A 144,179-nucleotide genomic window follows, 5' to 3' on the forward strand; every position below is an offset into this window, starting at 1 on the left:
TTCCATAGCTCCATTCCAGAGCATGATAATTTTCCTGTCTAGGATTCATAATGGCTCTAGCTGGAACTCTCAGTCTAGTTACACCTGTAGCATAGACCAATCAATGACATTATTAAGATCATGCACATATCTTTTGAGTAAAGAGACATGGAAAACATCATGAACTTTAACTGAAGGAGGTAAGGCTGACCTATAGGCCACTGGCCCAATGCTCTCAAGGATGTCAAATGGCTTTCTATACCATGGTGCCATTTTGGCACATGTCCCAATATTTAGGGAACACTTCTTGGATTTAATTATTATATACACATGTTCCCCAACTTGGAACTCCTTGTGCACCCTATGTTAATCTACATATATTTTCTACCTATCTAGTGCCACTTTTAGATTCAGTTTGATGAACTAAACTTTCTTCTCCATCTCCTTAAGCATATCGGGCCCAATAATGGCCCTATTAACTGGATCACTCCAAATGATAGTAATATTGTAATTTCTCCCATATAAAGCTTCAAATGGACTCATGCTGATGGATTCTTGGTATCCATTGTTGTAAGAAAATTCTACAAGTGGTAGGTACTCTTCCCACTTTTTGGATTGGTGCATTACATACATCCTCAACATATCTTCAAGGATCATATTTACCCTCTCATTTTACCCACCTGTTTGTGGATAGCAGGATGTGAAAAATGCTAGTTATGTTCCCAAACCTGCAAATAATTCCTTCCAAAACCGTTAGGTGAACTTAGCAACTCAGTCTAATATAATTTTCTTGGGAATACCATGCAACCTCACTATCTCCTTTATGAAGATTTGTGCCACTTCACTAACATAATTGGTAGAATTGACTGCCAAAAAATGAGCTACCTTACTCAAATTATCAACTACTTCCATGATTGCTTCATGCTTCCTAGATGTTTTCAACAATCCTATAATGAAATCCATGGAAATTTCCTCCCATTTCCATTCCAGGATGGGAAATGGCTACGACAATCCTGCTGGGTGTTTGCAATCGACCTTTACCTATTGGCATTCCATGCATCTTGCCACAAAATAAACCAATTCCTTTTTCAAATTACGCTAGTAATAATACCTTTTAATGGATTTAAGGGTCTTATGATAACTTGGATGGCCTAAATAAGGTTTAATGTGGAATTATTTCATTATCAATATTTTTATTTCCTCATGGTTAGGCACATAAATCCTATTTTTAAATCTAACTAGAACGTCAATGGTGGGTGATATTCTTTATCCTTGCCACCTTGCAGCAACTTTTCCTTCACTTTTTGATTTTGTTCACCTTGTCGCTCAACATTTTTGACCATTTCTACCAGGTATATTGTATAAGAACTCATAGCTTCCAAGTGGCTCACTTGAACTCTTCTACTAAGAGCATCAACCACCTTATTTCATGTTCCCTTGATGTACTTGATTTCAAAGTAAAATTCACTAAGCATTTCCAACCATATTGCCTTCCTTGCATTCAACTTGGGTTGCCCAAACAAATATTTAAGCCCACTATGATCTATCATAAGTATGAATCTTCTGCCAAGAAGGTAATGCCTCCACGTTTCAGTGCATGGATACTGACAACTAACTCTAAGTCATGAATCACATAATTCACTGCATGTTCATTCAACTTCCTGGACTCATAACATATTACCTGACCATCCTACATTAAGACCCATTCAAGTCCCTCCTTACAAGCATTCGTGCAAACAAAAAATTCCTTTTGAGGATCTGCAATTCACAACACTAGTGCATTGGTAAGAAATTTATTTATTTGTTCAAATCTTTTGTCACATTGGGAAATCCACTCAAATCTCTTTCCTTTCCTCTGCAAGGATGTGATAGGATGGATCTTGGAGAAATTCCTAATAAATCTCTTGTAATAACCTGGTAATCCCATGAATGACCTAACCTAATCCACATTCCTTGGATTTGGCCACTTTATTATGGCCTTAATATTTTTAGGATCAACCGAGATCCCCTCCTTGGATACGATATGCCCCAAATAATCTATTTTTTACTAGAAGAAGTCACACTTGTTAAGATTGGCATGGAGCTTGTGTTCCCTTAGCAATTGTAGTACTGCAGCTAGATGATTCACATGCTCTCTCTTTGTCTTGGAATACACCGATATGTCATCTACAAATACAATGACAAAGTTACTTGCCCAAATAGGGACGCAACACGTTGTTCATTAACCACATGAACGTGGCAGGTGAATTGGTAAGACTAAAAGGTACCACTACAAACTCTACCTTGTTCTGAAATCAGTGTTATGAATATCCTTCTCCTTGATCCTTACTTTATGGTATCGTGACCTTAAGTCAATTTTGGAGAAGACTGCTACTCCTCTTAGTTGATCGAAAAGATCATCAATCCTTGGCAATGGGTATTTATTCTTTATGGTTACCTTGTTTAGTTGTACATAATAAATTCACAACCTAAGGGTTACATCCTTCTTCTTCACAAACAATACATGTGCTCCCCATGGAGACACACTCGACCTTATGCAACCCTTGTCAAGCATTTCCTTTAACTTTAACTTTAACTCCAACAACTCAAGAGTACTCATCCTGTATGGAGCCTTGGATTCTGGGGTTTCTCTAGTTACCAACTCAATATAAAAATCTATCTCTCTATGAGAAGGTAATCTAGGAACCTCCCTTGGAAAGACATTTGTGTACTGCTAAAAAATAGGGTATCTTCCTAGTAACTCAATTTCCTCCTTCTCAAGGTCACTGTCAACTTTCTCATTGCTAGAAATATTTACTATGAATAAGGTGCATCATTTTCTACTACTGCATTTGGCTTGCATGGTAGTGATCAACCTTAATGATGTACGCTTCCTTTTTCCCTGCAGATCTCTTCTCTCTCCTTTCTCATATCATAATTCAATTTCTTTGTTAAAACAATCCACCTTAGTCTTGTGTAGGTATACCCAATTCACGCCTAGCAATATACTGTATGTACTTAATGCTAATACGTCCAAATGTGAAGTTATGGGAACGTTACTGAGTTCAAATGCACATGACCTTACCTAGTGACTAGTCTTCCTCTTCCTTCCAGTGGCTAACTAAACCAACCATGGTTCATGCAAATCCTTGCCTAGATTGCATTTATCAACAAGCTTTGGGATGACATAACTAAAATTAGAGCCTAGATCAATTAAAATGGAAATAATTCAACCATGCAGCTTACCTTCCATCTCAATGATGGATGCTTGGTGGTCTTCCTGGTGGTTGTCCACTGCTGCATAAATTCTAGGTACACTTCAAGCTACCTCACCCACTGTGCAAGCTTCTTGAGCACTATAAATATTTGGCCCAACATTTAGTTGATGTGGGAAATCTCTTTTCTTGTAGTTTTCACCACAACTCCAATAGTTGAGTGGCTCTCGATCCTCTAACTTGACTTTCTCTACTACTGATTGTTGCACATTTTTCCTAACAACAACAATAGCTTGCTACTGAAACTAGTTTATAGGGTTTGGGTACTTATCTTCCCTCTTTTCTAAGCTCTTCTTAGGCCAATTTTTCTTATTCCCAGTGTTGCTCTTTGGTTGACAGTTGCCTTTAATATGTGGTTTTCATTTTTCCTATTTAGAGCAATGTTATAACTTCTTGATGACATCCTTTAGGGTCTAAGGTTCCAACAACTCAATTATGTCTCTGAATGCCATAGGCAATCCACTAATGGAACTCTGGATCTTGGCCTTATCATTTATGATATTGGGTACATACCTCAATAATTCTAAAAACTTAGTGACATATTCATCATCTATTAGTCGTCCCATCCTGAGTTCATAGAACTCTTTTGGTTTTCCATCATAATATCCTTCAGATAGATATTTTTCTTTGAAGATTTTCTCGAATTATGTCAAGGTTAACTCCTTCTCATCTATTTCTCTAACATTATTAAAATCTTCCCACCATATTTCTACTTTTCCTTTCAGTATGTAGGTGGACATCCTATCTTTCATGCTCTCAGAATAGTCATGAATCCTGAAAATTTTCGTCATTTCCAATAACGAGGCCTCTACCTGCTCTAGCTTTCTCATTTCCCCATCAAATCTAAATGGATTTGATTTCTTAAATTCTTTAGGCATGTAATTCCTTTCTCCCTGACCCAGGTGGTGATGGTGGTGGTGATAAGAGTGATGGTGGTGCCTCCTAGTGGTCGAGCTAGATGGCCTGCTAGCATGATGCACATGAGTGCCAGTTCCTCCCCTTAGGGTGCTTAGTGGCCCATTTCCTGGCACAATTTCTACACTTCCATACTTATGCCTCTTTCTATATCTACCATCATCTACCATGTTATAATTCTCTTTTGACTCTTAAGGGATCTTCTTGTCTCTATGGTTGTTCGTTATCTTAGGTTGCCTCTACAAGTCTGAGAGACTTTGCAGTATGACTGCATTTATCTCAACTCACCTTTATTAAGCTCTTACTAGCCTCTCATTATCAACTTTGAAACTCCTAACCTCATCCCTTAGGCTTCTTAAGGTGTCCATCCAGTTTGGAGAGTGATTCCCTCCCCCTTGGTCAACTGATCTTTCCTCTTCCTAAGCTCGGGCACCATCAATTCCATGTTGTGACTGATCTGAAATGTACTGAGCATCTAGTCTTGATTCTATTTTACTTCTACCTTCAATTGCTTGTGATGTGATTTCAGTCACAGATACTATTAGATAACGGAAATGGATGAATAAATAGACATAACCATGGCCATGAACTTCATGCTCATGGAGCTGCTATGGTGATCCTTGTTATGATAAGACAACCACTAACATACCCATAATATTTAGTATCTCATGTACATTAATTAAAATTCAAGTTATCTAAGTTGTTAATGCATAATCATTAAAATAAAAAACCAATTAGTTGTCCTTCCCATGCAGAGTTTCCTTACCAATCCCACTCCAACAAAATAACCATATTAGCATAATTATAGTAGTTTACCATTTGAAGTCTGCAGGCATTCCCTAATTCATAATTCATTATAGTTCAAAATCTATTTATCCTAACTGACTGTTGAATTTCTTGTTGTTTCAATAGGTAACATAGTGAATAATGTCTAGTTTGAGCTATCATTAATTTATTTAGACCAATTTTTAACACCTAAACATTTTACTTAGGACTTTTATAAAAATCATCAGTTTCCCATGGTAATCCCATCCAGTCTGAGTGTTGAACTTGGATGTTATGATACCACCTATAACAACCCCCTCCCACCACTTCTATCAATGAGTCAAGGTGCCACTAAGGATCCAACTCCTTTGGTTCTATTAGAGGAATGGGGTATTACTTACAATATAATTGTTTATTTTTTTATATTAATATTTTATATTATTTATATTTGCATCATTTAATAATTGTAATTAAAAAAATTATATTGTTATAATATTATGTTCATTATGGTCCCACCGGACAAATAGTCCCTACACCCATGTCAACCCCCTGTGGTTAGTTACGCATCTTTCGATCCAACGGATCTCCTTTCTTGGAATCCTGATTTGTGATTTGCACCATTGTGACTTTCATGCCCGTTAACCCTAGCCAAGACCAGTGCAATCAGGGTTACGGCTTAAGGTTCCAAACCCAAATCTAGCAGTCCACATCTCTCTGCTAGATCCAATGATCTATGAGAACTACGCCACCCCACCACCTATATCGATGGCATCATGGGGAAGGGGAATTACAACGTGCATCCAATGGGCCTCCCTCTTCCCTCTCCTCCTTTGATTGGTCCACAAAGGATAATTTGATATTATGCTTAGTCAAGTCACCCTCCTTGCACTCAATCGCAATAAGACATAACCTGAGCAAACCAATCGGGGCTTTCCATGTCTAGGTCTCCCCTCCAACCAATGGCATATGTGCGTAGATTGTGTTATAACTTATGTCTCCATGAAACTCCATTTCACTGTCAATGAGAATGGTCTCCTTACAAGTTTAGTTGCAGAGCTTCTGCAGTCAACATGATCTAGGCCAACGTCCCTATGTGGCGTTTATGAGCTTAGATTTGAAAAACTCCTCTCAAGTCCACATGAGTTGTTAAATACCAAAAGGATCTTGAGGAGATCGGTACCCCTCGTTGATCTGCAGACCAAGGTGTGGTCTCGATCTCCTAGGGCCATAGCCAATGGCCCTCTGGGACTTGTTGAATACCTCCAGGGATGTTGGAAATGCAAGGTTGTTTGCATCTCTCAGGGAAAGTCCAGGCCACTTCGGCTAGAAGAGTATATCATCCTAGACAGTGACACCTGCTTCCCAAGATGGGTCACAAACTTGTAATGCTTATATAAGCATACGTCATTAAGACCTATATGCACAAACATTTCCAAGAGGTTGTATTTATTGTAACTTTTATCTCATAATAAAGGACTCACCTGTGACAAGTTATAATATTTGGCTCCGGGTCAAGAACCATTTCTGAGGTTTAATTTATGAATTTTTCCATGATACATTGTTATTTAATATGCATGTTAATAACACAGTCAGATATTTCATAACACCCATTCCATTCCTTGGATGCCTTATACCTCTTCTGCTCACATTTATAAACACATTTATTGTACAATAGTTGCAACAAACACGCACTTACATTTTTAGTACGATTTCAATCTAGAAATGTAAACTCATATTCATTAACACAACAAATACATAATACACGTTTAGAGGTTCTCCCTCTAGGAATCCAGGGACTCAATCCTCCACCCACACTACTAAGGGAATCTAGAGAAGACAATCTCCACCCTATATCTTTACAGGGACTCCAGAGGCATTTCTCCTCACCAAGGAGAAACCATCTACTCACTAATCCTTCCAACCGAAACCAAACACAACTCCCTATCTCTTCTTTTTTCCTGACCTTTCTATCTCTGTTGGTGTGCTTCCTCCTCCACTCTCTCTCTCTCTCTATTGATGTGTTCGAATTCCACCTTTTTTGTTGTTTTCTTGCTACACAGGGATTGACCCCTTGCACTATCAACTTGCGTTCATTTTTTGTCCTCCTTTCCTTTTAAGTGTTTCTTAATGTGACATACCCTGCATAGCCCCTTGCAGCTCGTATTAAATTCATGGACATTCCATTAAGGCTCGCCAACTAGTTATTTAAATGGTTCTCCTAGAATAGTTCATATTTCTTACATAAGAAACCCACAACAGTCTCAAGCAAGCAACCTCCCTAGCCTTTGGAATCAATGTCCCTTTGACTTAGCCAATTTAATTCTATTTTCATGAAATATTTACAATGTAATTGACAAGAGAACCATCGTTGGGGTTGTCAGATACAAGACAAAGACACAAGATAAAGAAATGGCATTGCATGGAGGAAGTCCCCATTGATGAGAGATTTTCAGAGACAATGATGCACAATGGGTGGGTTTGTTGCGGAAGAAGTGAGAATATTTAAGTTGGCACCAAAAATTACTTCTATAATAGGTGTTGCAATTTATTTAGATTGACCTTAAAGAAAAAAATCGTCCTTGAGGTGTATCTTAGTTGAGGATCGCCTTGAAAATGAAATCTTGTGAGCAAGACATCGAAGGTTCAATTCCTCGTCTACAGAGAGGAGGAGAAGTTGTAATCCCCAAAGTTTATAGTGGTAGCAACCGGAATTGACCTCGTGTCAAACAAATATGAGACTAACCTAGTTGTTGATTCCTTTGGATTAAAAAAAAAAGACAACAAAATAAAAGAAAAAATAAGAAGCTAAAGTTCATAACATATTAATAAAATGTATAGCTAAATTTTTCCACAATTAATGTCACCAATCTCGAAGATTCCATAAATAATATATTATATGGGTTGCAAACTTTACAAATAAATATATTAGCTATTGGTTAGATGAAATTGAACATGGTTAGCACGGTAGGTACAAAGTTGGTGAAGGTTAAACATAATGTTTATAATAATAAATATGATAGTGAAAGATCCAAAATTTAACTTTTTCCTGTGTGATTTGAAGAATTATGAATAAACGAGTAATATGTTTAAAGCAATGTTGCAAACCTACATGCAATGCTAATTTTTCCATTAATATATAATTATAGAGTTTTGATATTGTGTTTAATACATATAAAATAAATTCCACTAAATTTGTACATTAAATAAATACTTAGTGGTCCCACAACGCATGTTTGAGCTCTACACCATACATACACAACTATATGTTCACATCATAGAACCCAAGGGCCAATGCCATGTATCCAGAAAACCATACAATTTTAAAGGACCATTATTAATTTTAAAACATAAACCACACATTCATAGTTGTCGTATAGTGTAGAATTGGGGACTTTGCTCTTCGGGATCTTCAATCAATGAAGGTTCATATAGTCTCAAGTTCTCTGCATTAATGACTGAATAGATATGCATATAAGTTGGAAAATCAAGGCAAAAAGAGTTTTCACCAATTTTCTCAAGTATCTTGAAAGGCCCATACCTTATTGGCTTCAATGTCTTACCTTCACCTTGCATTCTGTCTTTGCTAATGTACAGCTAGACTTGATCACCAACTTGGAAGTCGTGCTCAATTTGATGCTTATCATGCCTTGCCTTGTACTTGGCCTAGCTTCTCTCCAGTTGTTCCTGCATTTCCTGGTGAATTTCTTGGATCTGTTCAATGAACTTGGTTGCATTGTCCACATCACTGTGTCCATCAACTGCTATGTATTTTCCAAAGACAAAATCCAAGGGACACCTTGGTGTAAAACCAAAACAAGTCTCAAAAGGAGATCTCTATGTAGAAGAGTGCTTGGCACGGTTGTAAGCATGTTGCACATAACACAAATGTTCGTCCCAAAGCTTGGGATGCTTGCTGCAATAGCCCCTGAGTAACTGGATCATTGTCCTGTTGACCACTTCTGTTTGGCCATCTGTTTGTGGATGAAATGTTGTTCTCTTCTTCAATCTAGTGTCCATCAATTCCCACAGACTTGACCAAAACTTCCCAACAAATCGGAAATCTCGATCAGATACAATAGAAGTGGGTAACCCAAAATGAACCCATACATGCTGGAAGAACAACTTTGTTGTTTGTTCAGTTGTATCTGCTTGTTACAAGGTATTAAAATACACATTTTGCTTAACCTATCCACAATAACATATAAATAATCATGACCTTTTCTAGACTTTGTAAATCCTCCAATAAAGTCCATGGAAACACTTTCCCAAGGACGAGAAGGAACTGGAAGGGGAGTGTACAAGCCTAGTTTTCTATTGATGGGCTTGCTTTAACACACATGGCACACCCTTTAATATATCTAGAAACTGTTTCATGCATTCTTGGCCAATAATAGAACCTTTGCAACTATGCAACTATTTTACTTACACCAAAATGACCTGATATGAGAGAAGTATGTGCTTCTCGGATTATGTTGACTCTTTCAGTTTGAGGAATGCATAACTTTCCCAAATGATATAAGAGTTGGTCCTTAACATGATAATCCAATTCTTCTACTTGTTTGCCCTTACTTAAAGTTGAATATACATCTTTGAAATATACATCTTGAGCATATTGTTCAATGTAGCTTTCATGCATCACTGAATTATGCTTAAGTATAGTAGATGCATTTATTATTGGTCTTGATAACAGATCTACAACCTTATTGTGTATGCCTTTCTTATAGCTGATGACAAGATGAAACTGTTGTAGAAAACCCATCCACCTATGGTGTCTTGATTGTTGCAATTTAGTTTGTGAGTGCAAATATTGAAGTGGTTGATGATCTGTATGTATAATTGTTTCTTTGCCCAATAGGTAATGTTTCCACTTTTTCACACTTTGCACTAATGCATACAATTCTTTATCATATGTGGGATAATTAACTACTGCATAATTAAATGTCTCAGAATGATAACATATGGGTTTACCATGTCGCATCAACACTGCTCCCATGGCATAGTCATTGGCATCTATTTCAATCTTAAATGGTCGTTGAAGATCTGGCAGTGCTAGTATTGGTGTTGTACTAATTTTTTCTTTCAAGGTGTCGAAGGCTTTCTGTTGTTTTCCTCCCCACTGAAACACCTTTTTCAATCCTATTAAAGCATGTAAGGGAACTGCAATCAAGGAAAAGTTAGCAATAAACTTTATCCAATATTGTGTTGCTCCTAGGAAACTCCTAACTTCTGTAGCAGATTTGGGTTTAGACCAGTTTACAATGACTTCGACCTTAGAGGGATCAATCTTCAATTCACCACCCCCTACAATATGACCCAAATAATTTAAAGATGTTTTGCCAAATTCACATTTTGATAACTTTACATAGAGATTTTCTCTTTTCAAAACATCTAAAGTCTTCTTTACATGCGTCAAATGTTATTTCCATGTTTTACTTAAAACAAGAATGTCATCTAAATATACAATTAAAAAATCATCAATAAAAGTTCTAAGTACATCATTCATAACTCTCATGAAAGTGGTCGGAGTATTAGTTAAGCCAAAAGGCATAACTAGCCATTCATACAGCCCTTGCTTTGTTTTGAAAGCAGTCTTCCATGCATCTTGTTCTGCAACTCTGACATGATGATAGCCACTACGCAAGTCCAACTTGGAAAAGTAAACTACTTCTTTCAACTGATCTAATAGATCATCTATGCAAGGAAGAGGATAACGATTCTTGATTGTTATTTTATTCAGTGCTCTGTAACCAATGCACATCCTCCACGAACCATCTTTCTTTCTCACCAACACGATTGGAGATCCACATGGTGATGTGATTGGTCTTATGAACCCTTTATCAAGCATCTCTTGTACCTGCTTCTTGATCTCTGCATTCTCTAAAGCGAATAACCTATACATTCCAATGTTAGGTAATGGAGCATCTTGCTGCAAATGAATATCATGTACTATTTCCCTTTTGGGTGGAAGACCTTTAGGTTCTTGAAATAGGATATCATATTCTGAAACAACTTTATCTAAATCGGCTTTATGTTTAGCATCACAACCTTCAAATACATTGGTTTCATCAGGGATCCTTTCCTTTACAACCATTAGTAAAAATTTCTCGCATGAATTTACAATTCTTTTCATCTGCCCTGAGTTTATGAGAGAGTAGTTATTTTTGAGTTTATGAGCTCTTACAATATATCCTATTCCATCTTTTGTGAGTTGATACTTATTTTCATTTCTATAGAAAATGGCTTTTCTATAATACAAGTAAGGACTTCCTAAAACAATACCACATATATCCAAGGGAACTATATCCAACTCAACCTCATCTATAAAAGTTGACCCAATAGAAAACCTAAGTTTACATTGTCTAGTCACTTGTAGCTTTGCTTTATCACATACCCAACCTAATGGATATGGCTTCTTGTGAGGGGTTGTTAGTAAGCCCAACTTCTTTACAATTGTTTCAGAAATCAAGTTTACTTGTGAACCACTATCAAATAAAGTATCAATCTTTTGGTGCTTGGAAATAACTCTAATATGAAAAAGCTCATGTATTTTCCTCTCATTATATTCATTATCAATAGATTGTGCAGAATTACTTGTAGATGCTTCAGAATTTTTACCTTTTATACCTTTGGTTGTGGCTGTTGTTTCATCACCTGAGTCTGACCCCAAATCTTTCTGAATAGCAGCAGCAGTCTTCTTCTTTCTACCACCAAACTTCTTGGGTTTTATCTCCGGATGTAAATACCAGCAGTGTTCATCATCGTGCCCATCCTTCTTGCAGTGAGTGCATGAAGATTTGTCTTTCTATACAGTGTTTGCCTTCCTCTCCTTCCATTTCTGCTTCTTCTTTTCCTTATTCTTGCTCGCAGAGGGTTTTGATGATCTCCCAATCTTTGGGTTCACATTATTGCCTCTAGCCTCTAGATGTGTAGCCTGAACTGATACATCATCTAGGCTAGTGGGATTAAACATGAGAATGGTGTGCCTCAAATAGTTATGTAGACCACCTATATACTTCAACAAAGTTTCAGGTGAGTCTAGAGAAATGCCTAGAGTTAAAGATCTTTTTCTAAATTCCTGGGTATAGCTTTGTACACTTTGGCCCTTTAATTGGTGAAGAGTTTGCCAACTCATCATTGCTTGCTGCATATAAGCTAGTGGATAGAATTTTTTTTTAATGGCAGAAACAAATTCATTCCAGGTAGAAAGAATTTTACCATGCTTCTTCAAATCAGCTTGTGTCTTGCCTTCCCACCACACTAGGGTAGTTCCTCCAAGGTGAAGGCTAGCTAGTTGAATCTTTCTCCTCTCTGAATCAATGTTCTGCACCCTGTAATATACATCAATCTATCTAATCCAATTACCTAGCTTTTCTGCATTTAATTCTCCATCATATATTGGCAAATAAAATTTCACATCTAATTTAATCACAAATGTTTTCTTCTTTTTCCTTTCAGGGCTAGGAGATGAGGATGGTGGAGGAGATGATGGAGGAAGTTTTTCCCCTTTCCCTTTGCCCTCTGGGGCATCTAGAGAAGGTTCCTCTGCTCCTTTGTCTTGTTTGGATGTTGAAGTACTTTCACCTTGACCTTTCTTAAATTCTTGATACATCTCTTCCACCATGGCTCTCATGGTCATGAAACTATCCATGAACTGAGATTCTGATTCCAATGGGGTTTGTTCTGCCATTCTCCTCCTAGGATAGACTCTTCCAATTTCTGGATTAGCCTCAACAAGTTCTCCTTCTCCTAGTTTGAGCTTTGACCTAGTTAGCATTCAACAATCCAACACAAGCTTGTCTAACCTTAGCAAACCTAAAGCTCTGATACCACTTGATCTGAAAATGAGATCTTAGACTAATATTAAGGTATTACAGACTCATGTGCATGGATTTGCCTATATTACTTAGTGCAATGGATCGATAAGATTGTGAATAACATAGACAATGAAGCACTTAAAGAAACATAATAGACAAATACACATAACACAAAAAGTTTAATATGGAGTTCACACAAAACTCTTGGGCTATGTCTCATGGTCCAGCCTTTAGTGCTGACCTCTCTATTATGTCTTCAAGAGAAGATTTTTACAAAATGTGAGCTCAAATTAAGTCTCAACACAACAGATACAAAACAATAGGAGTTTGCTTGAATCCCTCAAGCCTCTCTGAGTACACATAGTCTTTCTCTCCTTCTCTGGCTCTGTTTCCTCTCTGTCTCGGCACTACTTGCCTCTGTCTCTGTCATTCTATGGCTTTTAAGCCAATAGGCATTGTTTTTTTGTTTCGTCTTTTGGGCTCTCTGGCTTCTGACCTTTGTTCACTCAAATCCCCCTCTAAGCGTTAGCAATCATTACTAAATGCCTTTAGGGATGGTGGCTACCTATTCTGTAACGGAAGGACCATCGGCGCCTTTGAAATCCTCAGAATAGTCATTCTCTGTTTACACAGATAAATACACTAAAACACAGGAAAATCCACTAATCTGCCATTTATCGAATTTGAAATATTATTAATTCCGTCTTATAACTCCATCGGGTCCGCCTTTACATCGCTATCGCATGTCCACCATTGATCCAATGGTTGTTATCCATTTCGAGTGGCTTATGTGCATGGAGATTACCCGCTCGAAAAGGGTGGTTTTGGAACTCAAAACACATATCGCTACATATAAAAACCATTTCGGGTCCGTTTTATCGCCCAATTCTCATTTCCTTTGTTTTTCATTTATTTAACGAAAGCGTGAATTTACATTGAAAAACTCCTTTTTACAAAACTCAAAATATATGAAATTCCATTCATAATCTCCCTCGGTTCTAGCTATCACAATTCGCAAGTGTATCGGCCCCGCTCCTTTATATTGCTCTGATGTGATAATGCAATGTGATATATCGCAATCGCATGTCGCACGGTCTTCGGTCCTTCGTGATCCTTTCCCTTTTTGTTTTTCCGATGTGATATCGCGAGCTAACCTGGGTTGTCGATCTGTGTGCTTGATCGACAGTCCTTGTTGACTCGTGCTGAATGTTGTCACAACATTCATAGGGCCGCCTCCTATAGCCTTCACTTGCCACCACCAATTGCGATATGACGATCAAATCTGGACAGTTGATCGGCCAGATCCGACGGATCTCGTGCAAAGTAGTTTTAAGCCCCCGATAGCTTTGTCTTTCAATGTTTTCAAGCCCGATAGTGTTATCTGCCATTTTTAAAGGTTTTCCCCTTGCAATAGTTTTTAACTATATGAAGACTTAGAGGATTTTAGGATCCATTTGGATCACTAGTGTACCAATCCGGTGACCTCCTCTGTCTGCACTATGATGTGGGTGCTCCCACAATCTCTTTAGCATGATGCAATAATATGTTAGCTTCCCTAGTCCACTTCCTTCCTTCTCTAGGTGTCTTTGCTTGAGTGGATGTCTCCACTCTCTGCTCCTCTGCTTATGGATGCTCCACAACTTCTTGAGGTTTTTCTTTTGGAGCCAAAATCTCTTGATCAGGCTGCAAATGAAGCTCCCTCTCACGAGAACACCTCATTTCCTTCTCCTCATCAAAATTCACATCCCGTCTAACCACTTTCATCCTGAGGGATGGAATGTACACTTGATAGTTGTGAGGTGTATCAGTGTACCCCACAAATATGCCCAACTCTGTTGTCGGCTCTAGCGTTTTCCTTTCTTCCTTGGAAACATGACAGTAAACTAATGATCCAAATATCCTGAAGTGTGACACATCTGGTTTCTTCCCTAAAATAGCTTCCATTGGTGCACTCATGCCAAGAATCATGTGAGGACTTCTGTTCTGCAAATAAACTGTTGTATTGCATGCTTCATCCCATAAGTGTAGAGGTATGCTTTGGTCATGAAACATCGTCTGTGCTTCTCCCACAATACTTTTGTTCTTCCTCTTAGCCACCCCATTTTGTTGTGACTTATGAGTTGTTTTCAACTCTCGTCAAATGCCTTCCTTTGCACAGAAATTTTTAAACTCATTCGACATGTACTCACCATTGTTATTCCTCTTGAGATTTTTCACTTTCCTCCCAGTCTCTTTCTCAACAAGTGCTTTAAACTCAATAAATTTGGAGAATGTTTGCTCTTTCTTCTGCATGAAGTAGATCGAGAACTTCCCTAAGAAATCATCCACAAATATAACATAATACATGTGCTTGGAAGTGGAGGTTGTCGAGAAAGGTCCAACTACATCAAAGTGGATCCTTTCAAGGATTGCATGCGCCCTACTGTCCCGATCATTGAAGGTGGTTTTTTTTGTACTTCCCCAATGTACACCCTTTGCATGTATCCCATTTCTCTAGTTATCCATAAGAGAGGCCTATAGAAATGTTCCGCATGATCTTCATAGCGCCATGATGCAAATGTCCAAGTATTCTATGCCATAATTCGCCGACATCTTCACTTTGCACCTTCTTTTCTTTTGTGCTCAATGTTTCACAGTATTCAACATCTAATTTGTAGAGGTTCTTCAATCGAACACCAATCTACTTCACTTGACCCGTGGTGATGTGTCTTAAGAAATCCTTTCCTTTTCTGAATATCACATCGTAGCCACGGTCTTCCAACACCACGATGGAAACTAGATTCTTCTTTAGACCCGGCACATGCATCGCAGCCTGAGAGGGGAGCCACACTCCCTCTAAAAAGTAACTGTACCAATGTCAATCATGTTATACCTTCCATCGTCTCCCATCTCAATGTGCATTTGGGGTTCTTTCTCATCCAAGTCGCTGAAAATTTCTTTTTTTTTCCCACAATGTGGAATGAGGCACCGCTGTCGAGATACCACACACCACCCATCATTGTCTTGTCCATGCATGAAATGAGGGTAAAATCAAGTTCAAATTGTGTAGTCAAGGCTTCACCCACTGCTCCTCCTATGGTATTCTTGTCTAATTTATTGTGTGTACATTTCATGGCATAGTGTCCCAGTTCATGACAGTGAAAGCACTTCATTTTGGACAAGTCTTTCTTCTTTCCCCCTTGACCCGACTCTGCTTTGGATTGGGATTTCTTCCCTTTCCCTTTATTTTCCTTTCCGACCAAGGAATAATTATCCTCATCATCACCCCTAGATGAGGTTTTGTCTCTGATGTTTCGTTTTATCTCCTCATATACCAAATCATACCGAAGGTGTTCCCAATTTGGTAGCTTATCCCTCCCATTTATCGAATCTCGGTAGTTGTGCCAACTCTTGGGAAGGCCTAGAAGTGTTAGGATTGCCCAAACATCCTTTGCTATAGGAACACCAACTTGATCAAGTTCACCATGACATTGTGTGAACCTGCTGAGGTACTGTGGAATTATGTCACCCTTCTACATCTTGATATTCTAAAGCTTGTCCTTTAGTGCCATCTTCTTGTTTTCATTACTGTTTTGAAACAAATTTATCAGGCCTACCACATTGCATATGGAGTCTCTTTCCTGTGGAGATTCGAGACAATATGGTCTCGAACTCCCTCCAATATGATCCTCCTTTCCTTTGCTACACACTTCTTCCATTCTGCTATATCTTGTGCATCAGATGTTGTAGGTTTCGAGATATCATTATCTATGAATTCCTTCAACCTATTACCTTCCAACACTGCCTCCATTATGTCCTTCCAAGCAACATAATTTGAGCTACCCTCAAGGGCATACTATAGTCTCATTCCATAGAAATCCATCCTGCTATCTCTGAATAATTGATCCTGCAAATTCAATCCACCTGCAAAGACAACTTCAAATTCTCTTCTCTACTGTGATTCCTGCTCTGATACCATGTAGAAATTTAATGTGTATATTCAAAATTGCTCATGAAATTTACTAGATCACAAGACTTGAAGCTACTCTACTTATTTGTGAAAATAAAATCACGATCAAGAACACAAATCATTAGCATGCATCAATATTCAACACACATACACAGAGATTTATCTAGGGGAAAGAAACTACTCAAAACCCCTTACTATCTATATTGCATTAATCAAATAATAGAGAATAAATACAATGCTTTCTCAAGCCTGAGCAACCTTTGCACTAGTATAATCTATATCACTGCCTCATAGACTGACTCAATCTAATAATTAGCCAATTTCTCAGCCTACCAATATCCTATTTCCTTGTGTTGTTTGATGAGGCATTATCCCCCTATTAATTAGGTAAATTACTCATTGAGAATTGTGCAATTCCTTTAGGCCCTTCTTTGGTACAACTTAGAAAAATCTACAACTGATAGTACATTTCCCTTGAACTCCCAACTCAACGAGGTAACTCAAATTCTCTGCATGCATGAGTTAATTTAGGCTAATTGACCAGTTTAACTAGATGATCACTTAGTGTTAAATAAGTTACACACCCTTGACTGAACCTCCACTAGTTTTACTAAAAATGAGAACTAGTTACACTAATAACTCAAATTAACTGAAATATATTGCCACAAATTAGAAATCAATCATGTAGAACTGAACTCAAGAATCTCCAACTCGAAGATACTGAGTTAATTGAGTGACAAGAGCCATGTCACCTCAGTTAACTAGCTCCAAGTATTTTACTAAAATTGAAATTTGAATTTCTCCTAATTTAATCAAGGAAAAATTAGATTAGGATTTCCTTTCTGCATTTTCAACAGACTGTACCTCACAGATATATCAACACATGTTTTTTTGTAATCCAGTGTACATGCCTAGGTTCCACCATGAACTGGATCATAATGTTTACTACAAACAAAATATTAGGTTTGATATTAACCAGATACATCAAGGATTCAATCAATTGTCAATAGATAGAGGGATCCACCAAATATGAGTTGGAGCCTCTCATCTTCTTTATATTGGTGACAATGGGAGTGGCCATGGACTTACATTCCATCATCTCAAATATCTAAAGGATCATAATAATATACTTCATCTAACAAAGAAAATCTCACTCGGATTTTTCCACACATCTAATCCTAAGTAATGAATCAAACCTAGATTCTTCATCTCAAACTCAGAAGTCAACTCCCTCTTACCTTGATCATTGAGATTTTATACTCCTTCCAAAAACAAGTCATCAATATATAACAAGAAGATTAGAAACTCACCTTTAACAACCTTATAGTAAAGATTGGGATCGACATCACTCTTGGTGAAACCAAGACTCATCAGGTATCCATCAATTTGAGAATACCAAGCCTAAAGTGCCTAATTGAGTCCTTACAAAGACTTTTTCATTCAGAAAACATGAGACTTCTTCTCATGTACCTCAAAGCCCTGAGGATTCTCTATGTAGACTTATTCCTCAATCACTCCATTGTGGAAAGTAGTTTTCACATCTATCTAATGCAATTTCCGACCAATAATAGAAGCAATAGAAATAATAGTTCTAATAGAAGTGTACCTAGTGACTTGAGAAAATGTCTCTTCATAGTCCTTTCCCTCTTTCTGGGAGAAACCTCTTGCCACGAATCTCACTTTGTACTTATCTATGATGTCATCTACCACATGCTTGATCTTGTAGATCCACTTGGAAATCACCACTGACTTCCCCTCAAGTCTCGAAACAATTTCCCATACATCATTCTTCGTGATGGAAAAATATTCCTCCATCATGGAATCCTTCCAAACCTACTAGCCTATTTCCTTCAAAATCAATGATGTGACTCATTAGTGCTACTTATCCTTAGTACTTCTTAGGATGTTTATTTTCCCTAAAAGTTCCATGGTGAGTTGCATAACCCTCTGCATCTTGCAATTTACTTCAAATCCATGTCGACCTCTTCTTGGATTCTATAACAATGACCCTAAGTGGGTTCACTAGTTCAATGGGCCCTTTTGGCTCTTCCTGATGATATAAATGATTTTCCACATGTACAAAAGGACCTAAAACCCACATCCTTGGGAGCCTCTTGATCCTCATCATAAATATCCATGTGAGATCCTTTGGGTCTCCAATAGACTACATCCTCACCAAAGGTAACATCCCATCTTACCTCAACCAACCTCTATCTTGGAACATAAATTTTGTAAGTGTTTATTGTCTCACTGTATCCAAAAACAATTCCCTTATTCCTATAAGGCTCCATCTTTTTCCTCTTCTCCATAGGGACATGAATGTAGACTGAATAACCAAATATCCTTGAATTCACGACCTCTGGTTTCTCACTTGTGAAAGCCTCCTTAGGAGTCTTCTTCCCCAAGATTCGGTGAGGACTTCTATTCTAAACATAAACTATCATTTTGGATGCGTCTCCCCATAAGAACTTGGGTAAATCTTGATCATGAATCATTTCCTTAGTAGCCTCCTCAATGGACCTATTCTTCCTTTCGACTACCCCAATCTATTGAGGGTTGTAAGGAACTATCAACTCCATATGTATCCCTACTTCCTTGTAGAATGTAATGAGATCCTCGGAAATATACTCTCCTCCATTATCTGACCTCATAACCTTGATCTTCTTCCTTATCAATTTCTCTACCTGAACCTTGAACTCTTGGAACCTACTGAAGAAATCATCCTTGGTGTTCATGAAGTAGATGCATGCTTTCCAAGAGAAATCATCAATTAATGTCACACAATACAAGAAACCACTGTAAGATTATATTGTCATCGATCTGCATAGATATGAATGTATTAGATCCAAGATTCCCTTGTCACTGATCAGAAAAGATCCTTTGACATTCTTTCCAAGTGCACAACCCTTGGAAACTCCTTCATGTTCTACCTGGAGCTTTGGAAGACTTGTAAACATCTTCCTAAATGTTGGAAAATACTTATAGTGTATGTGAGAAAATATTTGATGCCATAACTCACATAGTATAGTGTTATCATTTACCAATGCTTGGGCTAATTGTCCCAAGAGTCTGTACAAGCCTCCCTCTCGAACACAAATCACCTTTATATAATATATGCTTTAGCCCTTATTCCACACAAGGAATTTTCCATCAAAAAATGCAACTCTATACCCTTTGTCTTCTAAGGATGAAGTATAGAATGATTTCTTTTTTAAATCTAGTACATACATCACATCATTTACGAATATTTTGTCTTGACTCCAATTGGAAAGATGTTGACCCAACACCTTTGACTGCATACTTGGTATTGTCACTAAGTTCGACTTTCTATGTTGAATGCCTCTCTACCAATTCTATGAGACTATCATGGTCACATGTCATATGTTTGGAGGCACCACCATACACTAACCAAATGTCATTTTGATCTACAATAGTGCATGTAAGTGTAGAAAATAAGAAGTAATACATATCATATGTATTTTAATTCTTGGATATCTTATGATGTGGATGCTTATCATCATCAATGTCTGCTACTGAAGCAAGTTGGTTTCCCTTCCTCTTTCTATTATTCTTCTGAGTTAGGGAAATTGTTTTTACAGTGACTAAACTAGTGACAACTGAAATATTGAATCTTTGACATATTGCTGAGTTGCAAAATGAACCATTTTTGCTATGAAATCAACCATTTTTGTTGCAAAATCTCTCCTCCTTTTCTTACATTTTCCCTTCCAAATATTCTTGATCCCATGGTTACCACGAGCTATTAAGGTATAACACGTCTCATTAGTTTTCTATTTTACATTATGAAAAGGGATAGAAATTAGTTAAGTGTTATATATATATATATATATATATATATAAGGAATAAATTTAAATCACTAACTTTCATTGTTCAAGGTTGCAAAAATACACGTTTACATGCATATGTTTCTTGGATTATTGACATCTAGGGATAAACAAAGAGCTAGAAGAACAAAATGGCTAATAGGCATCTTTTCAGGACGTTGGCATATTTTGTTGTGCATTAATACAACATATTTTTTAGTTGTTGCTCATAGGAAATAGAAAGAGTCTATTATTATATAGATGTTGTTCGGACTGAGGAGAATATTCTGTGTCCTAAAGATTTAATGTAGTGCACAACTTGGATGCCTTGGCGTGCATCATTTGATGTGTTGCCAAGGATCCCTATGCCAATTGTGTCTAATCCAATTTTAGTAACTTAAGCAAGTTCTTTGGATAGTGTTTGATTAGCTGTCGGGGTTGAGATTCTCCCCGTACTTATAAATATGTGTGAACTTTGATAGATTGAACAATTGTTGAAACTTTGTTATAATTTTGATTTCATATGTGTGTGTGTGTGTGTGTGTGTGTATTTGTTCGTGGATGCATAGTTACTTATGCTAAATTCATGTGTTTAATTTAGCTTTGGGCGCAATTCAGGCCCGAGTTTGAACCCACTTGAGGTAAGGCATTGTGCACCTTCCTTTTCCAACTATTTGTTTATGTATATATCTCTTTATTGCAATCTTTAATCTGGTTAATGTTCAATAGATTTGTGATCGACCGAGTAAATTTAATGGTGTGTTTTTTAAGTATAGTTAGTTTTATTTCAATTATAGCACATTTTTGGGCCTTGTTTTTACCTTGAGTGTGTTTTTAAAAGTGGTTGCATAGTTGTTGTGAAATCAACTATCTCTACTGCAAAATCGATAGACTACTGCAAAATTACAAAATTGCTGCAAAATCAGATTTTGATAGGGAAACCTAATTAATCATTGATCTTGTTTATAATATTTTCACTCTAGTAATTGGGTAAATTTACGGCCATGATAATTGAAATAGTTTGACCTGTCTTAACTGTGATTGCCACCACTTTTATAGGTTTTATGCATAGGCATACCACTTGGTAGGAATTTTGGTACTGGTGTATATAGCATTGATTCCTCACAATTTAACAAAACTTGGTCAATAATTAAATGACTATGTGAACTATCTTTTAATAATAAAAAAAATGCAAATATTCACACCACCATTTTTGGTGCCAACGTTGGGAAGGCATTCAAAGTACTAAAAGTTCCCGTCTAATAGGAAATGACATTGGGAGTATAAGTGACCAAATGGAGATAGTTAGTAACCCTTTTAGTAACCTACATATTGAATGTATTGCATTTAGAACATGTTAAGTAGACACCATAGGTAGAAGAAAGCAAAAATCCATAAAACCCCCAATACGTGGTGCAGTAGGAGCCACTCATACTAACACTTTGGTGGACAAAGAAGGGAAACCTGAGAGGGGCCATTTTGTGTAGAATAGTGTGGTAGGGAAACCATTGAAAGGTGGGGAGTCAATAGGGGAAGGAACTTTATTCCATGAAGAAACAAGAAGTTCTTCCACATCTAACAAAGTCCAAACCCCCGAGACTTTAGATAAGGAAAATATGCCAAACTAAGAGGTAAATGGACCACAAGGTCTTGTTACTTTTGAGTTTCCCATCCAAGATCCTGAAGCAATAGTACAAATGAAGAATATTCCTCTCTTTGCCCTACCTAAATTTCATGGCCTTTCTAAGGAAGACCCTGGAACATTTCTTTTTCAGTTTGATGTCCTTTGTCGTAGTTACGGCTACTCCACAGATGCACAAAATTGAAGTTATTCCCTGCAAATGTAAAATATTATGTACTATGTTGGTTCATGGGACTTAGAGTAAATTCCATTCGAACATGGGCTGAAATGAAGAGGATCTTTTTGAAAAAATATCAGGACTATTGTAAAGTCAGGGATATTAAGTAAGAAATCTTCAGGATGTCCCAAGCCGATGATGAAAGTTTGAAAGATTATGTGAAACGATTCCATTATACCCTACAAAGGATAAAGGAGTAATCCCTAGATCCCAACACCTTGAACATCCTTTTTCCTAAAGGGATACAGGAAGACTATCTTGATAACCTAAATCTTATGGGGGCAAGTGATGTCTCTCAGTTGTCTTATGATAAGATCTATGAGCTATGTACAAGTTATTCTAGAGGAAGTTTAAAGTATAACCAAAATCCTCAGGATATGACTTCCGGAGTTAATAAATTTAATGGAGTAGGGGTGAAAAAATTCGTACTAGGGAATTTATTAGAAATTTTCAAAATTGATATCCCGAGCACCCTAAGCTCCCAATTGAATCTTTTTCAAGCCAAGAAAAATAAGGAGGAATCTAACTTGGAACTTTCTATTTTATGCTCTAAACTCCATGAAAAGAATCCTCTACAAGAATTCCCATTAAATAATGTTCAGATATGCAACATTTGTGAGCAGAAACATTCAACTCAAGAATCTCCTTCTCTTCCAAAGCTTAAAGTTATATTTCAAGAGACCAATGAAGGAACAAAACAAATCTGATTTTTGGCCCAAAATAAACCTTGGCCCCCTTGATCATCTAGAAACACACCCCAGGAACCATCTTTATATCCTCCTCCAAATTTTGGTTGGTATCCTCATATGCCATGGCCACAATGGCCACCTCAGTTGCAAAGCCAAGGATGGGCTCTAGGATGGAGATGACCCTCTTCCTACGGGAATACAACGCCACAAGAACTGCCTCAGAATTATCCACAACAACTTCAATTACCTTCAAATCAACCCACTCAGGCTCAACCCAACAAAGACCTCAGCTGCCATCTCAACTGATGCCTAATATGAATAATAAAGTGACTTAGCCTAGCTATAATGTTGATTTACCCTTTTTACCAACATATAACTTGGACTGTAAAGATATCCATTTACGTATTGGGAAGGTACTCCAAATTAGACTTCCCCCATCATTTAAGAACAAGATGAGGAATATACTTCCCCAGAACTAGAATTGCTTCCCCCTGAAACTCAAGATGTGACATTTAAGCAACCTCTTGGAAAATATGTTGCTCCTTACCTGGAGAGATTAAGCTTGGAAAAACCCCTTGTACAACCTAAGTTCAACCTTTTAGGATAACTAAGGAATCTGTGTGTAAAAATTCCACTCCTTTAGGCCTTTAAATATGTTCCTATATACATAAAAAAAATCTGGGAACTAAGTTTGATAAAACAAGAAGAAAAAAGGACCCTAAGATAGTTCAAGTCATAGGGAAACTATCTGATTTAAAGTCAGGGAAGGTACTCATGATAAAATATGGAGATCCTGGGAGTCTTGTTGTGACAGTCAATATCAATCATACCCCTATACATAATACTTTAATTGATCTAGGGTAAACTATCAATATCATGACCCAAGAAACTTTAAAAAAATCTTAGATTATCTAGCTTGAGACCAACTCCAACTGTCCTCCAACTGGCTGACCGGTCCATTGTCAAGCCAGAAAGGGTAGTGAAAGATATTATCATTTCCATATAATCATGGGAATACTTAGTTGATTTTATAATTCTCCAACCTAAAATTAGTCTCGATGGTTACCCATTTATTTTAGGGAGGCATTGGTTGGCCCCAATAAATGCCTACATCAGTGGTAGGTTAGGGGACATGACCATCTCACATGGTAACTCTGTGAAAAAACTTACCTTGTACCTACCTGCGAAACCTTTGCTAGAATTTGAGAATCCTTTGTGGTTTGAAGACAGTGATGAAGAAATAACCCAACCTCTCTTGACTCTTGAACAAGTTGCTAATTTCAAAGAGGGTACTGAAGATGACTTTATTTGTACCTCTTTAACCAACTCTCATAATGACCATCCTTTACCATATAATCAAATTTTAGGGAAACTTTTCCAAGAAAAATGTTCATTTGTTGAGTTAGTACAATAGTAGAAGTCATTAGCCTCACCATATGTTGATAATTAGACTAAGGCTATAGAAATCCACCCTGGAAAAACTCTAAACATCAATGCCTATTTAGAACCTTCCCAACAGAAGAAACTAGTGGAAATGCTTCAGAGGAATAGTAGTGCTTTTGCTTGGGATTAAACTGATATAAAGGGTATCTTCCCTAACCTCTGTACTCATCATATTTATCTAAAGGAGGATGCCCAACCAATCAGGAAACCTCAAAGGAGGATGAAACCTACCCTAAAGGACATTGTGAAAGAAGAATTACAAAAACTGCTTAATGCTAACTTTAACTATCCTATTTCCGACAGCAAGTGGGTTTCCCCTTTAGTTATTTTCCCTAAGAAAAATGAAGTGGAAAATATGTGTCAATTATCATGAGTTGAACAAGACTACCTTGAAGGATTATTTCCCATTACCTTTTATCGACCAAGTCTTGGATATTTTGGCAAGAAAGAAATTGTTCTCTTTTCTTGATGGGTTTAGTGGCTACAATCAGATTCAAGTAGCCCCTGAAGATCAAGAAAATACTACCTTTACTTTCCCATGGGGAACTTATGCATACCGAGTACTTTTGTTTGGTTTATGTAATGCCCCTACTACTTTCCAACGAGTTGTCCTTGGTATATTCTCTGATTTAATTCATGATTGTGTCAAAATTTATATGGATGACTTTACTGTCTACGGAAATAGGTTTGAGGAAGCCTTAAATAAGTTGGAAAAAGTACTAATTCATTGGATTTCAGAGATCTGTGGCTTGAATCTTTTGAATCAATGACCGGAGAATCCACAGTTTTAACATTTTTGTACCAACGTTTCAAATCCCAAATGGGATCCATCATCAGGATATGAGAATGATGATGACAGAAGAGCAACAAAGAAATAATAAATAGTGATGAGGAAAAAAACTTTTAGAATGACAAACTGTCGGCTGAAATGATTTTTAATTTATTTTAATTAATTTAAAAAAAAAAAATTAATTTTATAAAATTTTATAAAATTTTTATTAATTTGTTTTAAATTTTTAATTAATTTTAATTAATTTTATATAATCTAAAATTAATTTGCTTTAAAAAAAAAAAATTAAAAAAAATTAAAATTTTTAATATATTAGAATGTTTTATTAATATATTATATATATAATATTATTAATCTGTTTTAATATTAATTTGATTTAATATATAGTATTAATTTGTTTTAATATTATTAATTTGTTTTATTAATTTTAAACCTAGAACTAAATGAAATTAATATTAATTCTAATATGAAATTAATTTATACCTAGAACTAAAGGAATTAAAATTAATTCTAAAATGAAATTAATTTATACCTAGATCTAAATGAAATTAATATTAACTCTAATATGAAATTAATTTAAACCTAGGGAAATAATAATTCTAGAATATTAATTTGTTTTATTAATTTGCTTTATTAATTTGATATAATATTATTAATTTGCTTTATTAATATTAACCTAGATCTAAATGAAATTAATATAAATTCTAATATGAAATTAATTTTAACCCAGGGAAATAATAATTCTAATCTGAAAATGATTCTATACCTGGGGAATATTAATACTAAAATGAAATTAATATTAATTCCTAAATAATTTAATTAAATTATTATTATTAAATTATTATTAATATTAATTATATTATATTAACTATTATAAATAATTAATATTTATAATAAATTAATATAATGATTAATATATTACTCAATAGCAATAAAGAAATTAATAAATCCTAGATTTTAATGGAAATTCTAAACCTAGACCTAAATGAAAACAAAGACTGAAGACACAAGAAAGGAGAGGGATAACTTACCTGCTGAGGCCTTAACCAGGGGATGCGCTTGCGTTTGCGATTTTTATTTCCTTGATCAAGGGAAGCCAGCTCCCGCTAATCTCCACGCCATTATCTCTGTTCAGATTATGAGGATGTTTGATAATTTCAAGCGCTTCTCTGATCTTTCGTCTCTGATGTTGCTCTTCCTTAGCGATAATTGATGCGCTTTCCAGACAGATATGGTGTTTAGTTTTTAAGGAGTGCTCTGCCAGGGCTGAAGTACGAGATCTTCCGTTCTTAATATCCGCGCCATGTTCCTTGAGTCTTGTCTGGAGGGAGCGACCTGTTTCACCAATGTAGCTTTTTCCACAGGAACACTCTATTTTATAAACTCCTTTAAGCTGATGGTTGTCGATATCATCTTTAACAGACTTCAAGCTTTGTCTGATAGTACCAGGAGCTGAGAAATGAGTGATAATGTTTTTCTTTTTTAGGATTTTAGCGATTTTGTCCGTAATCCCATGGATATACGGTAGGAAAACAATACCACAATTAGGCTGGTCTTGAGCCTTAGGCTCATGAGAAACCAACTTTCTTTCAGCTTTCTCTATGGCCTTTTTGATTTCCTGCTCCTTGTAGCCAATACTTTTAAAAGTTAAGATTAGATGCTTCTTCTCTTCTTCCAGGTGCTCTGAGTCGGAAATTCGAAGGGCTCTGATGGCCAGCGTGTTTAGAACACCAACCTTCTGTGCAGGGTGATGGTGGGAATCAGCATGGAGGTAACTCTCTGTGTGGGTTGATTTCCTGAAAACCTTATGGCCCAAAGAGCCATCCTCTTTTCTGATGATTAGGACGTCTAAAAACGGAATGCTCTTGTTTTCTTCAAGTTCCATAGTAAACTTTATATCTGGAGAGATCGAATTTAAGTGAGTGAAAAACTTTTCGAGTTCTGTCTTACCATGAGTCCATTTTATATTGGTGTCATCGACAAATCGCTTCCACCAGGCTGGTTTCAAAGGATATGAATTCAGGGCCTTCTTTTCAAAGTATTCCATGTATAGGTTGGCCACTATTGGCGAAAGGGGGGACCCCATTGCCACACCGGATGTCTGTTCATAAAATACTCCTTGGAAGGTGAACACAGTCGATCTTAGGCAGATCTCAGCCAGCTTTGCAGTCCCTGGATCAGCAACTTCTTTTATAACCTGAATGGCTTCATCAAGAGGGATCTTAGTGAATAAGGATACCACGTCAAAGCTTACAAGGATATCATCATGTTCCAATTTCTCATTCTTAATAAGATTCACAAAGTCTTGGGAGTCCTTGATGAAGGAATCAGTGTTTCCGACAAGGGGCTTAAGAATTTTTGCAACATATTTCGCAAGCTCATAGGTTGGGGAACCAATAGTATCAACTATTGGTTTAAGGGGGACCCCTTCCTTATGGATTTTGGGTAATCCATAGATTCTGGGAACAGTTTCACAGGAGGGGGTCAACTTCTTCTTTAACTTTTCGTCGAGGCTTGAATTAGAGATAATCTTCTTTACATCCTTCACGATTTTGGGGATGGGATTGCTGCTTAGCTTCTTATAACTGCCACAATTTAGGTGATCATTCATCTTACAAACATAATCTTCTTTGTCCAGAATGACCGTAGCTCCTCCTTTGTCTGCTTTAAGAACCACGACCTTGTCATTGCTTCGCAAGGAATTGAAGGCTCTTTGTTCCTCTTTACTCAGGTTGCTTTTGGGAATTTTGGTTTTCCTCATGATGAGAGAGCATTCTTGCCTCAACGTTTCTTTATCTTCTATAGTAAGGTTACTGATCCCCTCCTCTATGCTACAAATCATCTTTTCAAAGGGAAGGTTTTTAGGTGTCACTGCAAACCCCAGACCTTTGCTAAGAATATTGATGACTACAGGATCCAATTCCAGAGAGGACAGGTTAACCACTTTTCTTTTTGATCTATCATTCTGCTTTTCACTGCCCATCTTTATTAATGTGTCCCTGCTCTGTGAGTTGGCAGAGTTATCTGATTTCTGAGGAATCATTGGAGTCACTAATGCCGACAACCCCTTGTCATCTGCTATGTGACAGTCCTTTGCAAGGGAATTCAACGAATTGGCTCCATCCTTCTGATCCCTAACTCGAATGTTTTCATCACTAAAACCGATTATCCCCAAATTTTCTCCAGCGTTATTATCTCCAGCGTTATTATCACCTGCATATTTAAGATCTCCAGCGTAATTATCTCCAGCGTTATTAATTTCTCCAGCGTTATTATCACCTGCGTATTTAAGATCTCCAGTGCTGACCATATTTCCCTAATTTATTAAGGTCCCTGCGCAGTCTATACTCCTACCTGCGTGGCTACTTCTTGTGTTGGCCTCTGCGTGGTTAATACCTCCAACGTTTCTACTACCATCTTCTGCGTTGATCATTTCTGCGCAGTCATCTTCAAAGTCTTTGTGATCATCTTCAGTACTACCTGTGCAGATAGGTTTTGTACCCTTCTTATTGCTTTTATTAATACCTATGCAGATAGGTTTTGTACCCTTCTTATTGCTTTTATTAATACCTGTGCAGATGGGTTTAAACCATTGAACACATATTTCATTAAAATTGGAAAATTTTTATTACAGGGTCATCACCAGAATTAAATTTTTCATAATTTTGAAATTCTAGATCCACTATTTAATTCCAAATTTAATGAAATATGTGTTATTGTCAAGAAACTAATCTCACACTTAGTGATGCAAAGTTTTAAATGCTTCTTAATTAAGGGATTGTTATGGGACACCATGTTTCAAGTGAGGGTATTAGAGTGGACCTTGCAAAGATAAAAATCATTCTAAAGCTAGCTACCCCTACAATGCAAAAGGATGTTCGCAAATTATTATATTATGTAGGATACTATCGTAGATTTATAGAAAACTTTACCAAGATAGCCTTTCCCATTTTCCATCTTCTGACAAAGGCTACATAATTTTACTGGAGTGAGTAATTTCAACTAACTTTTGATACACTTAAAAAAAAATTTGTCCATTGCTCCCATTCTTCAAGGTCCCCATTGGTCTTTACCTTTTCATATCCATATTGATGCTTTAGAAACAACAATTGGGGTTGTACTAGGACAAAAAGAAGATAAAAAACCATATGCCATTTACTACATCAGTAAGAACATAACCCCAGTTGAGTTGAACTATACAGTCATCGAAAAGGAATTCCTTGTTGTAGTCCACGCCATCAACAAATTTTTTCATTACATTACTAGATACTCTGTGTTTTTGCACACTTATCATTCAACCATCTGATATCTTATGAACAAACTTATCACTCATGGCAGAGTGACCAAATGGTTACTTCTTCTATGAGAATTTGACATTACAAATATTGATAAACTTGGAAAATAAAATGTTGTTGTTGACTCCTTATCAAGGATCTATAATTAAGACAAGTCTGATGTTGTAGAAGATGTTTTTCTTGATGAGAACTTGTTCGCTTTTTCCACTAAAGCACCTTGTTTTGCAGATATTGCTAACTATTTGGTTGCTTAAATACTTCCACAACATTTATCACCTAGATAGCAACAAAAATTCATAATAGATAGTGCTAAATAATCCTAGATTCAGGGATATTTATTTCGAACGGGACTTGATCAGGTGATTAGGCAATGTGTCCAAGAGGACAAAATTTATGACATGTTGAAGCCTGGTTGTCATGATCAACCCCGTGGAGGACACTTTGCATACAAAAGGACCGAAAACAAAATTTTGTGGCAAGGGTATTATTGGCCAAGCATTTTCAGGGATGTCGAGAAATATGTTAGGAGTTGTGACAAGTGTCAAAGGATGGGTAAGCTAGTACAGTCTGATGAGATGCCACTGAAACCTCATTTCATGTTGGAACCATTTGAGAAGTGGGTTCTTGACTTTGTGGGGCCAATTAGTCCACCATCGAGGCAAAAGACGTACATCTTGGTATGTACTGATTATGTAACCAAGAGGGTGGAGGCAAAGGCCTTACCAAAGGCAACTGAATAGGCAGTGGATGATTTTCTATATGAAGCAATATTTGTTTGATTTGGAGTGCCTCAAGAAATCATTACGGACCATGGAACTCAATTCACCTCCAAGATTATTCAAAATCTCACCGAAAATTTTAGGATTAAACATCGGATGTCTACCCCCTACCATCTGCAAGCCAATGGACAAGTCGATGCTGCCAATAAGGTACTGAAAATATCCTAACTGAAACTATACAAAAAAATCATAAGTATTGGGCTAAAAAACCTCTAGAATCCTTGTGGGCTTATAGGATTACCTGGAGGAATGCTACAGGTTTCACTCCATATGAGCTTGTGTATGGGAAATAAGTTGTTCTCCCTATTGAATTTGAGATCAAAACATTGAGGATTGCTTTGCAAGTGGGAATGGAGCTTTCTGAAGCACAACAACATTGATTAAATCAACTTAATGAGCTCGATCAGATTTAATATGATGCCATTCACCATATGACAGTTGTGCAACAACAACTTGTGAAATGGCATGATAAGTTCATAAAGAAAAAGAAATTTAAAGAAGGGTATTGGGCCCTTTTGTTCGATTCTAGATACAAGGAATTCAAAGGTAAACTTTACACTCAAAGTTTGGGGCCTTATGAAATTGAAATAGTATTTGATAACAGGTCGGTACGACTTCATACTATCGACAACACACAGATAGTGCTTATGGAAAATGTACACTGATTGAAGTTATACCAGAAACCCCAATCCAAGGAAGAATTTATTCAGTGATTAGTGCAGCAATCCGATATAAAAGTCATAGACCAAGTGGATACTCCACTCCCCTCTATGAATTTTTGAATCCCTAATCTAGTTTCTATTTAAAAAAAAGATCTGGCAGTGAAAACCTAGTTTCCAAGCACTACCAACACTAATAGTGTCAAAAAACCAAACTCGGGTTGGCATCACTAGGGAAAAACAAACTTCCAATTTTAAAACCCTTCTAGGCGCAATTGGACAGACTTGTGTTGGAAAATCAGGATTCTGGCTAGCAGATTTCGAAAAAAAAAAAATTGTTCCCATGATTTTTCTTAAGGTGTCGCTTGACATCAACACAATTCATTTTGCAGGAAGATATAGTTATCATTTATCTCATACTATCCTCCAAGATTGAATTTCGCAATGAAGACAAAGAGCGACAAAATCTATGGCATGCTTATCTCCACAAGCCAGGTACTCTTGACTATTTCTTGGTTTTTTTTCCTAATGTTTATAGGAATTAATGACATGTGGATTGTTATGAGTATACCTAATCACTAATCCTAACATGTGGCTATCCTACTTAAAGAACATGATTATTATCTTATAAATCTACCTCATGTTCTAATCCTCCTCTTATCCATCCTATCTACTTCATTTATCTTATCTATTCCACTTCATATCTAATGGACACACCTTGACCTATCTTATATTATTCTCCTATCTATTACCTACCATAACCAATGCCTATGCCTAACATGATACCCCTTTATAATATTTCAACATTGGCATAAAAAAAATTCGTTACCCTGCCTAAACTACCCACACCCGATATCATATTCTTAATAAACTCACTCATCACAACAATACTTTAACATTATGGTCACCCTCGATATTAAATGATCATATTATATGGAACATTATACCCCTTTCCACCATTCTGCAACAGTCACATCATCTTGCAGTCATATCATTTTACAATATGCGACGACGACAATACTTTACCATTATGGTCACCCTCGATATTAAATGATCATATTATATGGCAAGTTATACCCATTTCCACCATTCTGCAACAGTGACATCATTTTGCAGTCGTATCATTTTACAACATGCGGCGACGATAAGACCCAATTGTAATAATGTGATCATAATGGTTGGGGATTCAAAGCAAAAGGGTAGCTATGGAAATTAATGTGAGGAAATTGACAGTATTTTGGTTGAATTAATGTGAAGGCAGGGTACAATCAATGATCATTTGGAGTAAGGTAGCATATAGGCTATAGCAGTGTATCAACAAACAATGTTGCAGAAGAGCGAAAATGGGTGGAACTATAGTAAGGACGTAGCCCAACAACATTAAGATAATTAAGGCTAATCAGGCTGCTTGAGACATCTTCGTTCAAGCATAATGGGTTTTGTTTTTAGAAAAGTTTTAGGGTGTTGATACTCTGATTGTGTTAGAGTTTGCTAAGACTTTTCACAGAGAAAAGGCCTCGGTTCGCACCATTACCATTCATATGAATGAGGAGGTCCTGGCCATGAGCACTAGGCTCCCTGTGACTAGTGAAAAATGGTGCAAAAACTTGAAGATTTCAACCGAGAGTTGGAACTCCTTTGTAGAAGATCCTACGTCATTACGCGACTTGAAGCAGAAAGTTAAGAAAGAGCTACTACAACTAGCATGGCAGGATGTTGTGTATTTTATTTTAAAAAGTGTTACATATGAGGGTCATTATAGAAAAATATACCATTATCATGTCCAGATTCACATGCATTTAGCTAGCATAAAACCAATGAATATGCCATATTTTCTTCTTAAGAGCCTAACTAAGATGGTTGCAACACTCTGTGAGCGAAAGAATCCCAATTTAGCCTTGTTCCACTAGGGGCTTATCAAAATCATCATGACGGATGAGTTAGACAGGATAGGGCTCCTGTGAGGACCATTTTCACAGGGAGGAAAATTGAAGCCATGGGCATTTGTTCGACCTCTCACAAAGAAATTGGTAGCTAGAGGGAAAAAGGACCATGTTTCATAGTCGAAATGTAGATGATGTTATGTTACTCGAGCATCTCAAAAGGAAAAGGGAAAATAAATCGGGGATAGCCCTGTTGATATTATAGGTGAAGATGAGCCAAGTCCAAAATATGAACCCACGGACATGGATATATGGGATACATATGTCGAGAATTTTCGGTTTATAGCAAAGGTGATTGCCCGTTGCAAGAGGATATGTAATTTCAAGTTTGCACTACTGATGACAAAAAGAAGAAATCAAAAGGTAAGGTTGTCATGCCCAAACCATTTAGGTTTTGTAGTCCTACCTACCAGACATTGTTAAAACAAAATATAAGGCTTTTATTGCAAAACTAGAGGTTAAAGTCTAGACCACATAAGCTCAAACCTAAATTACAAAATACGGATACTCTGTTAAGAGTTGTTGATGAAGCCAAAGGGCTTGAGGCAAAAGCCACTCAATATTCCAAGGAATGTGCGACAAAGGCATAACATGTTATGAATGTTATCCTTGACGATATCTTAACCAACACATATGCATTCTTGCAACTCAAGCCTTATCTCCCAAGTTGGCAGAAGGATGAACATTTTGATTTAGGGATAATTGACAGAGAAACTTGCCAACAGGTAATTGATAAAATAAAGAAAAGGTGGTTCACTAAGTACTTAGGCCAAGAATCTAATTGGGGTACTGAAATCAAGAAGTGGAAAGATAAAGTCTTGAAGGAAGAAGCTTAAGATAACTACAGTTGAATTGGCTATGCAAGGGATTACTACCCAGATTCCTTCATGGGTTTATTCCATTTATTTACATGAGCATTGGGTTACTTTTCAATTGCAACGGATCACAACAAGACAACCTTATCAGATTTCACAACCTCAAGACTTCTTGGGTATGTATGTGTATGTTGATAATTATGTTCAGAACTTGTTGTGTGAATTGTCTTTTTAATTTTATTTTACAATACAATTCGAGGTGGAATCCAAACCCATTTGTAGGGGATATTAATCTTCGAGCTTTAATTTCTTATATTAATAATTTGTTACAATGGAAGAAATCCCAGAGATTTTATGTAGCACTAGAGGAGCTTTGAATCTTGTAGCTAGAGAGGAGTACCCTCTAACAAGGCCGATTCACGACAGTCTTAATCGACTAAGGATGGAGCTAGGGGATGCAACAACCATTGTGCATAACCAAAAGTTTGTTGTCATTGAATACAGGGAAGTAGCTAGAGTTAAGACTTGTAAAGTTTTATTGATTGCTCAAGATTTATGGGGCAAACTTGCGAAATACCTCCAACAAAGGTCTCCAATTGGTTATCCATAACTTTGTTTGGCATTGAACGTGGTTGAGTTTTATTGTCATTCCCTGATGAAATACAAAGCTTGTTGGATTGGGTTGAGATTCCATTTCCCCATCCTCTGGTGCCCTACCAAGCACTACTAGGCTCTTGTCAATTGGGACGAGTTAGAAGAGCAGAGACAATGGAAAGAATTAGAACGATGCCATGGTTATTATTATTTGGGGGACTTTAGCCATCCAACCTATTACTAGAGCAGTGTGCATGTAGAAGTGCCTAAAGGAGAAGGTGATGACGCATGAGGACATGCATCAGGCTCGGCAATGGGGTATGTTGAGTTGCAAAATGAACCATTTTTGCTACAAAATCAACCCTTTTTGCTGCAAAATCACTCCTTTTCTTACATTTTCCCTTCCAAATGTTCGTGATCCCATGGTTACCACGAGCTATTAAGGTATAATGCATGTCTCATTAGTTTTCTATTTTACGTTATGAAATGTGCTAGAAATTAATTAAAGAGTGCTTGATATATATATTCCAAATGTTCTTAATCCCATGGTTACCACGAGCTATTAAAGTACAGTGCATGTCTCATTAATTTTCTATTTCACGTTATGAAATATGCTAGAAATTAATTAAAGAGTGCTTGATATATATATATATAAAAGGAACCAATTGAAAGCGCTAAATTTCATTGTTCAAGGCCACAAAAATACACTTTTACAGACATATGTTGTAACTTGGATTATTGACACGTAGGGACAAAAAGAGCGCTAGAAGAACAGAGCAACCAACAGACAAATTTTCAAGACATTGGCATCTTTTGTCATGCATTAATACGACCTCTTTTTTAGTTGTTTCTCGTAGCCAATAGAAATATTTTGTTATTCTATAGATGATGTTCGAAACGAGGAGAACATTCTATCTCTTGAAGTGTTAATGTAGTGAACAACTTGGATGCCTTGGCGTGCATCAGTTGATGCGTCCCCAAGACTCCCTATGCCAATTACATGTAACTTATGTCTGGTCTGATTTTAGTAACTTCAGTAAGTTGTTTGGATAATGTTTGATTAGCGTTTGGGGTTGGGATTCTCCCCAGTACTTATAAATATGTGTGATCTCTAATAGATTGAACAACTGTCAAAACTTTGTTATAATTTTGAATATATATATATATATATATATATATATATATATATTTTGCTTAGAACGAAAAAGCATCATAATATTATATTGAGAGAATATAAGGTTCCAGATTGTACAAATAACAGCATTCAGGAGCTGTAGGATCTTGATTTTGAAGATACATCCTGATGACAAAAAATTCCAAAAAGAGCATCAGTCATAAACAAAACCATGTATATATGCGACACATACAAGACCAATTCAGATATGAAAAACTAGATCAGAGATACCGCTGGGCATCCATATATCACGACATGTTCAGACTTTAGAAGCAAGAGATGAAAAGGAAGAAAAAACCATAGAAAAGTCAGCATCCAGGAATAGAGAAATCCTGGATGAGCCAGGAATTCTCGTCGAAAATAACCTTCATGGACCAGGTCTCTGTCCCAAGAAGCAGACCCTCCTTTGACAGGCAGTCCGCTTGCTGATTTTGAGCACGGCAGATGTGTTGAATTGAGCTATCTTTCATGAGTCCCCAGTAGAACATGATCCTGTCCAACCATCCTGCTAGGTGGGGGGATCTGATGTGACTCAATCCCATGACATGATCAATCACAGATTTGGAATCACCAAAAATAGAAATAGTCTGGATATCAAAAAAGATACAAAAAGCGAGTAAACCTGCTAGGGCCCGCACCTCAGCCAAGCTATTGGTACTGCTCCCTCCATTCCATGAAAAAAAGTATTGCAGGTTCTTGTCCATTATGATGTGAACCCCACATCCACAGATATTTTGTTGTTCAGCACCATCAAAAAACGCCTTTGGAAACTCTGAGTGGAAGCATACATCCTCTGTTCTGTTGCCTTTCTTCATTTTGGGCTGCTTTTTTGGAATAGTATCATAGACAGATATGATTTGCTGCAGGATAGAACTGAGGGGGATCTTTGATTCCTTGAAAATCTTGTTGTTCCTCCATTTCCAAACACACCAAAGGACAATAATAATCATGGGCCTCCATGAGTCTTTTTGCGCACTCCACCAATCAAAAGCTGCCTGTGTAGAAACAAAAACAATGAGAGGGAAACCATATAGATTTGCCAAGGCCTGCCAGATTTGCATCGAAGATTGACATTGGAAAAACATGTGGAAATTGGATTCCTCGTGAGAATCACACATCACACATCTGCTCGGCCCGTGCCAATTCCTTTTCCTCAGATTCTCCCATGTCAAATTTTTATTGTGGAAGACAAGCCACGAGAAGAAAATTAATTTCGGAGGGCAGCCTGTCTTCCATAAGAGCGGAGGAAAATCGAACTAAAACGAGGGGACTTTGGGCCAAACAGATCAGCGTAAATGTCTTTTACTTGAACCACCATGTTTGCATTTGGAACTGTCCAGATCAGATAGTCAACTACCCTTGTACGATGAAAGCCACAACCTTTCAGAGATACCATGACGGATTTCCAAAGCCCAGCCAGAGAAGCCGGCATGCCGAAATCATTCGCCTCTTTCCAAAGGGGGATAGGACCTTGCCAAGCTGAAATGAGCTTGTCCCAAGTAAAAATACCAATTCTGTGGAAAAAACTAAGAAGATCCTCAGGAATGGAAATGCCCTCCCGGCCACCCATGATGGGGTCTATGCCAATAAGAATTCTGCTGCCAGATTGTAATTTCCACTTTAAATTTTTTAGAAAATATTGCTCTATTTTTCGAAAACTGAGCCAAATAGCTGATCCATATTTTGTACCAATCCTACCTTTCCTGTACCAGAATTCTATATCCCTTCCTTTCATATATTTCTTTTTGATAGAGTTGCTCCACGGCCCTTCCCCGAAGATCCCCCTCCACAAAGACTTACAAAGGAGAGCTTTACCAAAGACCCTCAGATCAAGTAATCCCCAACCTCCTAAACTCTTGGGCGAAGCTATCTTTTCCATCCTAGAAAGGTGATATTTCTTCTGATGAGATTTACCGCCCCATATAAAATTTGCAGAGATCTTGTTCATTTTGTGTATTATACTTGCAGGGAGGAAGAAAATATGAGCCCAGTAAATAGCCAGTTGCGATAAGACAGCTTGAGTTAAAATAACTCTACCCGCCAAGGATAGACACTTGAATTCCCAAGCCGAGATCTTTTTGTAGTACCTGTCAATCATCCACTGCCAGTCCGCACTAGAGTAATTGTTGGCCTTTAACTGAAAGCCCAGGTACTTTACACCATCCTTGATCGGCCTCGACTCTATTCCAAATAACTCAGAGACCCAATTCACCATTTCCATATTGGTGTCGTTGTGGAAAAGAACAGACTTAGCCTTGTTTATATGTAACCCTGTTGCGCTTTGAAATCTATTAAGGATATCATAGAGGCATGTCCACGATGCCCTGCAGAGCATAGCAAAAATAAGCACATCGTCAACAAAAAGATTGTGAGAGATGAAGTTTTTCCTGCATATCTTTACGGGCCTGCACCTATTTTTTGAGACCGCCTTGTTAATGTGAAGGCTCAGAGAGTTCATTGCCAGGATAAACAGAAGAGGAGATAGGGGACACCCTTGACGAAGCCCTCTTTCAGCTGGAAAAAAAGGAGAGGGCATGCCATTAATGATGACTGCATAATTCACATTCTCCACGCAGGCCATAATCCAGCTAATGGAGTTTGATTTCAGGCCAATTTTTGCTAATAAACATTTTATAAATCCCCAGTCCAAACAGTCGTAAGCTTTTTGTAAATCAATTTTCAGAATGGCAGCATCTGATTTCTCCGAGAGCATAGTAAACAAGCATTCCTGTGTATTGGCGACGGCATCCAATATATTCCTTCCCTTTAAAAAAGCGTGTTGATCCTTAGTAAGAAAGGTGGCCAGAGTCTCTTTTATCCTTTCAGCAATAATTTTTGTGATGATCTTGAAAGATATGTTGCATAAGGAAATCGGCCAGAAATCTTGGAATGAAACCGCCTCCACTTTTTTCGGGATAAGAGCTATTAGAGTGGAGGATGTAATCTGATGAATACTACCTGAAATTCTTGATGCTTCGACCATCCTCAACAGATCTTGCTTGATGATATCAAAGAAATGTATAAAAAATTCTATTGTCCAGCCATCCGGGCCAGGACATTTGTCCTTTTTAAAGTCCTTCAAAACACCCATAAGCTCGTCCTCTGTTATAGGCCGAAAGAGGCTCTCATTTTTTTCATCATCAAACATCTGAGGCACCAAATCGATTCCCCATAGGATGTCCTGGAAACCGCATCCTTCCCTTCTTTTATATTGGCTTTTAAAATGATTTACAGCTTCCTTAGAGATATCTTGTTGAGTGACATAAAAGCCTCCCTGACCATCACTTATCCTCCATATGGTGTTTTTCTCACGCCTGGAATTTGCATATTTATGAAAGAACTTCGTATTCCTGTCACCCTCCTTAAGCCAGGTTACTCTACTTTTGAGCCTCCAAAAGGCTTCCTCCTGTTTCAAAATGTTCTGTTTTTTTCTTTCCAGCTCTTTTATCCTACATCTCATGCTGAAGGAAAAGGAATTAGCGTCCATATCCATGTGGATCCTATCCAGCTCCCTCTGCGTTTCTTGAAGAGAGGCTCTATCCCTCTGTCTTTTTTTAAATTGCCAATCTTTGACCGAATCCTTAGCAGAAAAATCCTTCCAAGTATTAGTTATGACCTCATTGAAGTCTAGGTCTTGCAACCATGTTCTATTGAATTTAAAAGGGTACCCCTTTCTGAAACCACTTTCCTTCCAACAGAGATAAATTGGTCTATGGTCAGATATAAGAGCAGTCCCAATGGACGAGTGTGGCATTCCCATTTTATCAATGATGCTGCCATGAACAATGAACCAATCAATCCTTTTAGCGATATACGCCTTTTCTGATCTTCCGTTATCCCACGTCGGCATCATTTTAGAAGGGGCAATGTCTACAAAATTTCTCTGCAAAAGTTCATGCTTTATGCGATCAGCAAGCGGATCTTTATTCCTGCAGTTTCCCCATCTTTCTTCAGTGCTTAGAGTTACGTTGAGATCGCCTGCAATCATCAGAGATTCTATATCAAAAATTTCTGAAGCAAATAATTTATCCCAAAAGGTGACCCTGTTCTTATAAGGGGCATAGGTATTCAAAATATTAATAGGGCAATCTTTTCCTCTGATGGATGCTGAAATGAGAATGTCGGCGAAACACTTGAATGCCCTTGCCCTGATCCAATCAGGGTCCCACAGAACCGCCAGCCCTCCCGATAGACCCTTAGCCTTTGAAGCTACCATGAACCATGAGGGAAACATTTTCCTAAAATAGGCAATGGATGCATGGCTGCTATGCATCGTTTCTTGTATTAAAATGATTTTTGGCTGAGCAGAAAGGAAGAGGTCTTTTAGCGCCAAAAATTTGGGGTCTACTCCCAGACCTCGAATGTTCATGGAAATCATAAAGGTCATTTGGAAGAATTACCAGCCACGCATGCTCTAAGAGGTTGTGTCTCTGACATGTCATAGATGGGAACCTCAGTCAGGGATAGGTTCCTTATACCACTGTCTACTACAATTGTCCTCCCCCTAAAATGTTTGTTGCCCCCATTGTGCTTCTTTCTGACTGTTATATTCCTTGCTGAGTTTGGGCTAATAAAAGGCACTCCAGGATTACTCGGTTTATGGATAGTCAACGGTTCCAGCTCCAAGGATTTTCTGCTTAATAGAAAGTCGAGGTCACTATCATATGGATTAACAGGAGAGGAGGTCGGGGAATTTAGAGGGGTAACAGCCATCATTGGCTCCTTTCCATTCGAGGATAGATTCAGGGACTTTTTGGGCGACGACGATGAAGAAATAAGAATGGGGTGGGATCCCACAATAAAGTCTTTAAACTGTATGGGAGGAGGGGACGGGACCGCTTTGTCGTCAATCGGCTCCGGAATAGACGGGCACTGGAAAGGCGAAGTCTTGATTTTTGAAGTGCCTACAAACTTACTCAAGCTTTCGGGTCTTGAATCTCTTTCATAAGAGGCTTCCTGATACAAATACTGCGGAGAACAAATGACATTTTTATCCATATTTTTAGAAACTTGCCCATTCACAAGTTCTGTCGGGGAGAGAGAAGCTGAAGGAGTTGGGATCTCCTTTTCGCTGAGCATGGGAGAGTCTACCCTGATCTTACGATGCAACATCCTGCTTTTTGACGACGGTTGCTGATAACAATTTTGGATAAGGTGTCCTGTTCTGTGACACGCGGAGCACCTGAAAGGGATGCCCCAAAAATCCAGTCTTTGTTTGATCTTCAGGTCTCTCCAAGCAATCTCAATATGGTCAGGGAACCCCCCCTATAGGCCTTCTCAATAAGTATCCACGCTATTCTCTTGTCCTTCGCACCCAGGCATCTTGGGTCGACATAAACGAATCTTCCAATAGAATTACCTATTTCAGCAAGCGTCTCCTTGGACCACATCTCCAGGGGCAGATTTGGGAGCTTGACCCAAATAAGGTTATTCGACGAAGTGTTTTTTAAAGGGTTATATCCTATGTACCACCTGTAGAGGGCGAGGAAGCTCCTATTGTATACCCATGGACGTTTCAGGATGGATTCTACATCACTGGCCTTCAGAAAATGGAAGCAATACCACTCTTTCATAAGATTAGAGATGATGGGTGTATATCCAATCACAGGTTTCCACTGAACCTCAAGCCACTTTCTCATCCCAGCATCGTCCATTTCTGGAAAATGCCACTTACCCACCAAGGCAAGGTCCTGTAAGCTTTCAATTCTTTCGGTCAGGTGAATGCTGTCCAATTTAATTGCAGTCGGCGGGGAAATAGTTTTGACAGGGTTGCGGGCCTTGTTGTAACTGCTAGCATGCTCACGCATCAGCTTTTTCTGATGGTTAACACCTCTCCTATCATCCTTCCTGGACGACTTGTCTCTATGGATACCTTTTCTCTCCCTGTCAGCAACACACATCGCCGATTTGACAACCACGTCATCGAGGGTGGATTGCCATCCACCCGACAGCGTGGCATTCTCCCATGCCTTCTCGGCCTGGATTGCAGCCCTGACCATGGCTTCCGTGGCCGACGCATCTGACCCACCCTCCATGCGCCTCCAAAAACCCCTACCTCAGGATTAGAGCCAGTACCTTAGTCCTAAATTGGATTTCCGGATCGAATTGGTGCCAGAAAATTAATCAGACTCTGACCACACTCAGAGCATAAAGCCTGGATTAAGTAAATGCCAGACGAGGGAATTTAAGTGATGTTACACCAGCTCTGACACTGAGACTGATACTTAGAAGACTCGAGAGTAATGGTTCCAGGATCTGAGGCAGACACAAAAATAGAAACCACTTTTTGGTCATATATAATAACTATTGGGATAAGGGATTACAGAAGGTAATTTACTGAGGATGGGTGATCCTGGATTGTTTTTGCCTTCAAGTACAAATACACGTCATCTAAGGACACAATTCAAATCCCTATGAGATTTGAAAAACAATTCCAGATAAGGCTGAGATAATCCGGGCCCGTAAAAATTTTCCGGTCCAGAAAATGTTGAGGCATCGGTTGATGGACAGGGCTACTGGTAGCAAGCCATGACAATTCCAAGTTCTACAGAGGAAGAGAGTTTCAGCTTTGGATTGAAACTCGAGAAGAATACCAATTCCCTGATTTTGTTAACTGGTGGACGACTCTTGACACACTAAGCAGCAGCAATAAATTTCAACGATACACCACCACCCTCCTATTTTGAAACGTATGTTTGAGCACGGTTTATGAATTACTATGAACTTCTTCAGGTTGCGAAAGATTGCCCAGACCATAGTGACATTTATCAGACCAAATCTTAGAAATTTTAAGGAGCATGCTAAAAGAAATTTATACTTAATTCCCTCCCATCTCTGGACTTAAAGATTTATAGCAATCATAATTTAGATGCATCTCCGAAACACAAAGGCTTATACAATCTTAAACGAATACTAAGAGCTACTTCCAGAAACGAAAAGATACAGAAACATAAAAACACAAACTAAGAGGGATTGATACCAACTGACCTCTTTCCAGGCGCATGCCGAGGGGAGAGCAACCATTTACCTCCAGCAGAACCAAAAACCAGTTGATTTGAAAAACAGAGTGTTTAGCCTCCGATAAAGGGAAGAGAAAAGATATTCAAAGAAAAGCAACTCCGCTGCCTGTGGGGACGAGAAAATCAGAGGCAGGCCTAAACCGTCACCCTTACCATAGGGCTGTTAATATAGTGGGTTTATGAACGATAGCTCAGCGGAGAGGGAAGAGTTCGAGTCAGTATGATAGCTATCATGGGTGGCTATGGGCTGAAATCGTCAGGTGTCAACGCGACGAGCAGAAGGCATGCATGGGGATTCAGAGAAGACAAAACAGCTATGAAGCAGGGAAGGAACGAGTGTAGAGCATGTATTGGATCCTCGGACTTACCTGCTCATCAGGGATTGGAGTGTCTAAGCAAATCTAAGGCATCCTGGTTGGTTGTTGAATTCCTATGTTTAATTGAGCTTTGGGCGCAGGCCAAACCCCAAGTTTGGGCCCGCTCGAGGTAAGGTTCTACTCACCTTTCTTTTCTAGTTATTTGTCTATGTATGTCTCTTTTCCGCAATCTTTAATCCGGTTGATGTTCAATAGATTTGTGATTCACAAAGTAAACTTAATGGTGTGTTTGTTAAGTATAGTTGGTTTGATTTCCATTGCAGTACTTTGCTAGGCCTTGTTTTTACCTTAATGTGTTTTTAAAAGTGGTTGCACAGTTGCCAAGAAATCAACAGCCTTTGCTGCAAGATCGGCAGACCACTGCAAAATTGCAGAATTGTTGTACAACCATATTTTGAAAGGGAAACCTAATTAATCATTGATCTTGTTTATAATATTTTCACTCTAGTAACTGGGTAGACTTATGGTCAGGATAATTGAAATAGTTTGATATGTCTTAACTCTGATTGCCACCGCTTGTAGGTTTTATGCATAGGCATACCACCTGGTAGGAATTTTGGTACTGGTGTATATAAAATTGAGTCCTCGTAAGTTAGAAAACCCTAGTCGATAATTAAATGACTACATGAACTATACTTTAATAAAAAAATACAAATATTTACACCATCACATATCCTTCCTCTAATGTTGAATGGGAGTAGGTATTCAACCTATATTCCTCTTATGAAATTTTCCAAAATTGATTCTTCGTTTAGCATTCTTCGTATGAGCTTCAAACACTTGGGACTCATCATCTTGAGGTCTTTGAATCTTCTCATTTGATACTAGCCTAGACTCCTCTTAGGTATAAGAAGCCCATAGCTGATCAAACTTTAGAATTTATGTTTTGCCACAAATGCTAGATACAAATGAATCCCATGAATCCGAAAATCCATTAAGGGTCACAATCACAAGTTATGATTCATCAATATTTTCTCCAATGGCCTTGAGCCGATCTCTTAACTGAGAGATCCTCATGAAGTAGGAAACCACATATCCGATCCAGACATCTAGATATCACAAATTTGATTCCTCAAGGTCATCTTCTAACCAATGTTGTTCACTGCATACAACCCTACTAGGGCATCAATATTGCTTTGAAGTCTTCAGCCCAACAACAAATGTAATCAAATGGTCTTTGATGGATTCAACAAGAATCCTCTTGGCCTTAGTTTCCATATTCTTATGCTTGGAATTTCCCTCATCATCACGAGGTTCAATAATAATTCCTTCCACATATTCCATGACATTATTCTCTTCAAGAATGAGAACTATGCTGGTCCTCCAAGTCCTAAAATTTGTTGCACCTTCCAGCCTATCTTTAGGCTTGATAGAGGGAGCCATCTAGTCAAGGATTTGGTCACAGATCAGATCGCAGAATAAGTGTCTTCAAGGGGTGATCTCAATGGGCTTTCTTCACTAAAGCTCTCAAACCATGTTGATTTTATAGTTCTAATTAGACAAGCACAATTTTTTGCAACTGATAATCAATTCCAATGATATATGATATTACTTTAGTACACCCTAGAACATCATTAAGCAATTGCACTCAGAAAATTCTACTACAAATGCAGTGGAAAGAGTAAAGATCATAGTAGAATAGCCATGCACAGTAGACGCTAGAATTTTGCCCTGGGAAACCCAAACTCAGAAGAAAACTGATAGTCTTGATGATGGATGCCCTTTGGGATTCGAAACGTCGACAAATTATGATTACTACTGTGGATAATCCGAACTTTCATTCAACAGAAGTTAACCACAGAAGTCTGAAATCTAACAATAATGAAATCTCTTGTATAGTCAAAAAATTGACAGTAATCAATATACCACAGTTGAATATCTTTCCAATGAACGGAAGGATAGTGGAACATTCTCCTTAGCACAATACTGAAATCTCTTGTATAGTCAGAAAATTGATGGTAATCAGTATGAGGAATTAGCTGAGTGATCTGAGTCATGACATTCAGAAAGTTTGTTTCCAGAAGTTGTCACAGAAATTAGAACATCCAATTCTTAAGGTCAGTGTAGCACAATCACATTAGGATAGTGCAACCATATCTGAAACTCAATGTTATGACATTTCTCGTATTTTTTTTATGATAATTAAGTTAATGTGATATCCATAATAAGTGTGTGCGACCAGAAACAACGTGATAATATTCAGTGTCATAAATTAATCTGAAACTGAATGAAACAACATTTCATGTAAGATGTTATGACTATTTGGTGGTTAAAACTGGTTATGGCTAGTTCTATGTATAAATATACTAAGTGGATAACAATCGTTTGATCCCAAGTCTCATCTAAAAAGAGTTGTGAAGAGGCACCGTTGGGGATTGTCCATGGACTGCAAACTGATCCTTCAATAACTATCTCAAAGGGATATCTGTTGTAATTGTGTTGTTTGCACTATATATCCTTATTAAATGTGTACATATTGGGTCAGGTACGCCTGTCTGGCAACTTAATGAAAATTTTAAAAGCTAGTAAATGAATCACAATGTACATGCTACAAGACCTTTTATAGTGTAAATAGGAAAGCTAGTTGAACAGATGTAGCAAAAAGGGAGATGATTCTTCTGTACCAAGAGGACACACAAAATTATTTTAAATGGCAAACTGTAAATGTTACAATCATCTTCAGACTAGGAACATACTGTTATATACCTCCAAATGTAGTCCCTGGACTGAAAATCTGAATGCTACTTGTAGAAGTTAGTTTTAAATGATAAAACTAAGGTCCTATCCAGTCGTACAATGCTCCCTTTGATCACCACATTCAAAGAGGGTTAGTTAAATGGCTACTATTTTTTTTAGCGAGTTGTGGCATTTAGCCCCCGCCAGACATACAAATAACCATTTATCCCTTGAAAGGAATTGGAGATCACATTGAATTACACCATCCAAATCACTAAATGTCCAATTCCTCTAAATGTATATTTTTAGAGTTGCCTGTGGCATTCTCAATATATATTTAGTATCAGTGCCGGTACGTCCTGACTACTTGTTCAATGTGCCTCCGACACAGAGGACATTCTGATAAGCGTGATGAGCATGATGTACAGCAGCACATATGGCCACACCTGTTGCACCAACAGCACACCCACTTAAAAGACTATTAATATTAAGCTATGCAATCATCAAGTTACATAAGCCTGAAAACAGTTTCTACCCAAAAAAGAGGTTCACTGTAAGAAGTAGAAGGATGAAACATACGGAACAAAGACTACATTATATTCTTGCTCCAAACATATTATACACAGAGCTGGCATGGGATTCTCCCTTTTCACTTCATGATCATGTTCGCTCCCTGCATCATTCTGAACCCCTGGACAATTCAAATTACTTGAAAATTATTTATAGCAAAGATACTTCTTTTGGACATTCTATGAAGAATAATTCTAGGACAAATCTGAAGTAACTGCAACAAATTCTGGAGCTTACCTTCATGGGCATTCTGCTCCCTCCGCTGAGCTGCAGCTCTCCTTACCCTACAGGAAACAAATTTTAATTGGGCTGACATCAAATGAATAGGTATTTTCGATGGTATCATTTACACCAAAAAATATGAAGTAAATATAAGCACTCAACCTTCTTTGCCATTCCCGGTGCCTTCTCCTTTCCATAATATGCCGGATGGCATGTGTTGTCATTAAATACAAACCGAAAATGGTTAATCCCAGAGATGCAAACTTGTACCACCTGATGCACAAGCTTCTCTATAAGTACATTCTATGGAACAGAAACACACAATATTCATGGAAAAAGAATCTTGTAATGCAAAATTCTCAAAGGAACTAACTACCTTGCCCATTTGCCAAGATTTGCAATAAGTTGGTCAATACTCTTTGGGGAGACATAAAATGGCCCTTTGCGAGGCTTCTGAATTCGAATTGTCCCTATGTCATCTTTCATGGCCTACATAAAAGTACAGCATGGAGAAAACCATGTTATTTATTTCAACAAAGAATTCAAAACTTTGCTTCTTGATTCGAATTGTCCCTATATCATCTTCCATGACCTACATCAAAGTACAGCATAGAGAAAATCATTTTATTTATTTCAACAAATAATCCAAATTTTTCTTCATGGGTTTTCTAGAACAACTACTGATTGATTCCAAACATTCTTTGCTAGATGACGGAAGACTCATTATGCAAACAGTCATAGAGGATCGGAGATAAATGAAACTGGCCAAAATAAGTCATATACTCTAAGCAACTGCTTTAGATTTCTTGTCTATTCAGTGCTCTTAAACTTCAAATTTAATAAAGAATCAAAATCAAGCATCCTCAAATAAAAGTATTATTGGATCCCAATACAACACAAGGAGCTTAAAACGCAAATTAGTCTAGGGGAAGACAATTGGATCGAGGCATTGCCTTTGAAATTGGGAAAAACCAGCTAAGGTTCTATAAGCACTATGCAAGGTCAAAAGGGCAGGCTTGGACCAGCTTAGCCATTCTCAAATAAAAAGTATTATTGGATCCCAATACAACACAAAGAGCTTAAAGTGAAAATTGATCTAGATGAAGACAACCGGATCAAGGCAGTGCTTTTTTAATTGGGAAAAAACATCTTAAGGTCCTATAAACACTAGGCAAAGTCAAAAGGGCAGGCATGGACCAGCTTAGCCATATTCTCAATGCAACTTTGGTGTTTGCATTTGGAAAGATATTTCTGGTCATAACAAAAATGGCACAATTTCTAGTCTTCAAGTTTCCTTCATGGCATTGTTGGATAATCCTCTAGAAACTAAATGACTAAAAGGAACATCCTTTTAGTTAACAATGAACATCAATAAGCATCAAACTTTAAAAACCAAGAGTAAGTCAAACGTCAAGACAAAGTAGTGTAATATGTAGTGCCAGGCACTGAAGTTCCAAATAATCTTTTATCCTTGCCATTGTCTTCACACGGTCATCAGGATACTCTCTCACATAGTAAAATTGCCCAGTCCACCATTTCAACAATGACCATAGAATCTCAACAGTTCTTTCACAATTACAGGGATACATGAATAAACATCAAAAAATCTAATATTATGATTTAAATACATGGAACTGTCTTGTGTCAAGCACAACAATACCTCGCCAACAACTGTCAGAGTAGTGCCTGTGGGAAGTACTTTCTCGACTCTCTTCACTCCAAGCATCTGTTGTAATAACATTCATTAAATCAACACAATGACTGATCTTCAATACTTCTTTATATAATGGTAGTATTTCAACAAAGCATAAGTGTGAAACACAGACCTTAAGGCCTTGCAAATAGTCTAGTGTACCACGCACAGGTGACTGGCCAGATTCTTCAAAAACTTCACTTGCAACAGTTAATTCTAAGCCCCTTGCTCCACGAGCACCAACAACATATGCACTGCCTGTTCCATCCTCCTGAAAATAAATAGACATCCGAGATAGAGAACATAAAAGCATATGAATTGCAGAAATATATATTAGTAAGGCTCTTTAATGCATTTCTCACAAGATAGTTTGAAACACTGGGTTCAAATATTTGTATTCTGATATGGTTGAAAATGTTGATAGGTACATACATCAGATTTGGTAGGATGAAAATGGAAACAATTACCAGATACCATGGGACCTCTTTACTTATTGGAAGCATCAAAGCAGAGTCTGGAATCCAGCCCGCATCGCTGTGCTTTAAGAAATGTTGCTCCGCCTGGTATGGAAAGCACAACACTTTACTTCATTCAATATAAAACAGAAAGCATGTTATATTGTAACAGCATCTGAATACACAAATACCCAAAACCATCAAAAGATGCAATAAAGCTAAATACCGTCTCCTCCAAAACAACGCATCTGAGACTGCTGTTTTGGCAATTAATTGGTGTTTCAGATCCCACCCGTCCAATAACCGAAACAACCAAAGGTAAGACTTCACCTGCTGTATCCAGAAGTAGAGCTGCAGCACAAGATTATGTCAGTTATTCTAGAATACTCATTTCTGAAACGAGCATGAACTAATGATCTTGAAGGCAGACAAATTGAAAATCAATATATGATATCACAATACTCCTTTTAGCTTTCATGAACAGTATCCATCCAAAACAACAGTGAGATATATGCTACATAACTCACATGCCTTAATCACGTTCAAAAATCCATCTATTTTACAAATGGTACAAGGGATAAATGGTTGAAACAAGTCAGGAGCAGTCACTTTCAAAATCCATCTTTATTCACAAATGGTGCAAGGGATCAATGGTAGAAGCAATGTTGGGAGCAGCTGGTTAAGTGAAGAAGGAGAATGTCCAGAAGCATTTTTGCTTGACAACATAGTTTAGTCAGGTGGCTGACTGCAGGCCCTTGATGAAAACCATTCTCCGCTCCTAAGACAAAGTCAGGACTCTGCAATCAAAAAATGAGGCCACTATTTGCACTGAGGATGGTTTTGTCTTTCTGAAATGTTCTGCAAATGACAGTTATTAAACTGGCCCTCACGTGTTCTCAGTGTTCCTGTAGAGGTTCAGTCTCTCCATGCATTCCTCGAGCAGAGAAGGCAAGAGATATGCCCTGTGCAAAGGTTGATTCAGTCTTGGTAGTCTTGGTCCATAATGAATAAAACCATTCTTTAGAGTTCAACCTGATTGTGCTGGTCAAATAGTTTTTGACCAAGCAAGCAATTGAAGCCTGAGTTTTTTATTCATGGCCAACTCTTTTGGAAGGTAAATAAAGGAGGTGATTTCTTAGAAAGAAGACCTTGGTGTTGGGGAAAATCCGGCCTCCTACTGATGCCATGGGACCCAGATTTCAACCCAGCAATGATGATTGTGATAAGCACAACAGTGCAGATGAGGCTCCCAAATCTTCCTATCCATTTTTGGGAGGAGGAAGTTTTTGAAAAGATCAGTAATGCCTTAGGAAGATACATCAATACAGAAATGTGTTCACATATACCAGGCTTTGTGTGGAACTGGATCTCCACAAAGGCCTGCCGAACTGGTTAGCTTTGGACCTTGATGGCTCACACTAGGTTCAACCATTAGATTGTGGAAATACAGACTTCCAGTGCAACATCTGTCATCACATGGCAATTCAACAATCTAGAATTGACCAAACACCCAAGGAATTGTTGCAGTATCTTATTCAACAAAGGTGAAAGGTGCTTCACACTCCTACTCACTCACTTTGTCACCGGAAGTATAGCAGTAAGACTGTTACCAAGAAATCCTCCTATGTAGATTTTGGAAACCAAATAAATCTCAAGGTATGGATTACAATTATATTGAGTTACTGTTATTGGGATTTAAACCACATCAAAAGTCAGAAGATGGAAGGGCCCCCTAAGGCGTTACAAGTAAGATGCTCAACTAGTGGCATCAGTACCATCAACTAAGCTATTTGAACAATGATCAAATCATGATCTTCTGAGCTTAACCAGTTTACAAATGACCAATTTGAGATAGAGTCATTTCTTAAAGGTCCAGATGAGATGGTTTGGATATATTGACTGGTGGGCTCTAGAGAACAATACCTATCAACATTTTTTGAGAGATTTTATGGAGCTGCTCAGTCTGTTCATCATGAGAAACAAGGAATGGATTTTGGTGCCAAGCCAAGTGGTAAGAAGATGAGTGCAAGTGGGACCATGAAGCAGGATGCAAATGCACAATGTGGTAGGTCTCTAATACCAAAAAATGTGGCAAATCCAATGCTCATGTTGTCATGCCAACTCGCAGTAATTATAGGGGTTTCATGCATTTTTGCTAAGGAATTTAGGATGGTAACTGATTGTGTTGCCTGTGTATAAAGACACCAGCCTGTCTGTCTGTGTAAAAGACGAAAAAGAAATTGGGTATGCTCATAGGAGCCATACACTCAGAGCAGCTATGTAGGCAAGCCAGAAAGCATTGTAACTTGGCAGGACACTACCGTTTGGGCCTGTGAGCCAGTTTAGAATAGTGGCTCCTAGAAATTTTCCTGTAGGGATGAGGGTTAAGATAGATAATAGCTGATTTGAATTTCTAGTCAGGAACTTGTCCATGCTGTTGATCCTGTAGTATTTAAAGAAGGGGCAAATGAATATATTGACTCTGATTGTTGATCAGCAGTCCGTGCATTGTTGTGCACTCTCTAATCTGCTATCATTATGTGTAAAACTCCTCTCTTGATCCCTCCATTATAAGGCTGTGTTGCAGAAACTATTTCCCTGTTTGTTACTAACCCCTCTTCAGATGTTGGTATTCTTTCTTTGTTTAGTAGTGAGTTAAAATGTGGACAAAAGTCAAACCTTCCAGTAAGTCTATTTTTCCCCAGTAAGGCAAAACACTACCCTGATCCAGTCATTTTTTTTGCCATCCAGCAATCTGGCTCTTCTTAAGAAATGTTAGAACCTGTAAGGGCAAAGTACCATGGTCAAAGTTCCCATCAATCATGTGGAACTATACTTTCTGGAAAATTGCTACCAGATTTGGGGAAGACTTTCAACAGAAAAAATGTTGAGTTTGTTCACTTTTTAACTTACTCCATTATGTTAGGCTGGAACTAAGTTACCAGAAACGTCCCTCCCAACACCAAGAAATGCCATTTATCATTTCGGAAACAGAAACTCATTCGAAATGGCACTGATACGTTTCTGATCCATTTCAGTTTTTTTGGAGACGGTGGATCCTATTTCTGAACGTTTCAAGCATTTTTTAGGGTTTTGGATCTGTTCCCCCATTGGTCATGCCTCTGAGCACTATCTTACCGTCGTTTGGGTCTCGGAAGTTCATTTCCATTGCTTGGTAGTTCATCACAAACCTTTCCAACGAGTATAACTATTGTACTCCCAACACCACATTATTATCAACCAAATCTATTACATAAAAATCACCAGTAAAGGTATACTTACCTAATGTGATGCTCAAATGTGGAACTACCTTTGTGCATGTCATATGATATCCATCAACTGCCCTCACTTCGAAGCCCTCAAATTCTTTGGCGAGAATGCCTCTTCTTACCACTATGGCTGCATCAATAAAGTTGTATGTTGCTCCACCATCTATCAATGCTATGATTCGTTGCCCTTGTATAGCACCTTTGATTTTGAATGTGTGATATTTAGGAACTCCTAAGAGAGTGGCGATAGTACCTCCTTCAATTCTCAGAAGTGGCTTCCTTGTTGCTTTTAGGGGTGGTGCTTCTTCATAAATGCTAAGCTCCTTGCTTGGTGGTTGTGTTGTATCACTCTCACTATCGCTATTGGGCAGTACTTCAATGCAGTGAATCTTACCCTTTCCCAAACATCATTGACCTAGTTCCCAAGGTTCTTTTCAAGTGAAACCAAGGTTACTTGGGAGCGGGAGCGAAAACGGGGAGCGGGAGCAGAAGTGGGAGTGGAAGCTCCAGGTGTGGGAGCGAATCGGGGAATTAATTTTTATATAATATATATTTTTTTATATTTTGATGCATATATCTCAACAAAAACATGTAGAATGATGAATTAGATATAAAAAGCATAAAAACATAGATTGAACCATATAACATCAATCATCTAGAAGTTATAATCTTCATCAACCACGTCCACAAGTTAGTAGCATACAACATATTGAGTCTCATAATTCATCAATCTTAAAGTTTCAAGCTTTCAAAATTCAATATATAACATTTATCATCATTAATCACCAAAGTTGTACTTGTAAGCTAAGTGTAACCATTACAATAAAGAATATCTAACATGAAATGAAACAACTTTCAAATTTCACAAAGCATCATATTCATAATTCATTACCAATGAGTTATAATTGCCAACTTCAAACTTCAAACTTAAATTGTCATATATTGTTTACAAAAAATATCATAATAAATATGAAAGAGTCAACAGTTATTAAAACTACTAGAAACTAGAAAAGACAAGTAAATCTATTATCTATAGCTTCCTCTTGCCACAAGAAATGTCTAATTTCTGAGCAGGTCATGGTACTGGTGGTCTTCTAGGAGTCTCCTCCTGCATAGTCGCACGACCAGAACCAAAAGGCACATGCCCTCCACGTGAGGATGTAGATCGAGGCGGCGGCAGCAAAGGAACAGTAGTTGGAACTCGAGCACTAGCACTACTACTGGATGATGGGGGTGGCATGGTTGCGTTGCTTCATCATCATCTCTCAAAAGTTTTGCTTCCAATTCTTCAAGATGTATAGTGCCATCCTCCAAATTATCGTCCTTTGGGTGGTTGTCCCAAATTTTATATGTTGGATCCTCATAAGCCTGATCACAATAATGACTCAACAACCTCAAGTTGTAGTGCACATAAACCAAGCTTTCTGCCCGGTTTTCATTGAGTCTGTTTCTTCTCACATTATGTATGAAGTTGTAGGCACTCCAACACCTCTCTGCAGAAGTATTTAAAACCTATGAGAGAAATTTTCTTGCCAATTTTGGCAAAAGTCCCATGCCATCATATGTTTCCCACCATGTGAGAACCAAACAAACCGGTGCAGCTAAAGTATTTGCCTAATTCAAGACGCAAATTAGCACACTCCTCCTTGTCAGGTACCAACTTGTCTAATGCTTTCATATATCCTTTAGATACCTCTGGATCTGTATGGGGTTTGATCCTAACCCCACCCCTAGGTGCAAGTTGGCCCAACCAAGATGGAGAGTAGTATTTTGGCATAAGGATATACGCCAAGGCATGTAGTGGAACATTAAGTTTATTCCACTGTGCACACACACAATTGTGAATCATTGTATACAAGTTGGGATCATTTTTCTGAACAATATCTTTTATTTGCCCCAACATGCTATCCATCTGCTCATACACCTCCCCAATCACTAGTTTATCTGTATCTGCAAAACGAATCATGTTATAAATGGGCTTGGTGAATTGCAATACTTCCCTCACACATGCCCAAAACAGACCATCAAGAGCGATCTCCTCCACTTGTTCAAAGCCTTGCTTGTCAACTACATTTGGAGCCCTATCCTTTAATACCTACCAGTGTTGACTTGATACCATGCTAGCCAATGACTCTCTTACCTTCAAAAGGAACCTGAAGGTGAGGTAATAGGTAGCAAATCTAGTCTTCACAATCTTCAATAGCTCCAATCTTGAGTGACTGCGGAAAATCCCATGGGTATTGCTATGATTTGTAATAAATTTTATCATTTGTTTGCCTCTCTTGTACAAATCACCAATCCATTTGTATTGTTGGTTTTTGTTCTTAATAATATCACGCATAAAAAGGTTCATTGTGTGAACCAAACACCCAAACCAAAATATGTTCGGGTATTTACCCTCAATAATTGCTTTCATTACCTTAAAATTAGTAGCATTATCAGTGATGACTTGGATGACATTGTATGGCCCAATACGCTCAATTGTTTCAAGTAATGGTTCTGCAATGTTGATGTCAGTCTTGAACTTCTCTGAGTAATCATATGCTGAAAGAAAGATGGCACCACTAACAAATACAACAAGAACACTTATCAATGGCTTGCCTTTTACATTTGTCCATCCATAAGATATAATAGACACCCCATGCACAATCCAAGAATTTGTCATTTTACTCCAAGAATGTGATATTTTTGCTTTTTCATGATCAAGTCCAACGGTTCTAGCCTTGTCATACCCAGGGCTCTTGTATCCTTTGGGGGTATCATTTATGGCAAAAACCATTTCATGCCAATAAGGTGAGCGAAGAACATTGAATGGTATCCCCACATGCATAGAGACACTGGTAAATTTTTTAATCCACATCATTCCTACACCCTTCGTCAAGGAGATCTGATATGATTCTACACCTTAAAGAGATGTTTGTTCCTGTGCCTCCATATCCACTGCCATGGGAGGATGCTAATGGAGTTCTTTGTGCATGTGATTGTGAGCTATGTTCAAAGAAACCCTTTGATTTTTTAGATTTCTATTGGGCTTCCTCCTTGTCCTTGTATTTGGCTCTTTCTGTTGCTGACACACTTGTACAAGCTTTGATTCTTATTTGCTTATCTCCATCCCATGGCCTTTTCCCATAGGGGTGCCTTCCGGCACGGGTGTATGAACTTGTGTAAATGTTGTTGCAAGGGGTGCATGTAAATTTAGTGGTTCCACCCCCTTTCCCTACTTCAGACCTAATAACATATTTCCACAATGGGGTTTGGTATTGTTTAGTTTTGGGGGCCTCATCATCTCCACTCTCTTCCTCCTCACCAAGGTACTCCTCTCCAAGGTTTTCATCAAATCCACTATAACCCACTTCTTCATCCTCTTCATCATGATCAACTCTCCTTCTACTCTCCAACACCATAATAACAAAAAAGGAACCAACAACAAGAAAATGCCAAGCCATATAGCCATGATGTTTGAAGTCTGTCTGCAAAAAATGGAGAAATGGGAAAGGGAAATAGAGAAAAAAATATATATATTTAGCAATTAACATATAAAAAACTAAAATGCTAGATTAGAGTGTAGATCCTACCTCTTTGGCCTTCAATCCCAAGCATCAATCTCCCTTGCAAGCTCTTTGAACTCCTCCAAGCTCCTCTCTCTTGCTCTCTCCAAGCTCCAAACTCTCTTGCTCCCTCCAACTTGACAAATGGTAAACAATGGGAGGGGAGAGGGCCTTTTTAACATTTTCCCCCTTCCCCTTCCCTCCCTTTCCTCGTCGTCCGTCGCTCCTCCCTCTCTATGTGCCGACCGACCCTCCCTCTCCACTACAAGGCTCTTTTAGGCGCCGACGGGAGCAACTTTTTAAAAGAGGGAGCAGTCGGGAAGCGATCAAAGAGGGAGAGGTCGGGAGTGATCGCTCCCAGATTGCTCCCTCTTTTAAAAAGTTGCTCCCAAAGCAAAAGGGAGCAGTCAAGGAGCGAAAACTCCTGACTGATCCCTTAATGGCTCCCTCAAAAACAGGGAGCAATTTTTTTTTTAAAGGGAGCGCACTCCCGAGCGAAGCGCGAACCGGGAGCAAGTACGGGGGGGACACTCCCCTGCAACCTTGACTAAAACAAAGCTTCTTTCTTCTAAGCTCATTTTGAGTCTCTTCATCCAACCAATCCTTCTTGGTTTCGTTGTCTAGAGATATATTCTTGCCCTTGTCTTATGGAGGGACTTGTGGCATGGGTAGAGTCTTCACTTTTGGTGTTGCACCTCTCATATCTCGAGTCTTCTTGATAGCGTCATGTAGGGTTGCGGGATTGAATGCCTTAACCTAGCCCTGTAGAGGTTCGGTTAATCCTTCTATGAAGAGCATGATTAGTCTTTATTCAACTATGTCTGTGACCATCTCTGCAGTCCATTCGAATTTTGCGATATACTCTTATTGTGATCTGCTATGTTTGAGTTGTACCAACTCTCTAAAGTGTATATCTAGTTCCTTCTGATAAAATCTATCTATCAATCTTTGTGTAAAGTCTACATAAGAAGTGATGTTTGCATGCCCCAACGTAACCAGTCCATGATACCACCACTCATGGGCATCTCCTTCGAGGTGTAGTGTGGCAAATTGAATAGTGTTTGCTTCTAACATTGGACTGAGCTTGAAGTACGTATCCAATTTTTGCACCCAAGCCTTCGTTGAACATTTAGATGATCCATCAAAAGAAGGGAGGGATAGTTTACTTACCCTATGCATTGAATCAGAATTAGGTCGTCCCTTGGGTCTATTTCAATATTTAATGTTGTTGTATTCTTGGAAAGTCATAATTGCCCGAGTATTCTTTTCTAGTGTTGCATACTCTCGAAAGTAATCATCAAAAAGTCCATTTGGCTTTGTTTCTCCTTGGGTTGCTATTGTCTAACTATTTAAAAATTGAGGAAGTAAGGGTCTATGACTCCTTCCACTGGTTGTCCTGTTGTGTGTTTGAGTAACAGCATTGGAGGAGCCAGGGTTATGGTTGTCGCTTCCTTCAGTACCAACCCTATTACCTACATTCAATCCACTATTACCAAGATTATTTATGGCTTGGACAATAGCCTGAGCCATCTGTTGTTGTCCTTCCATTAGCACGTTGGTCATTTGTTGTTGCTACTAGAGTATTGCATTTAGTAGGGCACCAAGATCTTATTCCCTTTGCCATGTTCTATCCCCCATAACTAGTTGATGGGTTTTCCTTTTATTTCTTACAGTGACATTGCTTGTATCTTCTAGAAGCATACAAGGCTCATGTACTCACAAGCTGGAAGGATGCTTTTGCTTTGATACCACTGTGATATCCTAGGAAAAAAAAAATCCTATAGTTTTCAAATAATTAGAGTTTCCAATAAAATCCCTTTGTTCATTCAGAAGTGAAACAAATAACTCATTCAATACAATATAACATGATCCATAGTAATATCACTGTTCATTTAACAATAACAATACCATTGCTCCTTCAACAACAATATCACTGTTCACTGAACATATTTAGTGCAATAGTTCACAGTATGGTAGTTCAACCAATCAAATACAGTTCCAACTTTAATAGAATGTAACTAATGAGCAATTGAACCCTATCTACCAATGACCTAAACTGCTTGTACAGATCCGCAAACTAATAGTTGTATACAACTTGACTCCTTTGTAAATTCTGATCAGAGAATTGATGGAATAACCTCAAGTTGAATCTACTACAGGAATATTAATGGTCAAGCCCGAATTCCTCAAAATGTCAACCGATTTTGTTCCAAGATCTATTGAATCTATTTTCTACTCACCTCAAGAGACTCCTCTGAAGTCGTCTCAAGGTCTATACTACCTCCAGGAATTTTCAAATCTGCCCCAGACTTATAACCAAACCTCCGACTAGCTTCGGGGAGGACTCAAACTCTACTTGGTATACCCTCGGATCTGCTACAGCATCTAACCATATTTCGTCTAGCCTCAGTGGGAACTCGGATTCTGCTTGGTATACCCTTGGATCTACTTCAGATTATGCCCAGATCTTTGTCTAGCCTCAGGGAGGGCTCAGACTTCACTTGTATAGCCTCTATTGGTGCTCAAAACAATGTGAATTGATCAAGAAGGATTTCCTAGGTCTACCTTAGGGTAATCTCACATAATTACGGTCTCAGAATCTCGTGTGTCTCCGAAAACTCAGTATTTTGGCCTTAGAAAGATTTGTAGATTTTCAAGAAGTAGGTTGATTTGCCTCAAACTTTCCCACAAACACTTCGTTGCTTCCTTAGATAGTTACTTCTTGTTGCCATAACAAGAGAAAGGTGACTAAGTAGGATGGGATCACCTCCACTGAAACTAGTCAAGGAAGAAATGGGGTATTAAAACCCTCAGAGCCTCAGGCTCAAGAAAAACAAAGGCAAGTTAATCCAATCCAATGATGCCTCAAATGATTCTAACCCTCTTGTATTTATAGATTTCCTTGAGAGGATTTTTCTCCTCAATTAATTGAGTGAGGTTCATAGCAAACCAACTTTGGGCTTGTTTGCCCCAACTGCCCTAAAACATGTCCTCCATCGCCCAGACATTGGGTATTTTAGCGTTTTACCCTTTATCAAGGACTATAACCTACGGGGATTGATAGGCTACTTCGTCCCTTGGGCCTATTGTTGCCCAAGATGTACACCTAAATGTGGGAAAAGTCTTCAACCCCACAAGGTGTAGTCTTCAAGGCGCAACACTCAGAGAAGGGGTTGTCACCTATTCCCAACTCTCTTCGTTTAAGCTCTCTCCTAGGTAAGCTATGGGGGGTAGTCCCTAAAGATGATTATTAAAGGAAAACTTGTTGAAGACAACAAGTTCTAGGAGATAAAGGGCAAGCCGATTACCGCTCAATATAATTTGATTATAAATTAAATCAATTGGCAAGTATAAATGTTTATGAGCAATGCAGATATTAAAGATATAGATTCGATTAAATTAATATGACATCCAATGAGATAAAAGATAAGAGACCAATGTCTCAAAATAAAGTTACAATACTTGCAAAATAAGAAAATGATGCTTCAAGTTACAAGATAGGAAATGTTGCAAGACAAATGTTAGTAAGATGATATCACAATATTGAAATATGAGCAATAGAAAGACTTGCAAGGTAAATGAAACTTATACTTGCAATTTTAAGAAAAAAAGCTCAAATAAGATGGAGTTGATATAAATGGACAATGAGAAAGTAACTAAAATGACAAGTACAAGAGCAATATAATGCAATACTTGCAAGTAAAATGAAATGCTCACAATTCAACTTGTACAATGAACAAATGCAAGATGAGACAATGTTATGTGAGTGTGTGAGACAAAGTGGTCTTGGTAAATTTTAATTATATGTCTAATCTATGGTGAGACTTCCCCTCAATTTCTCAAAACTTGGTAAGGATTGAGGTGAATTGCAAGAAGGCTAGGATGAGGAGGCGCTTATTCCGTCATTAACGATACCCACCTAGACTCCAAGACAACCCACGTGCATTCGTTCCTACAAAGGCTCGACCACAAGAGAACTGCGAGGTCATGTGTTTTAACCTTTTCTCCAAACTCAAATTTATCAAATTAAAACAAAGTTAGGAAGTATCCTAAAATTTATATCAACAAAGCTTATGCTTGGAGGTAAATTTTAGAAATGCAAATCTAGATCTACAAGTGCAAATGAGATGCAATGTTAAACAAATGCTCCAAATGAGATTAACCACAATGCTTCAAAAGTGAAATGCTTTAAATATATCAATAACAAAATACAATTCCACTTTTAATTGATCAAATTAGAATACACATTTTAATATGACCAATAAATCCCAAACGAAATAATTGTGATTCCTCAATAAAGCAAAAGTAAATGAAATTTAATACAAATTAGTTCAAGTGTCAATTAGATGTAAACGTTAGAGAAATAACACAAGTGCTTCAATAGAAGCCAACACGCTCAAATGTGAAATGAATGTGCTTTTAAGAGTGTCTAATGACAACTAGAGGAAGTGTGAATTATACAATGAAGCACAAGTAATTAAGATCAAGAGAAAATTGAAATGATAGCAAATGAGATTGCTAATTAGATTCACTTGTTAGAGAGATACTACTTCAACTACAATGCAAATGAGAACAAGATAAGAGCTACCCAAATGCAAATTGGATCAAGCAGTTAAATACAACTAAGCTAATTAGACAATGAGTAACTAGAAGATTAGATTATAGAAATTAGATCTAAATGCGAGAAAACTAAACTAATCTAACAATTTAGGAATCAATCAATCAAGAAGTTCTCCTACTAAATGAGGAGAAGGGATACCATGGGGAAAAACCCCAAGCTCTCACAAGAAGAGATCATTTTATTAATATTACAAGGAGAGCCCCTCTTAGATAGAAATAAGAGCTCTAAATTGTCAAGGAGGGTTACAAAAATATAGATCTTTGAACGGGAACTCCTCCTCAAATTCCAAGAATTGAAAGTGGAATTTTACAAGGCTTTTAACAATGATTTTTCCTCAAACAAATTATCAATCCCCTAAAAAAAATTGCTTCAGCTGTAAACGTCCAAAGAATGAGGGATATTCACACCAAAATAGAAGGAAGGTCCCTCTAGGCTTGTGGCCTAGGAGGAAGAGGCCTTAAAAGTAATTCGGCTTCTACAAAAGTGATTTGGATATTAAACTCGAGCCAAAAATGATATTTTCTCCAAATCGATGTTGGAAATCTCTTGTATAAAATTAAATGAAATTTATTTTGGTAAAACCCTTGGAGGATTTTCGTTTGGGAGGAAAGGAAACCCCCTCCTATGCTTGCAGCCGAGGAGAGGGAGACTCAAAAGATGTACACAGCTCCCCAAATCAAAATTGATGAAAATGGCCTCAAAAGACTTCGTCCACCTTGAAACACTAGCCATCTAGGAAAGAGGGTTTAGGTCAAGCAAATGTAGCCTCAAAAATTTCGAACTCTCTTTGATCCTCAAACTTTACCTGCTCAAAAAAAATTGCAAATTTTTTCGAAGAAAAAACCCTTCTCCCTTCAGATCTGCAAAGAAAATAGATAAAAAAACCCAAGAAATATATACAAGATCTATGAGAGAAATATATGTACAAGAGGGTCAGTAAAATATTTACAAAAATTTACAAAAGTTAATCTAACGGGTATGAGGACACCTCCGCCCTTTAGAAAGCTAAAATAAGCTTTTAAAATAGTAGATCTATTTAGTTAAAGCACATTAAATGAAATAGATATAGATTTAAATAAATAATTTTTACAAGCTATGGCCGATAAACCCCTACAAAAAATTATGTTAGATAAACCTTTAGCAGTAATCAAAGTAAGCTCTTCAATTTCTATTATTATTAACCAAATGGCAAGTGAAATAACAAAATTTTATTATTACTAGTGGGGCATTAGGAACAAAATTCAAAAAAAAAATCGATAGAAACCAGAAAAGGAACACCACGATGAATTTACCCCCATAGACTTCCTTTATTATTCAGAAAAATAGAGTACAGAGCTTCACTAAACCAGTAGCTTGATTAGAATGATCATGGATTAGATGTTACAATGAGAAGCCATGGGCTTAGTTTATAGAAAATATGAGAGAGGAGTCTCCCTCCAAGTGAAACAGATAGCTTCCTTGAGCAAACGGCTAGGTCCAAAGGTTGATACATGTCAAATAAATCATAACCCTTGATTGCCTGCACAAATCTCTATGAGGAGATTCAATTGGCCTTGAAGACTGAGCTAGATGGACCAAAATCTTGATCCCAGACCACAAAAATATTTTCTCACATTTTCTCCTAGAAAATCCCTCATTAAAAATAACCTCCATGCATCATTCCTATAAAAATCGGCTTTTGATGGGTCATGGGCCTTTTTCTTGGACCATCGAATTTTTCCTTAGACCACTGCTTTTTGGAAAATGGAAATCCCACAAAATTTTGACTTGATTTAATATCTAGGAATTTGCATCTTATTTTTTTATAATTTTCACTTGGAGAGAATTTTTATTTCTCTCATTTTAATTTTCTGGATAATTTCCAGCTAATTATTTGCCATTTTTTGCCAGAAATTAGAAAATATGAAATTAGAGGGGTATAGACATATTTTTCCACCCTCAAAGTGTGTCTAGATAGAAAGTTGAGGTGTTGAGATCTAATTTTGAGTACTCATACCCGCTAAAACTTTTATAGACAACACTTGTTACATTTTACATCAAGATTACATATACAAATTCCAACGAGCGGGGAATTTTGACAATTAAAAATCAACGCTTAGACTCCAACAAATTCTGCAAGACTTTAGACATGATCTAGCATGGCATTTTACATTGACTCTAAACACTAGGACTCACCTAATACTTTACCATCAAGCCTCACTCTAGCTTTGGGGGATGTGTGGGAGAAAAACTTAAACACGAATAATTAGCTAAGGAAAAAAAACTCCCTAGTGTGAAAACTCTCTAGCAAAGATATTAAGCTATCTAGGTGTGTTACATGGCTTTATATTCATGATACTAGAATTATTTTTACACCATCCCCACAGGGCTGCAGAATTTGGAATACAACATGATGACCTGAAGTTGAATGATGATGATGAAGTTCTGAAATTCTGACTAGTCTGAACATGATGGAAAACTCTGAAATGTGCTTTGGCATGGACTCTTTGACACTTTATGTAGTTGATACTTGAGTGATCAACAAGACCAATTAATCGCTTGGGGACATTACAACTATTTACTCAATTCATTGTCATATTGTTTAAATTATTGTGGTTTTAGATCAAATATAGTTCACATTGTCAACCCTAAGCGCAGAAATTTACTATGGATATTACAGTGGCGTGGATTAATTGCTTACGGGAGGAAAAAATAGCCTAACCAACCTAGTAGGCTATAGTCTTGATAAAGGGGGAAAACCCAATTATTCAATGTTTGGGGCAACATTGGATAAAATTTGGGTCAACTGGGGCAAAAAAGCCTAAATTTGAGGTTGCACTTGCAATCCCTCATATTAGGGAGAACCCCATAAGAAAATCTATAAATAAATGGGAGTTGGAATCATTTGGATTGGAATATCTCTGATTTTCTTGAGCTTGAGGCTCTGAGGGTTTTAAGACCCCTTCTTCTTGATTAGTTTTAGTAGAGGTGATCCCACCCTAGCTAATCCCTCTATCTAGTTTCGGTGGAGCTAATCCCACCCTACCTAGACACTCTCTTTCCTTTGTTTTGGCACAAGTCATTGGAGCAGTCTAGTTTGCTTTAAGAATTGAAGACTTTTACCTTGTCTTGGCACAGCGTATTCACTTGGAATAGCTCAGTTTCTGCTTTGGCTAAGAAAGGAAGCAGTTCATTGTGATTTCTTATTGGTCAACAAGTTTTGTGGTATGTCTAGTCCCCACAAGCTTGATAAAAAGGAATCTGAGTCAACGAACTTTCCCTCTGTAGTTATCAGCAGTTTATCTAGATCAATGTTGCACGAAGCGGGGATGAAACAGGGACATTTTTTGGAAGCGGGGACGCAGAAGTGTCATTTTCCAAAAATCTAGGAAGCGAAGCGTCTTGGAAGCGTCTATATATATATATATATATTTGCATTTATATTTAAAAAACATCCAAAATACCAAATTAGTTGTAGAAGACATGAAAACATGCATATTTTTACATAAATCCAGATAGATATGACATCCATGGTACATCAATGATTAAGTATTCCAGCATCAACCATCTACAATCTAGATTCCTCTTCTCTTGTCTAGCCTTTGCCTCTACTTCAATTCTATAGGGATTTTAGTCAACATTGCCTAATTTTGATCAAATAGCTTAATCCAAGCCTTATAATATGGTAGAGAAAGCTTAACATGCCTGACCAATGATTTTGGCTTAAGTGGAGGGTACATAATTGCTAAGGCCATGACAAAGGAGTTCAACAATCAATAACACCAACACTAGGGTACATATAGGGCTTGTTGCTCTTGATTAAATGCCAATCACATGCTCTCATACATGATATAATCCAATGAAACACCACAATCCCATTGATCCTGAAAACTGTTAAGTCTGCTGAATTTTGAATGGGATATGAAATTCTATTTTCTCCATATGAAGTCTGATGAGGTTGGAACCACTCTCAAACATCCTGAGTCATTTCAAGGTAATGTTAAAAATTTAAGTAAAATGATGGAAATGAAAGATAAAGGGGAATGATGGAAATGAAAGATAAAGGAGAATGTCACTTTTAAGTTTTACTTTAAGAATTTAACATTACCATTAGGGAGCATCTAGGAAGCGTATAGGGAGCACCAAGGGGCACCTTGGAAGTATTCGGAAAGTGTAGTTCCTCACAAAACAGTTCAGAATTTCCAAAAACAAAAAAAGCCTTGTGGAACCGTCCACCTTCTCTCGGATCTGTGGTGGATACATGCCCGAACCTCCACAGATCTGCACCCGATCCTTTCCGGATCCACAGATCGGGAAATAGGAACCACGGATTGGGCAGTAGGAGCCATGGATTGGGCCCCTACGAATCCAATTTTGCAGGAACCGCCAAAAAAAAGAGGAACCGCGGATCCAATTTTCTGATCTGCAGTTCCACCAAAGGATCGGTGGCGGATCCATACGGGACGCGGATCTGCCTTTGGATCCTTGGGGTGGGGGAGGGCGGTTCCTGCAACACTAATCTAGATTCGGAATTGGTGGTCGAGGGAAAACAAGGTTGTTAGACAGGAGATTTGCTGAAGAGATTAGGGAAATTACGACAACAGCAAATTACCTGGTTTCAAGGACACAACTGTAGGGGCTGCAGCTGTAGGGGCCACAGCCGCAGGGCCAAAACTTCCAATTCGGACACAGTGAATCTGAATTTCATTATAGAGGCCTCTTAGTGTCCGAACTGAATGCTGGTTTATTCGCTGAGGTTGACTGGAGGTTATTTAAGGAAGTGGACTGTCAAAAATAGTGATTTTCTAAGGCAGCAGGCACATGTTCTTGGATTATAAGGTGAGCAGAACTTGGATTGGTCAGTTGTTTCATCTCAGTCAACCAGCGCAGCCAGCATTACTCTCAATAAGGGAAATTGATTAAGGTAGTGTTCTGCCACAAACCCCCTTGTCAATTGAGTGAGTTTGGAACGACATAATAGCATTAGGAGTCTTGTAGTGTTTACAAGGGAAATAGTGGGTTACTGAATTAGTTAAATAATTGATGGCCATTGTTAGAACTTAGAACAATTGTTCTGTTATAAATTATTGAAGGTTGATCGACTGCTTGTAGTAGCCTTGGATGGATTGTGAATTCTGACTTGTGTTGTTGGATACTGTTTTACTCAATTCAATGTCATATTGTTTAAAATATTATGGTTTTAGATCAAATCTGGTTCACATTGTCAACCTTAAGGGCAAAAAATTCCTAGGGATATTAGTATTACAATGGTATCAGAGCTAGCTCTCCTGCCAGCCTGTAGGGTTATGAGAAAATGTGGCAGCAAGCATTAATTTCCCCATTGGGGAAGGAGAATGTCGAGTTTTTGCAAAAATTCAAAGGTCGTGTCAAAGAAAGTATTGAAAGGCGAAATCGGATTAAAGCATGGATAAATGCACACCCAAATGGTTTCTCATTGCTATACAAGAAACAGATAAGCGCCTGCAAAAACCTAGCAGAAGAGGAGAAGCATGATGATGATATTCAAACATCTTTTTCAGATCTTTTAGCAGTTAAAAATGCTGAATATGGAGACGATACATGACAGCAAGTGTGGATTGGTCAACTCACCACAAAATTTGTGACTCAGTGGTGAAGAAGCATGATGATAATATTGAAATTTTTGCTTCAGATCAATTAGAAGTTATAAACCCTGAATATGCAAAAGATAAAAGGCAGCAAGAGCAGATTAGTCAGGGCGAGATTGAAGGTGTGAATCAATTTCACTGCATAAGTTGTGATTCAGTGGAAAAGAAGAACGATTGGGAATATCCCAAGACCGAACTCCATGAGCAAGATAGTTACAGGAGAGAGCAATTGGCAAGACACGGAAGGGATTTATTAAATGAATGTCCAAAGGGTCGCATTGATGTAAAGAATAGTGTGAGATGCAGAAGAGGGAATGCAGTGCGCGAAATCGAAGGAAAATATTCAAATGCAGACATGAAGCAAAAAGAAGAAGATACTAAACACAACAACCAGCGTAAAGTTGAGCATGAAAGGATTCAACGAGGCGAGAGCAATGTGACTCTTAAGACCAGTCACAGCCCTAGTTTGAAAGTTTCAAGCCCTAGCAACCTTCCACATACTCATAACCATTCCAGGAGCTCTAATCCAATGTGCTACCAGGAGTCCCAAAGGTATTTGTCACCTGAAGAGGCCGCTCTTGAAGAAGAAAGCTTCTCAATGTATTGCAAGCCTGTTGAGCTGTGCAACATCCTTCAGCACCGAGCTTCAAAACATCCTTTATTTCTTCAAAGGAATTTAAGTTAAAAAATACAGGAAAAGTAACAAAGGCAAATTAAAATGACTGATACATTTTCTGGACATGTAAGCGATGAAGTACCAAGAAAGAACTTCTGTCCTCTATAAGTTTTGTTGTCAAGTTCCATTCATAACTCTTTAGATGATTCCTCAGTTTATTGGTTGACTCGTGCATGCTTACTGAGAATGTCAACTCAACAGGGATGCAATGAACAATCTGCAGTTAATTTTATATTACCTGAGATTGGGAAACTTTAAGTTGATGTAGATGCTCATAATCTTACAAGATTAATTAGTTGTGCAGACCATAAAATTGTAAGCTGTGGGAAGACCCTGTTGATGCCTCAGCTAGTGGGGTGCACAGGACGAGATCTGTGGGGCACAGTAGCCTTGGGTTCACTATGTAGTTTTTGGCAGAAGTCCCCCAACAAATTGGGAGAGAGAGTTGATATGGTTTCTGTGGTGGATTTACACTCTAGCAACCTTGAGCATGGTGTGTTGGATGATGGGAAGAGCATAGTTTTGAGGACACCTAGTAACATAAAAGGTTAGAACTCAGTGACACGGTTGCAAGTTATAATATCAGCCAAGGAGATGGGACCAAGAGAGAGGTCTCCATATAATTCCTATTCGTATAACTGTATCTCTTCATTTTCACTGCTGCACATCATTCATTTGAGGGCTGCAAATGTCAACTTTAATTACACATATTATAACAATAAGTCACAGAAGATTCTTCCTACCCATTTTGTTTGGTGCATTGTACCAGCTTCAAGGGTTTACGACTGCATTTAAATCCTTCGCATGATCTATTCAAACTTGAGTTTTGGGTTACTAAAGACTATCAGGCAGTAAATGTGTCTCTTAAGAATGAAATTTGGAGATATGAAGGAAAAGCTTGCTTTTTCCGATCAAGGTCTTATCCACTTAAGAGATGGCACATGGGGATGTGTAATGCAATCTCAATACATCACCAAAATGACAAGTGTCCACCCAATTCAACAATGTTGGTCCTTTCCCAAATGACTTTGTCAAAGAAAACTGCAGTGACTACCCTTGAGACCTACACTGAAAGTTTTCCAATTGGCACCATTCCATCTAAAGAACCCTCTTCAGCAAGCATTGTCCGTGGCCAATCTTCAGATAGGATAATCTCAGGAGGAAGAAATCGTGGTGAGCAGTTGCAAGATGGTTATCTCCTGCAGGAATCACCTACTAGGGAGGCTAATTGCCAGCTTGATAATGCAATTGAAGGTGTTAATAATGGAGTAAGAAACTAGAAATGCTTACCAAGGGAGAGAGTGTGTTACCATCTGAAAGGCATCAAATGGAGAGCTTAGTGGTGGATAATGCTTGAACTGCAGACTCTTTAGTGACTGGCATCCAAGGCCCTACAGCAAGTGGTCTATTTTTGTCTGCTACTGCGCCATCTATAGCTAATGAATGTGATCCCCAGACAAGTACATCCAACCTAGCGCCACCTTCCATGCTTTGTTTTCAAAAAACAAGAAGATCATCTGCTGAGAGAACTGAGTCACAGAATCATGCTGTTAAAATTGGCAACTAGGGCCAAATTCCACTTTGGACAGCTCATTTGAAGAAGACAATTAGGGCATTGAATTCCTCTTTTCGAGAGGATCAAAATCAACCTAAAGACCGTCAAATTTGGATAAGGAGAAGTGGGTTTTTGAATTTGTGTTTTCTCACATGTAAATTATCAAGGTTGGTCTCACCTATATGACAGCTCATCTAGCCCAATGGTCACATCTCTTGACCCCCATTGAATTGTATATATAAAGGTGCTTCCTCCCTCATTTTACGCACATCAACTTGCTTGAATATGTGTCTGAGGCAGCCGAGGTCTTGATGGAGGTTGATGGACTGTTTGTTTCTAGGTTAGGGCCGAGATTCTCCATGGTGGACATCCGCAGGTCTGGACAGATTTGCATGGGAAATTTTTACTTGCTAGTCCAAGTTCAGTAGCAGAAAGGGAAGCCGAGGTTGTTTGGAGTAAGTCTGGGTTTATTTGAGAATGGTTCTGTGCTCATTTCAGGTCCGAGTTTGAAGCAGAGACTGCCACCTTGCATGAGGGTCGATCTAACAATGCTTTGGGCCTAACCCTTGGGACTAATATCTCCTAGAAGCAGGCCGCACTTGTCTAGGTCACTTCCTGCCAGGCCGCAGGCCTTGAGATCTCTGTTCAGGAGGCCGAGTATCTACAGAAGGGAGGCCGCAGTCTGCTATGCTTGAACAGCAAGTTGTACGGTCCAGTTTTGAAACTTAGAAGAAGATTAAAGAGCATCTAATTGTTGGAAGATTTGTTTGAAGGAAGGCCGCAGTTCATAGAAGGTTAGACAAGTATGGATAGGGTGTTGTAGCTGACTATATTTGTGCCCTAACCAGTATTCAGAATTGCAGAATAGAAGACTCCAGCCCTTGGTGCCAGAGTTGCAGTTTGATTGAGTCATCTTCGTGTTTAAGGGCTTTGATATCAGATCTTCTACTTGGCAAGTCAGTATTGACTTTAAATCATTGTACTCTATCTCTCTCACTCTGCTGAACATTTGATGATTAATAATAAGAAGATTTGATCAAGGCTTTTCCCAATATTGGGGTTTTTCCCTGGCTTGAGCCATATTCTTGTGTTCTTCTGTCTTGGCTTGTCTTTAGCATTTATCATTCATGTTCTTTCATTATTTACTGTGATTAATGTGATTGCTAATGGATTAATGGGCAAATGGATGAATGAAGTAACTAACCTAAGCAAAGAATATGTTAACTCAAAATTAACACATGCACTAGTCCAAAAACGACAATTTTTTCAATCACACAGAGCACAGTTAATGGCCTTGGAGCGAATATTATCTGCTGGAGGTAGTGAAGATAAAGTTGATGATGGCATCGCAGATTTTGAAGACTAGAGGATGCTTGATGATTTTGTGGATGTGACTACTCATGCATCCTTGGAATTCATTTGTTAGAAAGCAATGCGTGCTAGCAGATGGCCATATCCCTTGGGCATGTGAGGCATTTTCAAAGCTACATGGCTGGGAAGAAAGAAAGGGGCCACAATTTGAAGGGAGGCCTCATCTAAGCAATGAAGTTGATGTTGCGAAGGATAAAATGTCTTTGAATGTCAAGGGTTCTTTATATTGTTGTAGGGGTAGCGATGGATTATGCTTGAGCAAAGATCCAAAGGAAATTCTCTACAGGAAACCCAAAGGAGGATGTATTGTTAAGTACAGGGGAAAAGACAGTTATGGAGGTTTTAACATCAGCCTCAACCCAAACTTCAATACTGATCACTTGACCAATTCAAGGCATTCATGGCGAATTTTTGCAGTGGCAAATATTCGTGATAATGACAAGGATGGGGAAATGCCAGGGGTTGTTGCATTGCTTGTTTCGAATGAGAGTAGGAGGTTTGGAAGTACTAGAAGCCAAGTGAGCGGTCTTTATTCTTGAAAGCAAGGGGGCAACTTTTGCAACACCCAGGTTGGCCATTGCTTGAGGACAAGCAATGTCAGAAAGGGGGGGACTGTAATGACCCCTATGGATTAATTTCTTATGGGAGGATAAAGTAGCCTATCCAACCCCGTAGGCTATAGTCTTAATAAAGGGGGGAAACCAATGATCCAATGTCTAGGGCAACATTGGGTGAAATTTCGGGTCAACTGGGACAAAAAAGCCCAAATTGAGGGTCGCACTTGCAACCCCTCGCATTAGAGTGAACCCCATGAGAAGAACTATAAATAAAAGGCATTTTGAATCATCAATTTGGATTAGAATATCTCTTATTTTCTTGAGCCTAAGGCTCTGAGGGTTTTAAGACCCCTTCTTCTTGATTAGTTTCGGTGGAGGTGATCCTACCCTAGCTAATCCCTCTGTCTAGTTTCGATGAAGTTGATTCCCACCCTACCTGGACACTCTTTTTCCTTGCTCTAGAGCAGGTCAATGGAGCACTCTGCTTTGGTTTAAGAATTGAAGATTTCCACCTTGTCCTGGCACAAATATTCAATTGGAATAGCTCGATTTATGCTCTGGCTAAGCAAGGAAGCATTTCACTGTAATTTCTTATTGATCAACAAGTTCTGTGGGATGTATAGTCACCACAAGCTTGACAGTAAACTTTCCCTTTGTAGTTAGCCGCAGTGTATCTAGATTTGGAATTGGTGGTTGAGGGAAAAAAAGGTTGTTAGACAAGAGATTCACTGAAGAGATTAGGGCAATTTCAACAACAACGGATTACCTAGTCGCAACCATAGGGCCAAAACTTTTGATTCGGACACAACGAATTTGAATTTCATTATGGACGTCTCTTAGTGTTCGAACTAGATGTTGGTTTATTTTTTGAGGTTTATTTAAGGAAGCGGATTGTCAAAAACAGTGATTTTTTGAAGCAATAGGCACTTTTTATTGGATTAGAAGGTGAGCAAAACTCGAACTAGTTAATCTAAGAAACCGGATTCGTCCCTCTGCCCTCTTGTGTCCCGAATCGAGCGAATCGGACATGTCCCTCTGATCGTATCTGATTGGGACACGATCGTGTCCTGATTCTGGGACCTAAATCCCGAAAAAGGGGCTCACGCACGGCATTAAAAGGCCGATTTGGCCATTCTATTTGCACAATTACCTTTTGGATTGGTTGTGGGTTTGTTGTGGGTGTGTGAGAGCAAAGAGCAAAGGGTGTGGGAGCATTTTCAAGGAGATTCAAGCAACAAGTAAGTGCATTTTCTCTCTATTTTTTTTGCATTTTTATTACAACAGTTTGCATGTGCATTTCTTTTACAAATTTGTGCATTTTTTGTTTTTTTTTTACAGCATTCATGACTCAATCAAAGGCAACAGGGAAGGGGCAAAGGAAGGGGAAGAATATCCCCATTGGAGATGCCCCTCTTGTTCCAATTTCATCAGGATCTGCAAGTGTTCCCTCTATTGCAAGTGGGGTTGCAACAACAGCTTCAAATGTTGAGGGAAGACAACAACCTCAAGATAGCAAATATCCCTTGTGGAAATATGTCACAAGAGAGCAAGGGCCAGGCAGCAAGATGAAGGGAGGAGGCAATGTTGCTTGGAAATGCAGTTATTGCAACAATCATTTCATGAGCACATATCTATGTGTGAAAGCTCATTTGTTGGCTTTACCAAGTTGTGGAATTGCAACTTGTACAAAGGTGTCTTTAGCAAAGAGGAAATAAATGGAAAGAGAGGCCCATGTTGGTAAGAAAATGTGGTTGCAAAATCTAAAAACACAAGAATGATGACCCCCTTCCATTCTCGAGGAAAGGCAGCAACAAATTCTCATTTGAGAGTTTTGCAAGGGGACAAGCAGCAAAAAGAAAGGCAATTGCACTTGGTCCAATGGTCAAGATTTTTCAGAAAGAGAAACGAGAAGAGCTTGATCTCACCATTGCCTTGTTTTCTATCAGAACTTCATATCCTTTAATGTTGCATGCTCACCTCTATTTATTGAGATGTGTCGAGCTCTAACTCAAGGGGCTCCATCAGGGTATGTGCCTCCTGGGTCAAAGAAGCTTAGAACCACATTGTTGACGAAGGCAAAAAAAGAGGTGGACAAAATGCTTGAGCCTATTAAATCAGCATGGCCAACATCTAGAGTTAGCATTGTTTTTGATGGATGGACAGATCCAGCACGACACCCACTCATCAACTTCATGGTGTCTTCCTTGAATGGTCCAGTTTTCTTGAAATCAATGGATGCACTTGGACAATACAGGGATGCACAATATATGGGTGAGTTGTTTATTAAAGTTATTGTAGATGTAGGTGTTGATTTTTGTGTGAAAATCATTACAGATAATGCACCTGTTTACAAGGCTACTAGCATGATTGTGGAAGCTAAATATCCATAAGTGTTTTGGACACCTTGCAATGTCCATTCATTGAACTTAGCACTTATCTATTGCTTATGATGTGCTTTGGATTGGAAGCATTATTGAGGATGCACCGCATATCCACAACTTTGTACAAAATCATATAAATTCCCTCACTATCTACAAGGAGCACACCAATCTATCATTGTTGAAGATTGTAGATACACGGTTTGCCTCTTCATTCATAATTTCATTATGTTGAAGAGGTTGAGGGAGGTCAAGACCGCTCTTGGGGCCATGGTTATTTCATAGTTTTGGTCTTTTTGGAGAAAGACAGATCAAGCAACCTCAAAAAGAGTGAAGGACACAGTGTTAGATGATTCTTGGTGGGAGAGGGTAGATCTACTTATTAAGATCATGGACCCTATCATTTATTTGCTTTGATTTGAAGATACAGACCAAACCATCCTAGGAGAGGTTTATGAGAGATGGGATTCCATGATTGAGTCTGTGAGGAGCATTATTTTACAGAGGGAGTGCCCCAAGTATGAGACATCATCAGAGGCCTTCTTCACCACCAAACAGGATATTCTTGTTAGCAAATGGGACAAGAATTGCACACCTTTACATTGTTTGTCTTACTCATTGAACCCAAAATACTATAGCCATGAGTGGCTGAATGTTGGAACTTCCCACGATTCCCTCCTCACATGGATGGTGAAATTTCACAGGGGAGGAAAGATGCATTAAGGAGGATTTTCAGGATAGAGCATCCCTTGATGAGGTGGAAGGTGCCTTTGCAGAGTTTTCCATTGGCACTGGTCGATTTGCAGGATATTATGTGATTAGAGACAGGGGGGCTAAGAAGCCCTATTCTTGGTGAGCAACTCATAGGGCAACAAGCCCTCCTCTACAGTAGTTAGCCATGAGGCTCCTCTCTCAGGTGACTTCATCCTCTTGTTGCGAGAGGAATTGGAGCACACATGGGAATTGTATAGTGTCAAGATGAGCAGGCTTGAGTAGTCCAGGGCAGAGACAATGGTGTATGTGCACACCAACCTTCGTCTTATTTACAGGCAGAGGGATGAATGGTTGAAGGGAAAGACAAATATGTGGGATGTCTTTCCTGATGATATGGGTCTGGACAACAATGTTGAGTTGGCATTGGCTAACTTGGATCTCAATGCGTTGGTGCTAGAGCCTGTCACATTTGATGAGGGTGATACTGTAGAGGGGTCATCCTCCACACTAGCAAATGCAGAAATGACTTTGGATACAGAGGAGGAGGATGTTAATTTTAGGATAACAATGGTATGTTCTATGCTTAGAGCAATTTTACTTCAATTTTCTTTATTAGCCCAATATCATATCCATTATAGCAATCACATCAACATGATAATAAAATGCAAATAGAACATAAACAATAACAATAGAAGATAAGCCAACAAAAGAGGACACAAGATATGGCACCAGCTACGGACAAAACCCAATGTGGGGAAACCCTTGATCAATTCTTCTTCTAAATCTTCAAAAGTTCAATAGAGAGAGAGAGAGTACAATTTGCAATATTCACTTGCCCACACTGATCCGTCAAAACAGCAGAAACAGAAAGCCTTAACCAAAAAGTAAACGTTGGTCAATAAGGTTGAAATTGATCTCCAAAACAACTCGGTCAACCTTGGTCAACTTGGCCTCCAACAGTGACAATGTAGCCCAAAACAGTCTGAAAATAACCAGTCAAATCTGGTCAACAAAAGTCAACGCAGCAACCTGAATTAGAGCAGTGAACATTGGTCAACGCAAGGGTCAAATTGCCTCGGTTTTTGTGCCCAAAACAAAGGCCTGCCCAAATAGAAGTCTCTCTCACAAAACCAAAGTCAAACAGGGTCAACACTGGTCAAAGTTAGCCTCCTGAAATTTCGATCAAATCTGGTCAACCCAGCAACTAGAAAAGACAGTTTTCCTTTCGCATGTGTGGAAAGAGAGAGGCCCAGAAATCCATACCCAATCAAGATGAGAGAGAAAGATGAATGAGATGAGATGCCCAAATGAGGAGGAGACACCTTGTATTTATATGCAACGTTGAAGGCTGGAGGCTAATTTTATGGTTGGCCGACCTTGACAACTTGTCCATAATCAAAATAAATTCATAACTTCACTTGTACATGTCAGAATGGGATGATTTTTAGATCAATCCTACACCTCTCGAAAAGAGGAATCCAAGAAAAATACCAGCTGCCTCATAAGAGTTGCTCAAAGTGATGTTTGGCCCTAGTTTCCAAATTTAACACTCCCTCTCAGCTAGGGAGAACATTACCTGCGAAACTGTCTGACAATCTGTACCATCCATGTCACTGCGCTACTCTGCTCTGCTCCGTTGAACCATGAAGAAAGAAGAAATGGTCGAGAATGTATCATACCATTCTCCACTGACCCGAAGCTAGTCTCCAACAACAGAGAGTGTGTCATGCCACTCTTAACTGACCCAAATTTCCATTGATACTAGATCAATATCAACATCCTAGCATAGGGAGTATAGTAGTACACGATGCATCCATCCGTAGTACTATGGTCCCTATCCTCATTTCCCTACTCATTGGCTAGATGAGAGGTACTTCCCATGAGTCTCGGACCGCATGGGTAGGATGTGTCGAAAGGAGAAGGTGAACCATTCATCCTGCTCATATGCCATAGGAGAAGGTGAACCACTCATCCTATGCATATGCCACCATGGGATATCACAGGGGAAGGTGGACTATTCACCCTGTACACAGCGCACCACTAGGGGAGGGTTACTCGTGAGTCACCCTATGGTCGCTCATCGCTCCAAGAAGTACCCCAAGCCCCCCCACCCCGAAGCTCCCAGAGCTCTCTATCCATCCCATACAGGACCCTCATAAGAGGGTCTCTCCACGACTCCAAGTCGTTCACAGAAGGTTCAAAATTTGACCTTCTCAAGGGGCTTCATAAGAATATCAGCGACCTGCTCATCAGTGCCAATATGATGGATCCTTATTGCTCCCCGTTGTACCATATCCCGAATAAAGTGGTACTTGATATCAATAAGCTTGGAGCGATCATGAAACACAGGATTCTCATAAAGGCAAATCTCACTCTGGTTGTCAGAGAAGATCATGGTGGTAGCCAGCACATGTCCAAACAACTCACTAAAGAGCTTCCTCAACCAGACAGCGTCACAGGAGGACAAACTAGCAGCAATGGATTCAACCTCAGCAGTGCTTAAAGCAACTGACTTCTGCTTCCTGCTCATCCATGATATTGAAGCAGAACCTAGCGAGAAGCAACATCATGATGTGCTTTTGAGATCCACCACACTGCCAGCCCAGTCTACATCAGAGTAACCATGGAGCGTCACATTCCCAGCAGTGTATCTCAGTGCATAAGTGATTGTGCCCCGGAGATATCTCAAGAGATTCTTGGCAGCAATCCAATGTATATGTTGAGACTCGACCATAAACTGACTCAATGTGTTCACTGCAAAACATATGTCCGGACGGGGGTTCACCAAGAACATCAGAGCCCCTATGAGTTGACGATACTCGGAAGGATTTCTCAAATCAGGCACAGCAGCACTTCCGCATAACTTCTTGAAGTTAAGTTCCATCGGAGTAGTCACGGACTTGCAGTCCACCATCCCAAATCTTTCAAGTAGCTTCACAACATATTTTCCTTGAGAAAGTAAAATCTCCCCTGGCTTTTGCCAGACCTCCAACCCTAGGAAGTAATGCATCAGTCCTAGGTCCTTCATATCAAATTCGGAAGCCAACTCTCTCTTACATTGATGAACTGCACATGTCAGAAAGAGCTCGTCCACATAGAGTACCAAGAGGAGAGGTTTATCATTCTCAACCTTAAAGTTAAGGTTCGGATCAGCTTCACTTCTTGTAGATCCTAGCTTCATCAGATAGCTATCGATCCTCTCATACCAAGCTCGGGGTGCTTGCTTCAACCCATAGAGGGCTTTCTTCAACCTGCATACATGTGTCTGATGATCTTGAACTTCAAACCCCTCATGTTGTTCCACATAGACTTCCTCCTTAAGTGAACCATGCAAGAAGACAATCTTGACATCCATCTGATGAATATTCCATCCTTGCGAGGCAGCAAGGGCTATAATCGAACGGATGGTGGTGTAGTGAGCAACCGGTGCAAATATCTAATCGTAATCTACACCTTCCTTTTGAGAGAAGCCTCGAGCAACAAATCTAGCCTTGAACTTCTCAACACTTCCATCGGCACCATGCTTGAGTTTGTAGAGCCATTTAGAGGTGACAATAGATTTGTCCTGGGGTCTAGGGACCACATCCCAGACATCATTCTTCATAATTGACTCGTACTCTTCATTCATAGCATCCTTCCATACTTGTTGCTTCACAGCTTCTTCGAATGAGCAAGGTTCAGACTGAATAATGGTGCTCATAGCAGTTAAGTACACTTGGTACCTATTAGGCTTCTCGCTTTCATGAAATGTCCCCCTCGGTGCAACATGTCTCTCGGCATCTTTGAGAGTTTCCCTCAACCATGAGGGTCTCCTTTTAGAGGAGGAGGGCTCATGAGGAGGAGGATCAATGGGATCCATCAGTTTTTCAACATCGGGCATCGACTCACCCTGCGAATCTCCCTGATTTCTTGCATTTGCTTCTTTGTCCTTCCTTGGAATAGGCAGATTGCTAATCTTCCTTAGGGCAGCATCCTCATCGAAGGTGACGTCATGACTCAACTCTACTTCTCTTTGACTAGGCACAGATTCTATAGGCCTTAGAAGTTCCATTGTAGCCCAAAACGTTCCTTTCTTCCCAGATGCCTCCAATTTACTTCTCTTTTCTTTAGGCACATGAAAATATACGGGACTACCAAAAATTCTAAAATGAGAAACATCAGGTTTGTTACCGGTGAAAACTTCTTTGGGAGTTTTGAAGTCCAATGCTTGATGAGGGCATCGATTTTAAACATACACAGCAGTGTTGGCAGCTTCTCCCCATAGGAACTTTGGAAATCCTTGATAAGGAAGCATGGCACGAGTGGCTTCTATAATGGAACGATTCTTCTTTTCAGCAACACCATTTTGCTTAGGAGTATATCAATATGCAGTAGTAGTCTCCCTCTTAATGCCAGCTTCCCTGCAATAGTCCTTGAATTCATTTGACTCATACTAGGTTCCATTATCGGTCCTCAATATCTTAATATTTTTCCCTGTTTGATTTTCCACCAAAGCTTTGAAGGCATGAAACCATGAGAATATTTCGTCCTTCTTCTTCAAGAAACATATCCAAGTTTTGCAAGAGTAGTCATCCACAAAGACAACATAATATAAATATCCTCCTAATGATGTCACAGGCAACATACCAGATAGATCAAAATGAACCAATTGGAAAATGTCTGTGGTCTTGCTATTACTTGAGGGGAATGGTCCCTTTGTATGTTTTCCCTTGGCACATCCCTGACATATACCTTCATGCTCTATTTTGAATTCGGGCATACCCGTAACCATCTTCCTTGCATCAGGTAGAGCCTTATAGTGAAGATGAGCAGACCTCCGGTGCCATAGTTCAGATTGAAGAGATGTGTCACAAGACATGGCTTCCAGTGGACTTCCTCCAACTTGATATAAACTGTCAACCCTGAATCTAAGAATAAATGCTTCTTTGAAATTTCTTTTCCACACATGTACCTTTCCATCGATGAATGCCACCTTGAATCCTCTGTCTTCCATTGCCGAGATAGACACTAGATTCTTCTTTAGATCAAGTAAATATAGTACTTCTTGAAAATGAACGGTGTTACCTTGATTCAATTGAAGGGTAACATTCCCAACTCCCTTCACGGGATAGGTGGCATTGTCTCCAAGGATAATTTCCAAATTCGTAACCTTCTCTATCAAATTTGAAAGAGCTTCCTTGTACCCGGTGAAGTGCCTTGAGGCACCACTATCAATCAACCAATTTCCCAAAGTATCCAAAGGAGAGGCAGTAGAGAGGGCAAATATAAGATAAAAATTCATTTTGCTTAGAATTTACAACATTAGACTCCGCATACCTGGAGTTTCTTGTTCTTTTAGAAGCTCGATCATTTCCAAGTTCAGTAACGGAAGCATTCCTTTTCCCTTTGTTGTTGAACCTTCCATCCTTTGATTGTCGTTGTTGTTTCCCCTGGAATGATTGTGATCATCATCATGAGATGTGTCCCTTCTATTTGGACACTCCTTGGCATAGTGACCAAACTTGTTGCAAACAAAGCATCTTCCCTTCCTTCCATTTTTGAATCCTGGTCTTCTTTGACTTTGCTTCTTTGAACCTGCATTATTCTTCCTCTTAGCGTGAGCAGAGAATGGGTAGGATTATTCCTATTCGAAGGCATCTCCAATTCCATCATCCTTGTTTCTTCTTGAGAACATCTAGTCAGCAATTCTTCAAAACCTGGAATTTTGTCGTTATTGAGAATAGTAGTGTTGAACACATGCCATTCGGGAGGAAGACCTCCAAGGGCAATGAGAGTGAGCTCCCTGTCAGCAATAGCTTCACCAATCGAAAGAAGATCATTTTTTATCTCGGTAATCCTCATGAAGTAGGATTGAATATCCTCACCTTTTCCCTTCTTTATATCCTTCAGCTTGTTCTTGAGGAAAAGAATTTGATTTGCATTGCTAGATTTGAACATGCCAACCAACCTGTCATATATCTCCTTTGATGTATTCAAATCGAAGATGTAAGCAACTAAGTGCTTATGAATAGAATCCTTGATGATCTTCTTGGCTTTGACTTCACCCTTCTTGTATTTTGTCTTAGCAGTGGTCGATGCATTCAAAGGAGGTTCCGAAATTTTTCCCTGCACATAATCCATGACATCTTGCTCTTCTAAAGTCAAATCAAGAGACATCTTCCATGCATGATAACTAGACTTATCATGAAGCTTATCATCAAACTTGAAGTAGGATGTGGAGGCCATTGAGACTTGTTCTTGATCACTGATTGCTCCTCTTAGTGATTGCTCCACTCTTGCTTGGGCTTTGTCTTCACCTCAGCTCTGGTACCATGTTAATTTTAGGATAACAATGGTATGTTTTATGCTTAGAGAAATTTTAGTTCAATTTTCTTTATTAGCCCAATATCATATCTAGTATAGCAATCACATCAACATGATAGTAAAATGCAGATCGAACATAAACAATAACAGTGGAAGACAAGCCAACACAAGAGGACAAAAGATATGGCACCAGCCAGGGACAAACCCCAATGTGGGGAAACCCTTGATCATTTTTTCTTATAATTCTTCAAAAGTTCAATAGAGAGAGAGAGAGAGTAAATTTACAATATTCACTTGCCCAAACTGATCAGTCAAAACAGCAGAAACAAAAAGCCCTAACCAGAAAGTCAACATTGGTCAACAAGGCTGAAATTGACCTCCAAAACAGCTCAGTCAACCTTGGCCAACTTGGCCTCCAACAACAACATAATGCAGCCCAAAACAATCTGAAAATAACCAATTTGATTTTCAATCGAATCTGGTCAACAAAAGTCAACGCGGCAATCTGAATTAGGGCAATCAACATTGGTCAACATAGGGGTCAAATTGCCTCGATTTTTGTGCCCAAAACAATGGTCTGCCCAAACAAAAGTCTCCCTCACAAAACCGAAGTCAAACAGGGTCAACACTGGTCAAAGTCAGCCTCCCGAAATTTCGATCTCTTGAACTTTTGGCCTTCTGAAATTTCAGTCTCCTAAAATTTCGGCCTCATGGAATTCGGTCAAATCTGGTCAATGCAGCAGCTAGAAAAGACAGTTTTCCTTTCGCATGTGTGGAGAGAGAGAGGCCCAAAAATCTGTACCCAATCAAGATGAGAGAGAGAAAGATGAATGAGATGAGATGCCAAAATGAGGAGGAGACACCTTATATTTATATGCAATGTTGAAGGTTGGAGAAGATGAATGAGATGAGATGCCAAAATGAGGAGACACCTTGTATTTATATGCAACGTTGAACGTTGGAGGAGGCTAATTTGATGGCTAGCCGACCTTGACAATTTGTCCATAATCAAAATAAATTCATAGTTTAATTTGTACATGTCAGAATTGGATGATTTTTAGATCAATCCTACACCTCTCGGAAAGAGGAATCCAAGGAAAATAGCAGCTATCTCATAAGAGTTGTCAAAAGTGATGTTTGGCCCTAGTTGCCAATTTTATCAAGGATGCAGTAGAGGAAGGCAGTGGTGACTATAATATACCTAGGGGGGATAATATGGGGTACAGAGGGAGGTCCAAGGGAATAATGTAATAATGGGATGGGTCATAGTAATAAATAAAGTGGTTAACCCACATCATGTAAGGGACCACAAATAGTTAGCAATAATGTAATAAGCCCATTGTACTAGATAGATGGTATTGAGGGAACCATGGTCATGACTCATGGTATTGTATGTATGAGGCCTATATAGAGGCTAGAGACTCTCCATTGAGAGATGTCAAGGAATATTGTATGGACAAGCATATGGCTTGTGGAGTGTTTTCCTTCCTTAAGAAGTGAATGTATGGTGTTGTCATACCCTAAAGGTTTGATCAATAAAGAAACATTTCTATCTACATTCAGATCTTATTATTTCTGGTGATTATTTACAGTTATTGGGTCTATTGGTATCATTTCTATTTTTTCAGGTCAAATCTATTACAAGTGGTATTAGAGCACTTTCTTGGGCAAAGCGGAATTTTTTTTATTTTTGCGGGAACTTTTTGGGGCGGCAAGTTTGCAGATCAGATTCGTACGTTTTGGTGCAAAATTTGCAAAATCTAATTGCAGATTTGGGTTGTTTGCGAAAAGATACCCAATTTGAAAAAACAAATCGGTCGAATCGGAGTCTGGATGAGGGAGATATTGTTGATTTAAAAATCAGTTGTGTTGCAGACATTTTTCGGGGCGGCGAGTTTACAGATCAGATCTGTACGTTCTGGTGCAAAATTTGCAGAATCTAATTGCAGATCTGGGTTGTTTGCGAAAAATACCCAATTAAAAACAAAAACAACAACAACTACTACTACTACTAGCCAAATTGGAGTCCGAATGAGGGAGATATCGCTGATTTAAAAATCAGACATTTTTTGGGACAATGAATTTGTAGATCAAATCTGTACGTTCTGGGGCAACATTTGTAGAATCTAATTGCATATCTGGGTTATTTGCGAAAAAATACCCAATTTCAACAAACAAACAAAAAATCGGTTGAATCGAAATCCGGATGAGGGAGATATCGTCGATTTAAACTCAATGGATTTTCAGAAATGTTTGTGACGGCAGGACAGTTGTAGCACGAATCAGAAATTCCAGTGTCTTGATTGGGATTTCTATCACATGGGTAGATGCAGAATGTTCGTTCCATTTCCGAAAACAAATCATAATAAGGATTCTGAGCAATATTGACCGAACTGTGGCCATTTTAAATTTTCACCAAATAAGTGATTTTTTTTCAAAACCCTCTTCTTGGCTTCTAGCAATATGTTTTTAGGAAAAAATGATGGGCCGACTATTGAAAAATTTATACGAGAGAAGAAAAGTGACTTTCCAGGGTATTGGAATGACAAAATAGGGCTTTATTTGGAAGATGAGGCTGCTATATGGTGGAAATCACTTGATAGTGAGTTTCTGAAGTTATGTAGTGCTGATGAAATTGAAAAACTATTGTTCGACAAATGCTCTGATACTGGAAAAAAAAAAAACCAAAAAATCTAGCAAAGATTTTATTTTTACAAGAAAATATAATAATCCTACTATTGAAAAATTCATAAAAGATCTTAAGAAAAACCATTCAAAAAATTGGACAAGTTTCTTATGGCTTACTTTGAAAGAAGAGGCTGTCATATGGTGGCACTCACTTAGCACCCAGCAGTTCAAATTTTTAGATGAAGAATTTGAAAAAGTCATTTTGGACAAATGGTCTCATACTAGAAAACAAGGGAATAAGACATGTAAGGGGTTATTTTCTACTGCTATCTCCTTATTACAGGTTCATGGATATATTCAGAAGGAGAAGATCATTGTCTATAAATTCTAGTTGCAAGCAAAATCTTATAAATGTCAATTTGGCAAAAAAATTGCAAGTTCCAGCAAAACAAATGGAGCACACACAGGGTAATAATGAGGAGGTGCAAGTTTATAAAAATTTGAAGATTTCTATGGACAAGTATGTATTGCATTCTTATTTTTATGCTTCAGATATGGCCAATATGGACGTTGTTTTGGGATACCCTTAGATGGAATCTGTGGGTACTATCAATATTAATGTGTAGAAGAAATTCCTAAAGCTCTGGTATAAAAAGAAGAAAATTACATTACAGGATATTTCCATCAATAAACAAGTAGAGTCCAAGGAGGCTGAAGCAGAAGATGTTCCAGGGACTGACACATCAGATGATGAGCCCTTGATGGTCGACAACCAAACACAAACATCAAACCAAGTACCAGAAAAACAGGTAGTGTCCAAAGAGGCTGAAGCAGAAAATGTTACAGGTACTGATACATCAGATGAGGAATCTGTGGTTGAAGTAATATTGGAAGATAAGCAAAAACAGCAGGCACCACAACATGTACCAGATACCAATCAGGCTCCATTAGGTGGTGAATTAAAGAAAGATACACCGTTCGTTAAAACTTCAGCATATCACCACCCACATCACCCCGCAAGAAAACAACCAAGAAGATGGCAACAAATCAGCAACAAGGACAACCCCCGCATGACAGATAGAGAGGGTCGACGATTCACCCACAACACAACAACACAGAAGAGCCGCCAGAGTCAACTTCCATCTCAAGCAAGCGAGGCACCAGCTCGATCGAGGGTTCACCTTTCTCTTGGATGGCTAGATACACATGCATGGTACCAAAGGACTACTCTTTTGAGTAGATCTTATTATTTGTGTTCTTCTTATGTTTCGAGGACGAAACGTGTTTAAATGGGGTGGAATGTAGTATACCTAGGGAGAATAGTATGGGGTACAGAGGGAGGTACCCAAGGGAATAATGTAATAATGGATGGGCCATAGTAATAAATAAAGTGGTTAACCCGTATCATGTAGTAGACCACAAGTAGTTAACAATAATGTAATAAGCCCACTATATTAGATAGATGGTATTGAGGGAACCATGGTAATGACCCATGGTAGTATGTATGAGGCCTATATAGAGGCTAGAGACTCCCCATTGAGAGATGTCGAGGAATATTGTATGGACAAGTATATGGCTTGTGGAATGTTCTTCCTTAAGGAGTGAATGTATGGTGTTGCCCTACCCTAAGGGTTTGATCAATAAAGAAGCATTTCTATCTATATTCAAATCTTATTATTTCTGGTGATTATTTACAGTTGTTGGGTATATTGGTATCATTTCTATATTTTCATGTCAGACCTATTACAGTGACCATGATGATGAGTACAGTGATGTTGATTTTGATGATGAAGATTGATGACTCATGAGCTACCTACTGCCTTGAGGCTTGTAGACTTGTAGTTGTTTTGTATTTGCTATTTCTATTTGCTTTGGCATTATACTACCTATGTAACACATTTTGATTTTGATGACTTAATGAGGAAAATATAGTGTCTTGTCTTTCTCCTATTATATCATTGATGAATTGAATATGTATTATGATTTATCATTTATGTCACAATTGTATTTGTATGCACAATGTTACTTTGTAAAACTTACATCTAGATGAAGATCTATGTTTGAATCAATGAATTTATATCATTGTTAAAATTGGAAACTAGGGCCAAACTCCATGTGAATCACCTTATTTGTGGCTTCTGATATTTTTCCTAGATTCCTCTCATTGAGAGGTGTAGCATTGATTTAAAGATCATCCAATTCCGATAAGTATTTATGGAGATATGAATTTATTTTGATTATGGATAAATTGTCAAGGTCGGCCAGCGAACTTATGTAGGCTCAAAAGCCCAACAGTCACGTCTATTCATCCTCAACGTTTGCATATAAATACAAGGAGCATTCTCCTCATTTGGACAATGAAATTCACTCATCTTCTCTCTCTCTCCTACGCATAAAAGGAGCCTCTCTCTCTCTCTCACGTGTGGCTAAAAGGAAGACGTCCTAGGGCAAGGAAGACGTAGAAAGGACGCTAGGGCAACAGGTCATCTCTTTGACCAACATTGACCAAGCGTTGACCTTCCAGAAGTGCGGATTGGGTGTGGTTGCCTCTCCTAGGCAGGCCGCAATTTTTGGCATGAAAATCGAGGTGATCTAACCTCTAGTTTGACCAGTGTTCACTGCCCTAGTTTAGGGTTGCAAGTTGACTTCAGAAATTTGCAAATTGACTGAACTTTTGGGGTTGTTCAACGGTTATTTCTTCAGGCTGTTCGAGGACAAGTTAACCGGAATTGACCAAGTATTTCAGAGGCCAATTTCAGCTAGTTTGACCAAGTTTGACGTTTGCTGCTGCTGATATAAATTACAGAATTCAGATTTTGTACTATTTCTTTCTGTTGAACTATTGAAGATAAAAGAAGATTTGATCAAAGGGTTTCCCCACGTTGGGGTTTGTCCCTGGCTAGCCGCCACATCTTGTGTCTCTTATCTTGGCTTGTTTTCTGTTAATCATTTAATGTTCTATCTGCATTTTACTTAATGTATATGTGATTGCTAATCTGTGGCTAATAAGAAGAAAAATAAGTAAACTGCTCTAAGCATAGAACATACCATAATTTAACATGGTATCGGAGCTGAGGTGAAGACAAAGCCCAAGCAAGAGCAATCACCAGAGAGAAGGTTGGCAAGGCTATCTTAAAAAGAAATCATGGAGTCCTCAACACACTTCCCTATTGAAGACAAACTCTGTGAGAAATTTGACTATCACGAATGGAAGATGTCTCTCGATCTAACATTAGAAGAGCAAAAAGTGTTGGACCATGTAAGAGGCGGAATTGTTGAACCTCCATCAAATGCATCCGCTGCTGCTAGGAACAAATTGACCAAGGGAGAAGTCAAAGCAAGGAAGATCATCTGAGACTCTATCAACAAGCGCTTGGTGGCCTATGTTTCCGAGCTGAACACCTCTAAGGAAATCTACGATAGACTAGTGAGCTTATTTAAAGTTAATGATGCAAATAAAGTCTTGTTTCTTAGAAATAAGCTGAAGGAAATTAAGAAGGGCAAAGATGAAAGTATGCAAGCATATTTCTTAAGGATCACCGAGATCAAGAACGATCTCCTATCTATTGGGGAAGCAATTCTTGACAGGGAAATGACACTCACAACTCTTGGAGGACTGCCATCTGAATGGTATATATTCAGGACTACTCTTCTCAACAATAACGTAATTCCTAGATTTGAGGAATTAATGGCCAGATGCATTCAAGAAAAACGAGGATGGAAGAGCAAGAAATGTCCATACTTAAAGGACATCCCTCTGCCTTTTCTTCTCATACTAAAAGAGGAAACAATTCCGGGGCTAAATTCAAAGGAAAGGCTGGACCAAAGGGTGGAAGAAAAGGACGATGTTACAATTGCAATAAAACGGGTCACTAATTCAATGGAAAGGCTGGACCAAAGGGTGGAAGAAAAGGACGATGTTACAATTGCAATAAAACGGGTCACTATGCTAGGGAGTGCCCTGATAAAAGTGACTCACACCGGGACAATGATCAAAATCCCACTAATTCAATGGAAAGGCTGGACCAAAGGGTGGAAGAAAAGGACGATGTTACAATTGCAATAAAACGGGTCACTATGCTAGGGAGTGCCCTGATAAAAGTGACTCACACCGGGACAATGATCAAAATCCCTCTCAAGGAAATCAAAGGAATGGCAGGTCAAATGGCAGAGGTAAAAGACGTGCCGGAAATCAAGGAAGAGGACAACCGATCAAGAAGGCAAGAAATTCCAGGTACGAATCTAACACTGTTAACAATAAACAAGATGAATATTATCTACCAGCTGCTATATCTACTATTGCTCCCCCGGACTCGCTGGGAAATTGGCTTATTGATAGTGGTGCCTCAAGGCACTTCACTGGTTACAAAGAAGCTCTCTATAATCTGATAGAAAAGGAAACCAACCTGAAAATTGTTCTTGGAGATAATTCAAAATATCCCGTGAAAGGCGTAGGAAATGTCACTCTTCAATTGAATCAGGGTAATACCATTCACTTACAAGATGTATTATATGTACTTGATCTCAAAAGAACCTGGTGTCCATTTCGGCAATGGAAAGCAAAGGCTACAAGGTGGCTTTCAGCGATGGCAAGGTACGTGTATGGAAAAAGAACTTTAAAGATGCTTTTACTCTTGGGTTTCGAGTTGATTCATTATATCAGGTCAGAGGAAGTCTGTTGGGTGTCATGTCTTGTGACACATCTCTTCAGTCCGAACTATGGCATCGGAGGTTTGCTCACCTTCATTATAAAGCTCTACCCGATGTAAGAAAAATGGTGACCGGAATGCCCGAGTTCAGATTAGAGCAAGAAGGTGTATGTCCAGGATGTGCCGAAGGAAAGCTCAAAAGGGGACCATTCCCCTCAAGCCAAAGCAAGACCTACGATATATTGCAGTTGGTTCACTCAGACATATCCGATATGATCCCTGTGAACTCCTTGGGAGGATATTTATATTACCTCACTTTTACAGATGATTATCCTTGCAAGACTTGGATATACTTCTTGAAAAAGAAGGATGAAGTGTTCTCCTGGTTTCGACACTTCAAAGCCTTGATCGAGAATCAAACCAAAAAGAAGATCAAGACCTTAAGGACTGATAATGGTACTGAATATGAATCCAATGAGTTTCATGACTTTTGTAAAGAGGCTGGCATTAAGAGGGAGACTACTACACCATATACTCCTGAGCAGAATGGTGTGGCGGAAAGTTAGAATCGTACAATTGTGGAAGTTGTCCGTGCTATGCTCCATGATCATAGACTTCCGAAGTTTCTATGGGCCGAAGCTGCAAATACAGCCGTATATGTACAAAACCGATGCCCTCATGAAGCATTGGGTTCCAAGACTCCTGAAGAAATGTTCACCAGTAAGAAACCTGACGTATCTCATTTTAGAATTTTTGGAAGCCTTGTATATTTTCAGGTGCCTAAAGAAAAAAGGAATAAATTGGGTGCATCTAGAAAGAAAAGAATCTTCGTGGGCTATAGCGAAAATACTAAGGGCTATAGAATCTATGTAGCTGGTCAAAGGGAAGTTGAGATTAGTCATGATGTCACCTTTGACAAAGATATGGCTCTTAGCAAGGTAAACAATCTTCCTACTTGAAGGGGATCTAAAGAAGTTGTCACCGGGGAACCGAAGGAAAAAGAAGATGAGACGATGCTCGATGTGGAAAAACCTAAGGATCCTATTGATCCTCCTCCGCAAGAGCCTTCCTCTTCTAGGAAGAGGCCTTCATGGCTTAGGGGGACACTTGATAACGCTGAAGGACACATTGTACCCCGAGGAACCTTCCGTGAAAGTAAGAAGCCGAACAAGTATCAGGGATGCCTAACCATCATGAGCACGATCATCCAAAATGAGCCTTCATCATTCACAGATGTCGTCAAGCATCAAGTATGGAAGGATGCTATGACCGAGGAATATGAGTCCATTATGAGAAACGATGTTTGGGATGTGGTCCCCAGACCCTAGGACAAAGCAGTGGTCACTTCAAAATAGATTTACAAGATAAAGCATGCAGTTGATGGAAGTGCAAAAAAGTATAAGGCTCGTTTTGTCACTCGTGGCTTCTCCCAGAAGGAAGGCATAGACTATGACGAGATATTTGCACCTGTTGCACGATATACCACCATCCACTCGATCATAGCCCTTATTGCTTCGTAAGGATGGAACCTACATCAAATAGATGTTAAAATTGTGTTCTTACATGTCTCGATCAAAGAAGAGGTCTATGTGGAGCAACCCGAAGGATTTGAGATTTATGATCGAGAATCTCATGTGTGCAGGTTGAAGAAGGCCCTCTATGGGCTAAGCAAGCACCCCGAGCATGGTATGAGAGGATCGATAGCTACTTGATGAAGCTGGGATTCACTAGGAGTGAAGTCGACCCTAACCTTTACTTTAAGGTTATAGATGACAAGCCTCTCATACTGGTGCTATATGTTAATGACCTCTTTCTAACAGGTGCAGACCCTATCATTCACGAATGTAAGAGGGAGTTGGCTTCTATGTTCGAGATGAAAGACCTAGGACTTATGCACTATTTCCTAGGATTGGAAGCCTGGCAGAAACCAGGGGAGATTTTCCTATCTCAAGGAAAATATGTGGTGAAGATATTGGAAAGATTCGGCATGGTGGACTACAAACCCGTAACTACCCCGATAGAGCTTGACTTCAAGAAGTTAAGTGGTAGTGCTACCGGACCTGTTTTACGAAATGCTACCGAGTATTGTCAACTCGTCGGAGCATTAATGTTCTTGGTGAACTCCCGTCCGCATATATGCCTTGCAGTCAACATATGGTTGAGCCTCACCACTCACATTGGATTGGTGCCAAGAATCTGTTGAGATATCTTCGTAGCACAATCACTCATGGGTTGAGATACACTGCTGGAGATGTGAGACTACTTGGGTATACTAATGTTGATTGGGCAAGCAGTGTGGTGGACTAAAAGGGCACTTTCGGGCACTGTTTCTCTTTGGGATCTACCTCGATATCTTGGATGAGCAGGAAGCAGAAGTCGGTGGCTTTGAGCACCACCGAGGCATAGTACATTGCTGCTAGCATGGCCTCCTGTGAGGCAGTCTAGTTGCGAAATCTCTTCAGTGAGCTGTTTGGATTTACATTGGATACCACCGTGATTCTGTGTGACAACTAGAGCGGGATCCCTTTATCAGAGAATCTCGTATTTCATGATCGCTCCAAGCATATCGATATCAGGTACCACTATATTCGAGATATGGTGCAGCAAGGAGCAATAAGGCTCCAACATATCGGTACAGATGAACAAGTCGCCGACATTTTGACAAAGCCCCTAGGAAAGGTCAAATTCCTGACTTTCCGAGAACGACTTGGTGTCGTTCAAAGACCCTCTTATGAGGGTCGAGTATGATGTATTGAGCTCTGGGAGCTCCAAGGGGACGTGGGGTACTTCTTGGAGCGACATGTGACCACAGGGCGACTCACCATCCCCTAGTGGTGCACTATGTACAGGGTAAAGGTTCAACCTTCCCCTGTGACACCCCATGGCAACTGCGGAACAGGATGATTAGTTCTCCTGTGAGCCAGGATGATTCATTCTCCGTGGCGACTGTGGAGCAAGATGATTAGTTTCCCTGTAGGCCAGGATGATTAGTTCTCTGTGGCATCCACTGGACAGGATGATTCATTCTCCTGTGGACAGGATGATTAGTTGTCCTGTCGAGGCATCCTACCCATGCAGTCTGGGACTCATGGGAAGTACCTCTCATCTAATCAATGAGCAGGGAAATGAGGATAGGGACCATAGTAGTACTATCGATGGACGCATCGTTGTATTTACTGTACTCCCTATGCTAGGATGACCTCCATTGATCTGGGATCAGTGAGAGTGGTTCCCACTCTGACACTGACTTCGGGGCAGTGGAGGATGGTATGATACATCCTCGATCATTTCTTCTTCTTCATAGTTCGAGCAGAGTGGGGTCAAGCTATACAGGACAGTGCATTTGATGGATGGATAGCAACGACGGTCTGACGGATTGCAGATGAAGTTCTCCCTAGTTGAGAGGGAGTGTTAAAATTGGCAACTAGGGCCAAACTCCATGTGGATCACCTTATTTATGGATTCTGATATTTTTCCTAGATTCCTCTCATCGAGAGGTGTAGGATTGATCTAAAGATCATCCAATTCCGATAAGTATTTATGGAGATATGAATTTATTTTGATTATGGATAAATTGTCAAGGTCGGCCAGCAAACTATGTAGGCTCAAAAGCCCAACCAATGTTCCACCAAGACTCCGGGACGGGGAGATGCGGGTGCGGGGAGACGCACAAGGGAGACGTGTGGGAGTACCCTCAAATTTTAGGGAAATTTAGGGGGGACGAGGGGACGTCAGGGTATATAATTTTTTTTTTTTAATATATATATATATATATATTTCAAATTTATATTTAATAATGAAAGCATAAATACAATGATACATACATAATTGAATTAAATAATGAAATACATTGATCCATACTCATCATCCTTACTAATATATACATGATTCATCCATAGACCACGAGATTCAATAATGAAATACTTTGATCCATATTCATCATTCATTAGTCACCATTCTAGAATCTACATTGATTTAAAAATTAAATTCATCATTCATAATTCATAATTCTAAATTGAATTAAAATTAAAATTAATCATTCATTATTCTAGAATCTAATTAGTGCTAAGCAAAATAGACTATAATAGATACTGAAATATAAAGACTATAATAGTAAATTGATATAACTAAAACTCAAAAACAATGGAGTGATGAGTTTAAAAGTCACTCTAAAGTACACAGAGGGCTTGGTGCTCTTGATTAAATATTAATTTCATACCCTTGTACATGACAAAATGCAATGGAAACATTGCAATCCATCGAATCCTGAATTCCTGAAAAACTGTTAACTCTGCTGGATTTTGAGTGAGATCTAAAATTCTACTTTTTCCATATGAAAACCAATGAGGTCGGAACCACTCTCAAACATCCTGAGTCATTTCATTGTAATGTTAAAAATTTAAGTAAAAGGATGAAAATAAAAGATAAAGGAGAATATCACTTTTACTTTAATAATTTAACATTACCATGAATTGCATAGCACTAGTAGGGCAATTTGGTCAAATACTAGGTTTCCCCTATCATAAATCATTGTTTACAAGCAAATTTAAGGGGGGACACATAGCTCATTTTGAGGGGGGATGCCTAGGCATCCCCCTTTTGGGGAGTCGCATCCCCCACACTAGGGAAATGTCCCCCCCTGCGTCTCCCCGCATCTCCCCAAAAGGGGGACGTGGGGAAACGTTTCCCCAGACGTCCCCCCATCCCGGGTGCGTGGGGTGCGAGGGGTGTGTGCACCCGACCCTGGGGGACGCATCCCCGTGGAACACTGAGCCCAACAGTCACGTCTATTCATCCTCAATGTTTGCATATAAATACAGGGAGCATTCTCCTCATTTGGACAATGAAATTCACTCATCTTCTCCCTCTCTCTCCTATGCATAAAAGGAGCCTCTTTCTCTCTCACACGTGTGGCTAAAAGGAAGACGCAAAAAGAAGGACGCTAGGGCTGCAGGTCATCTCTTTGACCAACGTTGACCAAGCATTGACCTTCCAAAAGTGCAGATTGGGTGTGGTTGCCTCTCCTAGGCAGGCTGCAATTTTTGGCACAAAAATCGAGGTGATTTGACCTCTGGTTTGACCGGTGTTGACTGCCCTACTTTAGGGCTGCAAGTTGACTTCAGAAATCTGCAAATTGACTGAAATTTTCGGGTTGTTCAAGGGTTGTTTCTTCAGGCTGTTCGGGAACAAGTTGACCAGAAATTGACCAAGTATTTTAGAGGCCAATTTCAACTAGTTTGACCAAGTTTGACTTTGTTGATCTAGGGTTTGCTGCCACTAATATAAAATTACAGAATTCAGATTTTGTACTATTTCTCTCTGCTGAACTATTGAAGATAAAAGGGTTGACCTTCAAGAAGTGCGGATTGAAGTGCGGATTTGATCAAAGGGTTTCCCCGCATTGGGTTTGTCCCTAGCTAGGCGCCACATCTTGTCTCTTGTCTTGGCTTGTTTTTTGTTGATCATTTAATGTTCTATCTGCACTTTACTTAATGTATATGTGATTGCTAATATGTGGCTAATAAGAAGAAAAATAAGTAAACTGCTCTAAGCATAGAACATACCATAAATTAACAATCATGAATGAGAATTTGTGTAAGAAATATCTATTTTTTAATATATATATATATATATATAACGTGCCCTGTTTCGGGGGGTCAACGTGTTTGTGTCCGACACTCGAATCCCTGTGTCCTTCGTGTCAGGTGACTAGTGGTTAATTGTTTCATCTCAGTGAACCAACGCATTCAACATTACTCCCAATAAGGAAAATTGATTAAGGTAGGGTTTTGCCACAATCCCCCTTGTCAGTGGAGTGAGTTTGGGACAACATAATAGCATCAGGAGTCTTGTAGTGTTTACAAGGGAAGAAGTTGGTTACTTAATTAGTTAAATAATTGATGACCATTGTTAAGACAATTGGGACATTTATGTTATAAATTATTGAAGTTTGATCAACTGCTTGCAGTAGCCTTGGATGGATTGTGAATTTTGACTTGTATTGTTGGATATTGTTTACTCAATTCATTGTCATATTGTTTAAATTATTGTGGTTTTAGATCAAATCTAGTTCACATTGTCAACCCCAAGGATAGAAATTTCCTAGGGATATTATAGGCTTAGGGGTTAATCGGAAGAGAGAGTGTCTTCCAACAAAGTGCTAGTGCAAAGAAAAAGTATGCAAGGTGATCAAAGATGTATTGGATTTTTATTATGTTGGAAAGAGTTCAACAAAGTGCCACTAATGACCAGCAAGTAGAGGAGACCTTAATGCATATAAAGTGTTGGAGAATGTAACTAGATTCAGTCTTCATAATGACATTTGTAATCATGACTTTGTATAAAAAAAGAGAATTTTCATTTATTAAAGCATGGGTTTCATGCTCAAGTCTAGGTCAAAGCATGTTCTTCATGCTTCTAGGTTTTTGTTGAGTCAAAGAAAAACATTTGTCATGTATTATAGTCCCATTTGGACTCTTTGTAACAAAAGAAAATAATTATTTTTGAGTCTAGAAAGTTAATTTATCCTCCAAGACAAAGTCAACCTAGAAGAGGCCTATTTGACCACTTGTAGAGTGTATATATAGCATGTGAGTTCAACTCATTTGGATATCATCTCAAGTTCGATCTGAAGTTTGATAAGGAGACATCTACAAGAGCGAAAGTCGAATGTCCAAGAAGGAAGGGCAAACCAAGAGCGAAGGAAGAAGACCTTGAAATCAAAGTATTTCAGCTCACATGTGCAAGGAATTAGGGTTTTCTAGGATGATTAAGGGACCAAAAGTTGTTGACCGAGTTGCAGATCTAAAGTTGCAGGACTAAGACCTTGATTGGAGCAGTTTGTGAGAAGTTTGACCTTCGTTGACTTTGGAAGATTTTGCCTTGTTTGGATGAGATCTTGTTGAAGGGATGACTTGGTGCTTGGGAGGAATTTTGGCTTTGGTCTTTGGGTCTTGGAAGTCTCATTTTGAATTGATTTTATAAGAAGAGAAGTATTCTTTTTGGGTTTTCCCCTTGGAGGGGTTTTTCCCTGGCTTGGAGCCTATATCTTGTATACTTTGTCTTTTTGTGATCTTCACTGTTTTGGTAATTGCTTGATCAACAAGAAATAAAAAGCAATAAAAGGCCAACTAACATCACAAGTAATTATCAAGTAAGGAAAGTGTAATATCCCCAACTTTTAATTTTCATTTTATGAGGTTAGCTGAGATCCTTGGGGTGGTGTTAAGCATAGCACAATTTTGAAATTCAGGCATTAGAGGTACTTTTGATATGGGAGGCATGAGGACTTAGCAAAATAGGAGAAATTCCAGTGTTGGTGGAATGTGGGGACCACAAAAAGGAGGCAATCGACCCACAGATAATTCACACTTGTGGAGGAAGAGATAGAAAGAAAGGGGGTGTGAGTTAGTGGAAAATGGGGTCCACCAAGAGAGAGAGGACCAACGTCTATAAATAAGGCAAGGAGACCTCCATTTGGTATCTTTTCACAATCTAACTTTCGAACACAAGTTTTCTTGAGTTGTTTAAACTTTAGCCAAGTAAAGTAGTGTTGTTTAGCACAAGGGATTCCCAAGCGGGAATTCCAACCTCTCTTTCAGTGGACTTCAAGTGCCACCCTAAGGAGGAATTTTTGAACTAGGTGGGAGGTAAATTCGTTGGATATTGTGGTACATTTCATCCCATTTCTCAGTCAATTCGATTTCCAAAGAGGATGCAAGGATCAAAATCGTACCACTACGTTGGGGCAGAGAAAAGGGGTATTTTGCCCTGAGGATTTATAGCAAAAATCTCCCTTAGTTTGGACTAGCATTTGTGGAGATCTTCAGGGCTGGAAGTTGCATCTTTTGTGAAAGCCAAATATGCCACTCTAGGGCCTGCGCAGTAGTGATACTAGGGAAAATTCATGGGGTTGAATACTTCATGCTTGTGTCGATTTTTGGGAAGGAAATCCACTCACTTCTCCGAAGGTGATTTCCAGGGCAGTTCTACAGCGAATTGAAGAGGACTAAGTGTCAAATCTAGCAGCTGAAGTGTGGGGGACGCAGTTTCTGCAAGGAAGGGCGTAGCACCAAAAATTGGGTAATTCCAAGAGGTCAAAATTAGCCCAATTCCTTTATGAGTTTTGTCGATCAAGGGTCAAGGAGTCTGCTCCTAATTTTACATAATTTTTGGAGGAGATTTGGTGCCCCAAAACAGCAAAATTATTTGGCAAGTAATTAGGAGGACTCAAGAGTATGCTTAAATTTTGGGTTCTAGGTGGTCGGTAAAATTTGCTCAAACCCTTATTGGGTTTTTATAGGTTTGTGGTGGAGAGCCCAAGATTAATTTGGCAGAATTTTCTGAGTACATTTGGAGGCTCAAACAGGGATTTCTTCCATCCAACAGTTGCAGAAATTCTAAGGTCAGCGAAGTACATTGAGAAGAAGTCTTTCCTTTGCATCCAGACATCATTTTTCTCACTTGGGATTGTCTAGCTTGCTTTGGCAAGCCCAGGTGCACACATTCCATGCATTGTACTCTCCCTTTTGATAATAAAATGGTTCAACTTGGCGCAATTCTGGTGCAATTTTATGGGTGTTTAATTCTTGTTTAAATATTTTTGTGTTGTATGTGTATTTTGCTTTGTTTATTGCTTTTATTTCCAATTTGGAACATTCCAGTGGTATTAGAGCATGATCTTGGCCAGTTGTGGGAAGCCAACAAGATCATGGGAGATTTGGTGATGCATGCATTGTGATGGGTGAACCATAGACAAACTCATGGCTCAAGGGAGAGTGAGTAGCATTGAGGGAAAAATGACCCTCACCCACTTTGATGGCTCAGCTAGGAGTTATGTCAGAAAATGGGTACAATAACTAGACACATATTTATGGTTAAACCCCATGAGGGAGGCGGATGCTATTAGACATGCCACTTTGCACTTGGATGGAGATATTATGGAGTGGTGGTACCGAGGATTGATCCCTTTAGGTCATGCACGTATCACATCCTACACAGAGTTCACATAAAGGCTCGTGGAGAGATTTGACCGAAAGGACACTAGACCCCCTCAAAGGGAGTGGACAGGACGAGGACAGTTAGAGGGTGAGACTAGAGGGCATTTCTACTAGTGGATACCGGGATTTAGATGTTAAGAGCTTGAGGAGGAGGTTGAGCAAACGGGCATGCAGGATGGTGAGGGGCACATCGATATACTCGATGTGGCACAGGAGTCACCATTGCTGGAGACCTCTTTGATAGCTCTGACTGACACCGTGATTGAGGGAGCAGAGCATATACTCGGAGGGCCATATGTTGATGAGGTGCCAACAGTTGATGAGGTACAAAGTGCTATGACCGAGTTTACAAATGATAGATGCCCTCGACATTTTCATCAGTTTCAGGCCGACCTTCTAGCATTGAGAAAGAAGGCCACGACACTGCGAGAGGCCATTCTGGACAGTTAGAGGGTGAGACCAGAGGGCATTTCTGCTGGTGGATACCAGGATTTAGATGCTAAGAGCTTGAGGAGTAGGTTGAGCAGAAGGGCACGCAGGATGGTGAGGGGCACATCGATATACTTGATGTGGCGCAAGAGTCACCATTGTTGAAGACCTCTTTGATAGCTTCGACTAACACCGTGATTGAGGGACAGTGCATATACTCGGAGGGCCATCTGCTGATGAGGTAGCCAGTGCTATCACTAAGTTTATAGATGATAGCCGCCCGCAACAATTTCATCAGTTTCGAGCCGGCCTTTTAGCATTAAGAAAGAAGGCCACGATAGTGCGAGAGGCCATTCTGCAGCAAAACGAGTTGGAGGGCATGAGAGTGATTTGTGTCAAGTCAGCGGCCAAACTGACTCGCATTGGGGAACGGTTGGGTTCCCTAATGATTCAGCGGGAGTGCACATTGGAGCGACGGAACAGCCCTACTCGGACATACATAGATGGGGCTTGTAGTGCTAGTAGGTTGCCTCTACACATTAGAGAGGGAGAGGCAAAGTCACCTCGACATATTTTATGTGTTGACCAAGATGATGAGATGAGTCAACATGAGCAGCGCATGGTGCAGCATTCATAGGATGGAGGGTTTGTTCTGTGTATAAGAGTTCATACACTCGATCCCTCTCTTGGGGTTGGATGGTGAGAAGTTTTGAGTTGGTACCCGGTGTAGTGGGCTATGGAGATGGTAGTGGACCCAGGTAAAGCTCAGCAGGAGCTTCCAGGCACTAGGGATACCAAAAGCCCAGATTTGCATTGGGATCCAGGAAGGACTACCTATCATTTCCCAAATGTGTCAGTTGACTACGACCTTGGTGGTATAGTTGACCTCACAGTTAAGTGCATGATCCGGATTTAGATAGGAACGCAACAAATTACAGATATAACCACAAATACAAAATTGCAATAGAAACAACACTTCATTACATTAATATCAAATTCTGAAATATGCTTACAAACAGAATGGAAATAAGACTAGCTCGGGCGATGGTTGCTTATCTCTGAGAAGAGATGTGGCAGCTACATGTCTCTGAACTCTATTACAATGAGGCTCAAAGGCCTATTTATTATTGAGAAACAATGGAAAACCCTAAACATCCAAAAACCTAACCCTTGGAGATGAAGCGCCAAACTATGGGCCCCGTTTGGGTAAATTGGTACATCAACTTTCCAAGGTCGTAACTTTGGCATACGATCTTTGTTTGACACACACAAAACCTCATTAGAAATATCTATCCGAGGATTGCAATTTTTGAATGACCAACACGACCCATGTTGGTCCCATTTTCCCAAAAAAAAACGTCGTTTAGGGCCTCAAACGGCTCTAGAAGTTCAAGCCCTAAAAAACTGCCAAAAATATTAAATTGTGCTACAAATAAGGAAACTGAAAAACTAAAAGAAACAATGGTGGGGGTCCAAGTGGAATAGGCGGGTGGCCACCAATATCCACCTGGATCATTCCTCCCCCCTTAGGAAGCAATGGTCCCCATTGCGTTGATTTCCTCCATGAGATGAGGAAACTTCTGTTGAACTTGGTCCCTGGTGAGCCACTTGCCCTGGTGAAGGAGTTGGCCTACTTTGACAACTCGATATAGTTGGATCCTTTGCTGTCAGGTGTTCTTGATCTGCGTGTCCATGATCCGATCAGTTGTGGCTTGTTCCATGCAATCTGGATTTAACTCTGTAGGTGTGAGTTGTTCTGCAATGTCTGATGTGTCCAACAATGAACATTGGGTACAGGCCAAGGAATGGGGGGATGTTGAGCTCAAATGCATTGTCTCCCACAACCTTGGTAATGGTGTAAGGACCATATCGGGGTGGTCTGAGTTTCCAACAGGCTCCGGTAAGGCGTTCCTTCTGCAAATGCAACCAGACTTTGTCGCGCACTTGAAACTTGTGTGACACCCAATGTTGATCATGTTGTTGCTTGTACTTGGCATTTGATTTCTCCAAAATGTCGTGGACCTGTTGGCGGATATGTTGGATGTGTTCAATGAAGTTGTTTGCCTTATCCGCTTCGGACTGGACATGCGCCGAATCTGCCTGAATAGCTGCAAATGGCATGGCCACATCAATGGGACATGGTGGCTGGAATCCCAAGCCCACCTGAAAAGGGTTGTGGTCATTCGAGCTGTGGAGAGCCCAGTTATAGCTATGCTGGACATAGGGGAGGCTCTCATCCCATGTGCATGGATGCTTTGAGTTGTACATGCGCAGAATGTGTACGATTATCCTGTTGACAACCTCTATCTGGCCATCAGTTTGGGGATGGAACGCTGTGGACTTAGTGAGCTTGGTGTCCAGCATCAACCAGAGACTGCACCAAAATGTACTGAGGAAATTGTTGTCCTTTGCATTCAAAGAAGAGTTTAGCAGTAGCTTTTGTTGTGATATTCTTCTTGCAGGCCGCTATAATGACCATCTTCAAGAATATGTCGATGACCACAAAAACACATTCGTTTCCATGCTTAGTAGAAGGAAGGCCCGACATGTAATCCATGGAGATGGATTTCCAAGGTCGACTAGGGGTAGGCAGCGAAGTATAGAGGCCTTGCTTCTTGATGGTCGGCTTGGCAATGGCGCAAGCAGTGCAGGATTTGATGTACTTCCCGATATCTTGTCGAAGATTCGGCCAATAGAAATACTTCTGCAGTACTGCCACCGTTTTCTTGACCCCGAAATGCCCAACGGCCCGACTGTAATGCGCTTCCCAAATCATCTTGGCACGCTCGCTTGAAGGAACACAAAGGTGTCCCAGGTGGCATAACAAGGCATCCTCGAGGTCAAAATCTGGAACTTGCTGACCCTCCAAGAGCGTCTGGTATGTGTGGCCGAATTTTGGGTCACTTTTGTAGAGAAGAGGCCAATCAGAAGTCTTGTGCCCACAAGATTTGACCATGGTGGTTAACGTTATGATTGGTGGTCGGCTAAGGCAATCTGCAACATTATTGGTGCTGCCCTTATTATACTTGATATTCAAATGGAACTGTTGCAGGTATGTGGATCACTTTTGATGGTGATCATTCTGCAACTTCCCTTGCATCTGTATGAACTACAGGGGTCGGTGGTCTGTGTGGATGACCGTTTCCTTCCCCAAAATGTAATGCTTCCATTGTCGGCAGGCTTGCATAATGGAATACATCTCTTTGTCATAAGTGGGATACTTCCGGACTGTGTTTGAAAGTGTCTCACTATGATATGCCACTGGATGCCCTTGTTGAGTAAGGACTGCCCCAATAGCATAGTCAGAGGCATCTATCTTGATCTCAAATGGTTGTTGCAAGTCTGGTAAAGTGAGCACTGGTGCAGAGCAAAGGCGATGTTTCAACTCTGCGAATGCCTTTTGTTGAGATTCAGACCAAAAGAATTTTGCTTTCGCTCCTCCCTTGGTGACTTGACTCAAGGGCTAAGTGATATGAGAGAATCCCAACACGAACCTGCGGTAGAAATTGGCAAGACCCAGAAAGCTGCGGAGCTCTGTCAAAGTGGTTGGGGCTGGCCAATCCTGAATGACTTGGATCTTGGCTGGATCCACATGCACCCCCCGTTCATCAATAATGTATCCCAAACTCTGAACCTGGGTCATGCCAAAAGTGCATTTCTCCAAATTGGCACATAGCTTGTGTTGCCACAGTGTTTGAAGAACCTGTCGGATGTGCTGAAGGTGTTGTTCCCAACTCTAGTTGAAGATCAGGATGTCATCCAAGTATACTACTACAAATGAGTTGGTGAAACGCCACAAGATGTCATCCATCAGCCTCATGAAGGTTGCAGGAGCACTCGTCAACCCGAAAGGCATAACCAACCATTCGAAAAGGCCCTCTTTGGCTTTGAAGGCGGTCTTCCACACATCGGAGGGTTCGATTGGTGCCTGGTGATATCCGGACTTCAAGTCGATCTTGCTAAAATATTTTGCCCCCCTGAGTTGGTCCAGAAGGTAATCAATCTGTGAGATCGGGTACCTATTTCGGACCGTGATCTTGTTCAGTGCCCAATAGTCAATGCAGAGTCTCCAAGTCCCATCCTTCTTCTGTACCAACACAATCGGGCTCCCGCAGGGTGATGAACTCGGTCGGATGTGACCTTTCTGCAGCAGCTCCTGAATCTGCCTCTTGATTTTATCGTTCTCTAGAACAGAGCACCGATAGATTGGTCCATTGGGCAACGGCGCACCTGGGGCCAGATCGATGGAGTGCTTGACCTGACAGTGCAAAGGCACCCCTGTGGGGGAGGTGAAGATGTCCTCGTACTCCTCCACGACCTTGTTCATCTGTTGTTGTCGTGCAGAGGGGCCCTGTCTGGAGGTCGTGGCCACTGTCTTATTCTTTCCCTAAGGGCGTATCATCAAGAAAACAAATTTCCCAGTTTTGGTAATGAGCTTACTGCATTGTTTTGTAGTAACCAAAGAGATAGCAGAAGGCGGTGCTACCTCCAATATCCTGTACAACTTATTTCCCAACATAACAATAACAGCGAGAGGCCTTGACTCATACACAGCATGTTGCTTCCACAAGTATGGTTGGCCTAATAAAACATCACAAACATCAAGGGGAGCAACGTCACACAATGCCTCATCCATGAAAGGCTTGATGCTGTATGGGAGGTGGCACTACTGGCTCACGCAAAGATCCCGTCCTTGGTGAAGCCACCCGATGGTGTACGATTGTGGGTGTGTTGTGGTCGATAACCCCAGCCACTTCACGACCTCTGCCGAAATGAGGTTCTTTTGGCTCCTGTTGTCGACAATGAATTGTAGCATGGAGCCCTTTACCCACATCTGGGAATGGAAGAGACGCTCCTCCTCCTCTTGATTTTTAGGTTCCTCCTTCTGGATCTTCGTGGTGGCAACGGTGGCATTGGGCTCTGCATCGATAATATGCTTCCCTTTGTCATTCCCCTTGTTGAGTTCTGACTCAAAGTCGGAATGTCCTTCTTCGGCTTCGCGGTGTTGTTCTTTGCTTGCAGCTTTGGCGGGTTGTCCTGGGCCACCCCGCCTTGGCTTTGTCATTTGTTCTGCGGTTTGGGGGCACCTTTCCCCTGCTTCGGATTCACAGATCCAAATTCTCGCTTCTTCTGTTTCAACTTATGCTCAATCTTGATAGCGTTTCGGTATGCCGTGTTGAGCGAGGAGATGTCCAGGAACTCCATCTCGTCCTGGATGTACCTGTGTAGGCAATCGCAATACTTGAGTACCAAATGTTTCTCAGAATCCTTGATACCCAACTTCGTGTGAAATGTATGAAAAACATTGGTAAGCTCTAGCACATCTTGGTCCCTTCCCTGTCGCAACGTTGTCCACTTTATGTATTTATCCTCATAGCTCCCAACAGGGTAGTACTGCTCCTTGATGGCATCCTGGAACGAATTCCAAGTGGGTGTGGCTGAAAAAAGTGAGGTCGTACTTTCATCCTTCTGCTCACAGTAGGTTTCCCACCAGTCCTTGACGTGGGGGGCAGCTTTGAGAAGAGAAAAAGTAATCTTTTCTCGGTTGGAAAAATCATGAATAGAAAAACAACCTTTTGGCAGATTTAACCATTTATCTACGACGTTTGCATCTATTTGGCCCTCAAATACGGGAATGTCAAAGTTTACTTGTACCTTAAAAGGAGTGGCGCCTCCAGAGTGGCTGTTGGATGTGGATGCGCCACCAGTGGGCAACCGTTGAAAGATCTGGGAAAAGTTATTCATCATCGCGTTCCTTTGTTTCTCGAGGGCCTCCTTTAAGCAATATTTTGATAAGATCTCCTACCCCCTCGTCTTTCTTTTCTTTCCCCATGGGCAGTTGTTGGCATTTGCGAGGCTGACCTTGCAAAGGTTCAACCAAATAGAGCCCTAACTCCTTATATCCCAACCTCATTGGGGACATGCAAAGAAAAACAGAGAAAGAGCAGACCGCTATGATACCACTGATCCGGATTTAAACAGGAACGCAACAAATTACAGATATAACCGCAAATACAAAGGTGCAGTAGAAACAACACTTCATTTCATTAATATCAAATACTGAAATATGCTTACAAACAGAATGGAAATAAGACTAGCTCGGGCGATGGTAGCTTATCTCTAAGAAGAGATGTGGTGGCTACATGCATCGAAATTCTATTACAATGAGGTTCAAAGGCCTATTTATTATTGAGAAACAATGGAAAACCCTAAACATCCAAAAACCTAACCCTAGGAGATGAGAAGCGCAAAACTATGGGCCCCGTTTGGGTAAATTGATACATCAACTTCTGGGGCCGTAACTTTGGCATACAATCTCTGTTTGACGCACACAATACCTCGTTAGAAAGACCTATCTGAGGACTGCAACTTTTGAATGACCCATGTTGGCCCCAATTTCCCCAAAAAAATGTCATTTAGGACCTCAAAACGACTCCGGAAGTTCAGGACCTGAAAAACTGCCAAAAATAGTAAATTGTGCTACAAATAAGGAAACTAAAAAACTGAAAGAAACAATGGTGGGGGTCCAAGTGGAATAGGCGGGTGGCCACCAATATCCACCTGGATCAATGCACGCGTTTGCTAGGGGAGTTTCAATCAGCACTAGTGGCCAACCATTTTATGGACAGACTCCTTGGGTTGTCTCAGTATGATGGTTGTACATGGGATCACGGGGTGATCAACATACTCTGGAAAGAGCTTGTCGAAGGAGGTGGCATTGGTAGGCCACTAGACAGTGCCTTGTATGGATCTGAGGGTCCTTCTCAGTTATGTGGGGCACAGTGGTCACAAAGGAGTAGCATAGTGGTGGCATCGCCACTAGTACATATGGGGATTCACCTCTCGTGTCACTCAAGGAGGATTTGGAGGCGAGGCCCACGCATCAGAGGAAATGGTGATGCGACAGAGGAAGGGGCAATAATGACAAGGTACGAGCCAACACATATTGTCTGAGCTTTAGATCATGGCATCTAGTGGCAGGCAGAAGCATACAACGTTGAGCAGTGGGTTGCAGGTGAGCATGGAGACGCATAGCAGTGTGCCACAGTGCATGGATTTACACCAGGGAGTAAGAGTAGCGACTTACACCACATTAGGTTTGTTAGTGGAGTGACAGATGAATTGGTGCATCTGGGACACTTTACAGTACAAGATGATCCATCAACAAATAGGATAATCTAGTGGTGTACAGGGATAGGTTGCATCATACAATGGCATGTCGAGGAGCATGGGGATACTTGGTGGTATGAAGTGGCATATGATGCGACACGGTGGGCTCTTGGAGCGTTGCCTCCAAGGAGACTTATGGACAAGGACATTAGGTGTACCATTGGGTGCAGCTCACCCCGAATCTATGAGGACGCTCTTAAGCATTTGGGGACACCATGTTTATCAAAGACGGGTCTTCGATTGGGTTATCAGTAGGTCTGAGGCAAAGAGAGGGATGTCTGTAGAATTACTCTTCAACACCCCAACAAAATCTTGATCATACCCATGGGGACCTACCCACCCATCATCCTCCAATGTTGCTTACAGTGGCAGAGTGTTTGGTTGTTGCCCCTTGATGCTTTCCATTTAGGCAGCAAGGCATGGGATGCTCACCATAGGCAATTGGATGTGACACCACCTGTCACGAGCAGGGAGGAGACTCTCTAGTTGAGACACTTGGTAGGTGCACGAGTTGATGGATACAGGCTTAGGGATGGTGTGGTTTATTGTCGAGGTAGCATATGTTCCATCCTTGGGCTCACACTTGGGGAGGTGATTGCAAGGGAGCTGCATGATGCACTTTCGGCAAGGTAGTTTGAGACGTTACATGAGCATGAGGCGCAGTGGATGGTAGACTTCGTCTACAGGAGGTTGTCGAGACTCCGAACAGTGTCCAAATGTATCATCAGGTGTAGGGATCGCAGATTTCACTGTGTGGTCTAGCAAGAGCAAGACGGATTAGCATATGGTGACCCTGGCAAGGTGCCCTGGCAGGATAGACTCGCGCGCAGTGGAGTTGCCCCTTATTGGATTTGTGACGTATGTTTACCGAAGTGGATGACTCTACAGGAGCACGAGGGGGTCGCAGTTAGGACCAAACCAATGCAGCGTCCACTTGGTGGACTCACTTTGAGATTAGTTTGGGACCCGGGAGCTACAGGGTTGAGCAGTTGGTTTACAGATTGGGGAGAGTGGGTTCTCACAAGAGGAGGTCACCCAAATCTGCCATTGAGACTTCATTCGATAGCAGGCACTTAACTTCCCAGAGACCAGTTGAGATGGGATAGTGCCTCACTTGGGTGGCTATATGACCGACGGGAGGTGGTCATGATTGACACGCCGAGACGAGGGATCTATTTTATGGGACTTGGGTTGTATCTTCAAGAGTTCCCTCTTGAGGTACCCAGGATCAAATTTCCAGCGAGACAACTTACCGAGGAGGTGACAAGGGGTTAGCGACATTGAGGTTCTCTACTGATCGACAGTAGGTGGGAGGACTCTCATACACTAGGTCTACGCATGGAGCAAGGGGCGCTTCACATTGAGCAAGATAACTTGGGTCCCTAGTATCGGGGAACTCCTTTATGACAAGGCAATGCATGGATCAGGAGTGGCTTAGTGGTACAATTGGGACCTCGGTATTGCTTGCAGTGACAGTTTGGGTTAGCAAATAAGGAGAATACTTATTCGAGCATTGCTTGAGAAAAAGCAATTTTTGGCAGGGAGGACTATGATATCCCCAATTTTTAATTTTCATTTGAGGAGGTTAGCTTAAATCCTTGAGGTGGTGCTAAGCATAGCACAATTTTGAAATTCAGGCATTGGAGGCATTTTTGATATGAGGGGCATGAGGACTTAGGAGAATAGGAGAAATTTCAGCCTTGGTGGAATGTGGGGGCCACAAAAAGGAGGCAATCCGACCCTTGGAGATAATTCACATTTGTGGAGGAAGATAGAGAAAAAAAGGGTGCAAGTTAGTGGAAAATAGGGTCCACCAAGAGAGAGAGGACTAGCTTCTATAAATAAGGCAAGGAGGCCTCCATTTGGTATCTTTTGACAATCTAACTTTCGAACACAAATTTTCTTGAGTTGTTTACACAAGTAAACTAGTGTTGTTTAGCATAAGGAATTCCCAAGCGGGAATTCCAGCCTCTCTTTTGGTGGACTTCGAGTGCCACCCTAAGGAGAAATTTTTGAACTCAATGGGAGGTAAATTCGTTGGAGATTGTGGTACCTTTCATCCCATTTCTCAACTAGTTCAATTTCTAGGGACAATGCAGGGATCAAAATCATACCACTAAGTTGGGGCAGAGAAAAGGGGTATTTTGGCCCAAGTATTTAGCAGAAATCTCCCTTGGGTTGGACTAGCATTTGTGGAGATTTTCAGGGTTGGAAGTTGCACCGTTTATGAGAGCCAAATATGCCACTCTAGGGCCTACGCAATAATGACACTAGCTAAAATTCGTGGGGGCTGAAAGTAAATACTTCATGCTTGTGCCAATTTTTGGGAAGGAAATCCACTCACTTCTTCGGAGGTAATTTCCAGGGTAGTGCTACAACAGATTGAGGAGGAATAAGTGTCAAATCTAGCCACTGAAGTGTGGGGAACACAGTGTAATGACCCACCTACGATTACAGAAAGAATATGGATATTAGCATGCATACGAGATATGCATATGATAGCTACATATGCATGCATCGCATATGATAGCTACATTTCATTCCTTAAAAAATACTTACAAAGTCGCTGACATAGCTCGGGTATTTATAAATGAAATTATCAAATTTCATGGAGTACCTAAGAAGATCATATCAGACAGAGATTCAAGATTTTGAACTTGTATGCAATCAACCTTGGGAACTCAACTAAATTTAAACACGTCTTATCATCCTGAGACTGAGGAATGAACCAAGTACTAGAAGATATGCTAAGAATGTACGTTATGGACCAACAATCACACTAAGAAAAGTACTTGCCCTTAGTAGAATTTGCATAAAATAATAGCTACCACAGTTCAATCGGGATGCCTCCATTTAAAGCATTATACAGAAGACCTTGCAGAACACGGTTGAGTTGGGACAGGTTAGAAAATCGGGTGATAGTGGGCCCATAATTAATTCAAGAGATGGAGGAACAGATAAAACAAATTAGGCAACAATTGAAAGAGACACATGATATACAAAAAAGTTAGGTTGATGCTCACAAGGCAGATACAAATTATGAAGTAGGAGATCAAGTTTTCATCCGCATTAGGCCCAACAAAAGCACCATCTGGTTTGGAAAAAGAACAAAGTTGTCACCTCAATTTATTGAGCCATTCAAAGTTTGAAAAAAGTTGGACCTATCGCTTATTGTCTTGCACTGCCACCCCACTTGCATAAAGTTCATAATATATTTCATGTATCTGTATTAAGACATTACATAGCTGACAAATCTCATAACCTTCAATGGAAGGGACTGCAGGTATCGAACGAGGGAACCATTTGGTCAAACCATTACGTGTACTGGAACGTAAAGTTCGGCAGCTGAAAAATCACTTGGTAGACCAAGTTGAAGTCCAGTGGGATAAGTACAGCTCTGGATCGGCTACTTGGGAAGGTACAGAGACCATATGTCGAAAATACCCCAACTTGTGCCAATTTTGAGGAATTTAAAACCTTATCTTATATATATTATTTTATTTCTGACTTGATACTTAAGACTATTATTTAGGATTATCACATGTAAAAATGAATTTTATTTTGCTGGTAAAAATATGTTATTTGCTTAACTCTGCTGGTACATGGATACCAATATGAAGTATGTTATTTAATAAACATTGTTGGAATATGGAAACCAATATGCATTTTAGCATTTGATTAACCTTGCTATGAAATCTAAATCATGAATTATGTTATGGATGAAGAATGACTACATATTAATATGAAATCTAATTTACAGATATTTGGGCTAGACATAACCAAAACCGTTATATGAACACAAAGATCAATATCGTAAATAGCAATATATGTGAAATACACAAATATTATTTAAATACAATTTATTTTGAATATATTGATGTATATGTTATAATGCATGGACAAATATTTACATTGTAGATAGCATCGTTACCAAAATGATCACGTGGTGACAAAAGTTCCAAGAATAATTAAAGCTCAATGAGATTTCATGATAGTGTGTTGACCCTGGTCCCACTAGGAGGGGTGGAGGTATTACCTATCTTTTATCCTCCAAAACCTAAAGTCATGGAAAGATTGTGCGAGTCACGCTCCCCTAGACGTGTGATGATGACTATCAAATGCCTACTGGAAAATTAGGTCGATGTAGTCAACGCCCATGTTGCGGGGGAGCGCCCCCCCCTCGAACCCACTCCCGAAGCGCGCTCCGAGCGGGAGTCGCTCGGGAGCGCGCTCCCAAAATCGCTCCCGGACGGGAGCGATTTTCGGGAGCGCGCTCCCTTAAAAAAATTTGCGCTCCCTGGTCTGTTAGGGAGCGACACAGGGAGCGATCGCTCCGGCACTCCCGGAGCGATTTTTAATGCCCGGGAGCGATCGGGGAGCGATGACATTAAAAATCGCTCCGGGAGCGATTCGAGCCGGGCCGGGAGCGGTTCGGCGGAAAAAAAATCCGCCGGACCCGAAAAAATAAAAAAATTTAGAAAATTTGTTTTGTTTTATAAGCCCAATGGGCCAAAAAAATTCATTATAACTTCATTGAGCAAGGTTTGGAGCTGGAGCAAGAGCAAAGGAGCGAAGAGCAAGTGCCAAGGAGCAAGGAGCAAGCCTGCAGAGGTAAGTAACTTAGTAATCTAGTTAGTTTAGCTGGTTAGGTAGTTAATTTAGTTAATTTAATTTAGTTGTTTGAGTTTAACTGTTTAAAGATCATGTATTTAAATTAAATTAATTAATCCCAATAAATTAAATTAATTTGCAGATTCAAGAATCAAAACCCTACAAACATCAAACACCATGGACCTGGCGATATTTATTGGCATTTTCCTCTTCCTGGTCCCTTTTATGGTTATTATGGTGCTGGAGAGTAGGAAACGGAGGGGGCCCCAAACTGAAGAGGGGGATGAAGAAGCCGGAGAAATTCAAATGGGTGAAAACCCCAGTGAGGAGGAGGTGGAGGAGGGTGAACATGACCCTCAAAAAACTAAACAAGACCAAACTCCATTGTGGAAATATGTTCACAGGGCTGAAACAGGAAGAGGGGGTGGAACCACTAAATTTCATTGCCCCCATTGCAACACTGATTACACAGGTTCATACACCCGTGCTAGAAGACACCTCTGCGGGAAAAGGCCATGGGATGGAGAGAAACAAATAGGAATCAAAACTTGTGCAGCGGTGTCAACAGCAGATAGAGCCAAATACATAAGGGAAGAGGAGGAAGCCCAATACAGAACAAAAAAATCAAGGGGTTTCTTTTAACCAGGCTCACAATCACAAAGAACTCCTTCAGCATCCTCCCAAGGCAATGGATATGGACATGGAGGCACAGGGTCATCATCTTTAAGGCGTAGAACTATATCAGATTTCCTTGATGAGGGGTGTAGGAATGATGTGGATTCAAAAGTTTAAAGGTTTCTCTATGCATGTGGGATACCATTCAATGTTCTATGCTCACCTTATTGGCACGAAATGGTTTCTGCCATAAATGATGCCCCTAAAGGATACAAGAGCCCTGGGTATGACAAGGCAAGAACTGTTGGCCTTGATCATGAAAAAGCAAAAATATCACATTCTTTGAATAAAATGACAAGTTCTTGGACTGACAATGGGGTGTCCATTGTATCTGATGGATGGACAAATGTAAAAGGCAAGCCATTGATAAGTGTTCTTGCTGTGTCTGTTAGCGGTCCCATCTTTCTAGCTGGACATGATTACTCAGACAAGTTCAAGACCGCCATCAACATTGCAGAAGCATTACTTGAAACAATTGAGCGTATTGGCCCGACTCAACGCTATCACCCTTGAGGTTTATGAATGGCTAGATCGGTACAGTTGACGCCATGGCATATTCTAGTAGAGGATGGATAGGATGGGAGCAGAAGAGATTAGGAAGGATAAGGTGATTCTAGAATAGCTTGGGAGTTTGGTCGGGGTCGGCTTAATTATTAAAATTATAAACCTATCAATGTTCAAAACACAAATTTTAAAATGTCCTCACAATAATAAGTATTTAATCACGGAACATAATCCTTATATGATTATACTAATTACTGAGATATTATATAAACCTTAACTTCGGGACGAAATTTTCTGAAGAAGGGGTGTATGTAATGACCCACCTACAATTACAAATAGAATATGAATATTAGCATGCATATGATAGCTATATATGTATGCATCACATGCACTGCACTAGTATATATATACTAGCGAATATAAGATAATGAATTGATTTTGAAGTAAATATTTGGCGCATCATAATATATCAAATAAGGTACTTGATAGGCATACCATGATCATAAAAGATGATTCCAAAAATAAAGTTAATACAATGGGTATACAAAATAAAAGAGAATTTCAGTAACTAAATAAAATAGAACTTATATATATATATGAAAAGTATATAAAAGTGTATATATATATATATATGAAAAGAAGCTAAGTAAGAATAATGGGAAAAGACATACATAGGATATTACCTTTTCTTTTTTATTATTTCAAACAACCTCAAAAAAAATTAAAAGTAAATTAAATTAATATATAAATTGTAATAAAATATAAGATCAATAAACATTAAGAAATTAAAAGGCTAAAGAAAAAAAGAGATGTATATAACTATGATTCTCATAATCTATATAAGTTAAGTCTATCACTCAGATCGTGACCGAGCAAGGTGGAGGCTGTAATTCGCTCCACCTATGACCGACAAAGAACTAGCACGAATATAAATTATTTAATCAAGATCTTGAGTCGGTGAACAGGAGGGCGGTGGAAGGACTGGTGTATATGAAGAGAGGTGGGGGTTTGTTACAGGGGGGCAACTGTTAGTATTCTTGGGAGTTGAAGGAACATTTTCCTTGGTTTGGAAGGACTCTTTTGTGCTTACACAGGTAGAGAAGGAGAGAAGGAATTTACCAAAGAGAGACAGAGAGAGTCTCATTGTTCTTGAAGCTTTTAGGCACAGGCCCAAATTACTTCAAATTTTGAAGTACTTTGGAGCTGGGTACCGATATTGTACCCAATTTGGTAGGGAGTTGTTGGTCTTTTGGTAACAGGAGCGAATTTGGAGCGACGACAACCCGGGATCGACTTTAACAACGAAAACCATGTATGTATTGTGTATTAAATTGACAAATTGTGTTTAAGATGTCACTGTATGTATAATTAATCTTCAATCTATAAAAGTTGTAAATTTCACTAAAATAGTGCCCTACACACAGTTTCTGCGAAGAAGGGCGTAGCACCAAAAATTGGGTAATTCTGTGAGGTCGGAATTAGCCCAATTCCTTTCTGGGTTTTGTCGATCAAGGGTCAAGGAGACTGCTCTTAATTTTGCATAATTTATGGAAAAGTTTTCGTGCCCCAAAACAACAAAATTATTTGGCAGCCTGTTAGGAGGAGTGACCTTAAATTTTGGGTTTTGAGTGGTCGATAAAATTTGCCCAAACCCTTCGTGATTTTTTTTGGGTTTGTGGTGGAGAGCCCAATATTAATTTGGCAGAAATTTCTGAGTACTTTTGGAGGCTCAAATGGGGGTTTCTTCTAGCCAACAATTGCAAAAATTCCAGGGCCAATGCAGTACATTGAGGAGAAGTCTTTCCTTTGCATCCGGACAGCAATTTTCTTACCTGGGATTGTCTAGCTTGCTTTGGCAAGCCCATATGCACACATTCCATTCATTGTACTCTCCCTTTTGATAATAAAATGGTTCAACTTGGCGCAATTCTGGTGCAATTTTATGGGTGTTTAATTGTTGTTTAAATATTTATGTGTTGTATGTGTATTTTGCTTTGTTTATTGTTGTTATTTCCAATGTTGAACATTTCAAAAAGTCAACTATAATCTACAAGAACTTTGATATTCCAATATAAAGAAGGCATGTGTGACATGTGCAAGGCTACATAGCGACAAGGAAACCCTCCTCCAACAAAGTTCTCTACAGCAATACAATGGCTCCGTAGAGCTCTCCTTTAGCAATTTCATATAGCAATAATGAAGGCACAAGAGGATTTATGAAGAGAAAGATAGAGGGCGCACGCATGCACTATCCCTAGTTTAGTTCCAATTTAAGTTACAGGAAATGCATAGTTTGGTCATATCACAGTATCCTAAACATTTGGAAATGTCAAAACAGGTACAAAATGCCTTGGAAACATTGTCAATTATACCATACGACGATTCCAAATCTAGAAACGTAGTATAATGTGAATGAATGTGTTTCCAAGGCATTTCAACCATTTCTAGTGACATTTCATGCACTTTTTTGAAAGTCTCTAAGCCCGCCTAAGTGCCCAAGAGGGACGTGTTAAAATTGGCAACTAAGGGCAAACTCCATGTGGATCTTCTTATTTATGGCAGCGGATATTTTTCTTGGATTCCTCTCGTCGAGAGGTGTAGGATTGATCTAAAAATCATTCGATTCCGACATGTATTCATGGAGATATGAATTTATTTGTGTTATGTGACAACTCGTCAAGGTCGGCCAGCAACCAAATTACCCCCACTTGTCCTCCAAGTTTTAGTATAAATAGAGGTGGCCTTCAAGTCACTTTGACACACACACTCTTGTAATCTCTCTTCATTCTGTTTTGGGTTTGATGAAGAAGAGCATAGAGGGAGTGCCCTAGGATGTACACTATCCTAATTTACAGTCAATGAAGCAAGCCCTAATTGCATTTTCTGAGATGACAAGTATAGGGTGCAGGAAGCAGTGCTTCGTATAGGAAGGAGGGCTTCATATTGGGTGCAGACAACATGATCACATGCCCCACAAGCAGTCAAGGACTCGGGTAAGGGAGTTGCAGTCAAGAAGGCAGAGAGCACACATTCAAGACCACGCATGGAAAGGCAGGGTCTGATTGCACCTCGACTAGGGTATTAGGTGCAGTCATGACCAGAACTCATAAGCATAATATAGACGCAGATCAAATCGATATACTGCCTATGAATCAATGCTCAAATGGACAAGGAAGTATAGATTTCGGATGGGGTTATTGCAGTAAGGTCTAAACTTCATGGAGAGCTAACCCTTAGTATGACAGTCTTTGCATTACATGGATAAGATATGACAAGTATGCAATCATGGTATTCCTATAGAGTACTAGGTACGAGGATGAGCAATCATGGATCTGTTCTATAGATCACATCTCTGTCTATAAGGAAAAAGCAGTACCAAAGCTCCAGCAATCTGATAATGAAGGAATGTAACTAGGTCTATTCAATAGTAATCACTGTCTCAGTAATGATAAGGATATAAGATACAGTCATCATGATGAAGAATTCGTTGACATAATGAAATGACTGTCATAATAGAGATCTCAGTGCATCTATGAAAACATAGAGATCACAATGAAGATCTCAATGGATCACGTTGACATGGTAAAGAAGCAACAGTGAAGATCTCAGTGATACTGTAGTAATGGCTTGAATGGTGCAGCATAGTGCAACATGACAGTGGTGCAGCATAGTGATGAATGGTGTAGCTTGACAGTGGTGTAGCATAGTGATGAATGGTGCAGCATGACAGTGATGCAGCATAATGATGATGAATGGTGCAGTGTTATGCTCTTAACCTGCAAAATGATACCCAAATACAGAATATGCGAAGAAAGATACCCAGAACATAGAATAGTGAGAGACAACAGCAAATATTTTATTATTCAGAAAGCAATGTTCACTGGCCTCTTCGAGGGGGCAACCTCCAATAGAGCAAAGCTCGATACAAAAATAAGACACGATGCTCCTCGCACGGAGTCTCTATCCTTTATATATGACTCATACATGCAATACCAGTGTTGAAAATATCGGTATCGGCAAAATATCGGCGAGGGTCCAAAAAATATCTTATCGGCAATATCGGCGAAAATATCGGCAAGCATAAAAAATAATTTTTTCAAATTTTTAAATATCGCCGATATTTTGCCGATATTTTCAAAATATCACGATATTTTGCCGATATTTTCCGATATTTGCCGATATTTTGAAAATATCGCGAAATTATCAAAATAGAAAATATCGCGATATTTTCGAATATCGCCGATATTATCAACAGTGTGCAATACCATGGATCAATACCATGGGTTCTATTAATACCATCTATCTAATACCATGGCCCATTTGCAACTAACTGTGGTCCCGTCATTAATTGCGGGTTAACCACTTACAATTATTAATATGGGCTTTATTGACTCTTTACTATGACTCGATCCCACTACATAAATAAGGGGGTTAGGGTGGGACCCTAACATGCAGCATAGTGCAGCATGACAGTGTTGCAGCATAGTGCAGCATGACAGTGTTGCAGCATAGTGATGATGAATGGTGCAGCATAGTGCACAATGGTGCAGGAAAGTGATGATGAAGCGCAGCATGATGGGTGCAGCACAGTGATGAGAACAGCTCAGTGATGGGCACAACACTTTGATGGGTGCAACATGGTGATGGAATCACCTTGGAGAATCAATTGAAGTAGTATGCCTTCACCTGAGTTCAGATCAGCTCCCTCATGTGTTATCTTCTTGGTGAAGATCTCTGCTCTTATTTTGACAAGTCAAAATGTTGACTTCTGATGTATATGTACTATCTCTCTCTCTGTTGAACTATTGAAGAACATAAGAAGAATTGATCAAGGGTTTCCCCACATTGGGGTTTGTCCCTGGCTGGCACCACATCTTGTGTCCTCTTGTCTTGGCTTGTTTTCTGCGATTTATGTTTATATTCTATCTGCATTTTACTATCATGCTAAATGTGATTGCTAATCTGGAATTGATATTGAGCTAATATGGAAAATTGAAGTAAATTTGCTCTCAGCATAGAACATACCTAAAATTAACAACATGGGACCCATAGGAAAATATCATCTTGTTTGTACCAACGAACCATTAAGACAAAAACAAGGATAGGGGATTGAACTTTGAGGAGTTTGTCACCTTGGTAAAAGTTGACATTATCCTTTCTTTCACCCTTTCTATCCTTTTACTTAATTTTTTAGCATTACCATTATTTGTTTCAAGATGTTTGAAAGTGGTTCCAGCTTCCAAATCTCATTGGACTTCATATGAAAAAAGAAATCATATCCCATTCAAAATTCAACAAACTTAACAGTTTTCAAGATTTTAAGGTTCATAGGATTGTAGTGTTTACACTAGGTTCTATCATGTATGAGATAATGGGATTGTATTAGTCAAAACCACCAAGCTATGGAATTTTGCATCATGTAATCATCTATAAGAGTTAATATAGACATGGATCTCCTTTTAAAATAATAAAATTTCATTTATGTGTATCATTCTTATTTTCTTTTCTTGTTTTTTTTAGAAGATAATGTGTTATTTAAAAGATATTTTTTATATTTTATATATTGTGTTTCCCCATGTACCCATTTCTTGGGGTCACTTTTTCAAGCATTCCCATTTTGTGCAACTTAGGTTCCATTTTAAATGCCTTTTATATTCAGTAGTATAGTACTATTTCTAATTTTGCTTTAGTTAGTATTTACATGCACAATTAGACAACACAGTTTCCTAGTTCAGCAATGCACTGATAAATGTGGATTCTAGTATGAGTGAGGGCACAGATTGCTAAGAGGATGCACTTGCATGGTATGATCCCAAGGGGGCATATATGGGGTTAAATTTATATGATATGGTGCCAAGGGGGGAATATATGGGGTTAAATGTACATGTAATGTGTAATATATGTAATAGGGTCAGCCCAATAATGGAGCCGCATGTGCAATATGTGAATAGGTATATATAGGAACCATATGGTTATTATTGAGGACATATGATTTGGATGTATGAATGTATTTGAGTATTTGGAGTTTCTCCTACTATTTAAGGAGTTATTGTGTAACTTATCTCTCTGGTCTATTTTGGAGTTGCGCTCCACACTCACATTTGTGTACATGGTGTGTACTTATAGTTTTTTATGTATTTGAACCATAACTACAATATATGGAATTAAAGCAAAGAAAATTATGCAACAACCAACGATCAAGGATTAAGACCAAAAAGAATTGAATTTGAATAAATGGATCATCATCAATTGCAAGAAGAAAGCAGGAATTTGAAGAAATCATATTAATTGGTTTCATCACATGTATCACCCTTAATTGCAAAGCTTTGACGATACAGCTTTTTGAAGGAGGACACTATGGTATGACCCCAAGAGGAGCATATACGGGTTAAATGTATATGATATGGCCCCAAGGGGGAGCATATATGGGGTTAAATGTACACGCAATGTGTAAATGTATATGTAACAGAGTTGGCTACATGTGCACTGTATGAATAGGCGTATATAGGGATCATATGGTCATTATTAAGGACATGATTTGGATGTATGAATGTATTTGGGCATTTGGAGGAGCTTCTCTTATTCTTTATGTTTTATTGTGCAATGTGTAACTTATCTCTCTTTATCTTATCTATTTTGAAGTTGTGCTCCACACTCACATTGGTGTACATAGCATGCACTTCTGATATTTTATGTATTTGGATCACATTGCATGCCTCAAGTCATCTTGCGCATTTCACTTAGGCTCATCTATCCATGTAAGAAAGGAACTTTAGGGTTAGCGTCTAATATTTCCAGTTTAGATGTTGTAATGGATGTGTCCAAATTGATTGTACTTTCTAGCCTATAAAGGAAAAGGTAAGGGCTATAGGTTTTATATAATTCAATTTCCAGTTCAGCAGTTAGCAGTTTGTTGTTTTCCTGCAGCAGATTTTCATTTTTAGAAGCAATGAAAAGCAGTTTCAGGTTTTGACAAAGAATTATTGTGTTTCCATTAAATATTTTCTACTTCTAGAGTATGTGTTTATGTTATAGCTTTAATTACATAGTGCAATATTGAGTAGCTTTAAGTTTTCCACTATTTAGTATCTGGTAGGAATTCTTCTCGAGGTCAGAATCTATTTCCATGGTTTGAGAAATTCTAACAAGATGGAGGACCTACCGAGAAGATAATAAGTACAGAAATAGTATAAAAACTGTTTGCTTGCATTCCAAAATCAAAGCAGTCTAAAGTTTAAACATTCAACCTTTTTCCAGCAACTATCACCAGAATCCAGCTACGAGATTATTGGTAAACATCCCATTTTCCATCACTCAAATTGCATTTTCGAACGCATAGATAGATTCAATACCCCAAAACCCCTTGGTACACCCAATTTATGCAATCTCAACAACTGATATCTGCATTTTCAGCAATTTTTCTGTATTTTGGGCCAGATTCTGGGCAAAACTGGTGAGAAAATGTGGCCCGCAAAAGTTAAAAAATTAGAATGTTTAGACTACACTACATTAAAACAAATCCTTATAACATTTCCTAGTTGAAAAAGGTTCATAGCATGCTTATTGATCAAGCTTGTCTGGTTGCTTTCCATATTGATCCTTATAAAGGCATGGTGTTATGTGACATGGTGCCAATGGATGTATGTAATTTGGTGTTGGGATGGCCCTGCAATTCGACTGGAAAGTAATGCATCATGACCAAGAGAACACCTATAAAGTACAACATGATGAGAAGGGACATCTTTTAAAACCTTGGAAAGAGGAAGTAAGAAGAGGTGAAGATTGCAGATGCAACCAAAAGTAGAGATAATGTCATGGAAGCTGTTGTTGTAGAGAAAGTAATTGTTGTCTAGAAACAAATGTTGCTGCAAGGCCAATGCCACAAAAGCTTGGGCAGGTAGGGAGCTCATTGAGAAGGGCAGAATTCTATTAACTGAGGAAGACAAGGTTAGGGAACGCACTGTGGAAGGAACTGTGCATCATATGCAACAACTTCACCATGAAGTGGAAAATCAAACCAATGAAGCAATAGGAATGAGTAGTTACCCTGCTGTTCAAGTTATGGTACCATGTCAGTTTCCAGAAGTAAACATAATAAGAAAAGGAAAGGACCATACATGAATTGGGAAGTTTAATGAAAATAACATTGCAGGTGACGACAGAGGAGAGAATAAAGCTGGTAACCAGAACCAGAAATTAGCAGATAAGAAGATGATTGATCAATGTCAAGAATGGATTCACTTACATTTCACAGAGAAATGGACAATTGAGAAGTAGTTTAACAAGTGGAAGAAGTGAAAGAAACACCTAATAGATCTGAACCAGGACGTTCAGCATTTTTTCAAGGGGAATATGATGCAGGGGATGTAGAGAACAACACTAGTCAACATCTCTCGATATATTATTTGGAATCGCTTGAGTCTGTTCATTGTGAGGAACAAGGAATGGATTTTGGTGCAAAGTGGCCTGAAGATAAATGACAGCTAGACAATGGAGCAGGAATCCGATGCAAAATTTAGTGGATCTCTAACACCCAAAAACGTGGCAGACTTAGTGCTCATGTTGTAATTCCAACAAGGAGTAAATTTAGGGGTTATACATTTTTGTTAACGAATTAAGGATGGTAACTAGTCGTGTTTTGTGTATAAAGAGACCAGCGTATCTCTGTGTAACAAGGGAAAAAGGAATTGAGTATGCTCAAAGGAGCCGTGCAGGCGAGCCAGAGGGCGTTGTAACTTGGCAGGACACCACTGTTTGGGCCTGTGTGCCAATTTAAAATAATGAGATTTTAGTAATCTTCCAATAGAGATTATGGATAAGATAGATAACTGCTGATTTAAGTTTCCAGTCACGAACTTGTCTATGTTGTTGCTCCTGTGAGTATTTAGAGAAGGGGAAATGAATATATTGACTGTGATTGTTGTGCAGCGGCCTGTATATTCTTGTGGACTCCCTGATCTGCTAATATTGCGTAAAAATCCTCTCATTATCCTTCTGTTGTAATGCTGTGTCGCAGAGCCTATTTCCCTGTTTATTACTAACCCCTTTTCAGATTTTGGGAAGCATTCTTTCACTGTCATGATATGCTGGAGCAGGATGTGTATAACTGCACTTGAGCAGATCAGAGAAGACAGAGTACTGCAGACCTGAGGTGTCTGCATCATTGACCCAATTGTATATACATGAACAAAAGTCTAAAGATATAATGACAAATGATTTAATGAAATTCACAAGAGTTTTCAAATTATATTTATATCTGAACCAAACCATGTAGCCCTTTATTACAACTTTAATTATTATAATTACTACTCAATAATTTGACCATAATTTTTTTTTTAAATATCGAGGATCACTATATACAAGATATTCCATCCTTGAAGCACAGCTAAAAATGATGCTTCCTCTAGCCATTAAGATGTATACTATTGCAGGTATACGCATCATTAAGATAATAGAATAGGCAACATGCCTTCGTAGAATCCCTGGGATTGCCCACTCAAGTTGATACTTGCTATTCGCGTATAGATCATCTATGCATAGTTCTTAAGGCAGTGCAAATCTGGGTTCAAAAGATTGTTTGCAGCATTATAAACACCTTTGACTTTTCGACAGGATCGATTCCAAACAATGTTCCAGTTAATAAAAAGGAACAGAAGGGCACGGTTATTGCTTGTGTTGATAAACAAATTATAAGAAATGTGTTTTACAAGTTCTGTAAAAAAAATGATATGTAAGATATTGCATTTGTCTATATAGCCTGCTTCAAATACTAGGTGGTCACAAGGATTGTTCTTTTTCCATAGCCGCATACGCCTGTAAACAGCCTAAACATACCGTCTCTGTCTCTGTTTGGCATGAGCAAATTTATTTAATGTTTGTATAATGAATTAAGCAATTTTAGATTTATGTTAGAATTTCAAAGATACATTTGCAAGGTATCAGTAAACCATAAGGAGGTTTAACTTTGCAGAAAATATGACTTTTCACCCTGAGTGCTAAGTAACCCAATCATATCAAGAACGGCGGGAAACCTAATCTATTCATAATAAACATTAATACCTATTGCTATTTGTTTTCCATAAATAGACCATGAATTGGTCTTGGCATCGGTAGACTAAGGAAATTTGTTAACCATTGACCTGTGGCAGTCATGCCTTCATCCCTCGCCCTCTTTCTCCTGGTAAAAGTATCCTCGGGCCCATATGAAAAGTAGCGATATAGGGAAGGCCATATTCTATTTGTTATATGTTGTGGAGTTTTTTTGGTATATTTTTTTGGTAGAATTTGTCTAGAATTCGTTAAGGATGGGTTGGAGTCATAAATTTAAGTTGTGAATTTTTTACAATTTGGGTAGCTCAGAGATTTGGAGAGTTTTTACAATTTGAGTAATTCAGGGGTTTTTGAAATTTTGAAGGTGCTGATCTATTTATGCAATTAAAAACACATTTTATATAACAAAAAAAAATATTTGAACAAAAAAATAATCACTGGATTCAGGACAAAAACACCCGAACGTAATCTCCAAAGGCCAATTCCATCCTCTCAGACACATCAGAGTCCAACATGAGAAGTAGGTTCGCCTAATTAATTGAAGTGTGTAAGTTTTACATAAGAAATTAGGAATCGTAAAGATGTTCACAGTTTCAAATACTATGCAACCAAAACACAGATTCTAACACAAAGTCTTGATTGCGTGTCTCTAATAGGAAAGGGTTCCGACCCACAATCTGTCAGTCTCGCGCAGTATATTTCCTATCTTGAGATGGACTTGCTCACAATGTTTTTGTAACTTTTAAAGTAAAAAATCAAAACATTGCTAAGGAGATAATTTCCAAACTCCTTACCTAGATCTCTGAGTTGGTTCACCCGCTTCACAGACCTGAGAATAGTAGCTTCCCTGATCATATCATTCAAACAAGAAACAAATCATCATTTGCTTTTCCTGATTTCTCACTCCCACAAACAAACAGAAAATGAAGAAGGGCAGTTAGTTACCTTCCTCTTCTGTGACCTAACCAATAAAGGGCAAAAGCGCCCAGGCAGCAGCTCACTCCTCCCCGTGAAATCATTGTCAAACAAACTATATCACAAAAGCCACCCAACCCAACCCCGAATTCATGCACTGTCAAGAGGGGTTACCAATAGAGAAATAACAAAACAGAGCTTTACGATAAAGGGCGTGTTCTAGTCTCTGAAATCACTCAGAATCATGTTTCGATTATTGCAGCAGTTTAAATTGGAATTTAAATTCGGGAAGGATATGTCGTAAATAGGCTGTAGCTATCATTAGGCTCAATTATTTCGAGATTTCGGCCAGGTTGAAAAAAGGAATCGTAGATCAGCAGACTCTATTAAATTGAAGGTACTGCACCTCTGCTTCATCTCGAGAAGAACAAGTGAAATTATGGTACAAAATACACTTGCAATGAAGCTGAAATTCATTGAGGAGCTTGAATGGAATTTATTGATTTCACAACCCAAGTATAATTTAACTCGCAGGAGAGGGAGCGAAAGGTGGGGATTTTATAGACCCGCGAGATAATTGATGTCACACATCCTTGAAAATTCCAAAAGAAAATATGGAAAACCTCCGAGCAGTTCTGAAATATTAACAGTTAAAACTTGTTAATGGAACGGAATTTATTGATTTTTTAAATAAAATTTAATTGTGTAAATAAGAAGAATAGATTTTAGATTTAATTGTTGTGAAAGTTACTTATTTTATTATTGCTTCGTATACACACATTCATATAACAAATTTGATAAAAAGGTTTTAAGAATTAACTTAATTCGTAAGGTGGTTATCTAAAGTTCATAAACTTTTAAGATAGGAAAAATTATAAAGTCATACATATTCACATTAAAAGTTGAGGTATCAAATTGTCCATCATCTTAGTTATCACATTACTCCTCTTATTGAAATGTGCTTTTCTTCTCCATGAGTGGTATATATAAATGTGCTTTTCTTCTCTATGAGGGTATATATGGTTTTGGTATTATTTTTAATGTATAATATTAAATAAATATATAATTGGTATATAAATAAATTTATATTACTTATAATAAAGATAAATATTAATATATATATAGATGCTTACGTATAATTTTAATATATTGTTTTATTTAAATTGATGGTGAATGGGTGTATTGTTAAAGTATTTCTTGTAAAAAAATCACTAATTCAAATCTTTATGAGTTCGCTGATCAAAAAGGATGTTTCCTCGTTACAAACATGACATTTAATAATCGTAAAGTTGTGCTCTAACATGACATTTAATAATCGTAAAGGTGTGCTCTAACATGACATTTAATAACCTTAAAGTTGTGCTCTAATAGTTGGGTATTAACAAACAACTTATGCCTCGTTAAATTATTTACAAATGTCCATGTATAATTTTAATATCTATTAAAAGAAAGTAAAGATTAGCATTAACAAGATCGACCCACTTTAGGGATTTAATGATGGAAATGTCATGGTTGATGGCTTGTCAGTCCAACCGTATGATGGAGGTGACAACACACTCCACTTGGCACGAGTTCAGGATGTGTAATTACCAACACTACACCACCATAAGTAGAGTCATTAACTCTTGCATTTAAGGTTGGCACAAGGAAGGGATAGCAATGTTTAACGAAAGGAAAGTCTGACAAATTGTCGAAATGCAAGTGTATTGGTATATTGATGCAGGCGCATTTAAAAAAAAAAACCGCTCAAATTCTAGGAGTCTTAATTTATGTTTAACAATAGTTGAATGTTGTTTTTCGTTAAAATAAATTAGAGGGGGGATAAAAACTAGAGAGTAGACCTTTATTAATAAATTCAAGAAAAAGAAGTTAGTTATGATACATGTAGTTTCAATCTCGAATTTTAGGGAAAATGTAAAAAAAAAATTCCAAAATCCCAATTTTGGGGGTTGGGTTGAAAAGGTTTAAAACGATTCTATATAATTTTCTCTAACAAAAAAAAGAATTGAATTGTGTAATCAATTTTCAGTGAGATGAATATCTTACAGTTTTATTCTAAATGCTTTGTTCAAGTTTAACGCTCGAGAGCACTTCTAATGTCATGTAGACTTGCTAAGTATCACATTCCATTTGATCTATGTATGTTTTAACTGTGTGGCAACAAGGGACGTTTAAGAGTGGTGAATGTGTAGAATATTGCGCAGTGGCCTGTCTGTGTAGTAAAACAACAAAATTAGACAAGGAAGTGTAATTTGCAGAAGCCAGAGGAAGCGTGGACCCTCGGCTCTGAGCATTGTGACTTTTCTAGATTTTTGTTCCACCGTGTAGACAAAGAACAAACTTCCCGTAACATATTTTTTTGACATTATTATTGTTTGGGAACTGATATTAAAGTGGAACAACGTGTTACCAATTTAAATTGTGAAGAATGAGTCGTGGTTGATACACCCAAAACGAAGGTAAACTAGCAAAAGTACTAAATTGTCACCTACAAGTATTTTTTGTTCCCCTGTGGTGTTCTTGTGACTATAGTTTAGTTCATGTTCCACGTATAGACTTCATGTTCACTAAACAGAGTATTTTCAAACCCTTATTTTTCTGTGTTGGAGAAAATTTTCCAAAACGATTTGTTTCACTATACAAGAAAGGGAAAATCCTAACACACCTTCTACAAGTTGTTAAAATATAGTCAAGTCTTCTTAACGATAAAGATATGCCTTCCCCTGCACTATATATCATGTTCGCAATTGGTATCATTTCATGGCTCAACAATGGTCATGGAGGAAGTATACCACTTCTAGTGACCGCTCAGGAGAGTGAGGAGTTTGTAACCACCCTCCTCCCACATCTACCCAAGTAACCGGCCAACTACGGTAAACATGTGACGAGAGGCTACTATGGTAGGATTCAACATCCTTATTGACCTTAAGGAAATGGAATCGACGGAAACATATCAACCATACCTTCCATATCAGCAACAACACTCCCATGAGGCAACCCAGCCACTTAGGCATCCTGCCCCTGGGTCCCGCTGAGTTTTTAGACCTCTTTACCTTTAGACGCTCTCATGTTATGGGCATTCTAGCGTCCAGGGACCTCTGGACACTCCCACAAGCCTGCATGCCTGCGTCTAGGGACTTTTCCCAGCAAACCTGTGACAGCATCCGCAGAATTTAAGGCACTTCTCTAGCCCATAATTTCGGCCACTGCCTAGAACTTGTTGTACCTTCCACAATCCATTAAACACGTGATGACAAGACTAATAAACCAAAAATCAGCTTTAGGACTAGGCCTGACCATCCCCAACCGGGGCTGACATTCTGTCAAACACTCGACATCAATGCAATCTATAGGTCTAAGATACAAAACAGAACATGAATGACTGAAAACTCTTATGAAATATGACAAGAAGCATCACCACCTTCTCTCTTGAACTGTTATGACATCAATTAGGTCTTCCATCCATCATTTCAACTAATACAAGTAAATACATGAATTAACCATGACATGAACCAGTCAATTAATCATGCTTATAACAACATAAAACCATGGAAATAACAGTGAGATAACAACCACTAAATCTGCAAATAAACAAGTACAAAAGCAAGAGAACTTAGTTTTTATTAACCATAGGCAAAAATGATCAAGTTCGGGACTTCCACGTACCAACCAACTATAGGCATAGTTGAACCAAATCTTTCTTTCAACCAGTCACCCTTGTGCCATATTCCAAGCATGAATGTGGGATCTCATGGATAAACCAATCCAAAAACAACCAAGGGAATCCAAAGGTTAAATCACCTCCACCCTCACCAAACTGTGATCACACCAAAACCGATGCTCCAATCACAAAATCGAACCGAACTTGGAATGCCATCCGGAATCCATCACTATCCTTGAGGAATTTTCCATCTCCTTGTCTCTCAAGCTTTACCGCAATCCAATCCAGGATCACCAGCCCCTAAACCGAGACATCAACCTCTCAGGCTTTACCACAATCCACACAGATCACTAGGCCCTAAATTGAGACTCCTCCCTCAGGCTTTACCGTGTATCCCACCAAAACTGGTCAAGGGATTCATAGGCCTTTGGGAATGAACCTTGAGACCACCTCCACCCCGGATTCTGAAATCCATCCAGCAATTCCAAAGCTCAAAACCAAGATAAACATCACAACACACCATGGCATGCAAAAAAGCCAAGGCTAGGCTGAAAACCACTATCATAACCTGGCAAAACCATGCCACCATCAGTAAGAGAACTGTAACAACCCTGGTTAAAAACTCATGTAAAAATATATAAGGCTACGGTGATGGGACACATATTCCAAGTTGAATGGTGGGAAAAACATCCTAGTGGGTGTTCATTTCAGTTATTATGGCTAAGGAAATTGGCAAAGGCAATGGCAAATGCTTTGGAAAGGCAAAGAGGTATTTATTGGTATTTATTTATGAAAATACAGGAAATTAAGAGAAAAAGAAGGTGAAAGGTCACAGGTTGCATGTGAGGAGGAAAATGAAGGAAAATAATGGAAAATGAAGAAAAAAAAAACCTCATTAATAAAAAGTCTTCTGAGGATTAGTGGGTAAGTTTTTGCTCTAGTTTTGCATTGGATCAAGAAAGGTAAAGAAGACAAGAGGAAGGAAGGATCAAGCAAGGAAGAGAAGGATCAAGCAGCTGCAACAGGATTCTTTGCAAGTATTGATTTTGCGTGTGAGATTTCCTTACTAGATTTGGCATGCATGGTATTGCATGTGGTCCTTTTGCTATTATGGCATAGGTTTTTCCAGGTGTGACAGTGTTTTCAACCTAGCCTTCCATTTCTAGATAGTCATGGTGTGATGGAGTTCTCATGTTTTGGTTGAGCTAGATTGCCGAATGGATTCGAAGCTGAGTGAGGTGGATCTCCGAATGATAGAACACATGGCCTAGTGGTCCCTAAACCAGACTGTGGATCACAGTAAAGCCACTAGCCTAGTAACCCCTGAGCCAGACTGTAGGCTACGGTAAAGCCACGATTGTGTACCTCGATGGACCTAAGAATCCTTGCCGGTGAATGGCGTGATATACTATAAAGTCAAGAGGTGTATCGTTCTTCATTGGGCCTAGTAATCCCAAGATGGGATATGCGGTAAAGCCTGGAGAGTGGGTCTCGGTTTAGGGCCTAGTGATCCGGTGTGCATTGTGGTAAAGCTTGAGAGACTAGGAGACATGAAAATTCCTCATGGTGTAGGTGGAGAAATCTGGTGGAATCCATGTTTGTTTTGGCCTAGTGATCTAGTGGAGATCATGGTAAAGCTGGTTATTACATGTTCATTGTGTTGACCTAGTGATCCAAGGTGGATTACGGTAAAGCTTGGTTTGTATTGGTGAGGTGAGGTGGTTTAGCCTTGGGATGCCCTGGTTGGTTCTTTTGGTTTGAGTCCCACATTCATGCTTGGAATATGGCACGAGCATGAATGGATGAAGAGATATTTTGCTCAACCATTCTATGGTCGGGTGGAAAGTGGTAATCCCATCCTGGGTTGGATTTTGCATTCATTAATAAGAGGTTATCTCCTTGATATCTTATGTAAAAGTGAATTGGTTTATATGTGGATTTTATGGCTGATGTATCCTTGATATTTCTGTTGTTATTATGTTGGTTATAAGCATGTATTATGACAGTGATGATGTATGGTCTTCCTCATGTTTTGATTGGTAAATTAATGAACAATGTATGTATGACCAATGATCCAGGTGGATATTGGTGGCCACCCGCCTATTCTACTTGGACCCTCACCATTGTTTCTTTCAATTTTTCAATTTCCTTAATTGTAGCATAGTTTACTATTTTTTGCAATTTTCCTGGACTTGAACTTTCAGAGACGTTTTGAGGCGCTAAACGACTTTTTTTTGGCAAAATACCAATCCAGTGATTGCTACAGCAATCACATTGGCATTTGTAGTCCTCGGAGAAATCTTTCCAACAAGGTATCATACGCGTCAAACGAAGATAATATGACCAAGTTACGACCTCGGGAAGTTGGATGCCCTACTAACCCCAACACGTCCCATAAACTCTTGGTGCTATATCTCCTCGGGTTAGGGTTTTGGTTGCTTATGGTTTTCTCTTATTGTTAAATGATAAAAAGGCCCTTGAGCCTCATTGTAACTCAGTTCAAAGGCATGTAGCTGCCACATCTCTTCTCATAAATAAGCTACCATCGCTCGAGTTATCTTATTTCCATTCTGTTGGTAAGCATAGTTCAGTATTTTTCTATTAATGAAATGAAGTGTTTTTTTGTTGCATCTTTGTGTTTATGATTATATATGTAAGTTGTAGCATTCATGTTTAATTTTAGATCAATGATATCAGAGGGGTCTACTCTTTCTCTGTTTTTCTTTGCATGTCCCCAACGAGGTCAGGGTATAAGGAGTTAGGGCACGACCTGGTTGAACCATGGTAGGATTAGCCTCTCAAAACCCAATGACCTCCCATGGCGGACGAAAAGAAAGATGAGGGGGCATGAGATCCTTTCAAAATGTTGATCAAGGAAGCCCTCAAGTGACAGAGGGACGTGATGATGGATAACTTTGCCCAAATCCTTCGACGGCTACCCACAGGCGATGCATATTCATCTAGCAGCCACTATGGAGGCGCTACTCCTTTTAAGGTAGAAGTTAACTTCGATATTCCCATATTTAAAGGCCTGAGAGATGCAGACATCGTAGATAAATGGTTAAATCTGTTGGAAGAATATTTTTCAGTTCATGACTTTTCCAATCGGGAAAAGATTACTTTTGCACTTCTCAAAGTCGCCCCACATGTCAAGGACTAATGGGAAACCTACTGTGAACAAAAGGACGAGAGCCAAACCTCACTTTTTTCAGCCACACCCACTTGGAATTCTCTCTGAGACACCATCAAGGAACAATATTATCTTGTCGGGAGATATGAAGATAAATACATAAAGTGGACCACGCTATGGCATGGAAGGGACCAAGATGTGCCAGAGTTCACAAATACTTTCCATACCCTTCGCACGAAGATGGGTATCAAGGATACTGAGCGGCATTTGGTGCTCAAGTACCGCGGTTGTCTACACAAGTACATCCAGGACGAGATGGAATTCCTGGACATCTCCTCGCATGGCACAACGTATCGGTACGTTGTAAAGATTGAGCAGAAGTTTAAACAAAAGAAGCGAGACTTTGGATTTGTGAATCCAAAGCAAGGAAAAGGTGCTCCCAAACCACAGAACAAAGGACCAAGTCAAGGCGGGGCTACCCAGGACAACCCGCTGAAGCCACAAGCAAAGAACAACACCATGAAGACAAAGAAGGACACAGGAAAATGGTGTGAGTTCCATAAGAGCTCCACTCACAATACAAGTGAGTGTTAGGCCAAGCAATCACTGTTGGCCGAGCTAAAGGCTTTCGAATCAGGCGCATGTTCTAACTCTAAATCAAAACCCGATAAGGGAACTGAGAAAGGGAAGAAGATCATTGATGTGGAGCCTAGTGCCACCATGACCACCACAAAGATCTAGAAAATTGAGCTTGAATATCCAAAGGAGGGGGGACGCCTCTTCCACTCACAAACGTGGGTGAAGGGTTCTCCACTGCAATTCATTGTTGACAGTGGGAGCCAAAAGAACCTCATTTCAGCAGAGGTTGTGAAGTGTTTGGGTTAAAGACTACATCACATCCACAACCATACACCATCGGGTGGCTTCACCAAGGATGAGATCTTTGCATCAACCAGCAGTGTCGCCTTCTCTACAGCATCAAGCCCTTCACGGATGAGGTATTATGTGACGTTTCTCCTCTTGAATTTTCTGATGTATTGTTAGGACAACCATACTTGTGGAAACGGCATGTTGTATATGAGTCTAGACCTCGTTCTGTGATTATGACTTTGGTTAATAAGTTGTACAAGATACTAGAGGTAGCCCTGTTGGCTTGAGGGGGCCTGACCCAGGTTCGAAGTTATTTAGCCAAAAAAATCCCTATACTACTGGCCCTTTCGGCAACAACCAGTGAAGCGCGGACTGAGTTCTCACCCGAAGCAGTATGGGGGGAAGCTAGAACCAAGTTTCCGCACCCTTGAGATGTCTGAGGGGTCGATTAGTCCAACTGTGAACACCTTCATGCACTTTCATGACCTGCGCGGCCTTCGCGCTCTATTATGCTCGCCTTCGCGCAGCCCTAACCAGGGGTTGAGGAGCTTTTGCGCTGCTAAAGTAGCGATCTGTGATATTTCCCCAAGTTACACTGCGGATCTTACTTATCTTCTTATAACAGTTAGTTATCTTCGCGTAAACATATACTTTATATTATATTCACTTATTCAACACATTCATATAAGTTCGCGCAACAAATAAATAGTAAACTTGCAATTCATACCCAATATACTTCAATGCATAAAACAGGAAAAGATACACAAAAATAAGATAAAACTTCGCTTTATTATTGCTTCAATCGGTTATAGATTCAACCTGCCCTACGCACCCAGTTGCAAGGGTCCACGCACTCAGTTGCGGACTACTAGGCCTCTGCGCACTCAGCTGCAGAGCCTTCTCCTACTCTACGACCCAAAGACTCGACTTTACGCTTAGACTCAATGGTTCATCATCTCTTAGATTCTTCGATCTTCGAATTCTTGTCCCTTTACACTTAGAGCCTCGCTTTATTTATACAATCCCATGGTCCGCAGACCATGGGTAGAACTCTCAAGCCGACATTACATTACAAAAGTAAGGGCGGACAACCCTATGACTTAATTACAACTTCGTGCTCCGCGCCCACAAATCACAGAGTCTTTACATTGAACTTAGTCAAAACTTGGGCTTTAAGCCCCAAAACTTGCCTTGAGGGGATCCCATGCCCAACAGGCCCCCAACACAAACATCATGACTCACCCTCGAGTCACTCTGTCGATACGGAGATCTTCGCATGGAGACCAACCAACTCTGCTCAAATTGCTGCAAGGTCGGCTTCGCATTGAGTGGTTTCCTGTTGTATCTCCTGGACGTGTCTTTCGGAGACCGTGGTATCTAAACTGCTTCCTTGTATCTACTCCTACATCCCATACATCTGCGCGAGCGTGCCTTCTATTTTTGCTGTGATTAAGAAGGCCTCGTCGATCCAAGGCCAGACACATGCCTTCAAAACCACTTCTCTATGTCGCGCTGCGTCTACCTTCTCCTTAAGCGCTTTGGCCTGTTGCATCTGCACGAACCTCTGTGTAAGGGCCACCGTCTGCATGGTCCCTTTGACATTGTCATACTATTGTTGTAGCTCACGCACCTCTGTTTCTAAGCGTTGTATGTTCAGGTCCTCCTGTAGAGTGGTGAGGACCTCGAATGATTCTTCCAACATTTTGGTGCAGTCCTTCATTGCACTGCTGATCTCCTCCATCCCCGATGTAATGGCACTGGCGCGTTGTTCCCTTACCTCTAGAGGAGTTGAAGGCTGCACCTTCAACCGCAGCTCTGTTATCTGAAGGTTCAGCTCCAGCTGAACCTTGGCCATCTCTTCTCGCGCCTCGCGTACTCCTGTTGCTAACCTCTGGATGCAGGCCTCTGCTGGTGCCTCTGCTAGGATGGCCAACTTAGGGACCATCTGGCAGGCTTCCTCAACCACCTGCACCATCTGTCGGTTTTGCGTGACTACCTCATCACATTGCAGGCTCAGTTTCTCGATGTTGATTCTTTATTCGCTTAACACCTGTAGCATGCAGCCATGCCTGGCCTGCAGTTCTGCAGTCACTCCGTCCTACAGGACATAGAGCATCTCTCAAGGGAGTACAACGATGTTGATTCCTACCCCTTTCAACACATTGACCGTAGGCCTGTCAGCCTCGTTTTATGTAACTAGTTCCCCCTCTGGCAGCACTATTGTGTTGGTCATGTGGGCGGGCAACATTTCCTTAGCTGCAATCGTTCCTATTGCGAGGCTAGTCGAGAGAGTACCAGCCTGGGGAGTGCGCACCTGAAACTCCTGAATATGTGCCTGGAGGGCCCCCAACACAATCTGATTCTCCTCCGCCAACTGTTGGAGGGCCTCCACGGTGACTTCATGCACCGTCTCCCCTATATCGTGCAGATCTCCCTCAGTGAGGGTGATCGGGTTGAAAGAAGTCTTAGACGCTTTCGACTTATTTTGCAGCCCCAGCTGCTCTCTCGGGTGTTGGCGCTTTAACTGTGTCATTGTTGTTTGTAGGTCTGCACCACTCTCCTTTGTCTCTGTCTCCATTTCTTGTTCCTGCTCAGGCGAAGGCGACTTTCGGCCCTCGTGCTCCTTCTGTGCTTCTACTATTGCTGCCTCTTTCCTTCTCTTCTCTGCCAACTGTGCCATCCGTAGTTTTGTCTCCTCCTTCTTCCGCTGTGCAACAGAATTTTCCGTTTCCATCGTGGAGATGGTTGGAGCGTGCCACTCCGGCGGCCATGCCTCAAGTACGTCGAAGATAACATCATCCGTGGCCAAGTATGGTAGTTCATTCCACTTCTTCGCGGGGTCCTTGCGTGCCCTGATGTAGACGTGGTGGAAGTTTGCCTTGAACTCCACGAAGCTTTGTAGGCTATTGTAGACAGTGGGCAATAACCGCAGCTTGCGGTTAATCCCCATTCTGATGTTCATCTCCATGAACACCCAGAATATCTTACTATCTTGGATCCAGTTCGCATCTTTAGTGGCCCACAACAAAGCGTACTTCACGACCTCCGGGAGATCCCTTGCAATTGTGGGGAACTAGCTGTCCTCAGGCAATTCCCTAGCCACCAGCACTATGGATAGTAGAAGCCATGCATAATGGAAGGTTTTCCCCTGTTCTTGTGCCTCGTGGCAATTCTCCAGGAACTCTTACACAAGAATTCAGACCAGTTAAACTAGACCCCCTCTGCGCACAACTTGGCAAGTGCAACCACCAGCGCGGACACCTCATCCACGCAACACTTCTGCATGAGCTTACCTGCCAGTATTTGAGTCGCAACTCTAACTGCCTTATTGTTGATACTGGAGATCACGTAGCCCCTTTTTTCCTTCTCCAACTTATATTTATTTTTCATGGCCTCTGCGATGGCCAAATCACTGCTTTTACCCTCCGAAATGTCTGTTGGGTCTTCCCCTTTACAAGGGAGTCGGGTAATTCTATGGATTAGGTGGTCTGTGATGGGGATGGGCTCCTCCAGCCACAAACACCCATCATGCACCAGGCAGAGCAGCTGCCTGATGACGAAGATAGTCACTGGGGCACGATGGTAATGCGGCACCCAGAGTAGGTTCAACAACCCTGCCTTTTCGACTTCGTGTAACCACTTGTGTGGCTCCAACTCTATGACTCCCGTCGTGGTGTTTTGCTTCAGCTTCATGAGCTGCGTGGTTGCCAAGTGAGGGAATTTCTCGTGGTTGGCGAGATCCCAATCTTCAAACTTCAAACTTAGCACCCGTCCCAGGTGCGCTCCTTCAAAAATGATATCGTCAGGTAGCACCAGAGTCTGCAAAGAGATTTTACTATCATCGATATCCTTAGGCACCTTTGCCTTCCCCTTTCACGGAGGAACATACGCGGGCAGCCTGGTTGGAGGGTCCGCACCCTCGGTTTCTTCCTCCATGTCTTCGTCCTCATCCTCTTCTATCAGGATGTCCTCAAGGTCTTCCTCCTCCTCATCGGTTTCCAAATTAACCGCTTTCCCTTTTTCTTCCATGGTCAATTTAGTTCTTAGTGGGTTTCGAGGGGACATGCGCACCAGAATCATGGGCTACTTATCTTTCTTGGGTCTCAGCGTGTGCGGTGATTTAGGGATTTCCACAACTATCTCGGCGCTCTCAGGGGCATCCTCTACTGTCATGACCTGCGCGGCCTCTTCGGCGGTCATTTCTCCGATTTCCTGTATTCTTCAAACGCTGCCATTTTATTTGTCCAAAAATCTCTTAACTGCTTGACTGAGTGCTCAAACAATGCTCTCAGCAGTTTAAACAGGTCTCGGTTCAGAATACTCTGGGCGCACGACAGCTCAATTCTCAAATGACCAAGTGTTGTTTGTTGGGCAGCCCTTTGCAATTTATAGCGCCTTTTGAATTCAAATTCGACCATTCTCCCCAAATTCAATCCATTAATGCTCCCTTGGCGACAGATTTTCCCAAATCTTGCCCATAAAGTTTGCCTTAAATGCCTGTCGCCCACTCCATTTGGTCTCAAACCAAGCATCACATCGTGAATAGTGAATATAACAATCACTTTCTCACCAACCCGCACGGCAGCGCAGCTACCTTTGCACTGTCGCGGACCCCGTGACACTTCGTTCCTGCGCGCAGCCCTGAGATCGTGCAACTCTTGGGCAGAGTATTTTATAGTCCCACGGCTCCTTTAAATTGTTTGGAGCACTAAGATTGTTCTTCCCACGGCTAGTCAGGTGGTCGGGCCACCTGTATAAGTCTTCAACCGACCATCAAGCACTTTTCCTAGAAAAAATCTGCCGTTTATTTTTACTGTTTGTGTCGCGCACTTCACCATCTGTATCACGCCACCGCCAGTGATCCCTTTAGTAATATACGGTCCAATCCAAGGTATCAAGCGAATCAACTCTCGGCGGTAGTCCCCAAATCTGTCGACGTAATTGTGTGCATCCTGTTTTATTACCACAGTTTTCTTATCGAGAAAATCCTTCTTTATTCCTTCCTCAAGCTTCTTGACTTCTGCTTCCACCAGAGCGTTTTTCTCCCTTAACCGAGCTCTTTCATTCATGAGTTCTTGGAGCCTAATATTACCCTGTTGGATCTCTTCATCAGGTCCCAAGCGTTCTTCTTCGTTCAGCTGCGCGATCCCTTCTTCCAAGGCTCCGCGAACCATCATATCCACGAGTGTTGCTATGCGCAGACTAGGCATAATATACTCCATCAATATTACAGTGTTTGCTCCATAGGCCAGCCTAGAAGGCGTTTGTCCTGTCAATTTCTTGCACATTGTCCTATAAGACCACAAAACTGCTGGTACGCGCAGGTCCCAATCACTTTGTTGCGCATTATATACCTTGTTCAATGCTTCACATAATTTGTTAAATGCTTCTGCGTGGGTAACATTCTGCACACTTGTTCTTTCCACACTCTGTCGTTCCAACTTGAGGGATCATTCGCACAATTGCCTCCCCAACACATGCTTATTGACCGTGTTCCCCAATGTGAAGTCCATGTGCATCTGCGCAGGTTGTTTACCATATGCCTGTACCCACCTGGACAGATGTTTGCGTGGACAATCCCATACATTGTATTTATCTGTTAGTCGCATCTTAGGCTTCCCAAAATGCATGTGCATCATTCTCCTGCATTCCCACCAGTCCTCTAAGCTTCCTTGATGCGTACCCCACCACCTTGCAAGCATAGCGCACAATACCCACTTCAAAGCTTGGAAACGTTGTTTTTTCGGCACCTCCATTTCAAATCTGTCCAAGAAAGCATCTACCTCACCTAAGTAGGCAATTCTCTCGCTTCTGTCCATATGCAGCGCAGTTATCTTGTCATCATGTTACAGCTTAGCGTGGTTAACTTGTGTAACTGGTTTTTCCATCTCTCTATCTCTTCATCTGAATCCGACATATAGGAGCTTTCGCACTCCCATGAGATTCGTCCATCCGTGGTGGGATTTACCCAGTCTTGCTCTCGCGCAGTTATCTTGTAGATGTAGTCCAAATCGTCGTTGCTTTCATAGTCGTGCACCGGCTCTGTGTAACGCGATCCTTTCGCAGGGTCCAAAGGTACGAATGCACGCAAAGACTTTTTCTCAAAAATCATCTTATGCTTCTTCAGATTAATCACCCCGTTCATGTCAGTGGCCCAATCGATTCCTAAGAGCGCGAGGTAGGGATTGTGGTCATCAACAATCTCTATCACTTCAAAGTCTGTTAGCGCACTTTCCCCTTCAATATCCATGGTGATTCCCTGCAATCTCCCCATAGGTATTATCTTTTGTTGGTTCGCCATTTGCAGCTGGATAGGAGACCATTGTTCCCATGCGCTCCCATGTCTGCTTCGGAAGAACGTTCGCCTCTGATCCTAGGTCCATAATTACTTGGTCCATATCATATTCTCCAATCTGTGCAGTCAACCTCATTTCTCTTCCCATCCTCGTCGCATGCTTTCCAATCTTCTGGACTACGTGTGGCTCTCTTGGCGCGGTCCCAGCGCATCTATTAATGAGTTCCTACAATCCCTTGACAGCCTTACTGCCGCGCAATAGCTTCATGCATGTTTCTAGGAACGTCGTAAGCATAGATGGGTCCATTTTTAGCTCCGATCTATCTTTAATTCCTGAAGTAGAGGCATTAGCGAAGCTCTTCTCAGCTTCCATGAAGGTTTCCTTAGCGCACTCCAAACCAAACTTTGCTTCCTTCGTTGGAGCCTTGCAAACCCAAGTGCTATCTTCGGGTTGTTTTCCTTTATCATCTCCCGTCGTAATTCCACTTTAGAGCATAATGTTCACATTTGGATCTTCCTCGCACGGCTCAGATCTCATCATCTGCAAGTTTTGAGTCGGGGGAGGTTGTAGCGCTCCCTTGTCGCACAGCTTAACTATTAGCGTAGGACAATCCTCCGTTCTCGTGATCAAACAAGGTACAATACAGACATGATGGACGTGTTGGATTTGTACAATCACATGCATAATGTCTTGGACCTCCGCAATTGTAGCATATCAGCTGTCTGCGACTTCTTCCTGGTCCTCCTCCACCTCAGCCTCGTCGGCGCTGCTGAAATCCGGTTCACGCCACTCCTGTGTTCTAGCCAAGGGGTCACGTTTCAGCATGAACCCTATAGGTGGGAGTTCTATCCATCATCAGCTCATAGCTTCTACAAGTGCGCTCATCGTGTTCAACTGATCTACAAAAATTACAGAACAACTATTGTGGATTCTGTGTGTACTTCTATAACAGATGGCAGTTGTCCGTAGCATGCTTTCCTCCCATTTGACAAATCGTGCACCACAAAGCAAGCACCGCACTAGGTCATGCTTGTGCCTCCAGTCTTAACGACATCGGTCCTCCTCTCGCGAGATAATTCGCGAACACCAGGCAATGGTCCTTGTCGTGACCCTGACCCTTACATTTAACACACCATACCTCTTCGCACACTTCTGGTCAGGGTGTCTTGTTATGTTTTAGACTCTGCATCTCAAGGCATAAGTTTTTCAACTGCACGTGGATTTGCTGAACTCCCAAGTTAGGATCCTGTATCGGGGTCTCATGTAGCCTCATCGTGATCTCCAAGGCTTCTGCCTAAGTCGTTAACCTCTATTGTGACAGCGCGTTCCTCAAATGCGGCATCAGCGATGCTACAAACCATTCGTGGTGTTGTCCATCCATCAAAGTCATATTAGCTTCGCAAATTGTGCACTTAATCTCTGATCCAACTCCCAAGGAGTCTCACCTGGTAGCATTGTGATATATTTGAATCCAATGATCGACTGTGCCTCTCACTTTGGCCTGCTAAATTTTTTGTTCAACGCAATTTTGTTATCGTGATCCCTGCATTCGGATTGTCATTAGAATGCTTAATAAACTAGGTCAGCGCACGATCCTGCAGAGCACTAACTAGCGTCGCTTTCTTTATATTATCATTTGTAACTCCCTGTGCTTCCCATACGGCTCTTATCACGAACCAAACTGGTCTAGATCTTCATTTCCTACTCCCTTGAACACAAGCAACTTTATCATGCTTGCCATATTGACTCGTGGTGGTGGCGGAGGTGGTACTGGCGAAGATGGAGGTGAAGGCGGTGAAGCTGGTGGTGGCGTGGGTGGGGGTGGTATGCGCGGAATCCTCTATCTTATCAAATTGATCGCACTTCGTGGCAAGACCTTCACGAGCTCTTCCTCGTCCCCTTGCGGAGGTGAAATCAAAGGGCTATTCTTTGGTCCCTTACTTCCCACGTTTCTGTAGGTTTTTCCACTTCACGTGGCTCCAGACATCAAGGTAATTGCATAACCCTCTTTTCACACAATAACATCTTAATCCAAGTATTCAGAGACTTTACGTACTTACCTCGCGGTCCTTTGAGAAAGCGTGGCTCTACCTCGCTATAGTTAACTGAAGTATCTACTGCAAACTCAGTAATGAACCCTCTTATAATCCGATTGAGCCAGTGATCAACAGCATGCACGATCTTATCCTCCGATGCTTCCAATTTGCGCACCAACTATGGGGTCCACACAATAGGATTATCAAGCTTCCACCTTCCTTGGCTATCTGCTAGCTTCGCGATCCACTCGTACAACTCAGTAGGGAAAGATGCAAAGAAAATTTCATAGATCTCTATGTACAGGTAGCAGTTTAACCACTCTTCCTTTGATAGTCACGAATTCTTGTTCTCCTACGCTGCGAACTCATGAATTCTCCTGTCCAACCAACCTTCAATTTCTTTCTTAGTTGGATTCCAATGATACGACATCAGACATCTCTATGCAGATTCTAGTCCCGACAATGGAACCATTTGTTGGCTTGAGGGGGCCTGACCTAGGTTCAGATTTATTTAGCAAAACAAATCCCTGTACTACTGGCCCTTTCGGGAACAGCTTGCGGAGCGCGGACTGAGGTCTCACTCGAAGCAGTATGGGGGATGCTGGAACCAAGTTTCTGCACCCTTGAGATGTTTGAGGGGTCAATTTAGTCCAACTGTGAACACCTTCGCGTAGGTCACTTCGCACACTTTCTTGACTTGCGCGGCCTTCATGCTTTGTTTTAATTGCCTTCGCGTAGCCTTAACCAGGGGCTGAGGAGCTTTCGCGTTACTAAAGTAGCGATTTGCACTATTTCCCCAAGTTACATCGCGGATCTTACTTATGTTCTTATAATAGTTAGTTATCTTAGCGTGAACAAATATTTTATCTTATATTCACTTATTCAACACATTCATATAAGTTCGTGCAACAAATAAATAGTATACTTGCAATTCATATCCAGTATACTTCAATGCATAAAATAGGAAAAGATACACAGAAATAAGGAAAAACTTCTCTTTATTATTGCTTCGATCGGTTACAGATTCAACCTGCCCTGCGCACTCAACTGCAGGGGTCCGTGCACTTAACTGCAGACTACTAGGCCTCTGCGCACTCAGCTGAAGAGCCTTCTCCTACTCTACCACCCAAAGACTCGACTTTACACTTAGACTGAATGCTTCATCATCTCTTAGATTATTCGATCTTTGATTTCTTGTCCCTTTACACTTAGAGCCTCGCTCTATTTATACAATCCCATAGTCCGTGGACCATGGGTAGAACTCTCAAGCCGACATTACATTACAAAATTAAGGGCAGACAACCCTATGACTTAATTACAACTTCACGCTCCATGCCCACAAATCGTGGAGTTTTTACATCGGACTTGGTCAAAACTTGGGCTTTAAGACCCAAAACTTGCCTTGGGGGGATCCCATGCCCAACAAGCCCCACCTACCGCCATCTATTTGATCACTGCAAAGCAATGCAGTAAGATCATTTCCCAGACCGAGAAACTTTTTTTTCTTATGATTCGCCCCCAAGGCAAGAAGAAGGTTGTGGCCACGGCTTCCAGGAAGGGCTCCTCTGCACAACAACAACAGATGGATGAGGTCGTGGAGGAGTAGAGGGATATTTTTGCCTCACCCACAGGGGTACCTCTACACTGTCAGGTCAAGCACTCCATCAATCTGACCCCAGGTGCACCGCTTCCCATTGGATCAATCTATCGATGCTCTATTATGGAGTACGATGATATTAAGAGGCAAATTCAGGAACTACTGTAGAAAGGGTGCATTAGGCTAAGCTCGTCACCTTGTGGGAGCCCGATTGTATTGGTATAGAAGAAGGATGGGACCTGGAGACTCTGTATTGACTATCAGGCGCTGAACAAGATCATTGTCCGGAATAGGTACCCAATCCCGTGAATTGTTGACCTTCTGGACCAGCTCAAGGGGGGAAATATTTCAGCAAGATTGACTTGAAGTCAGGTTATCACCAGGTGCCTATTGAACCATTCGATGTGTGGAAGCCTGCCTTCAAATCCAAGGAGGGCCTTTTCGAATGGTTGGTCATGCCATTCGAATTGATGAACACCCTTGCAACCTTCATGAGATTGGTGGAAGACATCTTAAGACCCTTCACCAATGCATTCTGGTGGTGTATTTAGATGACATCTTGATCTTCAGCTAGATTTGGGAAGAGCACCTCCACCATATTCGACAGGTCCTTCAAACCCTTCGACAAGGCAGACTATGTGCTAACTTGCAGAAATGAACCTTTGGCCTGACCCAGGTTCAATACCTGGGGTACATAATTGATGAGCAGGGTGTACATGTGGACCCATCCAAGATACAAGTCATTCGGGATTGGCTAGCCCCAACCACTCTAACAGAGATCCGCAGCTTTTTGGGTCTTGCCAATTTCTACCGCAGGTTCTTGTTGGGGTTCTCTCATATCACTTGGCCTTTAAGTCAAATTAGCAAAGGTGGAGCGAAAGCAAAGCTATTTTGGTTGGAAACCCAACAACAGTCATTCTCTGAGTTGAAGAATCACCTCTATTCTGCATCAGTGCTCACATTACTAGACTTGCAACAACCATGTAAGATTGAGACAGATGCCTCTGACTATGTTATTGGTGTGGTTCTTACTCAGCATGGGCATCCAGTGGCCTACCACAATGAGACACTTTCAGACACAGTCCGAAAATACCCCACTTACGACAAAGCAATGTATTCCATTGTGTAGGCCTGCCGTCAATGGAAGCATTACATTATGGGGAAGGAAAGAGTCATCCACACAGACCACTGGCTTGTACAGTTCATACAGACACAAGGGAAGTTATTGAACGATCGCCATAAAAATGGTCCACCAATTTGTAACAGTTCCATTTGAACATTAAGTATAAGAAGGGCAACACCAATAATGTCACTGATTGCCTCAGCCAACCACCATTCATGGCGCTAATCACTGTGCTCGACTCCTGTGGGCATGAGACATCGAGGTGGCCGCATCTTTACAAGAGCGATCCAGAATTCGGCAGCATATACCAGACACTCCTGGAAGGAAAGAAAGTTCCAAATTTTCACCTTCAAGATGCACTATTATGCCACTTGGGACACATTTGTGTTTCTTCAAGGTAGCGTGCCAAGATGATTTGGGAGGCGCACTACAGTCGGGTCGCTGGACATTTCGGAGTAGAGAAAACAATGGCGGTATTGCAGAAGTATTTTTATTAGCCAAAACTTCGTCAGGATGTTGGGAAGTACATTAGATCCTGCACTGCCTGCATCATTGCCAAACCAACCATTAAGAAGCAAGGTTTGTATACTCCTCTACCTACTCCTAGCCGGCTTTCGGAATCTGTCTCCATGGATTATATGTCAGGCCTTCCTTCTACTAAGCACGACAATGATTGCATTTTCGTGGTCGTCAACAGATTCTCTAAGATGGCCATCATGGCGGCCTGCAAGAAGAGTATCACAGTAGAGGCCACTGCTAAGCTCTTCTTTGAGTGAGTGTGGGTACACTTTGAGATCCCACAGCCCATTATTTCAGATCGAGACAACAGATTCCTGAGTGCATTTTGATTAAGTCTCTGGTCGATGTTGGATACAAAAATTACTAAGTCCATGGCTTTCCATGCCCAAACTGATGGTCAAACAAAGGTTTTCAACAGGATGATTGTACATATTCTGTGCATGTACAACTCAAAGCATCCACACACATGGGATGAAGGTCTCCTCTATGTCCAACAGAGTTACAACAGAGCTCTCCATAGCTCAAAAGGCCACAACCCCTTTTAGGTAGGGCTAGGATTTCAGCCATTATGCCCCATTGACATGGCCATACCATTTGCATCCACTTAGTTAGATTCAACTCACGTGCAATCCGACGTTGAAAGGGCTAACAGCTTCATTGAGCGCATTCAACACATTCGCCAACAGGTCCATGATATATTGGACAAAGAGAATGCTAAGCACAAGAAACTCCATTGATCCAGGTGGATATTGCTAGCCACCCGCCAATTCCACTTGGACCCCCACCATTATTTCTTTCAGTTTTTCAGTTTTCTTAATTGTAGCATAGTTTACTATTTTTAGTAGTTTTTTGGGTCCTGAACTTTTGGAGCCGTTTTGAAGCCCTAAACGACTTTTTTAAGGAAAAGTGGGAGCAACATGGTTTCTTTTCCCAAAGTTGTAGTCCTCGGATAGATCTTTCTAACGAGGTATTGTGCACGTCAAACATAGATCATATGCCAAAGTTACGACCCCGGGAAGTTGATGTACCAATTTACCCAAAACGGGGCCCATAGTTTGGCGCTTCATCTCCTAGGGTTAGATTTTTTGATGTTTAGGGTTTTCCATTGTTTCTCAATAATAAATAGGCCTTCGAGCCTCATTATAAGACATCTCAGAGGCATGTAGCCGCCACATCTCTTCTCAGAGATAAGCTACCATCGCCCTAGCTAGTTTATTTCCATTTCTGTTTGTAAGCATATTTCAGTATTTTACAGTAATGAAATGAAGTATTATTTCTGTTGCATCTTTGTATGTATGGTTATATCTGTAATTTGTTGCATTCCTATTTAAATTCGGATCAGTGGTATCAGAGCGGTCTGCTCTTTCTCTGTCTTTCTTTGCATGTCCCCAACGAGGTTGGGATATAAGGAGTTAGGGCTTGAACTGGTTGAACCTTTGCAAGACGAGCCTCGCAAATCCCGACAGCCTCCCATGGAGGATGAAAAGAAAGACGAGGGGGCAAGAGATCCTATCAAAATCTTGCTTGAAGAGGCCCTCGAGTGACAAAGGAACGCGATGATGGACAACTTTGCACAAATCCTTCAGCGACTACCCGGCGGCGACACATCTACTTCCAGCAGCTACACTGGAAGCGCCACACCCTTTAAGGTACAAGTTAACTTTGACATTCCCATATTTGAGGGTCAGATAGATGAAAACGCCATAGATAAATGGTTAAATTTGCTAGAATGGTATTTTTCTGTTCATGATTTTTCCGGTCGGGAAAAGATTACTTTCGCTCTTCTCAAAGCCGCCCCCACGTCAAGGACTGGTGGAAAAACCTAATGCAAGAAAAAGGATGAAAGTACGGCCTACCTGTTTTCAGCCACACCCACTTGGAATTCATTCTAGGCTGCCATCAAGGAGCAATACTACCCTATCGGAAGCTATGAGGATCAATACATAAAGTGGACCACGCTGCGGCAGGGAAGGGACCAAGATGTGCCAGAGTTTACCAATATTTTCCATACCCTTCGCACAGAGTTGGGTATCAAGGATTCGAAGCAGCATTTGGTACTCAAATACCGTGACTGCCTGCACAAGTACATACAGGACGAAATAGAATTCTTGAACATCTCCTCGCTCGACACGGCATACCGATATGCCATCAAGATTGAGCAAAAGTTTAAACAGAAGAAGTGAGACTTTGGATTTGCGAATCTGAAGCAAGGGAAAGGTGCCCCCAAACCGCAGAACAAAGGAAAAGCCAAGGCGGGGTGGCCCAAGACAACCCACCAAAGCTGCAAGTAAAGAACATCGTCGCGAAGCCGAAAAAGGACACGGGAAAGTGGTGTGAGTTCCATAAGAGCTCCACTCACAACACAAGTGAGTGTCGGGCCAAGCAGTCATTAGTGGCCGAGCTAAAGGTTTCAGAATCAAATGCATGTTCCGACTCTGAGTCAGAACTCGACAAGTGGGATGACAAAGGGAAGCAGATTATCGATGCGGAGCCCAATGCCACCGTTGCCACCACGAAGATCCTGAAGGAGGAACCTGAAGATTGAGAGGAGGAGGAGCGCTTCTTCCACTCCCAGATGTGGGTAAAGGGCTCCCTGCTACAGTTCATTGTCGACAACGGGAGCCAAAAGAACCTCATTTCGACAGAGGTCATGAAGTAGTTGGGCTTACCGACCATAGCACATCCACAATCGTACACCATCGGGTGGCTTCACCAAGGATAGGATCTTTGCATGAGCCAACAATGTCGCCTTCCATACAACATCAAGCCCTTCAGGGATGAGGTATTGTGTGGTGTTTCTCCCCTTGATGTTTGTGATGTATTATTAGGCCAACCATACTTTGGGAAGCAACATGCTGTGTATGAATCAAGGCCTCGTGTTGTTATTGTTACTTTGGGAAATAACTTGTACAGGATACCAGAGGTAGCACTACCTACCGCCATCTCTTTGGTTACTACGAAACAATGCAGTAAGCTCATTTCCAAAACTGGGAAATTTGTTTTCCTGGTGATATGCCCTCAAGGAAAGAAGAAGATGGTGGCCACAACCTCTAGACAGGGCCCCTCTGCACGAAAACTATAGATGGACAAGGTTGTGGAGGAGTACGAGGACATCTTCACCTCCCCCACAGGGGTTCCTCTACATCATCAGGTCAAGCACTCCATCGATCTAACCCCAGGTGCGCCGCTGCCCAATGGACCAATCTATCGGTGCTCTGTTCCGGAGAACAATGAAATTAAGAGGCAGAGTCAGGAGCTGTTGCAGAAAGGTCACATCCGTCCAAGTTCATTGCCCTGTGGGAGCCCGATTGTGTTGGTACAGAAGAAGGATGGGACTTGAAGACTCTATATTGACTATTGAGCGTTGAAAAAAATCACTATCCGTAATAGGTACCCGATCCCACGAATTGATGACCTCCTGAACCAATTGAAGGGCGCAAAATATTTCAGCAAGATCGATTTGAAGTCAGGATATCACCACGTACCAATCGAACCCTTCGATGTGTGGAAGGCTGCCTTCAAAGCCAAGGAGGGCCTTTTTGAATGGTTGGTCATGCCTTTCGGGTTGATAAATGCTCCCGCAACCTTCATGAGGCTAATGGTTGACATCTTACGGCCATTCACCAACTCATTTGTAGTGGTATACTTGGATGACATCCTGATCTTTAGCCAAAGTTGGGAAGAGCACCTCCACCACATCTAATAGGTTCTCCAAACACTACAACAACACAAGTTATGTGCCAATTTCGAGCAATGCACTTTTGGCATGACCCAGGTTCAGTATCTGGGATATATTATTGATGAACGGGGGTTGCATGTGGATCCATCCAAGATCCAAGTCATTCAGGATTGGCCATCTCCAACCACTCTGACAGAGCTCCGCAGCTTTTCGGGTCTTTCCAACTTCTGCCGCAGGTTTGTGTTGGGATTTTCTCATATCACTTGGCCCGTGAGTCAAGTCACCAAGGGAGGAGCGAAAGCAAAATTCTTTTGGTCTGAATCTCAATAGAAGGCATTCATAGAATTGAAACATCGCCTCTGCTCAGCACCAATGCTCGCATTACCAGACTTGCAACAACCATTTGAGGTCGAGACAGATGCCTCTGACTATGTTATTGGGGCAGTCCTTACTCAATATGGGCATCCAATGGCATATCACAGTGAGACACTTTCAGACACTGTCTGAAAGTATCCCACTTATGCCAAAGAGATGTATTCCATTGTGCAGTCCTACCGACAATGGAAGCATTACATTTTGGGGAAGGAAACGAACACCCACACAGACCAGCAGCCCCTGCAGTTCATACAGACCCAAGGAAAATTGCAGAATGATCGCCATCAGAAGTGGTCCACATACCTGTAACAGTTCCATTTGAATATCAAGTAGAAGAAGGGCAGCACCAATAATGTTGCAGATTGCCTCAGTCGACCACCGATCATGGCGTTGACCACCGTGCTCAACTCTTATGGGCACGAGACTTTTGATTGGCCACTTCTCTACAAAAGCAACCCATAATTCAGCCACACATATTAGACACTCTTGGAGGGTCAGCATGTTCTTGATTTTCACCTCCAAGATGCCTTGTTATGCCACCTGGGTCACCTTTGTGTTCCTTCAAGCGAGCATGCCAAGATGATTTGGGAAGCACATTACAGTCGGGTTGCTGGGCATTTCGGGGTCGAGAAAATGGTGGCAGTACTGCAGAAGTATTTCTATTGGCCAAATCTTCGACAAGAAGTACATCAGATCATGCACTGCCTGTACCATTTCCAAACTAACCATCAAGAAGCAAGGCCTCTATACCCCACTGCCTACCCCTAGTCAACCTTGGGAATCCATCTCCATGGATTACATGTCGGACCTTCCTTTTACTAAGCATGGAAATGACTGTGTTTTTGTGGTCATTAATGGGTTCTTTAAGATGGCCATTATGGCTGCATGCAAGAAGAATATCACAACAGAAGCCACTACTAAACTCTTTTTTGAACAAGTGTGGGTACACTTTGGGATCCCCCAGTTTATCATCTTAGATCTGGACAACAGGTTCCTCAATACATTTTGGTCCAGTCTCTGGTCGATGTTGAACACCAAACTCACTAAGTCCACAACCTTCCATCCCGAAACTGATGGCCACACAGAGGTTGTGAACAGGATGATCGTACACA

At 40.1% G+C, this 144,179-nt stretch overlaps 1 protein-coding gene and 1 pseudogene across 1 annotated transcript; one reads left to right on the forward strand and one right to left on the reverse strand.

Annotated features, from left to right (window-relative positions):
* Positions 1-45,860: 45,860 nt before the first annotated feature.
* LOC149203701 (E3 ubiquitin-protein ligase SP1-like) lies at positions 45,861-120,425 on the reverse strand. The gene is made up of 11 exons (XM_089403538.1): positions 119,812-120,425; positions 119,661-119,713; positions 48,780-48,904; positions 48,566-48,658; positions 48,232-48,369; positions 48,066-48,131; positions 46,782-46,894; positions 46,568-46,678; positions 46,421-46,467; positions 46,193-46,304; positions 45,861-46,059 (listed from the first exon to the last, which is right to left on the reverse strand). The coding sequence occupies exons 1-11, from the start codon at positions 119,883-119,885 to the stop codon at positions 45,957-45,959; spliced, it is 1,035 nt and encodes a 344-aa protein (XP_089259664.1). The 5' UTR covers positions 119,886-120,425; the 3' UTR covers positions 45,861-45,956.
* On the forward strand, positions 65,612-69,738 carry LOC149203702 (polycomb group protein EMBRYONIC FLOWER 2-like; annotated as a pseudogene).
* Positions 120,426-144,179: the final 23,754 nt, after the last annotated feature.

Source organism: Pinus tabuliformis, chromosome 2_1, assembly GCF_031772625.1.
Source record: "Pinus tabuliformis cultivar Carrire ecotype Pingquan chromosome 2_1, CPIR1, whole genome shotgun sequence".
NCBI classification, from domain to species: domain Eukaryota; kingdom Viridiplantae; phylum Streptophyta; class Pinopsida; order Pinales; family Pinaceae; genus Pinus; species Pinus tabuliformis.

What these genes read in the sequence shown, in the direction of transcription:
- LOC149203701 (XM_089403538.1), bottom strand. Translation starts at nt 119,885, where the DNA reads ATGATTTCACGGGGAGGAGTGAGCTGCTGCCTGGGCGCTTTTGCCCTT. An exon ending in GCGTTGTTTTGGAGGAGACG is followed by an intron (nt 48,659 to 48,779) that starts GTATTTAGCTTT and finishes TTTCCATACCAG; the next exon opens with GCGGAGCAACATTTCTTAAA. An exon ending in CACCGGGAATGGCAAAGAAG is followed by an intron (nt 46,468 to 46,567) that starts GTTGAGTGCTTA and finishes TGTTTCCTGTAG; the next exon opens with GGTAAGGAGAGCTGCAGCTC.